Consider the following 144,179-nt stretch of genomic DNA (forward strand, 5'->3'; position numbering starts at 1 on the left):
GTAAGGTAGCAAGGAAAAAAGGTGAAAGCATAATTAATAGAAACAGTGTTCCCACGTGGAGATTACAAAAAATTAAAAATCCAAGCAGCAACAAAAAAATAATTTAAATGGAAAAAGGCAAGTAATAAGAACATGCTACCTAGAATTTCTTCAGAACTTATACCTGTATGTATAATTACAACCTCCCTGTAAAGAGTTCTTTATAACATAGCGGTAGTTGAAACTTATAGGCTAGAAATCAACCTCCTCCCTAGTTCTATTTTACTATACATATAAAAAAAATTCTTTTTCTCCATCCCATCTCCATTTATAGAGTGAAAAAGTCAGAGCAAGTCCTGCACATGACACACAGCACCAGCCAGCAAAACAAGCTAAAACCAATCAAGTACCTATCCTGACAACAAATTTGCCAATGTCAATTCAGTCATAGCTAATCTAGTAAATTCACATCTATATTTCACTGACTACTCTACAGGAATCCTCTATGCACACTTAATCATTATACCACAGAAATTACCTCATTATCTGAACCTCCTGAATACACCAACAGTAATTAGCAACTAGGAGAAGAGAGACCTGTAAAGAGAAAAAGTCAAATGACCTCTAGCCTTTGTGGTCTGCTTCAGGGCAAAGTGAGAAAAAAAAAGAAACAACACTTAGTACAAACAACACCCAGCTGAGGTTGAACCTGAGTAACGTGATTGGTTCTGTAATGACGAAGCATGCCGTGCAATCTGGGGCCCCTAAACCACATTTGGAAAACTGGAGCCTCACAGCTGACATCAATCCACTTTGGAGCAATTTTACACAGGTGGGTTCCTAAAGAGGACTAGAAGCCACACATCAGAGGCAGTTAAAGAAAATGGGTCTGAGTGTTTTGTGGCTTCTAGGCAAGACTTGTGTTTCTACTCTAAGCAGTACATTTGTGCTCCATTACAGAATTCTTTCTTAGTTCAGTTCCTTCTGCTGATTTTGGGAGGAGAAGATAATCTAGCGCAGTAATTCATCACTTTATTTTGTGTGGAGAGCTTTCCAGGCATAACAGAAATTGATAGCTCAAGAGAAAGTGAGACTTGCCAATATTCTACATGTATTTACTGCAGTTGAACATTTAGCTTACTTTGTCAGTCACCAATAATAGTGAAATAATGCTTAACTTTCGTGCCTTTTGGAAATATGGTAAGTGAAAGTTAACGTCTCCATAAAAAGCACAGTAAACTCTTCAAAAGTCACTAAAAGGAAATAGAAAGTTTTAGCCCAGCTTTAAACCTTTTCTATGTTAGAAAAAAAAAAAAAAAAAAAAAAAAAAAAACACTTCTAATCTCTGCAGAATGTCATTCTACTAAATGCAATTCTGTCCTAAGCATGAGGGGAACTTTCATAAGCTTGCATTTTACATCTCCTGGTTCACAATTTAATTTTCATAAGGAAAATCTCTATGTGCAGCACGGAATCAAACTAATAGCTTCATTCTGACGTGTAATGAGTAAGCAGTGTGGAAAAGAACATACAAAGGGTTGTATGGGCTTTGGACAAGAATGGAAACTGTGACCATCTGCAATGACCTCTCAAAAACTGGAATCTCTCAAAGCAAGAGAAAGACCTGGAAAAAAGATGTGAAAACTTGTGCCCACGTGTAAAATGTCTTATGCTGGTGTTTTTTTGCTGTTTATTTCTTTTTTGTTTGTTTGTTTTTCAATATTATGTTTATAAAGTATATTTTGTGTTGCTTGAAAACGTTTGTAGAGGTGAAACTGTATCCATTTCAGTGCACCTGCAGAAAACTTGAGCAATCTAGGGGCTATATAAAGGCCATCTGGAGAACCTGTGGGCTAAAGCCGGTGTAGGAGATGAAGTGGGTGAGAACTGGGCTCCTGCTGATGGGGTTCCTCTGAGAGTGGGAAACCTGCTGGGTAAGTGAGTGGTGTTGGGGTGGTGTTCTGTGTAACCTATTGTAGGGATCCAATTCTAGATCCGTTACAAATATGTCATCTGCAAATGAAAAGAAGGGGATTTCTGAGGGGCGGGACGTAGATCTCTGACCTGAGGAACGTTTCAGATCCCCCAAGACCGAGCGTTTCAGGCGAGTGTCACAGCAAGGCCAGGGCTGGACGACAGTCTCCCTGCTGCACCTGAGGCTCAGAGCAAGCTCGAGCTTGAAGAGGCTGGGGGCGGGCATCGCTGCTCCCAGGAACAACCTACCTCCCTCCGACCACTCCGCTTCGTGCAAGAACCTCTCTCCCTCTCGGTTTCTCCTCCTGTTCCCCGCTCCGGACCCGTTCCCGTCGCCACTGCGGACCCGCCGCCGCCGCGCCCTCCCCCACGCTCTCAGCGGCGCCCGGCGCTAGGGCCCAGCAGCCGCCGCCCCACAGCTCGCTCCTCCCGCCGCCGCCGCCGCTTGTTGTCTCTCCGAGGCGCGAGCCGGCGGCGCCCTTGCTCGCCCGCAGAGAAGCCGGGAGGCTGCGCCGCTTCTCGCGCCGCCTGTCTGCCGTAGGGGCCGCGGTGCCCTCGCAGCCGCTCGGTGCCCACCCCGTTCTCCTCGGCCGGGAGAGGCCGGGCAGGGAGCAGCGCGCGGCATCCTCCGCACTGTGCGAGCCGCGCGGGCGCGGCGCCGCCGGGAGCAGCTGAAGAGCGAGGGATGCTTTTGTGTGCGGCAGCGGGCAGCGGCGGGGCGAGCGGGCGCAACCCTCCCGGCCGCTCGCGATGCTGAATTAGGCGCGTGCGGCCCGAGGGCGGGCGGCGGTCCCCATGGCGAGCAATCGGAGCATCGAGCTGGAGCACTTCGAGGAGCGGGACAAGAGGCAGCAGCGCGCCGGGCCGCGGCGCGGCGGATCGGGCTCGGGAGGCGGCGCGGGGCCGCGGGGCAACGGGCTGATCCCCAGCCCCGCGCACAGCGCCCATTGCAGCCTCTACCGCACGCGGACGCTGCAGGCGCTCAGCTCGGAGAAGAAAGCGCGCAAAGCTCGCTTCTACCGCAACGGGGACAAGTATTTCAAGGGCTTGGTGTATGCCATCTCCAGCGACCGTTTCCGTTCCTTCGACGCTCTCCTCGCCGAGCTCACCCGCTCCCTGTCGGACAACGTGAACCTGCCCCAGGGTGTCCGCACCATCTACACGATCGACGGCAGCAAAAAGCTGTCCAGCCTGGACGAGCTGCTGGAAGGTGAGGGGCTGTGGGTGGGCTGCGAGCTCTCTGAGAAACAGAGACCATGGAGGGACCACGAGAGCAGGTGGGCTGCAGCTGCCTGCTGCTGAGGCCTTGCTTTGGTGGAAGGGTTTGTCCACTTCTCCCATCACAGGTGGGCTGGCAGCAATGGTGGGGAAGCAGAAGGTGCTTCTCATCTCTGAGAATTGTGGGGAAGTTCCTGGCTGCCCTACAGTCAACACCATTTGTAGGAGAGAAATGTTTTAATTTAGTTCCCCAACTGTTACTACGCTGTCACTGGTGCCTCACAGCGGCTTAAGCTTTCCCCCATGCTGTGAAAAAGGACGTTTATAGCTTCCCACTTACTAAGAAAACTGCTGTAAAGTCCCATTTTCAAATATGGCTGGTGTCCCTAATCTTAAAGGCAGATAACCACGTGATTCCCAAAGCATTTAAAGAATCAAATGCTTTCTGAATTGTCTCTTAGTAGGTTTTGATAATGGGAGTTGCTGCAGAGGTGGTGTAGACCTTGAGAAACTTGAGTAGTGCAGTCCTTAACTATTTCTCACAATCACAGAATATCCTAAATTGGAAGGGGCCAGAAGTACTTCTTAGTACTGTTTCTAAATGTAACACACACCTTTTAATAATTACCTGGAGAAACAACAGATAAGCTGAGTGCTTTCTACAGCTTAACTTACTGTTGTATAAGCTTGTTCTATGTTTTCAATTTTAGCTTGCAGCATCTTGTTAAGTAATAAAGTGTAAAATATTGTCAGGCATATTAAGCTATGAACCCAAGTCTGGGTATGGGACAGGACACCTCAAATTAGGCTTACAGATATACTTCCACAGAATTATTACAGAGTTCAGACTCCCCTGTCTAACTTTGCTCCAAAGCAGATTGGTATCAGCTGTGAGGCTCTAGCTTTCCAAATGTGATTTCAGGGCACCTGACTGCATGGGCATGCTTCATCACTGCAGAACCAATCACAATATCCAGCTTCAACCTCAGCTGGGTGTTATTTGTACCAATTTTTTTTTTCTAGATTGACCTGAAGCAGACCACAAAGGCACAGGGTCTTGACTTTTTCCCCTTGCAGGCCTCTCTTCTCCTAGTTGCTAATTATTGTTGGTGTGTTCAGGAGGCTCAGGTGCTGAGGTAATTTCTGTGGTGCAATGCTCAGGTGTGCATAGAAGATTACTGTGGAACAGTCAGTAAAATATAGATGTGAATTTACTAGATTAGCTATGACTGAATTGACATTGGCAAATTTGTTGTCAGGATAGGTACTTGATTGGTTTTAGCTTGTTTTGGTGGCTGGTGCTGTGTCTCATGTGCAGGACTTGCTCTGACTTGTTCACTCTATAGATGAAGTAAAATATTTTTATGGTATACTGAAAGGGAATTCTCACACATTTGAGTAGGCAACTCTCCTCAAAGGGAATCCCCCACACTTACCAAGAGCTTCATGCTATCACGCATGTTTTTAAGAGACCTCTAAAGTCATCTAGCCCACTCATAAATCCATCACCACTATGTCCAACAAAACTATGTCCTTAAGTACCATATATGCATATTTCTTGAGCACTTCTAGAGAGAGTAACTCCACCTCTTATGTGGATAACCTGTTCCAACGCCTCACCACTCTTAAGTTTTTCCTAATTTTCTACATTAACCTGCAATTCAAGGCCATTATCTCTTGTCTTGTGCTTTGCTTGCTGAGTATACTTACCTGCAGAAGCTGTTTTTTCACTAGATGCATCTACTTTCCAGTTAAGACAACTTCGCTCATGCTCTGTTATAAGAGTAAATTTACATTTAGTTTATTTTACATAACACAATGGGAAACACAATAATGATAGTGGGGTAGCAAAGTTCTAGGCTATAGCAAGTAAAGACACAGAAACAAAGGGAAAAAAAAATTGCTTACCCTTGGAAGGCCTCAGACACACAGGAATCTCCAGCAAGAGACCTTGGCCTCCGCTGCCAACCCTTAAATGAGGTCTGGGAAGGAGTGGATCCTAGCTCCACCCCTTCCAGCAACTCAGGTGCATTGTATTCACCTGAGCTCCCCTGCATTGGTCCTTCCTTCCCACCAGATGCTCAGTCACTGCTTCAAGCTGTGACTTCTTATTTCTTCTACTGTGTCATACAAAGCAGGTTTCAAATGTGTTGTTCACACTGCAGTCCATAATGAATTTGAATTGAATGCTACTGTTCAGTTATCTGCCAATGTAGTCTTCCAGGCAGTGATTCTGTATGCCAGGTGTAGCTGATTGGCCTAATCTTTACTGTCAATCAGCTGTGCCAAATCATGGAAGAGAAGTTAGGAGGCTGTGGCATTTGCTGCATCTAGGGGGTTCAATTCTAAAAAGACATGAGAAAGTGTGTGCCACAACAGCAACGTAGTGCCTGAGAACTTTCCATATCATGTCATCTAACAGAAGGCAGTTTCACAGTCAAAACAGTAAATGCAAAATGTCCGCAGAATGAAATGCCAAGTCTGTGGTGGCAAACTAAATGTGGAATTGACCATTGTTTAGTGGTTAATTTAGAAATAGATTAAAAAAAAAAAAAAAGAAGCTGGAGTGTGAATGGTGGGGAAAGCAGATAAATGGAAACTTGGATTAAGAAATAACAAGTTGGAGTGACTTTGGAAATGTTGGAGAAAGAATGAGTCTTAAGCTTCTGTGCATAAAAAAAAAAAAAAACAGATAAAAGGACTTGCTGTACAACCACGTAAATGCAGCTTATAGTCTCATAACTCCATTTAAGTTAATAACTGAAAGCAAATACTGACTTCCTGTCTCTTCAAATACTCATTGAAAGAGTGACCTTTGTCATTTGGAAGAATAAAGCAAAGCAAATGTCACAATGAAAATGCCACTTCCTTGCTTTCTCAGTAAAAATGAAAGGAAAAAAAGATTCCCAATTACTTAGTCATCTATCCATGACCAATATAACTCTCAGGAATCTTAAGAAAATCCTGTAACATGGTAATTGGATTAGTAAGTGCTCCAATAAGCACGCCAAAAACTTTACCAGTGTAAGTCTAATCACCATACAGAAATAGGGAACCACATACAGTGATGGGAAGAAAGCAAAGAAGTAGTGAATCCATCATTCCTTGAAATTCTCTTAACTCTTTGCCAGCTGTTTTTGTTCTTGATAGACATGGGAGACAATTTTTTTTTTCTTGTAGTTTACTTTCTCCTGCAGAACAGCCTTGAATTTTTTGTATAAATGAAGTTTGGCAATATGCTGAATCATAAACTGCAGTAGCACCACAAATAGTTTTGTATGGTGTTTGTTAGTATTGCTTTTTTAGTCTTTGGAAAGATAAATGTCATTGGGCACCCCAGCTACAGGCTGAACATCAGACCAAGCATAGCTACTGGATGCAGTGCCTAATTATTTGACTAGCTTGTTTGCAAATTGTCAGCGTCACTGAAAGGGTGCATGGAATCACACCAGTTGAGGTTCAGTAGTGGCAGCTCTCTGAAAGAAGTGGAAGTTGAAACATTGGCCGACCTTATTGAGCTAGAAGAATTTGCATTAGCTTCCCTCAGCTCCAGCTTGTGCATGTACCTTTTTGATGTTGACAGATGCAAGCTCATAAAGGCCTATTTGCTGTTTTTCAAGTTAGTATCTGGTGTAGAAATGGCCTCTCCAGGGAGGTTGGTGGAGTCACCAACCCGGGAGGTATCCAAAAACATTTAGATGTTGTGGTGAGGAACATGGTTTAGTGAGAGCTGTTGATGATAGGTGGATGGTTGGACTGGGTGATCTTATAGGTCTTTTCCAACCTTGGTGATTCTAAGATTCTATGATCTATTTCAAGTAAAAACTGGCAGTGTCAAATTCTGTACTGCAATAGTCCAAACTGGCTGAATCGAGCTGCCACTGCACGCTTTTCAGGATTTGGGTGTATTTGTAGTCTGTTGACTGTTCAAAAGGGAAAAGAGCTAAGGCACAGGCATACTGTGAGCTTCTAATATTAACATCACAGGTTGAGTCACCTTAATAAATGTGATCTGGACACGACTTTATTGGAATCTGACAAGCTCTATTTTAAGCATATTGAATTGCTTAACTAGATCTGACAGACAAAAAAAAAAGTATGCTTCACTGGACCAATCCTGGGCAAATTTCTTTTATATTTCCTGCCCCTGCAGATTTGGGAATATTACAGATAATGAGCTTGACAGCTTTCATTGCTTTCTTAGGCTGGGAGGAGTGAAAAACTTCAGTGTCTGCTTCTGATCTCATTTGAGCATAGAAATCCAGAGAAAGGATGGATTTCAGGAATGTTACGAATTTCTGATTTTGTTATGCACCCTTACTGATGTTACTCTGCTTTACTTCTGGGTAGTAGATTCCAAGGTGCAATTTTGAAAAATTTCATTAACAATAATGAAATAATAGTTTCATTTCTGTTCTCTACCAAAATTAGCTAATTAAGCATTCATCTAAATTCTTCGGTGGTCTTTAGAAATGTAACTTCTCTAAAACATAACACAACCGTAGTAGAAAGAACTGTGCAATCCTTTAGCATTGAAGCTTCTGTTTCACAATGCTGGTTATGAAGTCGTTCCTATTCTGTGCTTCGATGGTGAAAAATGTGGATCATCTTGGTTGTTAAGATCTTCTGTAAAGCTAAGAGAAGAAAGCAACAGATTGCATTCCTCACAAGTCATATTGATGTGTTACATGAAACAGACTCTTAGTTGTTCCTTAGGTAGGAACCATTGCTAAGAGTCCTTTTTTTTTCCCCAATCACAATGCTTATTTGATACGGTTCTTTTAAAATGTCAGTAGTTTTTTGTCTGTATGGTTGTATTCAGCAAACACCTGTAAGAAAAACTTTGGGAAGAGGAGGAAAAATCAGTGTTTCCAAACCAGGCATTGAACAAAGTACTTTTCTCTGCTAGAATATTATTGTTATTGCACATTAGAGAAAAAGTAACATGTAGTAACCTAAATTGTAAAAAGCTTTCAGCCTGGTTTCATGACTGCACCCACAGACCCACACCACAGGAGCAAGGGAATGCAGAAGAGGGGAAAGGGTCAGGACAAGGGCCTAAAAACCAAACCAAACCAAACCAAACCAAACAAGCAAACAAAAAAAAAAAAACCAGAGGCAATGATCTGAAGAAGAAAGCTGCCATACTAAATACAGTATTGGAATACAAGATAACAATATAATACAAAATAATTGGAATTGAGGCTAATAAATAAAAAGAGAGTGTGTCCAAAACCAAAGGCCTTACTCTGATGCTGAAGGTGAGACATCTAGGGAACAGAGGTGCAGAGATAAGCAGAAAGGGAAAAGGGAATGCCTTGTACTTGTGAGCAGTTTTATCTTTCCCTCTCCTAGAAAATGGAAATGCAAAGTCTTCTGGGATACGTAGTTATTCTCTTCTGAGAACCAGGTATCACAAACTGTCAGCAGTCCATGGAACTGGAGCATGAAGTTTCTAACTCCCAGTGCAATATATGATGTTATGATGTGGAATACCTATAACAAATAAATAAATAAATAAATAAAACCATGACATTATACCCCTTATTTCACATCACTGCATCATGCTTTATATGTATATATACAAGCAATAATTAACATGCATTAAACACGTATATATGCATAGAATTACTGACTGCACTCCCCCAACATCAAATTCCCTTGTTGTACACATTGGACATTCCCATTTTTCTGCATCACCCACCAAGTAGACCCTGAGCAATAACAGTTCCACAGAGATGTTTTCGCTTTCCAGAAGCTGAGAAGGCCAAAACTGCTTTTACCAACCTGCTCTGTACATATACTACAGGGACCATACCACCCTCAATAGTATGTAGGGAGCTGGATTAGGCAGGACCATCGCAATTGATAGGCCATCAAGCGTTGATCAGCTAGGTAGCTTTTGCCATATGCTTCTCCCAGTGCTTAAATGTTCTGCCACACATTGATTTTAATGATCCATTGTATCTTTCAATTTTACCAGCAGCTGTGACAGGGGATATGATAAATCCACTTGATGCCATGATCTTTGGCCCAAGTATCTACAAGAGAATTTTTGAAGTGAATCCCATTATCTGACTCAGTTCTTTCTGGAGTGTCATGTTGCCACAGGACTTGATTCTCAAGACCTAAGACGGTGTTTGGGCAGTAGCATGGGGTACTGCATATGTTTCAAAGCCACCCAGTGTTTGCCTCCACCATAGAAAGCACAGAACACTACAGATTCATGGCAAGGCGATATAACCAACCTGCCATGCCTCTCCATATTTGTACACTTGCAGTCACCCTTCCTCCCAGAGAGGTTTCATCCTCTTGGCTTGTTTAATTGTGGTGCATGTTTCACAGTCATGAGTAACCTATGCAAAGGGGCCTGCAGTTGTGTCCACTCCTGTCTGTAGCCCATTTGTACATTGTATCTCTTCCTCAATGGAGTGAGCTCTCTTGGGCCCACCAAATGAGAAATAATTCACCCTTGTTTTGCCAGTCCAAGTCTATTTGAGCCACTTCAACTTTGGCAGCTCTATCTACCTATTGGTTATTTTGTTCTTCAGTAGCCTGATTCTTGGTCACATCGACATGACACACCTTTACAAGCAGATTCTTTATCCGGGCAGTAATGTCTCTCCACAGTTCAGCAGCCCAAATCCTATTTAAGTTTCTGTGACTACTCAGTGCACTGCTGTTAGATTAGGTCAAGAAAGTATTTTCCTGCCAGGGCAAGTAGATGGTAAAAACAATTAGGCAATTCATTTGTAACTTGTTTCAAAAGGTATGAGTAGCTTTCTTTGCTAAAGTCAAAAACTCTTAACAAGCATAACAAAGAAGAATAAAATAGAAAAATGAAAAGATTTCAAAAATAAAAAGCACATATGCTTGAGTTTACATTCCAATTACTGTAGCTTCCTAATCCTGAAGCAGCGGGGTGTGGATGCAAAATACTGACACAGTTGTTATTACCAAGCAAAATAAGGTAGTCCCTCCACTGTAAATAAACTAGTTTCAGTGAGAGAAGTGTAATCTACTTGAGAAGATTTATTTACTTACTGCAGAGAGTGCAGGTGGTATTAGGTAGGATTTATACCAAGATCGCTCAACTGTTTTCTTAAAGGTCTTAACAAAGCTTTATCAAAGAGTTGGCACCAGAAGATATTCCAGAGGTCCCCTTCGAACTTGAGCAGCTCTGCGAGTCCAAGAAATCTTGTAGGAAGCTGTTACCTGCACCTTCTGGCTAAATGAAGTCAAAAGAGAGTTAGAAATGGTTAGCCATAAGCTAAAATTCTTGTACCACGTTTTAAACAGAGCAAGGGGAACATGCGTGCTTTAGACAAGGAACACTGGTAACATATACAGGGTTACTGGAGGTGACATGAAAGAACTGTAAAAAATTTATGAGGAAGGAAGTTCTGTGAAAGAAAGGAAGCAAAATCTTAAGTAGAATGTAATCCTTCATAAAAGGGTTGGTTTTATTTTTAGACGAGTCTTTTTATACATGCTGTAAACACACTCTTCTGGAAATCCACTCAACTTTATGTCACTGCATACAAAAGGAAGCTCTGTCATGGTCCTTAAGTCGGAAGGTTAGTTGTTTTAAAAACTGCCACACTACACTGGAAAAGCAACTTCTGACACTTGAAGTTAGAGCTCCGCAAAAAGAAGAGGGATATGAAAGGATGTACAAAGTATACCTAAAGTCCCGGTTGAACCTACGTGTTTCAAAGTGGAATGCGTTTGAAAAATACGGAGAACAATGTGCCAGTAGTACTTCTTTTCTTCCCCTCCTGTAGACATGCTTATGTCAGCTATATCATTTCTTGTTACGCAGTGTGTCATTTAAAACACGGTGCTCTACATGACTTTCAGAAGATAATAGTGCTTGTTAACGCTTTGCAAAACGTAACCAGAAAAGCTTGTTCAGGAACTATGGTTTCAAATGTCCTGACTCAGGATTTTTGAGCGTTATAGTATTTCATTTCTTCCTTAGGTTCTCCACTACACAATGTAGTCACCTTTTTTTTCTCTTTTTTTAATTTTATTTTTGTTTTTAGCCTAATACTAAAGGAAAGGAAACATCTGCATATCTTTCATTAGCAGACTCTGTTTCTAAGGACAACGTCTGCATGTTTCTCTGCTCTTTTTAAAAATGCCTTAAGTAGACTTCAGTTCATAATACTTGTACCGTGAAGAACTCTGACTTCTAAGGCAGCTGTATTACCCCAAAAACTCAAAAATTTTGGAAGCAATGAATCCTGGCATTTCATACCACAATCGTACATTTCTTTTTCCTATGCATGCCTGAAATAGTATGGCTAATTTTGGAGAATTCGTGTATACTCCAACTCTTCACGCACACAATTTTGTTTTGAGAAACAAGATACCTTCCTCGTGAATAAAAGTACTGAATAAACAGATGGCAAAAAGAGCTCTTTCCATAGATGAGTTTTTTAAGTAGACTAAACAGTATCTAGACAGCTAGAATAGAATAGGTCTATAGCTATTTATCAGACAGATTGATCAATATAATGTTGTTTTCTCTTCTGATCCATTCTCTTTACTGTGGTGGGAGAATGGTGAATATTTAGTTTAGTCTGTGCTCTCTTAAAGTGAAATCCTGCAGCGTGCTTGAACACGCTGCCAACATGTGAGCCTTCATGACTAGTGCACCTGATTACTAATGCAGAACAGGTAAACAATTAAGAAGCAGGTACCATTCCCATGCTTATAGGCAACATTCCATATCTATGTATTTTTTTCTTTCAGCGTTAATAAGACATAGAGAATCAGTAAACTTACTCCATTTGTTGATTATATTGTGACTCAAAATGTCAACAGATGTTATTCATTTTATGCTAGCATATGGCCCATTTGAGAAATTTTTGGTAGTAGCAGAATTTCTTCCTTGAAGAAGTGACACTTTTAGATTGTTCTGGATACCACTGTGAAGTGTTGGATGGATGGCACATATGTTTGGTTGAAATTATGATGCCAGCTTACAAGGAGGTTTCATACTTCTGCCAAAACTGCTCTGCAGGCTGGCTAAGCTTCCTGCTGAAGAATTTGGCTAGGAATAAGGCCCCAGCTGTAACCTGTGCCTGTGATTCTTGCTTTTCTTTTTCACACATACATACATATTGCTTAATAGTGCTTTTACTTCATTAGTTTCTACTTCACATCTTTAACTGCAAATTCTTGTGTAGTACTGGTGAAGAACTTCATGATCTGGCCAAAAAAATAGGGAGCTGTCTGACTCTTGTTAATGTTCTAAGTCAAAGACACACTGTTTATTAAGATTAGTGTATTACCTTCAAAATGTTTCAAGATGGCTTTGAGTGGAAACTGAGCCTTCAAACCATAAAAGTAACTGTATCTAAGTCAGTAGCATAAATACATGAAGTATTGCTTATGCGTGTATTTGGAGTTATGTCACCTTTCTGTCTGGTAGATTTACGAATTACTTAAAGAGTTACAGCACGATGAAAACACCAAAGTCTCAGAAAAGGCTTTCCTAGTGAGCGTAACACTACTGTGATGGAAAGCACAACCACAGTACCAGAGTAACAAAAACCTAGACTGTATCAAGTAAGGATAAGCCCAAACACAGCAGCCATGGAACAAACAAAACAAACAACAGCAAAAAAGAAAAAAAATCTGCTTACCATTGGAAGGCCTCAGTTACAAAGGAATCCCCAGCAAAATATCCTTGCTTCCACTGCCTAGCCTTATATGCCTGGGAAGGGATGGATCCTGGCTCCATCCCCTCTGGTCACTCAGGTACACTGCATGCACCTGAGCTCCCCTGGGGTAGCCCTGCCTTCCCACCAGGTGTTCGATCACTGGTCCAGGCCATGACTCAGCATTTCTGCTATAGAAAGGTTCTGTATTTTGGTTAGACACATAAAAATCTCATACAAGCCACTTAGAAAAACAGCCAAACTTATTGATATTTGATCTTTAAAGTTACCAGTTACATTGTAAACAATGTTGGACTCAGTTTGGTTCAAACAACAACGGAACACATTAAAAACAGCCACAAAGAAAGAAGAGAAGGAAGGGAGAGCAGCATTTTGTATTCTACAAATGTAGGCTTTCTGGATGTATGTGAAGATCATCTGAAGTATTTAAATCGTGTCACATGTTAAAGCTGTGAACAAATGCAATGTTACACTTTTACCTTTACCTACAAAATAAAATGAGATTGTATATTTACAAATGGCTTCTTGCAAATAGAAGTATGCTATAATGCATTCTCTATCTAGAAGGATGGCTAAAACTACATTTATATGATATCAGTGTTCTAAAACTAATGGTTATTTTCTTAGGCTTACTTGCAAATATACCATTCTCTAGAAAAGCTGCCTGTGATGAACTTTATAGCTGTGATTTAACTTAACTCTGCAGGCCTTTTTTTTTTTTTTTTTTCTTAAACATTTTATACATGTGAATAATCAATTGGATACCCCATTATGCCAACTAATAACTAGAATGGTTAATACCTAGAAAAGCAGTCTTTATGAAGAATGTAACAAGCAGTTTATTTTCAAAAGTCTCAGCAGAACGTAGGAACTATGGGTGATATCCTGGCTATAGTAAAATGTTAGAAATACTAGAAGCTTAAGAACTAACTTTAGTAAAATAAAAACATTCTTCATCTTTTAAATTAGGAGCAAAGGAAGTCAATGCATGTATTTTTCTCTCGTGTTTACATGCCATATGTGCCTGCCTTGCAGGCGTGGTAAAGCTTGTTTCTCATGTAAAAACCTCTATTTCCAATTTTAGTTTGTAAAAACAAGAAAACAGGCATGTAATGAACACTTAATGAACAATCTGTTATATGCTACAGTTCTCAAGTAATTAGTCTATTTCTCTATCTGCCAGTTAGGAAATTTTGCAATTAGCTTTGCCAGATACGCTTTTTGGAAAGTTGGAGCACTTTGTGCTTCACATTAAGGCTTGGTTAAATGCAGCTGAAACAAGTTATTAGAAATTCATTCTTATAAGAGATTAATATTGTTTTTTTATTATTATTAAAAACACTATTTTTCTTTTCATCTAAAGAGGAGAATTAGCATGTAAGAACCAATAACTAGAAATATCTAATAAATGAGTATTGGATCCAGTTCTTATCATTAGGGAGCAAACTGGTTGAACCAGCAGGTTTTACACTGCTGTAATAAGTGGCTAAAGATCCTTTCTGGTCTATCTCGAGTGGAAGGTCTTGTAACAGGACAAATTCCCCTCTTCTAAGGGTGTTGCAATATGACTTCATGTAGATCATGTTCTATGGTAGCATAAGGAAGACAATCTGTCAAGGCATCTGAAAGTTAGAATATATTATTGACACTGCTGTAAGGTAAATCTAGCAAAGGGACCTGTTGTTCTCTACTTCTTTGTGTGTAATACACGTTTCATGTTCAGATCCTGCTTCTGAGTAGTCAGCTTTGTTAATTTAAATCTGATTAATTTATAAGCAGTTCTTCTAGATGTGTTTCAATTCTTCAGTACTTAGTAACTGCAGAGATGAAAATGTGGTGCTATTTTGAGTCAGGGTGTTTCAGGAAAAGGCTTTTCTGCTTTTCCATTGTAATGACAACTGCTTATTTGTTGAGTGTTAAGGATTTTTGTTGTTGTTGTTGTGATTGTAGGTTTTTCTGTTTGTTTTCCAAAGGGGAGGGAAGAGCAGTTTTTTGTTTTAATGTGAATGGTCTAGGATGTGCATCCTTTTCTAAATTGAAAGGATAATTGTTAACGTGGTCAGTGATTTTGAGTTTTGAGGTATCTTGTAGTAATTATTGCTAGAATTTATTTAACTTCTACATAGGCAACACAGGCTGTGCTTCAGAGGTTACTCTGAGGTAGCAGGTGTCTTTGTGTACTGAAACTTATTTAAAAACTTTGAGATGCTAGGGGCACTTACTGTGCTTAGAAAATTGTCCTATGCACAGGGTGTTGTCAGGTTGATTTATACATAAAGATTGTTACCAGAAGTTGATTAAAGTTTACTGAAGTCTTATACAAACCAGCTTGAAATCAAGATGTCGGGCACTGTCCAAAGTTGAATGCCTGGTATTAAGGACCCAGAATAATGACTAAGTTCTGTTTGTTTGTTGTTTTTAGAAGAAACAGTAGCATTCTTAAATGTATTAAAAGCTTGTGAGTAATGCACACACCCAGCTGAAAAACAAACAAAGAAATAACCCACCAACCCCCAGCGCAAAGCTACTTCCCAGGTGCACTGACAGAAAGTTTAGTATGTAATAGTGGAAAAACATATCCCAAGCGTTCCATATCACACAATAAGCTAGCTGCAGAGAGGAGAATAACAAAATGATTTGAAGTTTTCTCTCGCAATACATAGTGTCAGTCAGAATCTAATATCCTATTCTTATCTCGCATCTAGATTCTGTGTCAGCAATATGAAGAGGTTTGTTCCTGTTAACTCCCTTTTTTAAAGTAAAAAATAGATGTCTGTAAAATTTTAAAGTTGTACCTTAAAGGAAAACAAAAGCATGCTGCTGCTGTCTGTACAACACCTGAGCAGTTACGATGTTAATAGATGACAGCATTTGCATGAATGAGAACTACCAACTACGTTGAGATAGTTTGTATGTGGCGGCTCTGTGTTTAGAGCTAGAGAGCTCATTAGAAAATTGTTTAGAAAATAACTGTAGTCTTTCTGAATCTAGTATTAAAGGATTTAGAGCTATTTCAAGCTAACAGGACAGACTAGTGAGATATCTCTGCAGGCTCAAGCTGCTGAAATAAGCTGTTCACCTGCACAGAACTGTAAGGTAATTCAGATTGGAAGGGACCTCTTGGAGGTCATCAAATCCAGTGTCTGGCTCAAAACCAGTCTGATTAAACTGGGTTACTTAAGCCTTGTCTCAACTTAGCTCATGGTTCCGTGGCAATGCACAGCCACCATAGTTCTTCCTAAGCTGTACATTTGTAGATTGGTTTCGTTTGTTTTTCTCTGTGTTTATCCACCACCAGCAGTGTGCACGCACCTGCATGGATATTCCATTCTAGAAGTCTGTGCATTGAAAACAGCTCATTTTACTTTGTTTATTTTTTGGAAGAAGAGATCTTCCTATCTATATCAGTTCCTGTTTTGTGCACCTTTTGATCTACTAATATTAAGAGAAATGGTGGGAATGAATGGCAAGATAGTGGCATCCATGAAAACTTGTACCTATTTGTTTCTTTGTTCCTCATTGGAGTGCTGTATGTGTGACGTTTCTGGATGCAGAACTGGCTACAAAACTTGCCTGAACAAAATAGTTTATTAACTTAATTTCATCCTATTTTCTTACAAATACAGGAAGCAATCTTTCAGAAAGGGCTAAAGGCATGGTCAATTAGAAAGCAGTAATTAGTATGGGGAGAAAAGAAGCACAGAAACATCCCTCAGGCCATAGTAATTCTTAAGAGGTCCAAAGGGAGTTTTTCTGTTGTACTCATAGAATAAACTTTGCAATTTTCTAAGGAATATCAGCTCCCCACATCTGGAGAACTGTGTCTAGTTCTGGGCTCCTCAGTTCAAGAAAGAAAGGAAACTTAAAGAGAGTTGCACAGAATCACAGAGGTGATTTGGGGTATGGAGCATTCCCTTATGAGGACAAACTAAGAGACCTGGGTTCAGCCTGTAGAAGAATGAGGGGGAATCTTACTTATGCCTCACAGGCGGGAGCCAAGTGGATAGGGCCCAGCTCTTGGTGCCCAGCAACAGAACAAGGACCAGTGGGCACAAACTGGAACACTGGAATTTCATTATAAACAGGAGAAAAAAATCACTTCTTCACCTTGAGTGTGACAGAGCATTGAAACAGGCTGTCCAGAAAGGCTGTGGAGTCTCCTTCTCTGGAGATATTCAAAACCCAGCTGGATGCTTTCCTGTGTAACCTACTGTAGGGAACCTGCTTAAGCAGAGAGGTTGGACTAGATGTTCTCCAGACTTTTCTTCTAACCCATACAGTTCTGTGATTCTTCAAGTTCATGTTGCTGTTTACTGAAACATCCAACATACAAGAGAAAATTAAGATCTGCATCATGTCTTGTTTGATGTACTTTGATGTAAGGGTATGAATTACTAGCTGGGAATTAAGTGTTTTACGGTTTGTTGGTTTGTCTTCTTCCTTTCTTCTTTAGAGGAGATATCAGGAAAGCATGCTTTTAACTAGGAAAGAGAATTAAATGTAGTTTTCCTTTTTTCATTCCTGTAATCTCAATCTCCCTGTGGCCTCAGCAGAAACTGTTGGTCTAGTAAGCATTGACTATATTTCAACTGTGTATCCCTTGGTACAAAATCACTGATGTGTGCTCCAGGTCAGGGATTTTGAGCTGCTTACATTCTGCTCTTGCAAAAGAAATGGAAAATACTTTCAACCTCCTACTTTCAACCTCCTTGTTACCCTTTCTTGTGTTTCACTACTTAACCAGAAGTCTTTTGAAACCTACTGAAACTACTCTGAGAGTACTATTTGGATAGAGTTTAGCTCATTTACCACCTTTGTTTAAAATGATCTGCAGTTGGAATACAGGAAAAATCACTGCTTCTGACAAATCTGTTATGTTTTAAATTGACAAAAATAGCTGCAAGACCTTCTAAATTAAGAAAATGTCATCTCCTTTTCAGGTGAAAGCTATGTATGTGCATCCAATGAACCATACCGGAAAGTTGATTATACCAAGAATGTCAATCCAAACTGGTGCGTGAACATAAGGACCGGGTCCACGCGATCCCTGACATCTCTGACGTCCACAAAAAGTGAAGTGAAGGAGAGTAAAGATTTCATTAAACCCAAATTGGTGACTGTTATTAGGAGTGGAGTAAAACCACGAAAAGCTGTGAGAATTCTCCTGAACAAGAAGACTGCTCACTCCTTTGAACAGGTCTTGACTGACATCACAGAAGCCATTAAATTAGATTCGGGTGTAGTCAAGAGGCTCTGTACGCTGGATGGAAAGCAGGTAAGAGAAGAAATTGCTGTGAAAAATCTAATAATCATCATTTACTCTAATTAAGTTTGTTTTTATTACGAAGTTCTTGCTATTTGCTCTAACTTTTGCATATACTGTGTTGTACTTATTATTTTCAGTAATACAGTTGTATTGGAAATTTTTGAAAGGAAGCTTATTTAAAATACACCTTTTCAGAAGCATAGTCATAATGTCAGGTGCCATACAGTATATGAGAAATATTGCTGTCCTCTTCCATTTCACTTCTACGGTTTGCTGTTTAATAAACAAAAATAATGGAATGTCATCCTGGATATAGTAATTGAGATTGCTAAGGTCAAGTATTTAATCTGAAATAGTATTTCACAGGTGATGTTTCTAACTGCTTTACTTTTAGTTTTAAAATGGCAAAAACATGCTGTGAACATTAATTATACGGTAGGTCTTTTATTCTAACCCAGAAATACAAAGGAGCGACCCAAAGAATGTTGTGCTGCTCCAAGTTAAAGTGTCAGTAATACTTTAGCTGTTGATCAATCTAGTTAAGGAGTCAGCCTTTTGCATAGCAGGGCTGCGACATCTGATGCCTTCCTTCGACACTGATATGGAACATCAACAGCTTTGTGAGCCTACTAATGCAGTGCAACATAGGCTGCAAAGCAGATCATGTTTTATACCTGACACTTAGACTATGATATTGTTGACTAAATATTAGGATCCTTACACATCCAGAAGGTATTTTTGCATAATTACATACCTGTATGTTAGCACGTGCTACTGTTAAAGGCATAGATTTTGTTTAAGGAGAGCAGGGAACTTGTTTTCCTCAACCTTTTTATAATACTAGAAGTCCTACTGACCACTGAAGAAGTACCCTTCTCGTGTTGATGGTTGCTAGATAATCTATTGCAGAAAAAGTGCACTGCTCATAATAATCTGGATGTGAGGTCTGTCTCTCTGATTATGTTCTGTGTGCTACAGATACACTTTCTATACTGCTTGGAAAATACTTCTGTTCTTTATTATTAAATAGTGAGCCAAATATATAACTGAGAATCCAGATTCACAATATTCTAGGGCACTATAACATGCTCTTTAGTTCTTCTAATAGTTTTCTGTTGTGGGTTTGTTTGTTTTTTAATGAGATTTGTTATAGGAAAACCCTTTCTCAGAATGTGCTTGTTTTTTAGAAGTCCTGAAACATAATTTAATCATGTTTAGTTTAATTCACTGTAAAACAGCTTTGAGGGTATTTATTCTGCAATAATTATTTTCTTCTGCCCGTGAAGTCTTCTGTTAATGTCCCATGTAAGAGTCATTTTACTTTCTCAGGCAAATAGTTTAATGTAAGAGTCAAAAGATAAGAATCAGAAAGGCAACTGCTACAATTTGAATTCACACGTTCTATGAATTACTGACACAGTAGAAATTCACTAATCTGCATTTATGTGATAGTTGCAGTGGTGCATCAGGGTGCAATAAAACAAACGAACTTGCAGCCATACATTAAATTACACATACATTGCTTGCATATTAATGTTATGCATGGTGGACAATTAGCATCTTCAGTCTGCAGTCAGAACAAATGATCATAGGTAATGCTTCAAAACTTATTTTTGAAAGCAGGAATTCTCATGGCTATGGAATCTCTCCTCTCACCCTTCCCTGGTAAGCAGACTTGTATTGTGGAGGTACGTAAAAACTACTAGCAGATAGCAACCTGCACATAACCTTACTGCATGCTCCTTTCTACATCTCCAAATGCGCACAGTTTATGTGGAAGAAAGTATTTCTGCTCTTCCAATTGGGCTTTAAGAAGGAGCTTTTCTTTAGACAGCCACAGCACAATTGTGATTTAAAGGATCATGCAGTATACTGCCCCAGGTGGAAGACCTATGACTTCAGAGCCAGCATAATAAAAACTGCCTTCTGCTTCTCTAGGAGGATAGAGACATCTGGGAGCAGTTTTGGGGAGAACAGCAATGACAAAGCAAAGGGCTGACCCCAGCCTGAGGAAAAGAGAATTTCTTTCTTACTTTGTTTATTGCTGGTATATGTAGAGGTTGGTACCCAAGGACTTTGTGGGATTTGGCAGATAAAGAGTTGCTTTGCTGCCAATTACCAATTGGTGGAAATTTCTGAGCCTATTTTCTCTAATGTGGTAATTGCTTATTCTTCTAAATCTGCAAGAGAAGCAGATCTTTTATGTCTGTCCTATTGTTGGCACAGCTTGAAAGGCAACCATTAAAAAGAAAAACCACTCTGTAGATGGCTGTGTTCTTACAAATGTAGCTCTTGCAATTCTCAGAGATCCTTCCCCATCCCCATCTTACTTCAACTCCGAGGAAATACCAAGTTTTTTTCTTGCCTTTTTTGAGAGGCAGTAGGATTAGGACTTATGTGAAATATGGAAGCAATGCTGAAACTCAGGAGTTTAAACATGTGTTAAATTCACATCCTTTGATTACAGAACTTATGGTTCGTATTAACTATGGGATAATTTTGTTCTCTATTGATGTATATAGCATGGCTAGTGACAAACGATCATGTAAACCAGTCACCTACCAAGTAATCTCATTTTTAATATTGAACAGTACAAAGGAAATGCTGTTTGCAAGTTTTGAGTACTCATCTGACTTCATTAATCTTTTGCTACAGGAAGGCCTGATAACCATAACAGAAATACATTTGTGGTAGTTTTTTTTCTTGATTACTTTGTATGAAATAGACAATTATCTAGCTTTAAACCATAAGATTTGACAATATTTGGGAGGATTTTTTTACTATCAGATGTGTAATAAAAGGGTGGGGTAATTTGGAGCATTAATACTGTGTAATCTCAAGTACAGAATTTCCTCAGTCTGCATTTATACAAAACCATCATTTCACTTTCATTAAGCAACAAAAAAAATCTTCAAGACTTTTGTGATTGGTTCTGAGGAAAAATAATCCCATGAAAATAACTAGGCTTCTACTTGGCCATGCAAGCTTCTGCCATACCAGTTTTTGTCCTCCTGACTTTGAGGTTTTGCTAATAGATTTGTCAGAGCAGAGTGTTTTCCTTACTTGGCTGTGTTTTCCCTTCTCTGTTCTTTGCTGGAATATGTCACTTTCCTACCGTGAAGCAAGGACAGCCACACTGAAGCTTCTGCAGTCGAGAAGTTAACCCTTCGGTATCTCCACTGACAGTGGAGCATTTATATCTTGCTTACAAAGCTTTAGGTAGCAACTCTTGAAAAAATATAACATGCAACATAATAACGTGCAGGACTCAGAAGCATATATTACTTGTCACCTAAAAGAAAAAGGAATATTCACTCCCAAGAAGTAAATAGTTTCATGGATGAAAGTTTAAAACAGGACTGGAAAAGTAGATGTGCCATCTATGCTATACCCCATTTCCAAAATACTGAGAACATAACACAGATAAACACAGCTTATTTCAAAAGCTTTTTTTCAATGGACCACAAAAATATTGACAGATCTCTTCAACCCAAAAGCTCCATAATTTTCTGATAGTATTTCGTGTAAGGGACACCTTAAAAGTAAATGAGTAATTATAGATAGTATATTATATCTGTAAGTATACAGACTCATCACGCTCTTCTCTCACTGTTTTTTTCTGTATTGTCCAATGACTGATTTGACAGTGCTTAGTAGGGTGATGCTAGCATAAGTAAAGTTAATTTTGTATTTGTTTTGTAGAGGTAATTCTAATAACAGCTGCAGCAGTTAAGGTACCCGTCAGAGATGGTAGGTCTTAATGGAAACTGAAAGAAGTGTTCAGTCGAAGAGACATTAAAGGCTGACAGCTTATCAAATCTAGAGGGTAAATATTGGCTCTAAAAATCAGATGAATGAAGAGGTTATTTTCGCTTTCAGTAACTAAAGGCTGTCTACATCTTTGTAAGAACTGTTGAGCTAGAGGCAAAAGAACCAAAATCTAAATGCCAGTAAACATTGAAATATTTAAGTATATTCATCCGCATCCCAGAATAAAATCAATAGCACAAGGTTAACTGGTTAGAGTAAACCCAGTGCTAACAAACCTCATCTAACATTTGAAATAAAACATGACACAGGGTAAGATAGTCTTATACTAGAGTCTAGAATTGCTTTCAGAGAATAACTGAGGCGAGATGACTGTCCATTGGGTATAAGATATAAGTCGTGTAAGAATAAAATTAAAGTGGCCCAGTTATTGAGGAAGTCATATGACAGGAGAAGAGTCCATCCACAGATAAAATGATGAAGTTTGTCGTTTGTTGTTTTTTGCTGTTGTTTTTTTCTTCAGACTTTCAGATGGTAGGCTCAGAAGTGGAATCAGTGGTTATTTACTGCTAGAAGGAAGGAGGAAATTGTGTACTCAAACAGAGGAGATAATTTTGGCCTTCATCCATGGACATAGAAGTTTTCCCATCTGTGGTTATTTAGGGAAGGCCATGTTATCTGAAACTATCCTGAAATGAACTGAGCTCTGACATAGATGCTGAGGTCTGAAAAATACACTAAGTTTGAAAATGTACCTGCACCATTTTCCCACCTCTAAATCTTGTCAGGGAACTCATTCCAAAGCAATTTTCTTTAATGTAGTCATACAAAGGCCACAGGTAGGTAGTGTGTCATTCAGGACTTACCTCAAATAAGTATTCACAGCTTCTGCCACAGAGTGCATAAGATCATTATCATTCTGAAGAGCAAAGAAAATGAAACAAATTGAAAAAACAAATTTCATACTATTTCACATTAAAGTAACAAAATCAGGATGCTGAAAGTATTGAAAGAAAAAAAATGACCGTCTAATGAGTCATCTAAGATGAGCATCTTAAGCTGGCAGTAAACAATCACACTGAGAAAGCTCATTAACTCTGTTGCATCTGCAGAAAATAAAGGTCACGCCATGTGAAACAGCCACAGTCAAATAATGGAAAACAACGAAGCTTTCTGAAACAAAGATATTTTGGAACTTATTTGGAGGAAGGAGAGTATGGAAAGGAACCCGTGCATCCTTACTTACTTGAAATAAAAACCTAAAATAGAGAGCAGATAAATGGATAACATCTCCTTCCTTTCCTCCCTCGGGAAAGCATAATTCCAACTTCAGGGGGGATGTGGTGTAGCACTACTCAGAATGTAATGGCTGGGGTCCGCTGAGCGCAGATTTAATCTTCTCGTGCAAGGTACGGCTTAGATAAATAATCAGTAGTACACACTGCCAACAAGCCATCAGGTTATTTAAGAGGGATGTTAAAATAACAGAGTATTTGTTAAAAAGAAAACAATCAGACCCTGATAGGAAGTCAGCACTTCTAAATTAAAGAATGGGGAAAAAAAAAGCTGTTATTTTAACTAAAAACAAGCATATGTGTACTGCTAAAACTGGCATCCAACTTGCCAGAGTCTTTCTGAATCCACAGAGAGGATAAATCTTTATAGTTTTTCAGTTTTTGTCTGTGCACTCCAAGAGCTGACAGCACTTAATACAAATGGCAGGCTGCACCGCCTGGGAAACAATCACTAGGAAAACAGTGGTGTCACCAACAGAAACACTGTATCTTTGCTGATGTATGATTACAGTAATTTCAATACTGGTTTACAGTGTGTAGATGTTAGAATAAATGAAGGGTATGCAGTCATTGTCTGCCATCTGCCACAGTAAGATGAAATCACATGACTTGGAAACTAAACCTTGGGAATTTGTTGTGTCCTGCTGAGCCTGGCCATTAACAGATAATTAGTCTGGTTTAAAAAAAAACCTTCTGAATTCATTCTGCAGCTGTCATATGCTAGATTAGAATTTGTGTCACAGGTCCATTGTCACTTGGAGATGTTGAATTCTTTTCCCATAGCTAAATTATCCTTTTTCTAATTCAGGATTATCAAGTCTAAAGACACAAACTTTAGGAGCCTGCAACACCTTACATTACAACCATATCTGAATGAGATTCAAGATTGTATTTTCCCTTCTTCTTCGCAGTAGCCTGTGAACAGACTTCCTAGTTCTGAGATGCGTCTTTCAGGTTGTCATGTTGATGAATCTGTTACACTAGCTGCAGCTTGGTTGGCTATAATCAGATTGTTAGTCTCTTAAGTCAACTGAAGCAATAACACTAAAAACATTAAAATAAGCTAATTATAAATTAAGCTTCTAACAAACTACTATAACTTTAAGTATCCTGAATGTGTTGGTACTAGAGTTCCCCAGGATCTGGGGCAGTTGTCATGTTACATGCAGCCGTGTTACACCTGGGAATAACAGTCCAGTCTAAGTACGTTTAAAGGAAGCTCTTAACAACAATCCTCCATGTAATCACTTCAGAAATAAGAGAAGTATACAACCTGTTCAGGTCTAGAACCAGAAGGAACATCCTGACTGAGAACGTTCAGGTGCTATATTGGAGTTGGCAATCTCATATGCTTTATGTCCAGAATGTTTCCCAAGAACACCTGCTACATCTTTATCCTTTATACTGCTTGCCACAAATCCACTCTCAAATCCACCCTCAGCATCTGTAACAGACTGAAGACCACTTGGAATCACTAGAACTTTGTAACTTTACGGATTATAGAAAAGAGATCAAGAGTATTCATGGAGTTCTTGCCCCCTACATTGCCACATAACTTTATATGGTGTAACACTATAGCCTAATGGAAAGCACAGCAGTGATAGCAGGGTAGCAAGGGCCTAGTGAGGTTAAGCCCAAATGCAGCAGCTGTGGACACAGAAATAAAGGAAATAAGTCTGCTTATCCTTGGAAGGCCATAGGTACACAGTGATCTCCAGCAAGATACCCTTGCCTCCACTGCCATCCCTTAAATGAGATCTGGAAAGGGGTGAATCCTAGCTCCTGCCCTCCCAGTCACTCAGGTACACTGTACACCCCTGTGCTCCCCTGGGTTGGCCCTGCCTTCCCACCAGGTGCTCAATCACTGCCTCAAGCTGTGACTCTGCATTCCCACTATGGACAGACTTCTAGGCAGCTCTAGAAACCAGGTAACACTCTTGCTTTGTGAACAAAGAACACTGGTGTACCTGACTCATGACTCAGAAGAAACTAGATAATACCCACATACCACGTCTGATTTGATACGGGTATATGAAGAAGCATAGTGCTAACAAGTTCCCTGCTACAATTAACTGTCCCCAAAGCAATAGGGCTCACTCAGGCAAGTTTATCTATCTCTTGCTGATACCCATGAAAGCTCTGATACAATAGACTGTGTAAACCCATTAGAGTATTTGTAACATTTGTGTTATTGGATACTTGCAAACTTAAAATAACTCCACGTTGCATTTCTTAAAGCATAAATACAGTAAAGCCAGTACTGCAAGCACAGGAATAAGAGTAAGATGAACAACTGATGGAACCTGATTCATGAAGTACCATAGCAGCTGTGTTTACTTCTTTCTTTCTTTTCACTTGGAAACAGTAAAATCCCATGCAGTTCAAACATCAGAGGCCATTCATGTAAACAGAGAACTTACTTCCTTCAGTCCCAGGAAACTTTGCTAAAAGGAATTTATTCTTACTTCATTTCAGGACTGAGAAGCTCATCGTAGTCTCCTAATGTGAACTACTAAGAAAACCATAGTAGGAAATGGTCAAAGGTGGTGTTAAGAAACCTTTTGAATCTGAGAGGCCTTCATTCACTACTCTAAATAGAAACCTTCATCTAGATTTGTGTAGGGTTTAAGGAAAAAAAGTCAATACTTTCATTTATTTCAGAATATTTCTCTCAGACATTTTTTCCTACATTCATCTTCTGAAATATTCGACTAAAAATATTTCACATTTATAATAGTAACGCTATAATACGATGGAAAGTGCACTGATAAAAGCAGGGTGACAAAGTCTTTGGGTGTAGCAAACAACGACAAACCCAAATGTTTTGTTTGCTGAGCCATGCATAAAGAAACAAAGCAAGAAAAACTACTTACCTTTACAAGGGCCACAGGTAGGCAGAAATCTCCAACTAAACACCTTTGCTTGCACTGCCAACCCTTAAATAAGGTCTGGGAAGGGGTGGAGCTAGGATCCACTGCATGCACCTGAGCTCCTCTTGGTTGGCCGTGCCTTCTCACCTGGTGCTTAATCACTGGTTCAAGCCATGACTTAGCATTTCCACTACAATATCCAAACAAACTCTTTATTTGCTAACATACAAAATTTAGAAAGCTATTGTAGTAAATGAATGAATAAGGGTGTTTAATGCTGCTTCTTGTGAATTACAGGTTCTTAGCTGCAATTTCCAAAATAAATCTGATGACTTGTTTGCACATTTTGTGAATTGAAAATTTTATTCCAGGAACATCTGGTTTAGAACTTGACTTGCCATCACAGTAGATTAGCCTATTTTAACTTTATTATTGGAATATGTATATTTTAATAACTAGGAGATATAGAATAAATGCTAATAGTACGAGTGTGCCATAGTCACAATATTGTGGGAAAAATTTCATGATAAATGCTGCAAGAAGAAATGTGCAGATGTTATGTAGACAAGGTAGATGAACAATTAAGTCTTTTTTTGTTGTGGTGTTTTTTGTTTTTTTTTTTAGGAAGTTTTTCAGTCTCACTGAATACCTATGTAACACAGGATGAGTGTGATTGATATTACATATCTACTAATGCAAGTTAAAAGGTGTATCTAAGTTCAATTCTGTTCCAATACAAATCAAAAACCACAAAAAAAAAATTATCAGAAGCACTGATGCATTCTGTACCTCTAAAAATGATTAATTTAGCTCCTTTCTTAATCTCACCTGAAACTTTCAAGAAGACATTTTCCAAGACCTTAGAAAAAGAAGAAAAAAATATAAAACAAAATAAAACACCTCTTGTTGTAGAGCTATAAAAATATGATTAGCCAAACAGAATCAATAAGGCCAGATCACAGACGCTTAAACCCTTCAATCTTTGATGACCTAATTTAATGAACGTAGTTTTCTAATGAGAACAAGTAGAACAGTGATCCACTTTATAAATTTGACTTTCAGTCTTATCCATGTGTCTTTTAAAATAGAATTGAACATCTGAAATATTAGGATGAGGATTTTTTCATTATTCACTCCTGTAGTCGTTACTGAAATAAAGAATGGACTCACAGCTTTCAGGAATTTTATAGAGCTACTTCTGATTGCTGAGAGAGCAGCCAGAGTACAGTGTTGCACAACCATACTTCACTCATTCTAGTTCTCCTTAGTCCACGTTATTATAATACATTCCTTACATTAAGAACTATGAGCTATGGAAAACTACACTGCTCAGGTATTAGTGGCAAAAAAAAAAAAAAAAAAAAGAGACCACTGCTTCAAATAAGGATTCTTGACTAATAATAATAAAATGATAAATACTACCAGTAATACCAACGCTAAAACCTCCTTTCATGAAGATAGTCCTGTCACCAGGGACTTCTCTGGATGTTTGCATAGCATTTTGTTTTTCAGAATCATCTCTTTTAAGAGAAGGGAAAAGATGTCCATATGGCAGAGTTTATTAGTGAGACCCTCTTGAAATTGCATCTGCATTAAAAGAAAAATATGCCTTGGACTTGATTACACAATAGAGTGCAAAAGTGAATCTACCTCTCAACTGGAATCTTTTTCCCAAAATTTTTCCAAAGTAGTAGTCTCTGTGTTTCCATCTTGTCCCAAAACCCAGTGACTGTTTTGTTTCCTGGTAAAAACAAATACTGCTGCACATTGCTCTGAGCTTACCGTCTTCGTTACTGTAAAGATCAGGAAACCAGGGAAGGAAAGCTGGAGTTCAATGTTTTCACATTCAGACTCTACCATGAATCGTTGTTAGGACATTGGTACATGGGATAAGAATTGGAACATTTCCTTGTTTGCTTTAAGACAAAAAGTGCTCTGTGGAGTTCAAAGTGACTTGGAGTTGAACTAAAAAAGCCTTAGCAGGTGTGCAATGAGATATTGGTTTGTCCTGTGTAAACTACTTTGCTAGGGGTGAATCTGAAGTCATATGCTCTTCGTGACTTTTTTTTCCTTAGCTTTTTATATATCTATATATAATTAATCTCAAAATGTTTTAAATGATTCATCCACTCTCATACTCTTGAATCATTTTTAGCCTAACTAGCCTACTTTAAAATATTTTTAGCTACAAGCTAGATAATGAGTGGACGATTCCTAGATGTTTGTAAGAGGTCCTCATCTGTAAACTGTCCTCAGCTGTCAGGAAACAAGTTAAAATTTCGTCTTACTCTATAAAAGCTCACTTTTAACCATCATTTACTATAATAGAAAGTGTAGGTTTTCTGTGAAATGGAAAATTTAGGATTCAGTGAGAAAGAGACCTTTATCAATTATGTTATTATATACATATACTTGAGTTTGTCTGTGTATTTTGTAAAATACATGTAAAAATGTTTTATGAATCTGTACCCTCAAAACAACAAAACATGTAATATACATATCTTAATAGGAAGTATAATTTAAGCAGTTTATTCACCTCTAATATCCAAGTGAAGTAGATTATTTGATGGTTAAATCTGGCTGTTAGTTCTTATATATTAAGCTGTACATATAATCTCAACATTCACGAACATACGTATATCCAGCTATTTTAAAGACTGAATTCTCACATTAAAATCTCAACTCTGAGAAATTCATTTCCAAGAATACCAGCACTTATGCCTCGATAAGCTCAAAGGTCTCGGTGGCTATATCTACAGCTGCATTGTTACAGGGAATAAGCACAAGGTTAGGCAGTGCTTGACAAATTAATCATTTTTGAAACTGATTATAAAAGCTCTGGTTGTAAATTGCTACTGTTGCCTCACTTCTGTAGCATAAATGGAATGTCCACCTTCCTCTAATACACTGTGATACTCCTCCATTGCTTTACACTTGGGATTTGGTTCTGATTTATGTTTCTTTTCATTTTTTCTCCTACTATTGTGGTGTATTTGAACTACCTCAAGTGATTTTGGCCTAAAGGTGTATTTTTCCCCCCATTTTTCAAGCAACTGTAGTGTCTATGTGTGAAGCTATAGAAGTAAAGTACCTCATCTCTTTATAAAGATGTTTTAAACTTTCACTTCCATCTCTAACACAAACTTGGAGGCAGTTGAAACATGTATGTATTTTAAGCAGTGTGATTTTCCTTATGTTATTCTTAAATATTGCTTCCGTTCTATTCTTGCCGAGTTACTTCCCTCTGTGTTACTTCTTGTGATGCACAGGGCAATACTCAAACTTTTCTGGAGTACTTATTTAAATTTAAACTGGAGGCGATGCTACTGAACAAGTAAAGCATGGTATGTGAAACTAGGGAGAGACTGCATTTGTGCTGTGACTTGACTTCTATGGTGTTTTATTTTTTTTTTATTTTTTATTTTCTTTAGCCTACTATTTTTAGTGAACTTCAAAGTATTACAAATAATTGATCCAAAGTCTTTCCAAGAGACTGAGAAATTTTCCTGAACTCAGTGTTTGTACTGCAGGCACTTTGTCTTTTAGACTATTCTCCAGCTAGACCTTCAGGAATATCCACACTGATAGATACTGAATTGAGAAAATTCAGCATAAGTCCAGTAAGCCTGACCATTGCTCACTTGCAGGCTTTGAGTTGTCATATTTTGTTTAATCTGCATCTTAAATAGGAAAAAAAAAGAAAATCATAAAAATTAGTTAGAGGGTTCAGTACAGGTTTTTGGAAGAAAGCTCCTTTCACTCTGAGCGTGTAACCAGATTTCAGGATGACTGAGTTATTGTGGCTTTATTAATAGTTCTCACTCCTTTAAAGGCACTATTATGTAACTGCCTTGCACGGAATGTAAACGTTTGTATAATAACTATACAAAAAATGGTTTCAAATCGATCCTTTGAAATTCAAACAATTTCAAAGAATTGTTTAGACTAGTAAGTAGAGAGTTATAGAGCTAAAAAACACTGCTATATTACTCTCAACAAAAGGAAAACCTGTCAGGAAAACATGCATGGAATACTTAGCAGATGCAGTATGAACCATGGATTTCTGAAGAGCAGCAGTTGGCTTTTCTGTACAGTACTTGAATCAGCACTTTCAACATGGTGTTCATGGAAAGCAGATGGTTTTTACAAATCTAACTAGAAATAGTAAAGTAATATGTGATCATTTTAAATTCCCTTATCAGGTGTCTGCATCTCCACCAGAAATATTTCTGGAGTCTCAAGAAAAGAAAAGAAAAGAAACACTCCACTGATCCACATGTGCTTTCTAGAAAACTTTTAGGATTGTGCTTTTATTTTGGGAATAAAAGAGCCATCTTGCCTCTTCTTGAGAGCTTCCACTTGCAATTAATTTAAAAAGGACTGGTTAATGGCAAATAAGAGTGCTTGTATCAATACAAACCATGTTGCTAGAAATCTTTGTTAAGGCAGCTTCTATGAGACTTGCTTCTTTGGGATGGCTTTTCAAGTCAGACGGTTAACTGCCAGCCCATTTTAATGTGCTAGTACAGAAAATGTCAGGGTAAGTAAAAACAATTAACTGTGATCAGATATGCTCATGTAGATAAGAATTAGGACTCCTGCAGTGAATTCGCCAAAAGTAGCTGGGCTTGCGTTCTAATTTTTGAATACTAAATCAGTCAATCATTGGCATGGCCCCACAGAGACCTGATTGGCACACACAGTGAAACTCTACCCAGAGCTACTAAAAACAACATATGTTCCCAGAAGCTGCTTAGGAAGCTCTTTAAGCACTGGCTAGCATCTACTAAAGCTTTATACCTTGAGAGTAGAAATATGGACAGCAGCAACCTCCAAACAATGGAGTAGTGGCAGAACTATACTCCTGCTTTAGTAATAGCAATTAAATGGATTAAGGCTAATACTTCTGTAAACAAGTGTAGGAGTGGTTGAAATTCAAACCAGAAATCCAGTGTGTACAGAAATTCTCTCAGTGGGAGGAATTGCAAGAGGGTAAAGAGTGTAAAGTGAATCTGTAGTAATGAATATGTATCACATATAACTAATACATGAGATTCAGGGATAGTGTCTTGACATGTCTTTGTGTAAGTCCCTGCTTTCCCTTTTTATGGTCTGTATTATTTCAGGACTGTGGTACTATTTCAGCAGTTGAAGAGAATGTCAGAAATCATCACTGAAGAAGCGTATCTGTTTTTTGCCCAGATGCAAGCTTGTGCATTGGTCCGGTGCTACACACCTCCCTTCTGCATGAGCATGAACTTAAAATACATTTCAGTTCCAGAAGGATCACTTTATAGAGAAGAGGTGCAATTGCAGCATGACTTCAAGCTGGCTGTGATACAAACAGCAGTGAACTGGCAGCAGCCCAGTCTCAGCTGCTGCTGGTGGGACACAGGATGCTGATATTTTGCCTCATGCAAAGCTAGAGCTCAGCTACCTTGGATTTTGAGCAGTATCCCGTTTAGAAATTGCATGTAGATTTATATTTCTGGAAAGCATATTGGTATATTTGTATATATCAGTATACCTTTTGAAATCGTTGCATTTCTTTCCCTTGCACTGATAACTACTCACACTACAGATTTCCATTACCACTGCTGGTAATTGAATTGGAAGATGTTCAAGCAGGGGAAAAGAGGGAAGGGAAAGCTGTGAGTGATGCTTTCTTCTGAGTCATCACTGGAATTCAGTGTTTATCAACGTTATGTACACCTCTGTCCATATGGATAAATTAGTGTACCTGTATCTTAGTATTTGTTAACTCATTTATGTATTATTTAAGTGTGTATGGGGGTACCATGGTTATGCTGTATAGAATCCTGTTTATTCTTTCTCTAAGGAGAAATCTGAGAGGGAGAAAAAACGACTGATTTTCAATCCTATTTATGAAACAAGTTTGAGTCTTTTGTTTTGCAAACTTACTTCTATTTTAGATTATTTAAAGACATTATTTTTTCAGAAATGTAAGGTATGCCTATACAGATATTAATTATGTCCTTGAATTCCTTTTCAAACACTGAGCATGCTGCAGGCTGATATTTTAGATCTGTAAAATTCCCCAGAAATACAACAATGTACCACCATCTCCAAACTCAGATTTTTATCTAGTTATAGAACAATCTGAAAAGCACTTGCAAATACACTTTTCAGCTCTTTATGAGATCGTCTTATGACTGCTTAGTCTTGGTTAGGAGGTTGTTTTGGGGTTTTTTTTTAGGGAAAGGAAAAGGAAGGAAGTTAAAGTTTTTTGTTTTGTTTTGTTTTGTTTTGTTTTCCTTCTCTGTTTTGCAAAATAATCCTTGTAAAAGTAATGAAAAAACTATAATCTGAGGACTCCCAAATCTTAGGTGTAATGCTTAGGTGTTTCCATCAGCAGCAGCAACAGGTGTTTTTTGAGCCACGCTGAGCAGCTTGATGCCAGCCTCTTTAAACCAGAGCAGAGCAAAGAGCAAAGTCATGTAGTGCTGTAGCTCAGATTCAGGTGGACTGAGCTGAACCTTGATTAGTTCCACATGTTGGCAGCTGTGATAGGAACACCATGAGACATGCCAGAGAGGTGCTGCAGCCAGAGCAGCTCTCACTCAGTTCTGTGCGAAATAAAATGGTTGAGTTTCACTGTGGTTGATTGTAGGACCTGAAGACAGTGTCTGCTCACAAACATTGGAAGCCTGGGATTGCAGCGGATTATAGCTGCGTGCCCCAGCAGCTCTTCTCATCTGAAAAATCAAAGAAATGAGAGTGAATTTCATTTTTCTAAATCCTTTGAAATGCACAGTACATGATTTCCACGTTTGTCAAGTAAGGTGATTCTAGCTAAAGGCATTTATTTCTTCAGTAGTGCAGAGGAGCTAGTACTATGAAAAAAACCAATACAGTTTATATTTTAACTGCATTTGTGTCATTGAATCCATAATATTTTACCGAACTAAGCCAGCTGTCTGTTCTTAGGTCTGCTTTTTTCTTTTAAAATTCTTTTTTAATACAAGTAGCTTTTATTTTTAGACTATCTACTCAGGACTAAGATGGAAGGTTAGCTGTATGAAGTCAGGTGCTATTTTTGGTTCCACATTAGTCTTCCCAGTTGTGCCACTAAAGGAAAGAATCCGTTATGCTGACTTATTTGAGCTGCTGTGATTAATGCCTCCGTGGGCAAAGATATAATTCTGGTAACAAAATGCTGTGTTTTCCTCTTCAGACAGACTAGACTACGGTCATGAGTTTAACATCAATTAATTCTGCTTCCATTTTCCAATTATTTCCAAGTTTAGTAAAGGTGTTGTTTGTGTAACTCTCTGAATTGAGAAGTGCGATTCTGAACTTCACTGCCATATATCACATTGAAATAAACAAAACCTTTTTAAAGTCGTGTATAACAGTAGGGAAAAGGTTGTTCCAGGGTATTTTTTGTTACAGAGAATAATGACATGTTTTGTATGGTATGAGTGAAAATTATTCAGAATTTATAGAATTTTAGTCCCTTTCAACTGTAATTGTTCCTATACCTAAAAAGCTGCACGTAATTAGTGCAGTATTTGAAATACTATTTTGCAGAAAGAGGTCAGGTCTTCCCTTTGGACGACAAGCGAGCAGGCCTTGCCAAAAAGTCCCACAGTACTGGAAGATACATGATAGGAACACATTTTGTGCATATTTCTAGAGCTTATTTTTCTGGCAGTCATTTCCGTTGCAGTGAAGCTGATCTGTCTGTTTGAAATGCACCCAACTGCAGTCTCCCATTTCCACATGTATTCATTTTCTGAATTAAACTCTAGAGATACTGAAAAATAGATGCAAAAACCTGTTTGGATTTAAAATTAAACTAAAATGTGGTATGTGCTGTATTCTGTCATCTGTTCCACATAGCTGCATGAGCTCTGGTGCCCTGACCAGTCTGTTCATGCAGTCTTTCTGCAATGTCATACTGTATTAGGCGTTGCCTGGGCTTACTGCCAAACTTTTTCCATTTACAAGGCAGCAGGCGAATACTTAACATTTGTTTTCTTTCTTACTCTTCAGATTCCCTGTAGGACAGAAGGATTTTGTCTCCTTCGTTTTCACTGCTGTAACTCATCACAGGGTATCTGTGAAAGAAGGTTCATTTTCTGATTATGACTCTAAGAATGTGTCACAGTCCATGATTAAATAGTCACTTAGGAAGCTGGCCTAGGAGCATTATTCTTCTTTCTTGCAGTCTGTGTTGTAATTTTCCTTTTTTTTTCCCCCCACTTTTCCTGAGCATGGGTACAAGCTGTCTTTACCCAACAAAAATTGAATATATACAGATTTTTTTAATATACATGCATTCAAGAAACAGAATTCTTTTCTTGCTGTTTATTGAACTTAATGAAAGAAAAGACAATTAGACAATGCCTTGTGGATGTTCTACCCCAGAAATCAGATTATAACATACAGCTTTACAGCACTGTTCAGCAGCTTAGTGGCTTACTTGATCCATTCATAGAGAAAAAGGAGACATTTTCACAAATGGGTTAATTGAGATTGTGATAGTGTTAGAGCATATAGGTAATTGCTAAAAGTAATTTCTTTAAAAATATTTTTTATTTTGTATGGAAATATAGAGGACTATAAAGGAAAATGAGTTGCAAACTAAATTTGCTGGTCTCAAAGTCACTAAAATGCGCAGGCATCTGACAAATCAGGTAATGACCTTTTTCATTTTGTAGCGGTTGATAAGTTTTGCTTTCTTTCTGCGTGACCTGACCTAGTTAAGCCTCAAAGATGGCAAGTGCTTCTTCTCTACCCCAGTAAGAATGTTATTATTCTACCTTAGATTTCAGATCAGTCTAGGAGTGTTATTGTTGCTGTTCTTGTGTACTCTAATGTGGGCTTCCATGCTTGCCTGGCTCTTGCAGTTTATTTTTCACCTGTTTCTAATTCCCTTAGCATGGTTGCCCTTAGCACTGTAATTTCTGCCAAGTGAACATGTTGTTAATTAAAAAGAATACTGGCAATTACAGCACTTTATTTATTTATTTTTTTAAGAAGGGTATATCAAGGATTCACTAATTTATGACTTTTCTTTGTACGTGTCTTCTTCCAGGATGTATCCTGGCTACTGATTTGGCTGTTCTCTCACAGTTTAGTGGAGACGTGTCAGGAAATGTGTTTCAGTATAAACAGGCAAATAACTGCCTTAAGCTAGAGCTGAACCTCTTTTGTTCTGGTCTTGGTTTCAGTAGTGAAGGACACATGGTTTAATAAGTAGGTAAGAATAATGGTTAAACACATCCATCCCTTTTGGTTTGGTCAAGTTGGTCTGTGGCAGTGCAGAGACACAGGGGAAGTTACAAGGTAAGAATGTGTTAAAATCACAGCGCTCAGTCTGAAGGGGTGGGATTGCCCTTTTCACCTTCCTTTTTGAGTTCCTGAGGATGCTCAGAGGAAGTTCTTCCTTTTGAAAGTTCAGTCTGCCCTTGCTGGTGAAGGAACTGAAATAGAAAATGGACAACTGTCCTGTTTCAGCAGGACTGCTTTACTTGTACTTTGCTCTTTAGGACATACACAACCCCTTGAACTGCAGCGATGCTAACTGTTTGAAAAAGGGAAACAAAAATGATGATTACAGAGCTAGCTTGTGTGGCAAAATATACACATATTTTACTTCTGCTTACTCAGAAAGAAGAGTTGATGCAAAGGGCAAAACTGTAAGGACAGTATAGCTGTGATCTGGCCCAGTCAAAAGGAGTGGCATTTCTCAGCAGAGAAGTGAAGACCTGTCAGATTGAAGGTAGCAGCCTGGAGGCTATATCAAGTTTTGTCACACTGACATTTAGTATGTTGTTATGTTTTTTGGTAGCAACTCCTGGGAAAAAAACAAAAACAAAAAACAACAAAAAACAACACGTATTTGTTCAAGAGCTTCAGCATTTAATGCCTGTCAATGCTGTTGAGCTGAAAATACATCCATAAATCCAGCTTTTACTAGGCATGCTGCTTCTCTTAGTTTTTCCTTTGCCTCGTATGTTATGCACTTCCTTTTTTAAATATTTACACCATATCCTGTTTTCCTGAAGTCAGTATGTACAATTCTTTTCCTTTATTGTTTAAAAACACTTAAAATAATCTTGTCTATCATTTCCAGTTTGGATATTGTAGTTCAATTTCCATCCGATGTGGGGATTTTGTCATCCAGAGCAGATTTCCCCAGATGCAGGGTGTGGCTCTACAGGCACTGAACAGTCCTGTTGCTGTTACTTAAATTGAGTCAGCCATGCTAAATTGAACCAAACCATTTGCCTTTAGAGCTCATCATTCTACGTTTAGAATGAAACATAGCTGTGAAGCTGGAATAAACATCAATTTATTCAGTGAACTCTTGGCTGGAGGGTATTGATACTGATCTGCTCTGTGGTTGGTTTTTTGGTTTGTTTGTTTGTTCTAATTTGTCACCAAATCATACTGTCTGCGTTTCAAAGATACATCACAAGTGCATTTGTTAAAAGCTGGACTTCTTTGTTGTTTTTTTTTGTTTTTTTTTACTAAAACTTGATCTTGAAACTAGTTAAAGGTAATAAATAGTTAAACACAGTGCTATTTACTTCAGTGTGTGAATTTCTTTTTATTCCACATAGCTGTGTTGGAGATAATTGAATATTTTAAGAGTATCTATTCTTTGTGAGCTGTTGCACTGTTAGTTGGCACGAATAAAGTAAAAACAGCATTGTCATAGGCTGTGGATGAAGAGGTCAAATATTGTTGTGCACTATGTCCGGTTTTGCTACATCAACAGCAGCAGTGTTGGCTGGGTCTTGCACTCTGGTTGCCAGTCATTGCTTCCTGGCCATTACTTGTCCTTCTTCTGGCTCAGTGTGCGATCACAAAGCTACACTGGATGATCTGTCATGGCTTGAATCTTACCGGTATAACATTATTTCTCCCATGGAAATATATGCCATTTCTTTATGAATATCCAGGAATAAAAAAAAAAGACAGACGGTACTTATGTTGGCAATTTCTACTCTGTGTTCTTGACTGGGTATATATATATGTCTATGGAAAAAATCTGTGGAAATAAAAACCTTCTTTAAAAAAAAAATCCTTTATTCCTCACCACATTTACAAAAGGTTTTAAGGTGCACTTCCAAGGTTATTCCTGTCATCTTTTGTGCACAGATCTTTGTAATTCATTGGTATATAGAAGTGCTCTATAAACAGCGAAAGGATAATACCACACATGGTATCATGCACCTCCATGTATTTCCCACTGACATAAGACCCATCATTCTGTCCTCTCCAAGTTACAGCTTGGATATTACTCTGGATGTGCTAAGGAGAGAAGGAGAAGCTTTCAATCAGAACAGGATTCATTTCAGCTCAGCATTTAAGTGTAACCTGCTCTAAACAGCACTGTGAGGGCACTGGAAGCATTAGAAAACAAGTGTTGGTTGTGCAAAGCCTGTGGGAATAGCCCATACTTTGGAACTTTGGATGTGAGCTTGTGCTTCACGGAGTGCTGTTCTCTGCTTCCGGTGGTGCACCCAGGATGATCATTCTGAACGCTTTCTCAAAGCTTTTCTTATAGTGGTGGGTTTGGATTGGCTGTTGAGTTCTCTGCCATCCCACTCCTTGCAGATGGGAAGGATGTTTGGTCTTTTTTTTTTTTTCTAATGCTCTGTTTTGCTTCAGTGGCGATGCTCCTGTCAAAAGGAAGAAAAAATTCTGAAATCTCTGGAAATAGCAAAGTCCAGATATTAGCAGAGAGTACAGGGAAACACGTCCCATGTAAGCAAAACCCTTAAATTTGTACAGCCTTTTGAATCAAGTTGTTACTGCCTCTTTGGTAGCAATTTCAAGTGCAGCTTAAAATGTCCCTAGGCAACGTGACTAGATTGGTGTCGAGACGATAAGATAAAAATAAAAGGATTTTGTTAGTGGCTGGAATCCTTTGTCTCCCTAATGCAGAGAAAGAAATACTCGATACTGCAAATGACACAGCGTGTAGACAGAGCTGGAGGGGCACCTGCTGCTCTTCTGGGTGAGCTACCATGACAACTGTGCTGCTTCTGGCCGCCCAGTCCCTTCTTGCAGAGCTCACAGGGTCATTGGTATTCTGAGCGCTGCCTGCTGCAGGCAGCAGCAAGCCCTCCCTCCAGATTTGCCAGCATTTGCCATTATCACCCTGGGTAAAATATGCAAATGGTTCTGACAGGTAGCTGGAAAGGAGAGAAACTCCCATTTCCCTACAGGCAGTTATTTGTTTTACCTGGTTAATTAAATGGTTTTACCAAATAGTTCTACCTTTCCTAGCTTCTGCCTATCTTTTATTCCCAATTCTCATTCAGAGTATGCAATGTTGAAAAAGAATGTTAAAAATAAGAGAAAGGGCGGAGGAGGTTGGGAGGAGGAGAGGATGTAAAGCAGTTATCCTGGAAAATGTTGATCAGATTAGTTTTAGGAATTATCTTGCTACCTGTAATCTCTTCTTTCTTTTTTTTCTTTTCTTTTCTTTTTTTTTTTTTAGAGAGAGTTAAAAAGAGTTCAGTGGGATTTATTTTGTGGCATTATTGGTTTTAATTTCTTCTACAGTGGATATTTACTCCTACACAAACAGACTTCTAGAAGGGTTGGTTGTTTTTTATTTTCATTTTTTCTGTGATCTTTGGTTTTGTTCCCTTAAAAGAAGATTTAAACCATTCATCCTTTTGAAAGCCTCATCCTTCTTGAATTAGATTGTAACATTATTACTGTGACAATTAAAAACAGAATGAGCTGTAAAGGGCATGGAAGGAACCCTGTATTATTATTTTTCTTCTTGTTCAATGCCTTGTAATAAAAGAGACAATTAGTGGTTTGGTTTGGTCTGACATGACATTTAAAGATGAAAATAAAATGCCTTAGAGCATTAAACAAAATATTGCAAAGCATAAGTTTTAAAAGGGTTTGCCCACAAGCCATCAGAATACCAGAAGCTTTAGTGCCACCAGTAGGGTTTCTAGCTGTTTTGGTCAAAGCCATCACCATGCACATGCACACATAGGCAAAATTACAGGTATACATGTAAGATAAGGTTGCCTTGGAGGTAAGGGGCAGTAGTATTTACATTCTTGACTGTGAGTTATCGTGCACATGAGGAATAGCTCAAGTATTTAAGAACTACAAAGACTGTTATTGTAAAAGAATATTACAGTACAAAGGAGTGCACAAACTTATGAAGCGTTGCTGACTAACTGAACATTTTGCATTCAAAAATGCTACACTTGTTTATTTTTACTCTATGTTTTGCCCTGAAGGTGACGTGCTTGCAGGACTTCTTTGGAGATGATGATGTCTTCATTGCATGTGGACCTGAAAAATATCGGTATGCTCAGGATGACTTCGTTCTGGATCACAGTGGTAAGACCTCCTAGAAACAGTCAAATTCATTGAGATCTCCTTCCCTAACCTCTGCTCAATCGTCAAGAGCTGTGTGATGTAGGAAAATGTGTGTTGGGATATATTTTCCTGTTGATTAAACCATTTTCCCAACTCATTATCTGTATTCTGTATATCTGTCAAAATGCACCAACAAACATGATCTGTTTTCTTGGGAAACAAACCCTTTCCCTAAAGCGATCTGGAAAACAGCATTGCATTTTAAAAAGTTCACTTACATTTCTGATGTTTCTAAAACCAGTTATAAACATTTTCCTTTGACAAGTGTAAACTATAAGATGGCTTCCACGTGAGTTTTGAAAAATCGTATGTGCAACTGCTAATTTCATGTCTCAGATTGTCCTGCTAAATAATTCGTACTTCATTCTTGAATGCTGTAGACCAAATGTTCAGCATGTTTATACTGTGAGAGTTTTGTGGGGAACAGTAATTGCCCTGGCAAGAATAATCAGTTTATTTGAGGACAGCTTTGGGTTGTGTATTTATGCTGGTTTTTCTGATTGTTATAAACATTCTAATTTCATTACAAAATCTTCTATTACATTAAGTAGTATAGTTATATTTTTAACCACAGTGTTTTGTACACTTGAATGCATTGGAGAATTCAGCTCTCTCCCATTCTACTGTTATTGCCAACGTGCTGCTTTCCAGAACTACCTGAGTATTTTGATTCAAATAAATGGTATTTTTACATACAATTTGAAACTAGCTGAGATCCAGCTGTATTCTTGTACAGGCATAGGAGAACCCGACTGGATCACCTCACATTACAAATTCTGGTCTGGACAAAAAATATAAATTCCTTCGTAGATCTCACGTTTAAAAGTTTGCTTTTCCCATTCTAACACGCACAGACCAACTAAGCTTATTTCCTTACTGAGAAACTAGCAACTGAGGGTTGATTTTTTTTTGTTCGCCCGGTCTCTTCACCATCAATAATCCTTGCTTTCTATAATACTTTTGGAGTTCTTAATAGATAAAAGCAGTTTCAGTACAGAGTGGAACATGGCTTGGGCATACAGCTGTGCATTTCATTTTTGATGATGACATGATACCACAGTCATGGCATTGCCATCACAGTGATTAATAACTGGGACAAAAATAAAGGGGAAAATATGATTTTAGATCGGGGGAGATCTGCAATAGATGCTAACTGTAGGAATTAAATTATTTCACAAATGTCAATACATGTATGATTATTTATTCCTTTCTTATTTGGCTTGTCCTTTATTTCATGATATACAGTTGATGGTAAATTACAGTAATCTGTTGTCTCAGCATTTTGGAAGCAATAGGCATTTTTCACCTATTCAGAAATTGTTTGCAACATCAGCTTCTTGCAAAAGAAGCTAAAATAAGCTTGCTGTGCTGTTGCCCCGTGTGAAGCTGCCATTGCAGCACACAGGATTCACTGAACCATCAGAGAAACATCGTCACTGACTGACTTCATTCAGCTGTGCCTAGGTACAAACTTGAATGATGGTCACAAGCCAAATTCAAGACTTTAAGTATGACACGTGGAATGTTACATAAAGCATTTGGCTCAAAAATATTTATATGATGTGTGGGTTAAATTCTGAGATTGACTGTCTCATTTGGTTTGGCAAGCGTATTTGGAAAATACTGATGTTCTTTTTCTGGATAATAAACAGCAACTGTAGGCTCTGGGGGAAGCTGTTTCACTGAATTGTTTTTCAAATTCCATCTGCTTGGTTTGCAGAATGCCGTGTTATGAAGTCATCTTACTCCCGATCATCTGGCATGAGGTATTCTGGGTCCAAAAGTCCAGGACCTTCTCGTCGAAGCAAATCGCCTGCCTCAGGTACAACTTTTAGGAAAGAGATAAAATACAGTAAATAAACAAATACATAAAACAATCTAAGCAGTTGTTTAATGGGATGAAAAAGCTATTGGCTTTTCTGTGAAATAGGAGTGCTGTGCTTAGTTTTCTGATGAAAATGCTTTGTCGGTTTATCTCACAGATTTAATACTGGTTTATAATAAAATGCACATTTATTTTTGAATCCTGGGAAAGAATATTGTTTCTATTTAATAATTGAACATCCCTAAGAAGTTTCATTTTAAGAAAATCCGAGTAATTTGCACTAATGTATACTTAGGATACAGTTTCAGCATAGCACTTGATTTACTTAAAAACTTAACTATAAGATGTCTAGGTGGTTGAATCGATGGTTATAGAGTACAGTGTTAAATGTCTTGAATTTGAAAGCTTTCTCCTATATAAACCACATAATATAAAAATACAGCATTTTGTTATTTGAAGCAAGTTTAGGAGCTATTCTGGAATATAATTACACATTAACAGTTTTTTTTTTCTTCTTCTGCTTGTACTCTGTGTAATTTCAAAGTAAGGTTCACATTGTGTATTTGACAGAAGTTTGAATCCCATCTGCTCCAAACAGAGTCTTTTATACAAATAACAGAAGGGAGAACCCTGTCTTTCCTACTTTAGTTCTGCATTTATTTTCTAAATAGAATAAAACTTAATCGATTTATTTCCCTTACACCTGGAGATGTAGCCCTGAAATCAAATGATTGAATACATAAATATATGATGCTCTGTTTCGGTTGTAATTATATGCATGTAAGCTCCTGTGACCGTATTCAAAAATGCAACACATTCTATATTTCATATCCACATCAATATATATTTTGCTTAACTGATGCTGGTTAAAGCCATTATATGTCTGAGAGTTCTTTAAAAGTGGAATATTTTTCTTCTGTTTGAAAAGTTTGTATATTTAACCGAAAAGCTTCAAACAGTGAGTTTCTCAAATGATCTATATTTCATGCAGTCCAAACTGCAGTGAGATTGCATGGGATACATATAGAATATAATCATTATCAGTAGTGAATGCAAAGTATTAAGAAATCGGCACTGTCACTTCCTTACTAATGTCTTCTTGGGCACCTCCATGGCTTAGGTTAATTTGAAAATTTATCAGAAGTGTCTGGTATTTATCCTTCTGTTTACTTGCCTTTTTTTTTTTCTCATGTAGTGTGTAGTTATCTTTATTTTCCCTTCTTTCTTTCATGCATGTTCAGAGCTGTTTAATAACTTTTCTCCTTAATGTCTTTTTCCTTTGTGTCAAATATATGAGCACAGTTAAGAGGGGTGGCCACTACTCCAGTGCTTATTCTTCAGCAAAATCCCCAGGTGAGCCATTACTGTTATGGCTGTATATCACTAGTTTGTCTCCTTCCTCTCCACTTCCCCTTTCCTCTGCATCTGTGAGTTTTTTTTAAGTTCGAAATGCACATCTTGCATTTACTGAGCCAGAGCCATAACACATGCAGTGTTTTTGTGTAAACGGATCTTTGAAATAATATAAATGATGCTTTACATTTGTTTGTTGGACATCTGCTAATGATGTCAGTGTTAAATTTATAAAGATATAATCTTACTACGAGCAGAGGAGCATTCCGGGAAGCAGAATGTACGTGTGTATGATAATAGCAACTTTCAGCTAGTGCAAAAATACAGGGGTTAAGATCTTGTGACAAGACAGGTGCAGAAACATGTGCCACACCTTTTTATTTGCAGCCTCTTGCCCTGTTTCATTTCTTTTGGTATTTTTGAACTTAGGCTGGAGCAAGAAGAAACCTCTTTCAACCTTCAGTTCCAAGTCAAAGTTTCACTAGTATCGCTCTAAAACGCTAAATCTCTTACAAGCAATACATGCTTTCATTAGCAAACAAGTTGTGACTTTGGACCATATTAAAAGTTAACAATTGGAAAGTTATTCGTAGGTTTTTCAGTTTTCAGCATCTCAGTACGGTAAATGGTCACCTAACATGTACTTTATCTAAGGAAAAGCAGAGATTTTTTTTCTGTATATTCAGGCTGCTGGAGGAAGAAAACTCAAAAAGTACTTATACTTAGAAAATAGTTAAGAAAGGTAAGATTTGCATATACATGAAATAATCAACCATCAGTTCAGCAAACGGGCTAAGTGCTAAAAATAAATACAGGCTGCTTGTGTTTTCTGTGTTAAAAAAATAAAGTACCGCTGTCTGCAGGGAGGTTAAATTCAATTGGTTCCTTCCAACCCCTACAATTCTGTGATGTCTACAGACATCCCTTTCAAATAGGATTCTCGTCAGACTGTGCTATGTGTTGAATAATCTCAGAAGGAAAATAGTTGGAAGGAACCTCAGGAGGTTGTCTAATCACACCCCTGGCTCAGAGTGCCACCACACTCGGCCCGCAATCACAGCTAAGATACTAACAAAGAATTGGAATACTCTGAGTGTATGACGGGATATTCTTTCTTGGAAGAGGGAAGATGGTTAATCAGCCAAACTCACAGGTACAGTTTAGTGGTTCTGCTAGTGCTTAAAGGGATGATAGCGACCTAGAGACAGTTAGAGATGACTTAGGGTGTAGGCCTCAATTGTTATTTTCAGGAAAGAGTGACTTATCTGTGAGTTTCATAAAGAAGAATTTGTGAAGAAATAAAAAATGTTTTGCTTCTATAGTAATAGTTGGTCATTTGAAAGCAGATTCTTCTAATGAAGTATCTCATATTTTGTTCATGTACTTTACAGCTTGGAATTATTTCTAACAGCATTTACTAGCCCTTTTCACTTTAATCTGTGCAAATTTGTTACAAAACAAGGAGGTGCTGACATACCCAGTTTAAAGAAGTTCATGTAAAACAAAGTGATGAAGGGTAGCATATTCAGAGAGATGCAGGAAGGACATATGCTTCGAAATTCCTTTTACTTCTTTAAAAATGCACTTAAGCTGAAATTATCCATTGCTCTTGTATGCAACCCTTGTTAAAGTCAAACTCAAAGATATGCTGAAATACTAAATATATCTTGCAAAAAAACCTAAACTCTTAGTTCTGCAACAGGTTTTGGAATGAAAATCAAGTTAAAAGATTTCAAGATGGACTTATTCTATAGCTAAATAGCTGTACCTTACCATCACACATGAGAGAAAGATGTGGTTATGAACAACAGGAACTTCTGGAAGTTGCAGTGCAGTCAGCCTGGCCTACTGACAGGTAGACAGCTTAAGTTGAAAAAATCGTATTTAGATGTGCTCAAAACACACACACGCACACACAAACAAACCAGCAAAAACTGTGTTCTGTGAAATATTCCACCTGAAAAGTGATGTAATACAAAAGGGAGAAACAGACAGCCATGTGTTTCTATTTATAAACACTTCCTCTCACCACATTTTGTTGTGCTATATCACAGTAAATTATGAAATTTAAAGAGATTATGTCAATTATAGAAGCTCTTGCACTTGCAAACCACAGAGGTGACTTATTAAAATTCTGGAAGAGCAATGTGATATTTGCATATTTTCTTAATCCCATATCTATCCATATGAGTTTTTGGGGAATAACTGTGTGGCACGTGATCACATGATTTAATCCTAAATGCTGTTGAGTCTTTTTTGATCCGTTTGTACAGATTTGAATGACACCTAGTTAGAAAGATATATTATGTTTTAAAGCAAGTTAGGTGGGTTTGTTTTTTTTTTAATCATCTTCCATTTGTTTGCTTTTATTACTTTTGGCAGTTAATGGAACCCCAAGCAGTCAATTATCCACTCCAAAATCTACAAAGTCCTCCAGTTCTTCACCAACAAGCCCAGGCAGCTTTCGTGGACTCAAGGTAAGTAGTAGATCCATAAAAATGCTCTATTCTCTTTGTAATTGAATGATGTATTACAATAACACTGAATAATAATAAAAGAAGTTATAATTCTATACAGCAGCCTTGCTAGTATGAGGTTAGAGTTAAGGTTAAAGTGTAAAAGAGAGTTGAAGTAAGATTTTTGTACTTTGTCTTTGGCTTGCAGGATGGAGCCCTTAGCTTAAGGAAGACTGAGGGTGCTGACAGTGATTTGAATATGCCAATTTATCCTTCAGTTTTTGCAACTGTTTTGTAGATGGCAGAAATTCCCTGTGTAATTTATATCCCCTTAGCATACATTCGTGTAGTATTCTCTTCTGGATACATTCACATCCTGCAGCATCGCTCACAATTTCATCTGAAGCACCCTTCCTTCACCTGTGGCACACAATTTCACTACTTAATGCAGACTCCTAGCAGAAAGGATGAGAGGAATTCCTTTGAGAGCTGCCTGATGTCTGGCAGATTTTTAATGTGTTGCACCAAGAGAATTCTCTGCCTCTCCTACTTAAAAACAGCAACATTTACAGGTCTTAGAGGCTGCTCTGAGCCTTTTGCTTGGTAAAAGGAAAGGAATGGTCTGGAGCAGACAGCAGAGAATCATACTGCAGGATTTGTGCAGCTGTCCTTTCAAGGAGAAATTTCTTAGGGAATTGTGAATTGCAGCTTTTGTGTAAGCACACTTTCTCTTTGATTATTCTAATCAAGTAATAGCTCCCTTTGGTGAACACAACAATTGTGAAGAAGATGCATAATTCTGCGGAGAACTGGTGCCTGAATTAAGGGTCTGGCAAAAAAATAAAAAGTGATTTGAATAGTATTTAGATCTGTTTTTTGACATGCTAATTGTTCCCATGTCTTTGTTCTGCAAGGATACTTGCAAAGATACTTGAGAGAAGACTTTGATTTACATGTTAAATTTCAATATATATTTTAGCTGTTTGGTTCATTGAGACAGTTCATGTTGATGAGCTGTACCATTCCATAGCTGCTTTTCGTCCAAAGCAACATAGATTTATCTTCCTTTATAAAGTGCTTTTTAAAGAGCCACAATAGTTCAGATATTGTAAATTGTAACTGCAGTCTTAAATTTGTCTTGACAGCTCTTGTATAAATTTATGGTAAAGGATGCCAAAATTAGTGGACATGAAGCCTCAGCTGGTCAGTGCGATATTTAACAAATGCTTGTGACTGAAATTACAAGTTTAGAAACTGGAAAATTAGGCTTCCCCCTCCCCCCCACTTCCATATGGTGTTCAGTAGATTCAAGCTCCATTAAGAAAGAGAGAATTATGTTAGTGGCAAGCCATTTTCTACTAACTGGACACGTCCTGTTTTCCCTTCACTGTCTATTTTAATGAAGTAGGCTGTAGCACCTTTTCATCTTGGAATTTAATTGATGCTAGATATTAATTAGTCCTCCTTCTAGTTGTTTTTATGTGACCAAAGAAAACAGCAACTATAAATGAATCATCTCAGACCTAATGTGATACTGAAGTAGTGGGTAGCCCTTGTTTTATCCCATTGAGATGCATCTGTTCAGGAAGATTCCAGCTGTGTTCCTAAGACTAAAGATAGGAAAAATTAGCAGGTGAATCTCCAGCTAATTTCCAAAAGGATCAAGAACACCCTGCAGTTTCCTGGTTATGCTCTAGTGTTAATGACAGTTTCAGTGGAAAGTATCAACCTAAAACCAGTAATAGGGAAGTAATTTTTAATGCAAAACAAGATTCTTTTAAGAAACCCATTGTTATTATTCTAAGATTGATCTTGGCCAATCCAATGATGAAAACAGTGGGAAAGCACAGACCCATTTTATTATTTTGAGATTACTGGTGCTCCCTATTATTGAAGAATTCCTTATTGCTACGACTGCATCACAGCACAGACAAGTAATCTGGTTTCCTGCACCTATTTAAAGGTACTGGGACTGCAGCTGAATGAAAATGTGGATATTAAGTACTGTGCCAGAGAGTGAAGGTATAAAGAATATTTCTGAGGATTTTTTGGCTTTGGAAATGTAATCCTACAGCTGCTTTGTTGTTTTGAAGGCATTTCTGTTTATTTGTGAAGAGCATGAAACCAGAAAACTGTTATGTTAAAATAAAAGTAATTGTGAGCTTTAGGAAACGTGAGAAGGGAAGAAATCAAGGTTGATTTTTCTATTTCCTGTGAAGAACAGGCCATCAGAGCAGCTGCAAACAAAGTGCCCTTTGTAAACAAGGTTGTTTAGAAAGCCAGAGCAAGATAAAATATTTGTCTATAGATTAGAAGCTGGCTAAATTGTTGGAAGATCTCTATACAGTTTAAATGATAATGCTAGTTATCAAGGCAGTAAACATGCAAAAGATGCTGATCGTAACAGCTATTTTTTCTCAGTCTCAGACATTGAGTCTTATATTCTCTGAATGCTTCTTTTCCTTTAAAGTGAGGAAGGAATCCTTCTCAGTCCACACAGATACCATCTGCTTTGCAGCCCTTTTTAAGTAGAAGTACAGAATCTCCTTACAAGAAACGCTTCTGATGAATAGCTCATCTTTTAAGAGAAATTTTTACTTCTGTTCCTTTCTGACTCTCCAAATAGAACACTCTTATGCTATTAATTGTTCAGTACATGTGTTAAGTCAACGTGTTCTTCGACATCTCAATTCTGCAGAAGTGTTGAAAAAAGTTTTACTGGACTTTGAAATGACATTAAAGTCATAGGAATTTATGCTATGGCTGCAGAATAATAAACATGATTCAGTTTGACCACATCCTTAACAAATTCTTTTAGTCTAGTTAGTGAAAACTAAAGATAACCATAATGTTGCCTTTTCACTATAGCTGCATGAATAAATAAAGAAGCACACAAAGTTGTGTACTACCATCTTTTTGTTATTATTTTTAACCTCACAATTTCAGCCCATTACTAAGCATTTTAGTTTATATAGAGGGTTTGTTTCAAGGTAAGGATTCAGGTATAGCAGATAACAGATTGGGGCATGAAGTAGATGTTCACGCTTAGGATATTCTTTTTTAAGCAGATGTGCCAAGTTGTTTTTGTTGTTGTAGTAGGTTATTTTTGTTTGTTTGCTTGTTCTTTTAAATCACTCCACTAATCTTTCCATGGAGATAAAAATTTGTCCATGGATTAAGAAATAATGGTAATACTACATTTGGTGATACATGTCATATGACTGAGGTGAGTCCTGTTCTGTAGACATGTCACAGTTTAACACTTGTCTTTGGTTCTCAGTGTGTGTTTATAGACCCAGATATGTAATACCATAAAGGGTACTTTGACTCCTAGCTCATGGTACATGTGTTAATGAGCATGACATGTAACATCAAAATTAGCGGAGACTAGAGTAAGTATGAGATTTTGAAAAGTACTGTTGTAACAGCCTTGGGTGTATTTTATTGTTCCCCACTGGAACTAAGTACCATGAAGTCTTATCATCCATCCACCCACCCATCCATCCACCCATCCATCCATCCTTCCTCCCTCCCTCTTTCTCTCTCACTTTCTCTTTTTTTCCCTCTTTCCCTCTCTTCTTTCTCCCTTCCTCCCTCCCTTTTTTTCTTTTTCTTCCTTCCTTCCTTTCTCTCTCTTTCCTTCTCTCTTTTCTCTCTCTTTCTCCTTTCCTTTCCTTCATTTTCTTTCTTTCTTTCTCTTTCTCTCCCTCCCTCCCTTTCTTCCTTTCTTTCTTCCTTCCTTTCCTTTTCTTCCCTCCTCCCTCCCTCCTTCCCGTTCTCTCTTTCTTTCTCTCTTTCTTTCTTTCTTTTTTAATAAATAAAAAAGTATACTTTGCAGATGAGGTATTTCTTAGAAATACAAATACGCTAAGTAGTAGTGTTTGAATTTGTCTTGTATTACTTTTATGACTTACTGAGCAAATGATCAGAGAGAAAAGGGCATTAAAACCCAATCCAACAAATAAGTTAAGCACTTGCTTAACTTTAAGCTATTGGCCAGTCCCTTTTATTTCAGCGGGACAGTTAATTTACTTAAAGTTAAACATGTGCTTAAGTGATTTGAGAGATTAGTACCTATCTTTATCAAGGCAGTAATCTTCAGTATTGTACACATGTATATTTGCATGTTAAGGATATATGCATGAAATTATCCAGCCTACGCAACAGCAGTTCTGAGAGGAGTTCTTTAACTGTTGCTTTTGGTAAATCTACAGTTAAGCATCTTTCTTGTTTATAGAGTGGATAACAAGACTTGGCTATTCTCTGCTCGGAGGAAAACTGATGTATTCAACTCCATGCTAAGTCCTCTCATCTCTGTCTTAGGCTCTCTAAAAGCTTTACATAATGTGGTGAAACTCAGAATCTCTTTAGGAGAAACAGTGAATCTTCGCATGGTTCTTCAGTGTTTCTAGAGCAGTGCAACAAAACGTGTGACGAAATAGATATACAAGTCATTTACACTCAAAGTACTGCTAAGAAAATCACTATGTTTTTCTCAGCTATTTCACTGTTACAGGGAGCTCCTTGGTATGGGAGGGTTACTAGCAACGTTGAGTATCACTTAACAACTATAACTTGCTATACATTGTTTTAATCTTAGAGATTTTGTTAGTATTGAGCATTGTAATAAACATCAACAAAATGAATGTGCTACAGGACAAGGACAGCAAGTTTAGTGTATTGCAGTACACAGTGTCAAACAACCATAGGAGGTGTGATTCGGTCAAGGAAACGCTAGCACATACGTGTACAGCCATGTATACCAGACCACGCAATTCTGTGACAGAAGTCCTCCTTTCCTATCCAGACAAGTAAAACAGACAGACACAAAGAAACGTTTAGGTTGGAAGCAGTCACACTGCAGAAAAACATGCTCTAGAAAGCGCTATCCCATATGGCTACCTAGAAGTTATTACTGAATGTGGAAAAAAAAAGCCCGAAATGTTTCCCAAAACATTTGCCTTACGGATAATTTATGTAACCTGAATGCAAAGGTTAGTCAACTAAAGTACCATTCTACCAAGATAGAATGTGAAATTCAATCTGTGGATCCTTTCTCAGACTCTTGTGAGATGAAAAATAAAATCCCACCAGATGTATAGTTATCTCGGGTTACTTTCCTACTCCTTCCACCTTCCTATTTTAAATACAAAGTTTACATCCTTCTCCGAGGTACGTTAGCATTTTGACTCAAAAGACATATTAAACATTTTCTGTACTGGGTGAGGAGCATTAAATAAAATGAAGACTGACAAGCTGCTGTTTTTTTCTCTCCCAAATCACAGCCCCAGGCTCTGAAACAGATCTTAAGGGACCTTGGCCAGTCCCTCCCTACTTATCCATCATCCTATATTTGCATACTCATTTTAGTTCATCTCCTGAACTCTAGCGATTTAAAGGCTTTTGTGATTTTTATTTGATCTTGTTTTTGTTCTGGATTCTTCAGGTTTTTATTTTTGCTTTGTTTTTAAATCCTACACCACTGTATTATTTGTTAATGTTGGAAACAGGTGTTTCACTATCAGTGAAGAAATAATACTGCCTCGGGTCTGAGTTTTCAAGGACTTGCATATGAGTGAGAAGGTAGATTTAAGTCCTGTGCACTCTGAATTTATCAAGTGTAAGGAGAGCAGTATTGAAAGAGATCAGTAGTGATCTGTGGACTAGAATAAAGGAGGAGGAGTTGTGGCTAAGTCTAATCTGCAGTGTGATCATAGATTCCATCTGTATTCACTAGTTTACCAGTGTACATCCTTTTCTTTTCTCCCTGCTAATCCAGTCATGACCAGTGAACCAGTCAAGTGGGATATCAACGGTACAAGATACATAAAATACCACATAACTCGATAGCTAAATGGTTAGAAATTATCTCATTAATAATTGTTACTTAGTCATGAGTCAGTTGTTAATTTCCAGCTCCTTCCCACCTCTTCTGGCTAATTGAGCACATAATAGCTGGAGAGTTTACTTCTACCGTGCTCTGGCACAACAGGGAGAGACTAGACTGGTTTCGCTGCTGAAGAATTGAGACTCATTGACCCAGCTCCCAAAATAATAAGTAGAGTGGGTTTGACCTCATCTCTAAGGTAAATTATAATTGGCAGATCTTAGGTTAACTTGCTGTTTTACATTCTGATCAGTCATCTCAGGCACAACAGCAGCATTAGAATTTTTCCTTTTCCTATTCTCTTACTTTCTTTCATGCTCCTACCTGTTTCCTTCTTATAAGTACAAGGTAAGAAAGTATGTGCCTAGTCATGCTCTGACCTGATTATAAGGGTGAAGGAAGGTGGAAATGTGAGCTAGGTATTCGGTTTTATTTCCACTCATTCAAGAGCTGAAATGTATTACTATTTTTGATTGATGTCTACGATTTTGCAGGGGTGTCTTCTGTTATTCCTGTTTCACACTCAAAGATGTGACTGATGGGATAAAAGACTGACTCGTGATTTTTCATCACTGTCATTTAACCCAAGTGTCCTTGTTCCCAACCCTTGTTAAAAAAGTAGCTCAGAAAGATGGCAACGTTAACATAGCCTCATTTTAGGCTCTTAGCAATGAGTAGTAGTAGTAGTAGTTACCTGGTTGTCGTTCGATGCTACTGCTATGCCAAATGCTGGTAAACAGCATTGTTTTAGAGGCTCTGCAAAATTAACTTGTATAGCTGTACAGTTGTACAGCTACTGTACCTTTAGCTGATCTGGCAGCTTAGCTGCCACTAGAAACTTAAGCATTCATTAGCATTTCATGAGCCTTTAGACAATATCCCTATCTGTCAGTTCAGTTTTTTTTCGTTGACAATAGTGTTAATGATTTAAAATATTCTGCAGTGTAACCAGACAATGTCAGCTAAATGGAAAATGCTGCATTTGGATTCCTGGTGTCATGCAAAGCCATGTCCACAGACACTGAGCTTAAGGCAGGGAAGCATTTTAATCCTTGATGTGGTGAGCAGTGAGAACTATTGAAATAAACCACGAAGAAAACAAGGTATTGGAAACTCACAGAACAGCAAGAAATACTGCACAGAGAGGAGTGGGATAATGTAATCATTTTAAATTTGTACTTATTTTATTTTAATAGTATTTACTGAATTATTAAACTACATTTACCTGTAATGTAATGTACACTGCCCCATTTTACAATAAAAGTTGACTACTCATTAAACAGGATAACCCCAAGTAGAACTGTGAGGGTTCAGATCAAGCACCAGTTAAGCGGTTAGTGCAGCAAAAGCTGTTTTCACCAGACATCATCTTTCAAAACCACTTAGATAATTGTTTCTACAAAGACACGTAACTCATACTGTTTGTACAGATCCTCAATCTTCACATCTATAATAACATAAAGTACGAACTTTTAAACTGCCAAGCAAATCTGACTACCGTAGAGTTTCTAGGCACCCCATGCCAAAATTATGTTCTTTAAATGTAAATGAGTAAAGTCATGCAAGCATTTCCGCATTAGCACTGAAGCGTGCTAGGAAAGTAATCTGAAGAAGGCATAGACTGACAAGAGTTCAGCTGGGGAAACCTCCAGCAGCACCAGCTGTGAAGTAGATGCTTTAGAATACACTGGGCACTGGATAGTTGTCTGGAGATGGCTGTGTCTGGCTTTGAATCTCTAGCTGATGTGAAAATACATGTTGCCCAGCGTGCAGAGTGCACTGCCGTTATCTTAGAGAGAGAATGCTTGTGCAGAGGGAGAGAATTTTCTTTGCTGTTAGCAGGCTTACTAAAACGTGTTTAATTATTTCTATAAAGAGGAGCATCAAGCTGACATCTCAAGTATGGTGAAAGACAGTGTTTTATGTTAAGGAACTGTGAGAAAGCAAGAGTAAAAATAAAATGAGAGTGGGAAAATAAACTGACTCTGTACAGGTGTTTTTAGAGGGTTTTTTTTTTAATTTTCAGTTGTTTTCCCTATGTTGCTTCCTGACTCTTCTTGCTATTCATAATGATAAAGTAATTGCAAGGATCTTATATGCTTTCATAGATCCCTCCGCATGGTGGATCATCATCCAATGTGAATGGTGTACCTGAATCACTCCATTGCCAGAGTCCTGAAGGTAGGCTGCTAACTATTACTAAATGCCCTTGTGAAAATTTTGCTGTAAATAAAAATTGGTTTAGCAACATTAGATGTTGGCCTGCTGGTTTGTCAGCTGCTCCTCCCAACTTTGCATCATCAGCAAACTTGCTGAGGGCGAATTCTATCCCTTCATCCAGGTAACTGATGTTGAACAAGGCCAGATATGACAATGGCATAGCCTGGTTTAGGCTAAACCAAAAATGACAACTTGAAGCAATTGGACTGGATGCTGCTTTTTATCATATAAAGAAAATAGGCATTTTTACTTGCCGTTCTGGTTTTTACACGCACTGTAGATGAATCTTTCTTTCATATGTGCAAAAAATGTAAAGATACTTTAGAAAAAGTATTTTGAGTTCAGAAAGCATTCCAGCTGCATTCCTCACTTTTACAATATACCCATGCTAAAGGTAATATTTGACTTAAATGTAAAAAGGTCAAACAATTCTGTCTTACACTGTTCGTTCTTGTGTTCGAGATAAAAAATAAGGGAATAAGCAGAGAGGAAAATAGCTTACACTTCTGTATTTGTGACTGTTTTAATTCTGTATCTACCTATGGGGGATATATTACACCCTGCTGACACCTCTCCTCATTTTGTGCTACTGACCTTGCTTTTCTGCAGGTGTGAATGGAAACAAGTACACAGGGACATCCACCATTCTTGAGAAGTATAAAGTTGGAAAGGTGATTGGTGATGGCAATTTTGCTGTTGTGAAGGAGTGCATAGAACGGTGAGCAAGGAAAACATTTAGTAGTGGTGTTTATTTCATTGGATAGAACTCTGTGCATTAGCACAATTGAATAAAAAATGTGATGAGATGAGAACAAAGGGCAGTTACAAAGATATGCCAAGCTTAGGGAGAACCAGACAAAGCAAAACATCCAGAGCTTCCTATGTGTTATTCCAGCAAAGGCACACGCAAAGCAGTGGAGGAACACGGCTTTTTAATCCTCAAAGCTAAAAGAAATCACCTTTTAATGGAGGCTCTTAAGGAAACTCTACAGATCTACAAGAAACCCCTTCACGCCGCACATGAGACTGTGCAGGCTGACATGAGATTTTATATGGCATCGAAGCAGACTTTCAGGAAGCCTCAGCCACTTTTCTGCTGTGGGATCCTACTGCCTGCTGCTGAAGTCATTTTATCACAGCTTTTGGTATACTGTGAACAAAGTATGCTTTAAGGCATAGAGTTAGAGGCAGACAGCCTGCGTAACTGACTCCTTTCTGCTTGCTTGTTCAGTGAGGTAGCACAGTGTGAAGCCAGAGGCCATAAGTCAGCCTTTTGGTATTTCAGACTCTGAAATACCCTTGTGCCCAACTTCCCTGAAGGTAAACAGGATACCTTTACAGACCCGTGCTGTATTACTGCTCATTCTCGGCAAGCTTGGTGTCATGCTTTGTTGCTTTTGTAAACAGAACAGATGATTTGACTGTCACTTTTGCAGTTTATGTTTTAGAACCACCTTCTTCATCAGTCTGAGAATTTAGTCAGCTTCTTAAATATTACGAGGAATCGCCAGACTGAGCAAATTCAGCAATCAGTAAAATACGTAGCATTTACCAGTGTTTGATCTTCATCTGCTGGTTTACTTTAAATAAACATTTTGAATAGGAACATCTCATTCCACTCTTAGCAGATCATATATTCACACACAGGCATTCTTGCTAAGTCATACAAAAGAGCCAAAAGGGTTGTATAGTGAGGCTGAACGTATATGCACAGGTTACAATCCCTCCCTTTCTGCAGCCATAGCTGTTTTTCCTCAAGAGAAAGGTTCCCTGATATTGTATCAGTGTTATTTCTCTCCTTTGCTGAAAATAATATTGGTGGGTAATATACAATGCAACATCTAATGCTCTTTCTGGTTTATAGCAGAAAACAACCAAGTATTTGTACTTGGTGACGTACTAACATTGAAGGTTTATATACAAAGGAATAGACTTAGCTGACAGCTTCTAGAGATGCTAGCTGATTACAGTACTGATAAAGGAAAAAAAATGGCTGAGTGATCTGAGTACACTCCAAATAACTTCCTGTTGCATATGCAGTGATTAGGTAACGATTCTATCAGTGTTAATGTCTACTCTATGGGCTTTATGTTTCCACCAAGAAACTGTGTTCCTGACACTCAGTTACACATAAGAGTGGAATCATTTCCCTAGAGCTTTAAACACTGCAGGTTTGTTACAAAAAATTATGAGAAGGCAATATAGGCAGCTGTGCTGAAGAAAGAATTCTAAGTCCATTTCACTCTGCAAGAAGCTACACATGAGAGGCTTGAGAGAAACTGAATGAATGTTGCTTCAGTGTCCTCCCACATGCTCTAAACCTGGCCACAAACCCTTTGTCAGTTGCACAGCAAATGAAGTTCATGAAAGATAGAAGGCAAAAATGAGATTGCATAATTTAGTATTTTCAGTAGTAACTATCGTGCATTCTGGAAACTGCATGTTTTCCACTGAAAATGGAAAAAGGGCTGCTAAGTCATTTCAGTTTCCAAACGTCATCTGTGCTTTCTGGAATGAGGGGACTGGGCTCAAAAAACAACCTTCACATTATTTAAATAAATACAGAAATAAAAAGTCAAAGTTAAACTCAAAGACCTAAATTTGTATATGGTTCCATCTTTACTGAAGTGCCATTAAATGAATTTTACATAAAAATAAATATAATGCAGTTGTTGCTAAGAATAGGGAGAGAGGAAATACCAACTATAAAAGCTTTTTCTTCAATTTCTATTAATTATTTTACTTAGTTTCTCACAGCGTTGTGTTTGAAAGTGTCAGTTGTGGAGCTAGGAAGCCATGATATCAGCCTTTCTACAAAATAAAATGGTCTCTTTCTCAAAGGACGCCTGTATGTCTGTATATATGAAGACATGCATCAACAGATGGATACTGACAGCTAGACAGAAGAATGCCAGCAACCTGTCAGACAATACTGGTCAATATGATAGGCAGTGATATCAACACACAAACTGTGTGTCTGCTACCCCTTGCGTTTTCTTAGGTACTACAGTATAGCATTTGCAGGAGGGATATGAAGTTGGTTAATGAACTGGCTTTGTCAATGTTAGCTTCTCTTTCGACACAGCACAAATGCTGAAGGTTTCCTAAGCAGGTTTTCCTCATCAGCTATTTGCAGAGTTTAAGATAATGCACTTAATTTAGTATAACGTAAATGGTGATTCTGAATTACACTTTGTGTTCGTAGTAGATTTTACATCTGCACTATAAGAGGATAGCATTTCCCAGGTGCCATTTAGATAACACTTCTATCTGAAGAGTGGATCACGTTGTAACTATGACAACCTAGCAGATACAGCTGCACTCTGAGAGCAGAAATTCTCTGCTGCATTTTTTCAATCATGGATCATTTGAATGTGAAATGTTAACTCAATTCCTTTTCAGCAACATAGCATTTTTGATTCGCTGAACCTAATGCAAAAAGTATTGTGAGAATTAACCTGTTAACTTAATATTGTAACTTATTTATTTTTTGTAATTGCCTGCAGTGTTTTTACTACATACGCTAGTGTTGTTCTGAGGCATGCTAGGTACTAACACAAAACCAGGATAGTAGCAATAGGGGTTTATGACACTTTGTTTTGATTTTTAACCCTAATTCTCCTTACTATAATTAGTAACATTACTTGTGATTAAAGAAAAAAAAAAGGTAATTTATTTGGATTGCTTTTTTCTCTCATTTTTTCCCCTTCTGAATAAATATAGAAGATTTATATTATTGCTTAGAGAGATAAAAAACAAAATGGAACTCTTCCTTTTGAAGAGAGTATTTACCAAAAAATAGTCATCCTTTTTACTCTGGATATAACCACCTTAACTGTCCTGGCACTACAGACAACAGCTATGAAGTTCCATAGACTCAGGGGGAGAAAAAAAAAGAGAGAATGAATGAAATACAAAATCATCCCCTAATAAATTCAGCAGGGTTTTGGATTAGTATATGATGAAATAGAGGGTCATAGCTCTACTGAATCCTATCATCTTTTTCCCTCTTCTTACTACACATAAATGTCAATGATTTTATCTTGAAAGCCTACCAGTTGAACAAAGCGAAGTGGAGGGCCCAAGACAAATTCTGTACGTTGCAATGAAGAGGTGAGAGGGAGTTGTGTTAGGTCAGAGAAAAATGAATTGCAGCTGGAGCCTAGGAATAATACACTAAGTGAGCAGGGCTGCGGTAGTCAGGGAAACAGCAGGCACAAATGCTGCTGAGAGAATGAAAAACAAAATGAAGCCTGTTCTGAGCTTTTTTTCTCAGCAGTCTCCACGGGTCAAGGCATTCCGCTATGTATATGCTTCCAGATAATGCCACATAACATTGCCCGGTTTCTGATTAACATTTTCATGTGTTTCTCACTAGATCCACAGGAAAGGAGTTTGCGCTGAAGATTATAGACAAGGCTAAATGCTGTGGAAAGGTAGAGTGCCACAATTTACATGTTTAAGAAAATCAGCAGCAGCAGCACAAGCAGCTGCTCATTAGTCATAAATGCTGGGTGTCTTTGGGTTTTCTGACTGCTGTCAGAATATCTGTTTAACAGGCTTATATTCCATCCAAGAAGCAGATAATAAAAGTTATGAGTGTTAGTCTGCTAGGTTGTAGAGTGAAAAAACAGTCATCCTCTTTATGGAACTAAGAAATACCAGTACTTATCCAAAACGGAATCAGACAAAAGATAGCCTAATTATTCTGATTTGTAAAATATGAGAGAGAGGAAATTTCCTGTTTTCCCTTCCCTGTTGAACCTCTATAGCTGTACATACTCCTTTTATAAACAGAACGTGGATTTGGGAAGAAATTTTATCAACTATTTCTTTCTGTTTATGTATTTAAATGTCCTGTAGAACAATTATCTCTTATCCAGAGAGTTCTGTGTTATTTGTAATACATTATGTATATTTTAAAAAATAATAACACCTGCAACAGAAGAGCATATTACATAAGAGAAGCAGGTATCCTAGGGTGTCACAGACTTCATCTAAGTACAGAATTTAAAAATGAGGGGAAAAATGTAACAAAACAGGTAAATGTTGGAACAAATTACCAAAAAAAAAAAAAAAATCTATTCTCACTGCTTCTCAAGACCTTAAAAACAGACGGCTGTTGATGAACTTATGACTCAAACGGATCGTAGTTTCTTGTCAGCAAGAGCAAGACTGAAGGCACAGTTTTAAACAGCTGTCAAATTTTGGCTTAAAGAGTCTGAGATATGAAATAAATGCCAGTCTTTCAAGTATGACTAAAAGGATAGTCTTTTTTTGATGCAAATATCCGATTTCGTACGTAAGTGACCACAGTGAAATGAGTTCTCTCTCTAGAGTTCTCTCTGCAATCAAGTTAGGGTTTTAATTGCTTTTTATCAATTGCATAGAGTAACTGCTCTGTAGAGTAATATTCAGAGCCGTAAATGATCGAAAATATCAAGAGGCAGATACTCAAAGTTTGTGTGATGTTCTTTATATAGTAAAGGAGCTGTATTACTGCTCTATACTGACATCCTACCTGCTGCGATGACTTGCTCTGGAGTAGAGATCCTCTGGTAGAAATGGTCTATCTGTACAGATTTTAAATTAAGCTGCTGTTCCTTCCCCCTACTACTTGATCTCATACCTCTACATTTATTTAATTGAGAATTTAGAAAGGAATCTTAAAAATGTATGACCACAAGAAAAAAAACAGTGCTAGAATTGCCTTTCTGAGAGTAAAATGTAGGAATTTCTTTTTGGCTGTAGGGAAGGTTGAACCAGTGTGTTCAAAAAGAGATCTTTATTATATTTAATGCTTTCAACTTCAGGTATTACTTGCCTGAGTCAGCCTCTAACAGTCTAGAGACCATTCTATACAGTTAAGTTCAGACATATTTTCTACTTATCATTCTTGCTGCTTTAACACAAACGAACAAAACAGAAAAAAATATATATACCAATGTTTGCATACTTGTCTGTTTTGACGGGTCCTATGTCTATACCACTGCATAAGGATGTATGTGTATGTGCAAGCAAAGAACATACTTAAAGTAAATAAGTTTTGCTACCAGTTAGTTGTCCTCTCCCTCTCCTTGCCAAGATAAGTCCTCTGTTAAAAACAATCATCTGGACCAAAAATATTATTTGAATTTTGCTCACCGGTCTCTACCAATTTATTTTGGACTGACTGATGCATTTTCTACAAGCAACCTAAATGCTAGTTATAAAGCAATTTCTCTTTAAATAATTCATATGAACGTAGACTGAAACCTATATTGAGCTATAAAGGAAAATGTTTAAAAAACAAGAGTTGGAAAACTTTTCTTTTTTTTTAAACAACAAAACAGAGAAAAAACAGTGGCATGGTTGAAAGCAACTGACTACCACCCTAGCTGGTGCTTTGAGACAGGCATCAAAACAATAGCTTGACAATCGTTTGGAACCTTTTTAAAATGAGAATTATTATAACTGGTTTTAAATAAAAATTATTTCTACCTGGCTTTTTTTAAAGCAATTAATAATTTAGTAAAATTAAATACACACAACATCAGTAAAACCATTGTGTCTAGGTAAAAATTAATTGATATAATAAATACAATATGTTATTTGCTCTCTGGGTAGAAAGGTATATTAAATACGATTCTAGTTTTTCTTTGGATTCTTAACACTAGTTTTGAATTTACAGGCTTCCATCCATAAGGCTTAGTATGCTGTGGCTGTTCACTTGTGTCTGTTGATGAGATTGAGCATTGTGTTTAACAAAATTGCTTCATGTTTGTTTTCTTCCTCCAGAGCACCTTTGCTTGGAGCAGACATATGTTTGTTCAGAATGACAATTGATGCTCTTTCAAATTGAATTCCAAAGGTGTGACTGTTGAACCCATATACACCACACCACACTCACAAAATGAGATGCACACATGGCATGTGGTTTCTGAGCGACACAGCCACACAAAGCTTTGCAAAAACACAATGCATCCATAAGTAAACCTGAAGATAGAAGCCAAAGTAGCGTAAGATCTTTAATCACTGCTTATGCACAGTGGATCACATCTACTTCTCGTGCTCTAATTCACAAATGCATGAACTGCATGCTGCTGATCAGTGCATTAAACATGAATAAGTTCAGACTCCGGTGAGATGAGGTCTTACCTGCCAATGGAAAGGAAACTTATGTTTTAGGCAGGCAGTGTTACTTATTTTGCAGGGAACTGAAATGCAGTGACTGTATTCTGATATTATAAAGAAAAATGTCAGTCATCGTTCCAGTGGAAAAGGCATGTAATTTTCTTCACTCAACAGTTTTAACCAAATGCAAAGATATTCTGGAAAGCCAAGCATCCTGAAACTAATTGTTCTGTAAACCCATTACTTTCTCAGAGGTATACAGAAAAATACATTAAATGCAATCTGTGCACTGTTAAGCTGCTTGGAGCCACAGTGAGTTGACTGAGCTGGTACATATTTTGCAGATCGTAAATGTGAAGATATGTATAAAAAGAACTGAAATCCATAACCAAAGCAGTTATCGTATTTTTCCTGTATGTAATTCATGTCCTTTTTTAAAGTGCAAGTCCTTGAAAAATAAATCCTAGGTAGTCTACCCTTGAATACTGTAAGCTAAATGAGAAGCAAAGGCTGGAGAGGATCAAGAACAAGTTAGCTGTTGCTGGGAGGTGGCAGCTTATAGTGATCCAAGTCCAGAGAGGTTCTGAACCTGTTAATATCCATGTAAGAAATACAACCTGCACTTCCTGAATTGCTTTCTTGTTCTGGGGTCTTTTTTAGAGATAACCCATGGGTTACATGTTTGAAATGTGTTAAATTTCTGGTCACTGATGAAGTACAATCAGGCTAAAGTACAAGTTAAAATCCAGTATCTGACGGTAGCCTTTATTAAGTGAATGGAATAAACAGAAAAATGAGTGTTCCCTGAAGGGCTGGTCAAAGGAAATCTGAATGGGCCATTTTATCTCTGTTCATATAAACCTCTGTACTCTTTATTGACAGGAACACCTGATAGAAAATGAAGTGTCTATTCTACGTCGAGTGAAGCATCCAAATATCATTATGCTGATAGAGGAAATGGACACTCCCACAGAACTCTATCTGGTGATGGAGCTGGTCAAGGTAAGACTAAGGAGATTTAAAAAGTAATAATAATAATAATTCTCTGTATTGCTCAAGAAAGTAATATCTAGGAGACGTAATCATATAAGATTTCAGTGGAAATCTTCATTATTAATCATCCAAATACTCTTAGCAATCAGTTACATCAGTGGCATTTACATCTCTTCTGTTGTAATTAGACACACAGATTTGAGGTAATCTTGCCAAGTGTGCGTGCAGCCTAGAGAAAAGCAAATGGTGTTTTTATACCACATTCACAACACACAGAAGCTAGCTGTGATATGCATATAGCAATCAAACACCTGCATTTATTTCATCAACATCTTAATTCAACTAGTTGCTTTAAAGGGCAAAACTCTCTTTTATGAATCTATCTTAGAAGACCATAGATAGAAGTAGTCTAGACTTAAACAATCGCGCTCCATCAAAATTAAAACTTAAAAACTTTCCTTTCCTTGTATGAAACATTCCTTCACCTTATTTCCAGTTGGCCAAAAACTTGATGGTGCTATTCTATGTGTATAAAGAAAAAATATTAAATTCCATTTTGTTGTCACCTGTTGAATCAAATGTACAAGCTACATCATTTTATTTCTGCGTTCTCTCTTATCTGTGTTCTGTACATTCACTACAACACTGCCCATTGCCTTGATCATGTCAGATGAGTGCAACTTATCACCTTTTCTTTCCTGTGTGAAACACTTTTTGATCCAGTAACCTCCCCTAGAGTTGTTGCCAGCTTGGGAAATTCTAAACAAAGTCTAGTTGTTGAAGTCAGAATTTTTGTAACCTACCCATTTATCTCCCATTCTATTTTTAAATAATAGAGGTTTTTCTGTTTTTAAGAAAGGGTTTTATTAATACTTTAATATTCCACTGCCTTGGTGTGCAATTCCTGAATTGCTGCTTCTTTTCCACGTGTATTGAAATGCTTGGAATGCCACCCACAGCTCAGATAAATCACTCCTACAGATGTAACTAGGGTAACCATCATAGAGACACCCACAAAAAATTCATAGCTATGATTGGAAATGCTGCATCACAAACTCATTTACATGTTGTTACGCATTCCAAGATAAACAGGGTATCCTAATCAGAGACTACACAATGGGCCTACTCTGAAATCACCCATAAGTTCTGCACTTCAAAATCATCCTGTTCAGCTGTAGTAACTTGACATTTTCACAATAGCCGTGGTATTTCCACTTTGCAGTTCGTTGCAATTGCAAAATGTGTCATGCTAGGCTTTTTACTGTTGGACATGTTTTCTTCAGGCTTTACTCAAAATCAGAGAAAGAATTAGGCTGATAAGATGAAGAAAATAGGAACTGCATCAAGGTATCTCTGTATATCATACAGATGAGCAATGAGAGGTAGGAATATCAATCAAATGAAATCAAGCCCTAAAAATGACTGATTTCTAAATGACCCAAGTTCCCATCTTAGAATCTAGGTGACAAGTTTTATGTTCGTGGTTTTTTTATTTTTATTTTTTTTAACGTGTTTTGTTGTTTATTTTTAACAGGCTTCTGAGCATGCCTTTCACGCAGGAAGACTTTATGCGGTGTGTTAAAAGTTACCTTTAGTATTTTTCCTGGACTGACCTATTATCCTTCCTTACTCTAGGGAGGAGATCTATTTGATGCTATCACTTCTTCTACAAAATATACAGAGCGAGATGGGAGTGCAATGGTCTACAACCTGGCCAGCGCGCTCAAGTACCTTCACGGTCTCAACATTGTGCACAGAGACATCAAGCCAGAAAATCTCCTGGTACATCCCATTTATTTTCTAATATTTTCCCTCTTACTTACTTCTCATTAATGCAAATGCTTGTACAATAAAAGTCAAAAAGCTGAGCAGGGAACAGAAGGAATGTTAATTTAGAATACGTATGTATAAAATAAATCTTCCGCCACGAGACAGCAATTGCCATAACCCAAATGAGCTGTGCTCAGACATGTCCTTAGACCTACCTTTATTTACATTTTGATTGGCTGCCATTTGGATAAGTAGGAATATTGTCTCACAAAACAATGAATTTTAAAGCTGTGTTGATGAATTATTTATTAAGTTTTGCAAGTAAGGGAGATGGTGGGCTGAGTGCCACTTCTTCTAGGGATCATATGGTTATCTAAAGCTTTTTTAATTTTACTCTCATAGCAGAAATTAACATCTTTCTGATGACTTACCAGTATTCTAGCTGTGAATGAACTCCATACATACATTTATTTTGTCGTAGGCGACTAATAACACTTTGTTCTCAACTGACACATAAAATAACTGAGTTTGTTGACAAGAATGTCCATGAAGTCTGCTCTGAGAACTGCCTCAAGTACAGCGCACAGAACGGCAGCAGAGTGCTGCCTAGCTTACATACAGAAGTGATACACAGGAATGACATATTGTGTGTTAAGATACTAGGTGTGATACAATGAACAAGCAGGACCATAACCTTCCCTACCTGAGTCACTGTCATCAGGAGTATCTGGAGCTTTTATTAACACTCGATGGGCATTTCTTAAAGCCTTCTGTGGTATTTGTCCATCCTGTTTAATAAAGGAATCCCAGCTTTTCCCAGAGTAGGAATTGAATTTTAACAAGGATGGGCTTATAAGCTGAAAGTATTTTATAATTAATAACCAAATCTTTCCCAACCTATTCCACTGGTAGTCTTAGCAATTGAAATAAACCCACAAATAAATTAGATTGTTTAACAAAAGGAAGAGGGGGGGGAAACTTCTCCTGGAAAACATAGTCATAGCAACCCAGCACTTAAAAGAGAAAAAATATCACTTAACTATCAGCACTTCAACTACAACCAATCTAAATTAATTTTAAGCTCTCACTGGTACTTGAATCTATTAAAAAAAAAGCACAAATGTCCTTTCTGCCCAGAAAGCCTGCAGAGATTACTCAACAGATGCAAGTCCTATTCACAGTGACTGGCAACAGCAGCATGCTAAGACAGCAGACTGGTACTGAATGCAAATGCAAATAATTCCCATCAATTCACAGAATCACAGAATCATAGGGGTTGGAAGGGACCTCCTGAGATCACTGAGTCCAACCCCCTGCCCAAGCAGCTCCCTAGCCCAGGTTGCACAGGTAGGCATCCAGACAGGTCTGGAATGTCTCCAGGGGAGACTCTGCAGCCTGTGCCAGTGCTCCATCACCCTCACTGTAAAGAAGTTCTTGTGCACATTTGTGTGGAACTTCCTATGCTATACTTAATTGCTACCTGCACTTGGAAGTAGTTGGTTCTTTCACACAGGTCCCTCTGAATTACATTCCCTTTATTAGTCATGCATTCAAAAATAAATGCTATTACTCTTATAATTCGTATGTGTTTATCGAGGAGAAAAACGTTTCCATTAATGATATGCATTACACAGAGAAAGGAAGTAAGGTCGAAAGCTCTTGCTACCTAAGTGCTACTCAATTATTTGAAAAAACTAAACTATTCAACCATTCTAGAGATGCTAGAGTCCTATGTTCCAGAACTTAAGATTCCACTGAAATTGTGATAACATAAATATTTCACTTTAAAAGAAAAGCAGTATTGATTTATATGGGATGTGTCCTCATAGTTTCCTTTGCTGTTGATCGGTATGTTGTTTTTTTCTTATCATTGTCATATAATGTTTATCTTTCTTTTAAAACCTCAGCACAATAACTCGGAACAAGATGCGCTACATCCTTATGGGGCTTTTGAGTCAGGTGAATTTGGGTCTGCACAGAAAACTAAATACTTCTCAGTCAGGTCTCTCATTACTGAACTTTCTCAGTTTCACTGCAAAGGTGAGACTGAGCTTAGGAAGATATTTCCTATGAAATAATTGGTTAGCGAGAGATGTTACAACAATCTGACAGTAGCTGCCCATCTCTAGGTCCCAATCAATTGCAAGCACGTTATTGCATTTTTTAATATATTTAAAACAGCATTCTAGCTTGGTTGTCTCCCTGCTTAATTGCTTAAGGCTATATCATGGGCTGACCTACATAGCTGGCAGACAGCTCTGTTGAACACTAGCTCCAGCTGCAACTGCCATACCATTCTTCTCTTCTTTTCCTAGAGCAAGCGACCAGAAACTTAACCCCAATTCATAATTTAACAGTCAGCATAGCCATGGTATAACAAAGGAACTAATCTGTTGCTGGGCGGTGGAACAAACTGAGCGTAGAAGCATCTCTGCCTCTGTGCTGATCTGACAGTATTGCACCTCACTCCAAGCAAGCTGTGTGGCCACATACGGTTACTTTAAGGTCCATTACAAGTGTCTTTTATCCTCAGGCTGTTGTTTTCATTTATTTCAGGGCATTTTTTGGGAAGGTATTTATTGGCAGTTGGTGGGCTTGACTACCGCTATAGAAATGTCACGTTTAACTTTCAGGTCTGCTACCTTTTTAAATCTTTTCCGGTTTTGGTGAGCAAGCATTCACTCATTCACACTCATTTGGTGCACTGCGTGGTGGAATTAACCACAGAATCATAGGTCTTGGAAGGTACCTCTAGAGCTCAGCAAGTCCAACCCCCTGCCCAAGCAGCTCCCTAGCTCAGGTTGCACAGGTAGGTGTCCAGGTGGGTCTGGAACATCTCCAGAGAAGGAGACTCCACCACCTCTGTGTGCAGCTGTGCCAGTGCTTTGTCACCTGCACCATGCACATCTGTGCATAACTTCCTATGCTTCAGTTTGTGGCCATTTCCCCTCGTCCTATCACCACACACTGCAGAGAAGAGTCCAGCCTCGTCCCTTTGCCTCCCGCTCCTTAGATATTTATAGATGTGGATCAGATCCCCTCTGAGTCTTCCTTTCTCAAGGCTGAACAGCCCCAGGTCTCTCAGCCTCTCCTCATAAGGGAGATGTTCCACATCTTGTATCATCTTTTTAGCCCTATGCTGGACTCACCCAAGAGTCCCCTGTCTCTTTTGGAAAATAGCAGGCAGAGAGAGTAGCACCATCAGGTAACAAACCACGATGAACTAAGTTGTTGACAAAACAAGCTACTAAAGCAAGTATTTCACTGCAAGTTTGTTTTGCGTTCCTGAAGGCAGAGGAAAAAAATGCAACAACAGAGATCACAGGCTATAGTACAAATTAGGCAACTACGTGAACCATACACAGCTGAAAGTTTATATTATTGTTCAGATTTGTTATCTACAATTGTTCTTCTCCAGTTGTTATTTGGGGCAGAGCAGACAAGTGTCTATGGATAGGGTATGATTATTCATTATAGTGTTGGCACTCCACTTCTAAATCATTTCAAACTTCATCCAAATAGCCTGCTGCTCTCATTTGGGCATAGTTTGTCAACAAATGGGAGTAAAAACATACTGGGTTCAGGAAGCAATCAATTGATTCAACCATTGCCAGCTGTGAAATCTTAGGATCAGAAACTATCAGTCTGGTGACAGCCTGATTCCAAATATATCATTGTCTGTTTTCATTTTTCAAACTGCTACACTTGTAAAATGATACAAGTAAGGTTATCTGCACTCTTGCTTCCCTGGCAGAATCTGTTACCTGACATACATTTTTCTCAGATGCTTCACTGTACTTAAAAGTAGCAGAACAGATGTATTTTTCTCAGTTTGTGTGTGTGGTGATCATTTTTTCCAGGCATGCAAAAAAGCTGGAAAAAGCTACAGTAATTGTTGCTGTCCAAAACAAACGCTCCCAGCTGCAGCCTCTTACCAAGTGTTTTCCAATGGTAGCTCTGACCTTACAAATATTCTTACACTGAATTCCACAATGAAAAGCAAGTCAATGAGAACTAATTGGTGAAAGTGACATGGGAAAGGTGACATAACAGTATTCTACTGAGGTAGGTGTGGAGCTAGTAACAAGAAGTACTTAAACACCCGATCATAAGTTTGTCTGCCTCTCTGGAAGAATACACAGAATTGGAAGACACATTAGAAACAGCAGAAATCCCCATGCATAGGACTTATTAGAAAACAAAACTATCTCTGGATAACTTCAGCACTGGTATTTCAGCCAATGCTTTCTCTGATTTGTGAACACAGCGTGCCTATCTCTGTTCCACTCTAGGCACCCTTATAGAAATCTGGATTCCTTCCGTTCAAGACAAAGGAGATGCAGAGCCTTTACAGAAGTGCAAAGACGTGGCTTAACTGGAGCCTATTTTCATCCTGAAGAGTTAATACAACTTCCTTGTGCTCTTTTCTCTCTGATATTTTGTATCACTCACATTAAGAAGTTACTCTGAGAGAACGTCTAGACAGCAATCTGACAGTTCAGACTTAAAACTTACACAAATACGGTTATATAGGTAAACTACAAAATAACAGTGAGATAAACGCTAAGTTTTTTGACTTTTTAGGAACTTGTAAAGACAAGCATTCAGAAATGAGTCATTGCAACAACGTATCTTGGTGAATTTTCATTTGTAAATTAGGATCACTCATGCCCACACCTCAGAACACATTCAAGAATCATGGACCTAACCCAACTTTCCTACATGGCTGTGGAAGTTACCTCTTCTTTCCTACATCCTCCACGTTGTGCTGATTAATTTACAAATAATTATTTTTAAATTTCAAATCGCCTCCTCACCATTCTCTTCCTATTCTGCTAATTTTAGGTTTGCGAATACGCCGATGGAACCAAATCTTTGAAGCTAGGAGACTTTGGACTGGCAACTGTGGTTGAAGGACCTTTATATACTGTCTGTGGTACGCCCACATATGTGGCTCCAGAAATCATTGCAGAGACAGGGTGAGGATAAGTAACTAAGACACGGGTCTTGTAACCAGTTGTATCTGGCAGGTAACTCCTAAATTGTAAGAACTAGAATACTCTAGCATGATGATCTTCAATCTCTTTTAACCAAAATAATTATGAGTAAACAGGCATCATTCAGTTCCTCAGAGAGGCCAGTTTCCCCCACTTTAACTGGCTGTTGCCCAAAAACAAAATATTATTGTAAGTCTCATTATCTATTGTTGACAATAGATCTCCCTTCCATATTAGCTGCCTCTTGCCTTAACTGTAAATTTGGTCCTCCAAATGGAGGAAGGTTTGTTGAATTGATTCAAGCATCCCTCATTGCATTTGTGATATTGGGAAATATTTCAGAGCTGCAGTGAGCTCAAACATCAGAGGGCACTTGACCAGCACGCTTTAAATTTGGACAAACCGAAGGTACTGGATAAGAAAAGAAATTGGAAAAAAAGACCTCTTTCTGACCCCTAGACATTTTAATTTCTGTGCTTTAAAAAGCAAGGTGCAGTTCTTTATCTTTTTCTTCCTTATTCATTTAGGAGAGGGGAGAACTGTTATCTTGTTGCTTAGCAACACATGACAATGTTAGAGATAGTTACTGCAATACTATAAAAGCACATCCTTGTCTTCTATCATCAGGGATTCTGGATCGGGAAACTTTGATGCTGAAGTGAGTGTGAGTCTATTTGGAAAACCCTGGAGAGCCTTGAGGCTTATTCAAGTGGGAGGAGGTGGGAAGTTCTATGAAAGTGGTGATACTGGGGCTTCCAAGACTGTGAGAGACCCTAAATAAACTCCACATATCCAAATAACACACAGCTGATTCATGTATTTTCGCAAGTCACTCCAATAAGCAATTATTTTTCAATCCAGCACAAGTAATGCAATCTTTTTGCCTCAGGTACGGCTTGAAGGTGGATATTTGGGCTGCAGGTGTAATCACATACATACTGTTATGCGGATTTCCACCTTTTCGCAGGTAAGCATCTCTATATGTCAAGAAGAAAAACAGTAAAGAACCAAATAATTTCTCTACATAAGCACCATCTATCTCCCTTGGAAAAGACTTTGTGGAAAACATTACACATTAGACTGGGGCTTTTTAAAGTTGGTTTCAGTTGTCCATCTTGTCAGGCTTTGGGATCAACTTAACATGCTCAGTTTACTATGGGAGCAACTGGCTTGTACTGCTATGTCCAGGGACGGGGGACTGCGACAGCAGCTCATTTCCTTTTCCCTGCTACCTGGGACCCAATTCAACGACTGTGTATGCTTTGCCCTCTAGTGTTTCTGTTTGACACAGCAGCTTACTGGTTATTGTCAAGGAGAAAGTTTACGGCATACTGAAATGAGAAGAATTTGCTTACCATGAATTTTTAATCTTGTTAATCACTTTCAGTAAGTGTCACATGGTGGAAAGGGTTTGTGAATGCGATGTAAGACTACAAATGAAGCCTAAAAATAAGATGGATGTGTTTTGCTCATTATTTTGTTTAGGCAGAGAATGAGAAGGAATTAACTTATTTTAATAAGGAATTCTTCCATTAACATTAACTACAAAAAGAGTTTGCTTAAAAAGGAAAGCATGTTTTGAAAGCTATATACTAATAAATTTTAAACTGCTTGAATGGAGTTTGGGGCGAGGAGGCAAAGTTTTCACACTATGCTATCAGAATCAGGTCTTAACAAATCATTAGCAATGTTTTGTTAAAAAAAAAGTTCATTTTTCTTAACAGTGAGAGAGGCTGAGGAGGATGTTCACAGTGGGTAAGGCCAACAGAAGTCTTTGTTATAAATAAAAAGCACCACTGCCTGATTCCTGAATATTTATGATACCATTCTTGATAGAAACGTACTTATCCAGTCAGTAGCCTGCCTGTACACAGCCTATTGGGTGTTTTCCATATCCTCTCTGCAGAATATTTTCAAAATGCAGTGGCTGTAGCTTAGAAGAAGAGGCTCATTTCACTTCCATTCTTCCCCTATTACACATATTTTTTTGGGGCAGGCCTTCAGAGCTAGGCTGGACAAGTGACTTACTTTTGAATCCCTATTCCTGTCACTGTATTGAGTGCTAACTCTGTAGTCTCTGTGCAAGTGGAGAATTCATTTCACCTCAATATTATTTTTCAGTTCTCATCACTCCTGACAGCCTAACTATGGCAAAGAACACAGAGGTGCTGTCGCTATATAAGCCTGCAAATTAGGCACTTATAAATAACTGATATGTCATTTCTGCTCCATTACAAAAATCAAATTTAAAACTCGTGTGATGGGTTTCATTCCCCTGATCTATTTCATTATTGCTGTTCTACAGTGAAAACAACCTTCAGGAAGATCTTTTCGATCAGATACTTGTTGGGAAGCTGGAATTTCCTTCACCCTACTGGGATAACATCACTGATTCAGCAAAGGTACTGATACGTCTTCTATCTCTAAAGAGCGTTTCTGCCAAATTACTGAAGAGACTGTGCCCTGTTGGAAATGTAGAATAGAACATTTACAGCAGAACATGAACCTCTCTTCCAGCTGCTGTGCCTTTTTAGTTGGCTTAATAGTGCTTGATGAAAGCTCAGGTTTGCAGACCTACCATCATGGTACTGTCCAAGTGAATAAATACAGATAAAAATAAATACTCTTGACAACTTCCCAGGAGGTGCAGCCAGCTTGATTTGCCATTGCTAGTAGTTTTCGCTGCCACTGCCATTTGTGTTTAAGATGATTGAGTCTGTAGGATAAAAGTTCCAAATATTAAACCTCTCTTCCTAAATTAATTCAGTATTGTGTTCTGAATAGCAGAGGATTCTCATTAGCAAGTGGCAGTTACCTATTACCCAGCTAATGAAAAGTTGCATTTTTTTCCTGAGTTTCTCAATGGCTGTTACCTGAAAGCAATGTCTTTTTTTTTTTTCCATTTGCTGGTGTTTCCCAAGTTCCAGGGAACTCCCCATTCTTACAGACTTGCATTATGAAAAAACAGTCCCCTCAAGCTTAGCACTAGATGCAGCTTTTCACCTCAGACTTCCACTGGCAGTAGGTGGCTGAAAAACCTCTCCATTTAGTATGTTACCTTCTTGAAGAGGCTTTTTCTCAAAGTCTTGGAAAGAATATGAAGACTGACAACTTTTCAAGGCTGTAATTGGCTCTGCATGAGGTTGGTCATTAGGGAGAAGGAAACATTTGCCTTGATAAGAACCAGGAATCATACCTGCAAATTTAATGTTAGTTATATAATTTGTTGAGTGAATAAGAACTGAAAAATCATAGTTCTGCAATTTTGTTTTGTACTTCACTGCTTTATATCAGTGAACTCTTTAAGGTTTATCATATCTGTAAGCAGTGAAGTCATATCATTATCAAAAGGAAGCTATTTGATAAAGCTGAAGACATTTGTCCTAGTGCCTCCAAGCTGTGATGAGAGCCACAACTATAGACTGTCTGGGACAATACTGCAATTAGAATGAAGCAGCTTTCCCCTATCAATGTGCTTTTTCCTATACAAGGTGATTCTAAGCTGGTAAACTGATTTAAATGTCCTTGTATTCTGGAGGAATACATAAGAGAACGTGGTTTCCAAATAACTTCAGCAGTTTCATACTTCTGATTTGTGCTCGTTACATACCATAAATGTACACTGCCTGTAAAGGAGCATGTCTGTCCCAGGTTTTGTTTTGTTCTGATCACCTCGATAAGCACAGAGAACAAACGGAATCATTACAACTACTGTTTGGATGCAATAAGAATGTTGTACAAAAAAAATAACTCTGCAAAGATTTCCACTGTACTGTTCTTTCCCATTCTCATCGCTCTTTCTTCTTTGTAAAGGAGTTAATTAGTCTGATGTTACATGTGAATACTGAAGCCCGATATACAGCAGCCCAGATCTTAAGCCATCCCTGGGTGTCAGTGAGTAAATTACATTTTACTTGTCTCTAATTTGATATTACATCTATAAATCTATTACTGTGTAGTCCTCAGAAGCACCGAAACAATTCTGCTATACCCATCTCTGTTTATTCAGAAGCTTGAAGTAAGCCTCAGAACTAACAACTGTTAGCAACCATGCTCTAAAATAACTGAGTGGAAGGTATCACATGCTGATTGAGATTAGAAAGGGCTGGAGGTCTTTGTTCTGCTTCTTAAACATAACCTGACAAGCAGATGTGAGCTGGGCATCATCTAGGATGAATATGAAATAAATAAATTAAAAAAAATCATCTTTATAAAGTGTACTTGGAAGGAATGACTATTCTGCACACTGGCATCTCATCTGCTGCAACGCTACTTGAATTACAATTGTCTACTTTTTTCACAAGAGAATTAGCAAATAAGATACTTCAGCACTAAGCTGATGACAGAGCTGCTGGACAGCCACGTTGGGGAGCACCAAAGTATGCTGCTTACTGATTTCAAATCAGTTTTCTACTAATAAATGCTAAGCTTACATACATATAGCCAACACTGATTTCCACAGATGTTTTAAAACAGAAAATACAGGTTTCTCTCAAACAAAAGAAGACGACTGTAATGATTTTTACCTTTGAGAGGAGCTGTTATGCATAGACACCTATGGCACTATAGTTTGTTTCCTCAATTCTGGGGCTAACAGGCCATAGAAAACACTGATCAAATAAAGCCAAATGACAAATACACTTCTAACCAGCCGTAACTATTTTCTTAAATGGTAAAAGTTGTTGCTCACAGCAGTGGGATAAACTCACGGACTGCAGGTATACAGTGACACATGACATTTTAAGAAATTAGAAGGTCAGACACAAAAGAGCACTTGCTAGGTTCCTTTCCTACATAATTGGTCTCAGTTTGAACCCTCTCTTATGCAACAGAGGGCATTCATTTTTGGACTGCTTACCTGAATGACTATTGGCAGGTAGTACCCCTTGCTAATAGAACGTTTCTGTTTTGCTCAGCTACATTAACTGATTTTACTTTTTTCCTTACCTTCAGTGTTGTGTTTATTCTAATACAGGATGACACTTCCCAGGAGAACAATATGCAAGCTGAAGTAACAGGTAAACTGAAGCAGCACTTTAACAACACCCTACCCACGCAAAACAACACATCTGCTGGGGTTTCTGTCATCATGGTAAGAGAAATAAAATGTTCTTATATTGTACTGAGCATATTTTTCTAACAGTACTCTTATGAGCATGTGTGGTGTAAGAAGAGCAAAAGCAAAGCTAGAATAGTCCCTAATTCCAGTTGTGTATCGTACAGATTGTCCCACTGTCGCTTGAGAGCAACCAAGTCTATCACAGTGCACTAGCTAAGCTATAAAAGCAAGCTTTCATGTAAGCACTAAGCAGCAGTATGACAAAATTGAGTTTATTAATAACTTGAAATCCTTCATTAAAAAAGCTGTGACTTCAATCATACAGATCAGCTAGTTGCTGAAGTGGTCTCCTCTGATTTGCCTGAGCAATGCTCCATCTTGAGCATACTGTTATTCAATACTGTGTCAGTAGGGAAACCAGATTCCCATTCAGAAATTATTTTCATAGTATTGAATGTTTACCACATGAATTTTGTCCCACTGTAACTGTAGCTATGTATTTTACATATGTTCCTTATGGGGAACTTTAATCAAACCATACAAAGGTGACTGGATGATGTATAGCTTAACTATATGCAGTACATCTGCCTGCTACAGTACCAAGGAGAAATGCAGTTGAGTTCCCTGTTGTCAGTGCTCAGAACTGCATGTCTAATTGATGAGTCACTTTTTCAGAGAAAAATTCAACAGTTCAAGAGCTTGAGCTGCCATTCCCTTATTGAGGCCAATTGCTATTTGAAGTAAGGATGCACTCTGGATACAAATGGTATCTTTCATTACTGGAAGAAAAAGAAAACTATCAATTGATAGTAAAGCACCAGTGAGTTTTTGCCTTGATAGCATTCAGAGTAATTCAGTTAATAACCAGCCCACTTACATTACCAAATAGTTGTTCTTACCATCTGAAAGTAGGTAAACTTAAATAATGTGTGCATACGTATATGCTTTTGCAAATACATTTACATGAATTAAATAGGCCACAGGAAGAGTGGAAACATAAAAACAAGAGAAATCAGAAAATGGATTTCAGGTTCATGCTGTTGTCTGCATTTCATTTGACAGTTTGACTTGACAGTTTGAGAGGGACTTCAGAGCTTCATTCTTTATTCTGTTGAGACTATGGATAAGCCTGAAGCCGAAAACTGGTATAAAATGCAATATATGTAATAAGAGCAATTTTAATTCTAACTCTCAGCCCCTCTCCAACTTGCATGTGACTTAAGCCTATCTCAAATCTCTGACACAGCACAGCTTCTGGCTTCTTATTGGTGTGGTTCCCCCCACCCCCATCCCCAGTTCTGTTACTTCAGCCATCCATTCAACCAGGAAGTACGCATCATTAAATGTTTTTATTTTCCTTTTTTCCTGCCTTATTTCCTCCTAATAGTTGTGGAAGGATGGAAACAAATTATTCAGTTCTGAATACAGCTCCAAGTTGGCACTGAAGGGAAAATAAACTGTTCAAAACATTGTAATTTAACGAGAGTTAAGCCCCAAGTTTGTTTCTCTTGCTCTAGTTTATCTAGAGCACTGAAATGTAGTTATCTTTCTGGTAATAGGGTCTTCACTTACATCAAAGCTCAAAAACATTCCCACAAGCACAGTACTGTAATTGTTGCATATTGCAGTGCATTGCTATTGCTAGATCAGTCCACCTCCATATTTAATGAAATCCCTTGTAGCAACACTTCACTGAAATATTGTCAATCTGGACAATGCAGATGATACCATCATGTGGCATATAAGTAAAGCTGCACATATCTACTTGAGAGTTCTTGAACAGGAGACTTTTTCTACCCCTTAAAAGCATGTTGCTGATTACTCATTATTGATTCTTTTTGTCAGTTTAAAACTGTTCTGTTAATCTAAATTTGTTGCAATTGTGTTAGTTCTGCTTAAATAAGTCTAGTTTCTGTCCCTTGCTTCCTTCCTTTTTCCTCCTTTCCCAATGCCTGCATTGCTTTCCTCTGAATAGGTCCAAGGCAATGGTACGTACTAACTGCAGTGCTTTGTTCTGCTGCACAAAAAAATACATGTGCTCCGTCTGTCACAAGGAGAAAGGAGAAATAATTCAGGCAGTCTGAAGTGGAAAGAGCTTTAAAGACAAACAAACACACTGAAGTAAAAACCTTAAACACTTGCAAGGGAGTACTCTGTATTAAGGGATGCGTATTTGCCATTTTCTAAGCTAGCACTGATAACAACTAGTTATTCCACACTTCCTCAAACACATCACGGTCTATTCCCCTTAGAGCAATTTTGTGCATGCGTAAATCTTACACTATCTGAAAGCAATGAGAAAAAGTACACATTTGCTACTGTTCTCTCCACAAAGCTCTAAAACTGGATATACCCCTGTGTGCCCCCCGAGCAGACTGACAGCTGGCAAACTTTACTTGTGAACGTGACACACACAACAGTCAAGACTAACAAGATGTTCAACTGCATGATGAGTGAAAAGATGGGAATTCTATGAAGGAGGTACCAAAACCAACGAAAATAAGAACACAGCAAGGAAACAAACAAACAAACACACCAACCTAAAAAGCAACATATTGAAATCGCTCAAATAAAAACTGTTAAGACCAACTCCAGAACAACCTGCCTTCCACGTACCTGCAAACTAACGAAGAACAGTACTTGAAAAGCTAGAGTTGCCAGTCAATATTTAATTGCCGAAGTCAGATAATAAAGAAATCTGAATTTTGGTACCCCATAGTGAAGTGATGTAGCTATGTGAACAGTCAGCTTGGAGAACAGGATAACAACTTTGGTTCCGCACTGTCCCTGACAGCTCTGAGGCAATCAACTACAGTGAAAAATCACTTGCTAAATTCAACTCCCGTCAGAAAATCATTTCATTACCCAGAACTGTGAAACAAGACCCATTATGCTGTCCCTCCAAGCCTTGGAAAACAATCCTGAAATTTCTGATGCAGGAAATACCAGATTTCCTTCTTGCTCACTTCAGTCATTCTCTTACAAATGAAGCATTAATCCACAGTGTAATATAAACTTGCATCAGCTTTTAGAGGGAATGAAAGTTGCACGATTTTGCAGATGCACCCCATTTCCCAGAACAATCTACCTGATGCATTACAGAGTTCCCAGTTTCCAGACTACCCTGCTACTCTTTCTCCCACTTGCAATTTTAGTGACATTATCTAGTGATGATGTATTTTTGCCACCGCATTGTTAACTTCTTAAAACCAAACAGTAAAGGATTCTACTCTGAGATAGAAAAACTCCCTAGGCTTCCATCTGTCACCTTCACACACCAATAGTCCTGGTCTTCAAAGAAGTGCATATTATGTTCGAATTAAAAGGTATCCAGTTAACTCTCCACACCTGTACAAATGCGGGTACATAGATTTTGCCAAAGGAAAATGAGTTCAGGCAATATCAGAATCGCTTGTAGTCGTTTTTCCTCCACATCAGACTTGCAAAAAAGATTGTCAATTTGGACCACCACGGCAAACCTTTGAGGATAACCTTTTCCAAAGCCAGCACTATAAAAAACGACAACCGTTTTATAAGTTTTCTAACGTTATTTCTCCTTTTTTCTCACTCTAATGCATGCACTTAACGTCTTGTAGATCGTTTCAACCCTGAGTTTAACACAGGGCTTGGATTTAACTGCTATTTTTTATTTTTGCCTTGGGCTTTTTTTTTTCTTTCTGTTTTTAGAACACAGCTCTAGATAAAGAGAGTCAGATTTTCTGCAGCAAGCGCTGTCAGGACTCCAGTAAACTTGGAATGGAGAAAACTTCTGCAATTACTGCTGCAGCTGCTGACCCACGTGCAGCTGGGTCCGAGACCCTCCTCCCTGCTGCTTCTGAGCTGGTCAGATCCCTCACGCCCCGCGCCTCAGCATCTCCTGAGTTGGCTGGGGAGCAGCCTGGTGTGTAGGACTGACTAAACCAAATCCACCGGAGCATCCACGCGCTCTTGCCACGGTTTCTCTCCATTTCACACTACAGTTTCTTTTCAGTTTTCTTGCACCCTCCTGTGGCGAGCCCAGAGCAGGCTCTGCCACAAGGACTGAACTTATAAAGCGGGTGAGTCCATGTGGTTTTTGGAGTGCTCTTTGCCCTTGTCTGGAGAACAGCAGTATTGGGGAAGATTCTGGTAATCTTAGATGATTTTTAAATTATCTATGTTAGCTTACTTTCCTGCATTCACACGGTCTTGGGCTATAAGTAGACAAACTTAATGTGTAGCTAACCACAAAGGCACCTGAGATGATGGATTGCCTGGCCTCGCTTCTACAAGCGGGGCCCACTGTGTTCTGATGAGGGTACTCAGAAAAGCAGGAGAGGAAGACAAGGAAAGAAAAGTTATATTCACCTTCTATTCTGATGCCTCTATTTTTAGGCAAACATCTACCAATCGTGAAGAGGCATATTTTCACAAAAAAAATTAAAAAAATAAAAAAAGAAGTAGTGAACTAACTGTAATATATTGTGAGACAAAACACTGGAGATACAGGGAAGGATGGTCATTTTTTGCATAAAGTTTGTTATCAGACTAGCAAGCTGCAGGGTAGTGTTTAGCTAATTTGAGTTTAAGTCAAGTGATGGGATGTAAACACGAGCACTGGATGTTTATTTGCAATGAAGCCCAGAGTCAAGGAAGTCTTTTTGTTCTATCCTGTTCACAAATATTGCATTCACACCTTTCTCCAGAGTCAGCCTACCTGTTAGATAGAATAAAATGACTTTGGGCCTGCAAACAGAATGCCTGCTGCATGTTATCTCAGCTAGGATGGCCAATGCAGCTTTTAGTTCTAGTGAGGGCTGACAGGGGCTTCTCCAAGCAGCTGCCATCAGCAGCTAGCAGCAGTCTGTCAGCACTAGCCCCCACTCACCTGGTGCAGGCACTGGAGACATGGACTGGGGAGCAGTCATCCTTAATCTGCAATCACAGATAGGGGAGGTTTTATCTTTACCATACTGCTTAGTTCCATATTGTATGTATTCAGCTTACTCTTTTCCTTTGCTCGTTCTTACGAATTGGTCATAGATTGTTTTCTTTCTTAGCTATACTTTCTACTAGAATTGTAAAGACAGACCTGCAATAAACTTTCTTCATTAAAAAAAAAACTAAACTAAATAACACTCATTTATTTATTTGAGAATTCTGTTATCTTGTCACTGAAGACACAGAACATTCAGGTGCATAGCAAGATTTCATAAAATAAATCTGAGTATTACCCATCCATCATCTTTGAAATTCCCTCGCTTTCAATGGAGGACCAAGGTAATAGACAACTCAGCATAACTGAAAATGCTTTGCCTTTCAAAGAGGCAATTGAGTGCACAAAATGCCAACTGCTAACCTAAGCTCATGGAACAGCTGAGAGATTTACAGATAGAACAGCAATAACAACAACAGAAAGCAGTTGGGAAGGCTTTAAAAGGTATTACAGGTCTTAATAAACAAAAAAAGTTGGGCCTGATCAAGACCAAAAAACTGAATAGCAGCTATAGTTATAATAATTAACTCTATTTACAGGCTTACTGGAATGAGGTCAAAATTATTGGAAATACAGGAATGGGCATTGTATGAAATTATCTACATTTATATTTTCGTATAGAGTAAAAATATGAAGCTAGCTGTTTAGCCTTACACAGAAATTTGGTGAGACATAGATGCATACAGCTTGCAAGTTCTGTAGTAAGTCACAGGCTTAGCTAAAGGAAGAATGCAAAACTTTCAGATGGATTAGCTAACCCAGCCACCTGCAGCAAGGAGAGGGAGCCCTCAACAGAGATGACATTGATGAATTACTGAATTGAGTTAGGAGATAAGGAGGAAGTAGCAGCAAAACGATGAGCACTGACTTGCTTCAAATTTTTTCCCTAAGAGGATGAATGTTCAGCTATGCAAGACCTAGATACTTATTTTACAAAGGAAAAACTGACAAGGATTAATAAATAGCTAACGTTTTGTCTTCAACAAAGCCTCATGCGTTTATGAAGAAAAGGATGAAAATCTGACTGTTAACTGGCTGCAAGTTGAACTTGGTTTGTTTCACAGAAGAACATAAAGGCATAGATACGTAGAACTCACATCCCTAAGTTTATGACTGACCAACATGTGAACATTCATAGCCAATTACTTCAGTTTTATTTTATCTATCACTATCAACTCATCACTTGCATGAAGGTGGCAAAAATATCTAAAAAAATACATTTTGAAGGGAAAGAATCAGCACCCACCAAAACTTTAAACTCAAGCGATCCTTTCATCTGGAGGACTGACGTGTTTTTCATTTTATAAAAATGCCTGAAATTCATGTATTGTTTTGATAGATAATGATTAAATGCCAGTGTTTTCAAATACTCAGCATAACTACCACTACATCCACATTTGGAAAAACTGAATTATTAAAAAACAGTCCTCTTTAAAAGCCCCTATTTTTAGCTCCTTTGAGTGTGATTAACAGTACATACATATCCCAGTGGATCAAGTTTAAGTGCTACTCCCAAAATCTCTCGTTTACAGAACTGAGTCCTCCCCAGCCCTAAATCAACACGATACTAAGTTGACCGAGGCTGCTGCCTAAACTTACCCTTACTATTACCCCGTTCTTGAGCTTATAAAATTAACGACAATCCTGGTCATTATGTTAAGGCAGAAGAAATTTTGTGATATTACTATGACCTGGCATTGGCTCATGCTTACAGCTAAGTCATTAACAATATCTCCATAGGTCAGTAAATCCCACCTCGTACCGCATTAGCAAGCAGACATCTTATGCTTTTACATGCAGTCAGTTTCTTCTTTCTTTTTCACTGAACACTTAAGGATTAGAAGTTAGGAAGAAGCAATGACAGAAACTAACACATTTTAGGGCATCTTTTTCTCAACTTAAATATAGTTCAATAATAAATAATAGTAATTATAATAATTATATACATAAGATACCACTTAAGGCTTTTTTTCCTACATCTTATTCACATTCCTTTCTTTCCTGCTCATTAAAATTCCAACAGTATGAACAGTATAACTTTACAGCCTGACATCTGTATCATCTCTAATGACTGCACGTTCTCTGTAAGGATCCCAAGAATATTTCTATAATTGTTAAAGAAATATTTTGATTACTCTTATAATTAACAGTTGATCATACAGAAGTGTTTATTCTTGCACTAATACTATCAATAACGAGACGCTGCAGAATAAAGGAACTAAGTTCTAGCTTTCACGGGCGGATCTGAGCCACGTCTGTGAATATCTAAGGGACGGGACGAGGCTGGACTCTTCTCTGCAGTGTGGCAACAGGATGAGGGGAAATGGCCACAAACTGAAGCATAGGAAGTTCTGCACAAACGCGCATGGGAACTTCTTCCCAGTGCAGTGACGGAGCGCTGGCACAGCTGCACAGAGAGGTGGTGCAGTCTCCTTCTCTGCAGACGTTCCAGACCCACCTGGACGCCTACCTGTGCAACCTGGGCTAGGGAGCTGCTTGTGCAGGGGGGCTGGACTCAGCGAGCTCCAGAGGTCCCTTCCAACCCATACAGTTCTGTGACTCTGATTCATTCAGACACGCAGGATTAAATAAATAAATAAAAACAACAATAAGCCGCCATAACTCGGCAACGCCAGCTCTGCAGAGGACAATAAAACATAAGAAAAGGTACGCTGGCATTGTAACACCTGGAAAGAGCAGGAAAAAAAAGCAGCTCTAGAACAAAGAAGCTGAGTGAATATTGTTACAGATACTACCTACAGATGCTTAAGTTCTACAGTAAAATGAAATAATAATGATCAATTTCAAGCTAGGAAATAACCAAAAGTAAAACTCCTTCTTCCATTCAAATGACACAGAAGTGCACGTGGCTCTCCTGCACTGTAAGAACAGTACCTGCCTTCTCCACTAGGCCAGCCTTGTGACAGCACATTCTCCTTTCTCATATTCAAGTGGGATTATATAGAAATAAACTCACTATCCAATATTCTGAAGCGATACACCATCAAGCCACAGACGGAGAAGAAAAGCAAGGTCCTACGGGGAACAGAGGGGAAGGATTGTGAGAATGCAGAGTTATGCACTGTTTGCTATTAACTCAGCTGCACGGCTGTTGAGTTGCAAGCACATCAAGGTACTTGGGGTGCTGCTCCAGAGCAGAGCAAAGGAGACACTCCAGCACCCTGGAGATCAGAAGCAAGACACTGTCTACAATTTCAACAGGGATCACAGCTTTGGTCTCCACAGTAGATGTCATTTCCCTTATCTAATTGAAATAAATAAGAAAAAGAAGCACTAGCCAGGAGGCATTAACTTGATGTAACTGCTCACTGTACCCTCCTCAAAACAGGCTTCAAATTCCTGTTTACAAAAAAGCAGTTCTTATCATCTCAGGATAACCCACAATGTTTATGCAACGAGCATTTTAAAAACCAAGTATACATACTGAATAAATTACCCACTCTTAAGTATTATCTAAGTTTTTCAAATTATCAGGGGGAAGATTTAGGTTGGAAGTCTTTTACAGTGAGGGTGGTGACACACTGGAACAGGTTGCCCGGAGAGGCGGTGGATGTCCCATCTCTAGAGAAATTCAAGGCCATGCTGGATGTGGCTCTGAGCAACGGGACTGTGCTGTGGGTGTAGATGAGTGAAGATGCTCTTGAATAGAGCAAGGTAACCCAACACTCCTCCTGACATCAGCCACCACATCTAATGTAAGTATTAACCACAATTAAGGAAGTGACAATTACTTCTATTCACTGTAATATCTACCTGGCCTTTAAAAAAAACAGACCACATTCAGCTGTTGAAAGCACCTGTCAGTATTAAGTGTACAAATGAAGAGTAAAAACCAACACAGGCAGCCGAGAGGGTGCCAGTGCCCTTTGTGAACGCCTGAGGGCACTGCTGAGACCCAACAACTACACCCGTGCAACTGCTCTGGGGGTAGGGTGCCTTTTAGTACCCTTCGAGCATTTCCATCAGAAGGGAGGTGATCCTTTGTGAGGGAGACTTTCATTATTATTAATAGTTCACCTTAATTAGCATTGTAAATATTTACAGAGGCAGGATCTGAAGAAGAAAGGTGCCATGCAACCATCCACCAAGTTTTTCTTCAACTGTTCCTTCTGAGTTTTATTTTTTTCCAAATGACACTGGATTTTCATTCCTTTTTCATATTTGGAAATTGAAACCAGAGTGAGAATCATGCAAAATGCAGTTTGCAGAAAAGCAAAATCTTGCCAAAAAATACCTGCAACTACTCCCTTCTCCCCAGATTTATATTTGCCAGTTAAAATAAAATAGTGAGATTTAGAGTGTTTAAGTACTTCAAATGTTTAAACACAGATTAAATACTCTGCAAAAAAGAAACCAGCTCTGCTGTTCCACGTGCTGTTTAGAACAGTCACATTTTGGATTGCAGCTAGACAGGCTTGCTCCAATACAGATTGCTAGCACACAGGACAAACACAATAAAAAACAAATAAAACAAAGAAAATTCAGATCTTGCTGGGTACAGTATTTTCCAAACACACAAACAGACTCAGTTTTATTTCATGGTTTTGCAGCTCTGAACTCAGAACACATATTGAATAAGTAATAATCAAAGAAAAAATTCAAACTTGAAGAAAATAGAAACGATCATGTATCAAACTCTTCCCACTTAGTAAATAGCAGTGCCTTTTTTCCAATGCAGTTCATTCAGCACAATCTCCAAAGCACTTAGCTAAGTGCCTTCCCTAGCAGACTACATGATACAGCTCCAAGTATGAATTTATATCTGATTTCTGATTTTGCTAGATGTACATCATTCAGCATTGCAATAATATGCTTCTGATAGCATCACAATTCGTTCACAAGAGGGTAGTTGTATTTCTCATGACTTCTACAAAGCTGGGAAATCTTACATGACTTTACACCACTATCTCAACCCCATCCAGCAAAGTCACACACACAGAAGGGCTCATCCCTGCTTCTGTTTCAAAGGATGCAGCCAGCTTCTTAGAAACAAGACAGTAAATTTTTATTTCCTTTGAACTATTTTTAAACATAGGAGCAAAACAGACACGCCCTAGCAGCAGCATTTATCACTACACACGTCTGTGAACATGAAACGTGATGCGTAAAGCAGAAAAGCTATAATCCAGACAGACACTAGACCTAGCTATCCTTACTCAACATATCTAACAGCAATTATGCCCTCACTAAAGTTGCAATAAAACTCACTTCCCACACAAGTCCCAGTTCCGGCTCTCACGTTCCTAGTATAAGAAAAGCAATTATTGTTCCACAACACCAGCCCTCTATGAAGCACACTTCTATTGCTACTGTTCCCTGAGTAACAACTGAAGAGAGACTACTGTTGCTTAAAAATGCCCAGCCCGACCACAGATACTAAAAGCAGCACGGCAGGAAAGGATCTCCAAAACATTTCTAAACTGAAAATTAACTTGCACATTTTTAGAAATACAAAGAGGACTCCGAACTCATGCCAGTTTCTGACAGACATATAAAAAAATAGTTTCCGCTATGTTTAAACTCTCTTAGTAAACAACAACCTCCATTAACAGTTAACTGTGCCAGATGAGCTCTTCTGGACATTTCTCCTGCAGAGTGCTACTCAAACAGCACTGAAATTTTTCAGCAGAAGCAAAGCGTTCCAAATTGGTCGTAAGCAACAAGCACAACTGCTCTGTGCAGGACACACCTTCCACACGTAGCTTTTTGCTGTCATGCAAAACAAGAAAAGCAAGAACTCATAAAATATTCTCAAAGCATTGCTGCATTCACTTTTCTCTGCTTGCAGTAACTCACAACTCAAGTTCTCTTCAGAGAAAGCACCACGGTACACACCATCATCTCTCTTCAGATCCTGTACAACTCACATCAGCAATTTCCAGAAGCCTAGAACTGATTTCAAGCTATTTGAGCTACATATTTCCCCACAAAGCAAACTCTCCAAAACAGTAAGTACGTTTTTTCCAGAATACCAAGCATAAGCCCCAATTTAAAAAAAAACAAAACCATTTGAACTCACCAGAACAAAAGGAGGACCAGACTGCCAGATAAAAAATGCCGTTCATGAACATTCCCTCTACATTTTAACTTAACAAAGAACTGGAAGAAGAAAAACTGTTCTGCACTGCTCCCTCTTCCAGATCATTCTGCAAATAACAGCCAGCTCAGGTGCAGGTTGATGACTGGCACCTGCTGATGCCTCCCTGTGCTGGCAAGAACCTCACAGCTGCTCTGATAAGTCAACCTGATTAGCTGCCAAATTAACCCTTCTTTGTCACCCAAGAACTGCACAACGTGGACAAGCACGAGCAGAGCTGGCATCCCAGGTAAGAGTCCCATCACCAACACAGCGCTCGAGGTGTGCACTCACCATGGGATGAGATCCTTGTCCTGCTCACTGCTGCCTCCATCCAAGCAGCCCAGACATGGGAGGTCTTCTCAGCCTTGCTCTGGGAGCCAAAGGTGAAGATTTCCTTGTCCATAGGAGACCCGCAGCACTTGTGATGTGCAAAACCTCATGCTACAAAGGAGGAAAACGTTCTGCTTTCTGTAACAGAGTACTCTCTGCATAGAGGCAGTTTGGAAAGGCAGTTAATGATCAGCTGGGCCTTTACAACAAGCAAGCTCACCTGTGTGCTCACTGCCATACTTACCAAACCAGCTCCCTGTGAAACATTTTGGTTCTAAGATCACAGACTATCACTTCTGTCAATAACTAAATGTTTCCTGGGTCAGAAGAAGATTATAAAAAGAACATTTTCAGTATTTCCACTAGACAAAAAAATCTGACTAAATGAACTTTTTAACATTTTCTATTTTCTTCCTTCCACCTGGTATACCAAGCCCACTCCTGGCTTGAGAAAAATTCAAATTGCACTTCAATTTCCTCTCAAAGTCTACTCAAAGGTAACCAGGTAATTAAAGTTGCTGAACTTAAGGAATTTACAACAAATCTTTTTACAACAAATCTTACTGCTCAGTATACCAGGTACTTAGCATAGATGTTACTTATCACAGACATAACTACAGCCTTTGCTTAATTAGATCATCCTTCTGCTACGCAAAACCTACAAAAATAACTGTACTGACACCACTATAACCATGTCAGTTTAAAAAAGCAGAATGCAGAAAACTTAGTCACCAGTGCATAAACAGCAGGAGCACTTTGAAATGCATCAGCCACAGCACCTGTTTTCTCTCTTGTGCACACTGAGCCACAAGAACACAATACATTCCAGTGAAGCTCTCAATTACAAATGCAATTTTATTTGATTTCTTCACTCAAACTGAATTTTCTCATTCCAAATCTTTACTTAAAGAGATAGTAGCTAAATGCTTAGAAAAAGAGCAACTGCTCTAGTAGGCAGCTAGAGAAATGTATGTATCAATACAGAGAAGGAATGTAAATTTCAACTGATCGATCACAACATACAAAGAAGATACTTCTATGCAATACAGACTTACAAAACAATAACAGTTCTTTTCACAAATATTTTCACAGAGTTCTGCACAGCAATCTTGTAGAAAAGTAGATTTGTGCAACACCAAAATAACTTATTGTTCCTTAATATAAATTATTTTTCATTTCCTAAAAGAAAGAGAGAATTTCACAAGATTGGACAGGTCCTGACTAGTTTTGGTGATAGCAAAATATAAAAGATGTTCCTGCCATATACAGAAAAGGAACACGGCGTGTGCTACAGTATTGCAGGGGTCAGTTCTGGACAAACAAGAAGAGCAACCTGCAAGTCTAGTGCTTCTGCTGCTGTAGAGAGGCTGTGCACCAGCAAACATTTGCCTTTCTAGTGCTTTCACAGTTAGACAGCAGAAGTGTGCTTTGGTAAATGCACCTATTAAAAAACAAAACAACAAAAAAAAAACAAAGAAAACAGTAACACAAAAAACCCTGCATCTGTGGCTTTCTGATTTGAGCTTAAGGCCTTCAAACAGCCTTCCTGATTCTGAGGAACAATTTACATTTTGGTGTGCTTTGAAGGAGATGCCAGGTAAAAACTGGAAGGATTCACACTGGATGCAACACAAACTCTGTTGCTCTCTTAACTGCACGTAGCATACGACTGAAAAAGAACTAATTAACTAGGCCTAGGAACATGCCTGAATATTAACATTGATGGAAACGATTTGCAAAGTTTAAAATTACATTATCCATAATTTAAATATTACTATAGATTTTCAGAAATGTCAGTGCCGATGTAGTACAATCATTTGGAAAAGTACAAGACAAAGTATAGTATAGACAGTACAGATTAAAACTCCCGAAACATCGTAATCCATTTCCATTACGTTAAAATCACATATTCTTCAAGGTTATACGTAAAGCTTCAGGTGGAAAATCTGTTTCTTCATGACACAGCTAGAAGGTGAGTCTTAACTGACTTTATTTTAGGTTTCTTTAACATACAGGGATCAAAATAGACTTCTCATTATGACTAAAAATATAGATTTTTTTACTACAGAACCCAGCAGCCATTTTTCTGCTTCGCCGCCCTTCCCCCAAAAAAGTCAAGCAAGTTCTACAAAAATAGCAATTAACTTTAAAAAATAGGTTGCTTCTCCCAGCAAATTTAAGTTACATTCAGATAGGATTTAGCTATTTATAAGGAACTATGTTGTAGCAGGACACCAAGGGAGGCGTGCTATGGCCAGTCTCCTGACAACAGCTGCTCACATCAGTGCCAACTGTGGTCTCCACGCAGATCAGTATCTGGTTTGATATTCATGATGCCAACGATTGAAATCATTGTAGAAAACCACTATGCTCCCCGATGCCATGCCGGTCAGTATACACCTGAGGAAAGCACAATGTTAGTCAGCAACACACTGTGAGATCGGGTGCGAGTCAGCACACCAAAGGAGTACACCAAATAGGTACAAGAAGGCAGCTGGAGCTGGGAGGTCTTACCAGGCAGAAAAGTCAGGCTTTCCAAGGACTTCAGCAGGCTGAGTTTAGCTAACACTGACATCTGCACTGACACTGACAGAAAATTTATGGATCTCAAAGCAAACAAAACACCAAGCAACAGTATGTATGGCGTTTGTATGGGTGGCCTGAAGCCACAGTTCGCTCGGAAGTCAGACAACAGAATTGTTCAGCAGCACCACTGTCCTGCGAGGCCTCTTGAGATTTCTTGTGATTACTAGTTGGGCTTGCTTATTTGCTTTTTCTGGGTTATATGGGAGCATGATGAAGTAGTGGTGAAGGAGCGAAGCGCAGAAGGGCTGGGAGACGCATTCCATTCAGTCTAGCCTTCCCCATTTAATCCAGGAAGGAACTGGATGTGGGCACGGGACTTCAGCTGGATGTGTTAGCATTCAGGTTTGAAAGCAATTTGAAGGCTCTGGTAGTTCTGAACATTCCTGAAATCACTCCCCCACTGAGGTACACATACTTCCTAAATTCCAAACGTTATTCTACTACTAAAGATAATTTACACATATTTGAAAAGCCACAACCCTGACAGAGCACACAATAAAAAGAACTTCTGTATGATCATTTCTACTGCTTCTTATTTAAGTGTTACAAAAACCAAGGGTGTGATGACTTACACAGCTCTGGCATTTTGGAAAAATAATCTTCCGAATGAAATCTCAAAATGAAAAGCTGTAATTTTTCCTTCACAATAAAGATGAAATATGAGATGATTATCAGAACACTGCATTTTGATAGTGTCCCTACTTCATTTCATTAGAACCCTTTTGATTGTTTATTGTTTTTAGGTTACAACTTCTCTTACACGCAATCTATCAAACATTCTGTATTCACGCACACCAAAGAAATTAAAGCCTACTCTGCATTTCTGTGTCTTCAAACCCAATGTAAATGGGTTAGATTTACACATGTTCACATTAAATTTCAGTTTATCGATGTGCAAATATTATGACAGCATGCCATTTTAATTACAGCTTACAGATTCTCTAAATGCAAAACTATATACATTTTCAGGAGTCTAAAATTCAACAACTGTAACTCGAGCTCCGGATATACTTTCATGTTATGAGCAGTATGGTTTTTTTTTTAATGAACCAACTATAATTTCTAATTATGCTTTACAAGAAGTTGAATGTTTAAGTAAATCTCGCGGATTATGCTGGCTTGTTTTTTATTCAAAATTCATTTTATATTATGTGTTAGAAGTATAGTCCAGGAAAAAAATGTTCAATCTGCATTACGGAATATTTCATTCAGTATGGACTTCCATTTCAATGGAAGGTTAAGAGCCTTATCTATATGCTCTCCTGGACAATGTAGACAAGCAAACCACACAACAGAAATCTCACCCATGAGCTAGAAGTGTACAAATGAAATTATAAATGTACTATAAGCAAAGAGTACTTCTGTAATAAGAACAACAGCTTTTAAGTAAAGCAGCACTGACAAGTGCAATGTAAAAATACAGTAAAAATGTAATTGGACTGTCTTCAATAGAAGCACTCTTTGAGGAGGGTCATGATTAGTAGACATTAAATCATTCTTAGAAATGAAAATTAGTATTTACTTTACCAAACTATGGGCACGTAGTAGTAGGAATCTTATTGTGCAACTGTTTCATTTTTAACAAGATCTGGAATTAGGAATGTGGCCTGTGTCATAAGTGCAAGAAGAAACAAAAAAGCACATATGTAACCTTCCACCTCCAACTGACCCACCCCATGCCAGCACAAGCCAGTAATTCAACCTGTTTTGAATGTCTGCCAAATACTTCTTGAATGAAACCTTCTTCTTTCTCAGCAAGAGCTGAAATCCTCAAAAAGATTACCTGCCCTGCATGTGACATTCTAGAAAGAAACTGATGTAAGTACAGAATTTTCAGTATAATCATCAAGACCCATAAAACCAGAAGCAAAAAAATATATTCAGAGCAAACATGCAGTCTCTGGAATAGTTGCAAAGACCAGATTTAGTTCTAACCTTTGGTCATATGACAAGGCCATGGATCGGATTCCGGCATCACACCCCGGGTAAGCAAAAAGCTTCTTGAGGTCCCACATCTGCCACACCATGACAACTCCACTGTCTCCACCTGTAAGCAGATACTGTCCATCTCTACTCAGTTGGATTGCCTAAAGGAAAATCACATGGATGTTTGTCAGGTAAATATCTGTTTCTTTTCTTCCTCCTCTTACTTTTCAGAAAAGGTTTCATAGTGACAGCTGAAAGCCTAAGGAGATTTGATACCAAAATAAGCTTTTGGGAAACAAGATGTTGTTATTCTGGACAGCCCCAGTTACCTTTTACCTTACCTGTCATTTATTCCATATTCCAATAATTTAATATGACCTCAACTAAGGAAATTTACTTTCTTAATTAGCTAGATTTACAAGATTCAGCTGCAGTGGCATTAAAGGAATGTAGGGAACTGAAATGGTATAAAAATTACAAGAACTATTTTTGACTGGCACTGGTGGATTCCTGCTCTGGATTAGGAGGATAATGATTCACCCTTGATAACGCAGACTGTGTTTCTTTTAATCATCTATCCTGAAAGGGCGACAACCTCACTGGTTTATACCTTGATTTTGCTTGGGACATAAGAACTGATGGCAAAAATAGGTTTGAAAAATTTGTCTGGGATCCAGATCATACTGAAAGACAGGACTTCTTAAAACAAGTTTCCAACCTGCTTCAACGTTTCCTACACGCTACTTGAAAGATAAGGAGAAAGACTGAATACTTGGAGGAAAAACAACTTTACTCACTTCCGTGACAACTACTGTGACACTACCTGATATTAAGATGACTGCAAAGTATGGGAAATATTGCTTCAAAATGGATTTTGCCAGGTTAAAGAAGCAAAAAATACTAAGAGAATTATCTTGAACTTCTATTAAAATAAAACATGCTCTGTGGGGTCAGATCATGATCCATCTGGCTCGGTATTGTGGGCTAGACGCTGTAAAGCTAGCAACAATACATTCCCTTGCTCCCTGGCACCCACAGACACTGATCAGGAATTTCAAAAAATACATCTGTGCCCATTCCTCTTAATATATCTTTATGAACCATATTAATACGGACCGTGTCCATATTAAACTCAGTCTTATTACTGCTGACACTATCTATTTCTTGACTCCACTGCCCCTACTTCCAATTTATATTCTTCATCCACTACTTTGTGCCACTTCTTGCCTTCTGCCAGTCTCTGACAAGTTTCTACTTGCTCACCTCTTTTTATTTTGTTCCTGCAAACATCTTTTCATTCTGTCCCTGGTTCTATCCTTGATTCATTTCTTCCCTGCTTCCCCTCCCTTTTGTATCCTCATTCAGGTTCACTTCATCTCATTTTTTATTACGAAAATTTTGTGCTGCTTACTGTTGGGGCTTATCATTGCAGGAAAAAATTTGCATCTCCTGCATTGCTGGAACTGCACGTGTTCAGTACCAAATGTATAAGCTATAGATTACCTCTTGAGACTTTCCAAAGATCTGTGAGTTGCCTAAGATTTTTCAGCTGTTCAAAAAACCGTAAGTTCTTCACACCAGAACTAATTCTGGATACATTTCAACTTCCTTGACGCTAGGCAGAGAGACACAAAACTTCTCAAGAGAACAATGTAAGGTTTGAAATTCTAAACAAATATATATGTACAAAAACATTCTACAAATGGTCCAACTTTAACTGAATCGCTCTCAGTAGTATACAGTGACACTGCCTGAAGATGACAGCCCACGAGCAAAACTCCACCTCAAAAGTTCAAATGTAGGAAACAGAGAAAGAACCAAAGACAGCATCTTGAAAACATATCCCTCTGTGCTGAAATAAGTATTCTGGTATCTGCAACCTCTGCTTCAACTTTTTTTTCACTATTCAAAGTTTACACCATGATTTTTAATTCCTCAGGAAGAGGAAGCTGTTGGCTGTTTTAGTATACAGGATATATAACGCCAATACCACAAACATGGGAGAAATCAAATCACAAAGAAGTTACATTCATGCAACATTGAAGTGTTTATACAGACTGCTGTGACAAGCCTAGAAATCATAATAAACAACAAATGCTAGATACTGCTTGATGAATAACTGAAGTCAGACACTGCGTGTATCTGTATTTTTGGTACTGCTGTACTCTATTACTATGTTGCTAAATACATCCTTTAAGAATTACATGGTGTGCAACACTTAGACCAAGACAGAGCAACTTTTACATCATCAGTAGGGAACTTTCATATCATCAGTTTTGACTGTCCACTGCAACAGCTCCTAACTAATCAGAATGAATTGCACTGTGAAGACGTTATTCCACACCATAATGAAAGTAACAGCACCATATGTTGAAAACAAAACACTGGGATAACACTGAATTAAATAGATGATAAACCTATTCCATCTGTGTTTTGGATTGAAGTGACGACGTGTACACACACACTTAAAAACAGTAAAGCAGAGTAAGTTTTTTATTCAACCATATTTACCTATGAAAAACTGATTACTAAAGAAGAGCAGATGGAGCCTTTTCTAACAAAAACAAAAGTTCCTACCACAAATTACTTCTGTGATTATTTCTACCACAGTACCAAAGAACCTTCCAAAGTACAACCCCAAGAAGCCTAAAACGTCATTCAGAGACAATCTAACAATTAGAACCCAATGAGAAAGTGCAGAAAACAATCCTGGGGTAACACAATGAAAATGACCTAGAACTCATATGCACTGAGTAAATGATCGTGAGATCTAACATACCACAAGCAATTATTAAAAAGATTATTCATTAGAAGGAAAAATCAATATAGAGTGGGTTTTTCTTTATAGCAATGGCAATCTCCTAAGGGTATTTTCAAACTGAAATGAAGACCATGACAAATAATTATTTGCTACACTTATAAAATTCAGCTGATGAAAATCCATTAACCTTCTGGTCATGGTTCACTTGAATTTTATACTTGAAGCTTTTACTGAAGAAATGCTATATTAGAAGGCAAATTAAAGCCATTAATCTTTAACTCTTCCACTACCTGTATAATGCAGTGTTTTTTTGTGATCTTTTGATTAAATAAAGTATAAGCTTTGAACCTGTACTAATACCTATGCAATTTTACCAAGTCATTGGCTTGTCAGGAAGACAAGATGTTGAATTATTTATTTTTACTGTTTATTAATAAATATCTCAGCCACTTGCCAGCCTCAGCATATATATGAATGAAGGAATGAATGAAAGAAAAAGGTCACCCTGTCAACATTTCAGTTTCGTGGCATGCCCTTCAAAGATTTAACAAACGAAAGGATGCTTTTACTCCCAAGTACTCCAAGTGGTATAGAAGAAGGCATGAATCAATTTTACTGTTTTGCTTTTCCCTAGTGCTGTTGAACTGGAGTTCTGCTAGGTACAAAACTGAAACGCCTCTGCAACCAATCACTCTCACAACATGAGGTTCAGACTCTCAAATAATCCCCAAAGCGCACAATCTCAGCTATGTTCTAAAAGCAGCATTTCTCGCTTATATTTCCTTGGAAAGTCTCAAAACTTTGCACAAATCCTTTAACATCTCAGATTTTTTGAAAGGCAGTGCTTTGTGAAAAGGCAGAGCTGACACAGTGACAGCACTGCCTTACAGCAGCAGAAGTCTTGCGGACACTTCCACATTTCAAAACAGACTCAGGAAAAGAAAATAAATTGGTTCCTCTGGGTGAAACAGCACACAGCCTTTGTTTAAGGTAAAATAACTTTACCTCTCAGAACAAGCAGACTATTTAGAGTTAAGTTATTCATTAAGATATCTAAACATTACATGGTAGATGTACTGCGATATGCCTAAGCTCCACTGAGCAATACAGTATTTAAAACAAAAACAGGTGGAAGGCATTGATTAGACTGAATTTCCCCAGAGCGCCTGAAATTTTTCTAGCAGTTTCCTGGCACAGAAATATGAGAAAATTAGAATGTTGTTCCAACATCTTTATTGAAAACTGCTATTTTGTCAATAACATTCTGAAATGCAAGTCCGTAATGACACAGGCAGATATAAATAAGAATTTTACTTTACAGATTCAATGCTTAGGACCTTTTCTTTCCCCTTTCTATCCTTTTTGAGGAAGAAAAAAAAGAAAAAGAAGAAATGTGTTTCAATGCAGCACATGGTTAGGGACTATTCATTTTAAACGCCCCTGCTTTAATTATGCTGATGCCACTTGCCTTCTAACGTGAGACAGCGCAGAAAGGCATAGGGAAAAAAGGATTTAGATTGTTTAAGTATAAAGCCCAAGTGGGACCACTGGGAGAGAGAGAAAACAAAACAAAAACAACACACTGTACATATGTAACTCTGGCCAACAGAGAGCAGAACTTCCATTGCCTCCAGCGACATTCCCAAAGCTGTGGGTACTGACTGAAACACAACAGAAATTGTTTTAACCAGCAAGGGATTCTGAGACATTTTACAGATTTCCTTCCCTGACTGACAACATAATCACAACCGAAAGTGGCAGATCATCAACGTTACTATTGTAAAAAGAGAAAACATTATGATGTGTACTTGCTTTATGTAAAGAATGAAGGTGAAGAGTAGGCTTAAATTTTCCAAAGCATTTCTACAAGGACAGCCAAAGGCCCAATTTGCAGAGAAATGAACAAAGATTAAAAACTGAAGCAAGAATTGACGTTAATTTGGAGAAATGGCCTGGGGCAGAATATACACATTCCTGCTTCATTTCCCCAGCCTCACATCTGCACTTGTGGCTGCCATAGCATTTAAAAAGGCTGTACACCCCCTCACCCACTGCAGTCCTCTCACTATGAAAAAGAGACCTACACAGAGATTTATTTCTGCTTATATCAACATTACTGTACCTGACATTTTGAAAACACAGGGATGTTGGATTAACTGAATTCAGTATAGTTTTAGAAAGTTTTAAGTGGAATACAATACAAGAGGCATTTTCTTCCTGAAACCACTAATACAAATAAAGGAGAAGAAACCTTTGTGAGGGTAATGCTGGAAATACCAGTAGCTGAGTTGCTGGTCTGTTCCGCCAGATTTGGTAAACCAGCTTGGAGGCACAGTACTGGTACACGAACAGTAGTCTTCTTTGGCTGATGTTACATTGCTTTAAATACAAAACATTTATTCACTGTGCAGGTGATGGAGCACTGACACAGGCTGTACAGAGAAATTTTGAGAGTCTTCTCCCTGGAGATCTCCCAAAGCCACCTGGACATGGGCCTGGGCAGCTGCTCTGGGTGGCCCTGCTGGAGTTGGAGTGGGCCTGATGGACCCCGTGGGCCCGTTTTACCTCAACCATTCTGTGATTGATTCTGTGCTTCTCAGACCACAAATACTGGCATACTTCAGATAATTCAGGTAGCCTGAATGCTGACCCTGCAACGTGGTCTTGCTTCACGTCCTTGTCACACTTCTACTAGATTTGAAAATGTTTGTCCATTTTTTCTTCTTTCTCATTTCTTTCCCTTCTTTTCCATTTGCTTTTGTTCTCGTTCAAGGAAAAAAAGTGTGAATAAGTAAAATACTCTTTTGACACATCTGCTTCACTGCAGGACAGCTGCCAGGTTCTGCTCTGCTTCATAGGTACTATGTCACAGGAACTGTCAAAAGGCCTACATTTTGTATTAGCAAATCATGTCCATAAAACCATAAGCTTAAAATACCTCCTGCATAGTTTTGGACATGCTCCATGTCTTGAACTTAACTGCCTGGTCAGCAAATGTCAAAAACACTTCTAAGGGCTAAAAAGCTGAAATACAGACATAAGTCTATAAATTTCCTGCAGCTCAGCACAATACACTCTCTCAAACTAAGATGAAGGAATGTAGAACAAGATGTCAAAAAAGGAAAGCCAACTTTGAAAACTGCATGTCCAACAACCTCCTGCCTTTAAACTTCGAAGTAAAGAAATACTCTGACTTCAGCTGACCAGCAATTAGAAGTACTTGTATTGTTCTGCTCAAGGAAAGGCCTACTGGCTGTTCCTTGCTATTTGAACAGACATAATCTAAAACAAAATTAGTACATTAGGAGTGTTTTTCTCCTCTTAATGCTGTTATGAATGCTGCTAGTATGGTGTAATGCTATACACTTTAATGGCCTGGCTATAGAAAGAAGCTCCACACAACTCCAAAATAGATAGCTTTTTCTGATAATAGAACTGAGAGTTCTTTGAGTACACTTACCTTGATTTTGTCATCCGTTTTCATAGTAGCTTGAAGTCTCCCATTCACACTGAATACACAAAAAAGGCCATTTTCATAATATATGACACACTGGCCTTCCCTCGAAGCTTGAATAAGTTTTGGTCTCAGGCAATTTTCAGGACCTTCTAATGTTTCAGGACCTTCTAATGTCCTCAGCAAATCTCCATTCATAGAATGTATGAGACATGGTCCTTCTGTGAGAAAGAATAAAAACTCCAGATATTGACACGCATGCTCAATGATTATATATGAAAAAATGAACAATGGCTTCCTATTCTGTGATGAGTTGTAGGATGTTTAAATGGAATACCTATAACTGTAAGGGTGCCAGAGAGTACAATGAGCAGTTTACACCTTGAAGAGCTTTGTAATAAAGTATTTTAGAACACCTAAAAGACTCTTTTTGTGGATTTCCTTTTAAATTTGGTAGTACTGAATCCTAATTCAATACTTCAGAACATGAAGCTGAATGTAATGAAATTTCATTGGCATCCACGCTAAGTGTATTTTCTTGTATTGAGACTTTAACCCATGCACATTTCACTAAACATATGCTTGTTAATACATTCAGACAAAATAAATGATTTGTGTTTAAACCACAAATGTTCACATGCATAAAACAGCAGCTTATACAGACGCATACAGTTAAGTACGCCCAACTTACTTTGAAAAGGTGTCTCGAAGCAAGAACTTTACTAAGTACTAAAACAGACAGATCCTACTTCTAAGGAATTTCAAGTTTAAAAATAAGAGCTTGATAAGAATTAGCACAAATTTTGCTTGGTATTTTATACAGATGCTTCATCTAACTGAGTTTCAGTGAAAGAGAATGCACAGTCTTCTAACTTGTGATTTTCTTTATCCAGAACAAAAGGAAAGCCAACTACAAAAATGCATTTTTCACTATCTTGACAGTCAAGAGCTGGATCCAACTGTATGCTATAGGCAATTACACTGAATAAGCAAACAAAAATAAACGTAATCAGTACGCTAGAACAGAAAATCTGATGTGATTGACTCTTGTAGATGTCTGAATAACTGATGTTCTAATATGTTTACAAAAGAGGTTTTAAATTCACTTAAACTCTGCAGCAACTAAAACAAGTTTAAAGACAAAATCACCATGAAGTTAATCAAATCCTTTTTGCATGAGGACTCCAGCTTTATGAAGAGAAAGAAGTGGACAACAGCTTTCTTACCTTTTGAACCACTTATTACTAAGCCAAGTTCAGCACAAATGGTAGCACAGGTGATCTCATAGTCATGTCCTGTCAAAATGGCTCGAGGAGTTGCAAAATCACCTTCAATGGAAAAACGATAAAAGGGAGCTGTGGTTACAATCTTTTTCCAAAATCACCACTTGCAATCACTGAAGCGTCTTCAGTTTTCTTGCTCTTAGAATTCATTTTTTCCTGCAAATCACCGCTACTGCACTGTGCTTGCATTTGCTTGTTTTGTACTCATATCTATGTGGTACAGCAGAAGTAAACTATAGAAATTCAGCATTATTTAGCACATTCATGTTTTTAGTTAAAAACTGGTACAAGTAGGAGCACACAGACTTGTGTTTTCCCCTGCATCTCTCCTTCTCCTCTGCCTTCACTGTGGAGAAAGAGACCTAACTCAGTTACTACCTCTTACAATAGCAGACTTAAGTAAACTCAAGTCATCACTATGGCTAGTACTGAGAGGATACCAACAATGCCCCATGATGGAGAAAAACATCCACAGGTTTTACTTTAAGCTAGGAGCAGTGGTGAAACCTCAGCCTGATGTTTGAGTTCCATGTAAGATGTAGATTAAGGAATACAATCAAGTTTGAATTTCAGACAAACTTGCAAAATCAAAACCATCAGGTCCAATATTTATTACCTATGTTCCTATTAGAGATTTCCCTGCAACAAGAACAAGCAAACAAAACTTTCTTCCGTTTTCTAAGATCAAGTATATACACATATTTTTTTTTAATTTCAAAAACAGGTGGTAGATCTGCAAAGGTTGAGAGTAGTAACTGGGCCAAATCATTTCACTTGGCCACCACTCAAATTGTATTTGAGGTTGTAGCTTTTTAAAAGATAAAAACATCACAGTATCATTACTTTGTCCAGTTTGTTAAGAGCCTTAACACTACCAGTCGTAGTTGTCTTATCAGAAATTATGTAAAATATTTAAACAAGTAGCTATCAAGACCCCGATTGTGTACAGAGAGAAGCAGTGTCAATCTGTGGGCACATACACAGAGGCTAGAGCTTATTCTCAGCAGTTTGCGTCGTTAGTCAGACCATTTGCAACAATCCCCAGTGCATCCAAACATCTGCTGCAGTCAAATTGCTTTTTAGAAAAGGTCATAATCCACAGCCAAGCACCAATTCAAAGATCTTAACATTTCAAAATCCTATTTATTCTCCAGGTGCTTTTAAAATTCCTATCTACAACGCAAACATTGGAAAAGTAAGTAAACCTTGTTTTGCTTAGATTTATTCATACTATATGTATACACACACATACACATTCAAATATGTGTTATCAGAATTTAAAATCTGTAAATGCTTCGGAGGAGCAACTCACTGAATTGTCCCTAACCTCTTAATAAATAATTACGAAACGTTATTGATACTGCTTCATATGATGTTTTGCAAAACACACTCAAACCCAATAACTATGGCAGAATTCAGAAGCAAAGGAAAAACTCCCAACCCATTAGAAGTGTAAGGGTAGAATATGACCTTTACGTATTTCTCATGTGATGGACTACAAAAACTCATACACATTTTAAAGAAAGTTTGCTCTATTGAACTTCTCCCACCTAGACCATGTGACAGGCACCTCAGAAGCTTCTTAAAAGAACGTTGTGTAGGCAATCCACAAATTCTCACCAGTTTAGGGGAAAATTTAACAGTTACCATTACAGTAACAATTCGACTTCTTTGATCCAATTATTTCTCCCCGTTGACCCCAAGCTATAGGGAGCTTTATGCACTTAAAGCTTTCATTAGTTTTGTTTCTTCGAAGTGAACTACCTGCACTAGGAAAACTTCAGAGTTCAGGGTATCTTACTTAACTTTATAGAGAGAAATCACATTTAACAAATATGTGCATATATCAGCAGGGAATTGATCTAATGATATATGACATAGGTTAATTTAAAACTCTAATTTTAAAACTGAAATCAGAGAATGTGCAACACTGTAATGCAGATAATGAAAATAAAATCGGAATTTGAAGGACTTATTAGAAGCAACGTCTGAATGAAGTGTTAGGAGTTGCAGATAAAATCCTTGCAGTACAATTTTTGCTTCCAACACCTACATTACTATGTTACTATGTGAATAATATGAGCAAAAACCATTATATGTATATACACACACATATATATACACACACATAGGAGATACATTTTTAAAAAAGTAGAAATTGGGCATATATATTTATCACAATCCACAGAAAAGGACAATTACATAATGCTGTCTGTCAGTCCTTTAGAATTTGGACTTGGCTTCAAACATAAAAGTGTACAAATCCATAGGTGGCATTTCACAAATGACATAAGCAGTTTACTAAGTTACATTGAAGAAATAATTTAATGCAAAGAAAAAAAAAGAAGAAATACAAGAAATTGTAACAGTATCTTCAAATAAATTAGAACTTGAATAAATACTGTAAACCAGGAGTCCTGTGAAAAGTCAGGCTAACTCCTTTGATAAGAATGTCAAGCATTCAGGGGTTTCCAAGCCTCTGATTTTCCAAATAATGGGGTCAACTTAAAAGCTGGTCATAGAGCAGAACAGATTTCTTTAAAAGCTTTTAAACTGTTACTGCTTCAGAAGATTGTCATGGTTTTCAATAATGCAAAGAGAAAATTTTATTTTGTTGCTGGTTTAAGGGGCACCACTTCAAACTTTTCCAAATTGTTTTAGGGGAACAGGCTTGCAGACCTTTTGAAAAGCTGGGGAAGTGACTTCAAAGGGAAAAGAGTCTTTGTCCGTTAAGCAGGTTTACGACCACTGATGCAAACCCTAACTAAGGACTGAAAAGAATACTCAGTGCATCTTTATGGAGATCCTTAAGGAAGATGAACAAGTCAAATGAGATTAAAGATAGCTCAAATTCTCGCACTAATAACCAAGACACAACAGTCGTACAGATGTGCTTTTCTCAGCATAGTATATAACAATATCCCTAATCTGTACCATTGCTGGCTTGCTTCTTGCAGCTATCTTAATGCCACATTCACACTGCAACAAACGTCATTGATGATTTATGTCAAGCCACAGGAAGAATACACGGAGTTATTTCCCAGTAATGGGTAGAATATAGTAACCATTCAAATTATTTCAAAAGGGTTCTCATACATTTCAATAAATAATTTCTGCAGTTGCTTTGCCATAGAAAATAACATGATATACCACTCCTTCCTTGGGGGATTCAAGTATGCTTTAAATCATAAAAGGCAACCATCAGAAATAACAGAATAGCACGTGATATCATGTCAGCTAATGGTGACATTTAATTGAAAAAAAACTGTTAGGTGCTTGCAACCTATGTTTACAAAGGAACAGTGGGATTATGGCCAAGTCAAAACTTTCTGTTGTTTAACAACATCCAGAAACACTTTACTGAGAAACAAGAAATTGGTTTGTGCTGCTAAGTCTCTCTCCACTATTTTTTCAGCTTCACTGATGTTACACAGGAAAATAAAATCACGGCATTTTAAACGTACCAGCAGAATCCTACAAAGACCACTTTCTTTGTTTTCAGTACTAAGTCATAAAAGCTGAGCCAAACACGGAAAAGCATCCAAAGAGAAATTTCTCCATTAAAAAAAGCAAAAAAATAATATTTAACTGAAAAAAATGTAATTAAATAGAAAATAGCCTTCCTACTCAGTTTCTGAGTGAGATATGAGATATTATATGAGATATTATCCTTTAGAATAAAATAAAATATAAAATATTTTACAAGATTCCTTTCTTATGCTTAATGCTGAGAAGACGGTTAATGAGAAGTCACCGACAGCGAGAGTAATTTTCAATTATTCCATGATTCTAGTGGTCGTAGGGTACTTCTAAATGGCAAATTAATTAAGTGACTTTATGTCAATATAAAATCCTAATTATATGAAATATCAGTTAAACAAACTACATTTTTACCCACTTCTTGCCAAAGTAAGTTATCGAATACTTTCTCAGAAGGATAAATCACCCAAACTCAATTACCTATGCAAGAAAAGTATTAAAGTATTCAAAAAGCATTTTATAAAGGCTGTGTTTTTTGAATAAAGGAACTAAATGGTTTGAAATACAATTCAAAGTACAAATGTTCTTGCAGAACAGACGACATTGGGACACAAGTGCTTTCAAGCAAAATGTAAGGAAAGGAAGGAAACTAATTTGCGCTGATTGTATAGCAAGCTTCAGAGTTAAACTGCATCAGTAATGACTGTCAATTATTAAAGAAACTCTCTACATCAGCATTATTTATAGATTCCACACAGTAAACATTTACATAACAGATAACTGGTTAAAAATCATTTCACTGCCACTAAAAGGATAACTCTCTGATGGATGTGAGATCCTACTGTGTTATCACACAATATTATTGAAATATTCCTAAAACTTCACTTTCAGTAATCTATCCTGTTAAATTTAGCTTTTTATGTAGCAACGTATTTTTTTCATATTATGCAAGAGCTTTGTTGTTGTTCTTCACATGTCATTCATCAGCATTTCCTCTCATCCCTTCAACGCTCTTCTCAAACTATTTCCCATCTGTTCAAACTTTTTAAAACTAAAAGTAAAATTTAAATTTAAAACCTCATGCCTGGACCTTCAACTGTATGTTACCTGAGAAAAAGATCAGTGCCTTTCAGCAACGTATTGCTCGATCCTGAAACTGAGTCTTAAGAAACCCTACGTTATGATGTAGCTTAGCAAAGTGAGAACTACAAAATTTATCCTGTAGAATTAATTTAATCGAATAAAACACAAAGAGAGCTTATTGCACAATTTGTCACACTGTACAACTAGTGACTAACACTTATACAGTACTAATACGAGGATCTTTCATACCCACTGTCAAAAGTACAGGTTCAAAATAAACACAGCAAAGAAGCAGATTTAACAGGTCTTCATGAGTTGAGTATTCCAATCCAGATTTCAGAAAGTCAATAATCCCCAGCCTCTCAATTCCTATCGTGTGTGCAAAGCAAAGCTTTCTGGAACCAGTTCACTCTTCCTAAGGATTCATCTGCTGGAAGAGCTGGAAGTCATTCAAGCAGCACCCCTCCCACCACATACAGACCTTTTTGAAGCCCTGTGAAAATATCTGCAGGTGAATATTCAGGGTCAGTCTACAGTAATATTTTAATATTTGCACCATCCCAACTTCATAAACTGCTACTTAAATATCAGCTTTGAAGTTTTAAAGCACTGTCATTTTTGTTTGAATATGCTCTAAAACAGCTTTATGAAGGAGCTTTTTGTGCTTATCCTTAAAAATATATATTTTTCTTCATATTTCTCTCCCGTGGTTTACATTTATAACTATCCCCATTATTAAGTACAACTAATATCAATAATCATAAATAAAGAAGATCTCAAAAGATAAGGTAAAACCTATTAGCAAGTATTTCACACAAAAATACTGCCTCCTGCAGAGCAGATCTAGGACAAAAGATATTTTATAATATGTTGAAATCGATCGATAGTTTGAAACTTACGTGGTACTGCATGGTTTGATAAGAAAATAATCTGAGATGTGAGGTTTCATATGAGAATTCAGCTCAATTAATTTATGCCACCCAAAGACATTAAAATAATTTATTTGGGTTTGAAAGAAGAAAAACGTACTGCTTCATTGCTTTTGTAAGGTTTATTACAAAGCAATGCATCATTTGTGTATTGTACCACATGAATGCTTACTACCTTTTTATATGGGTGTACCAAGGAATACTTAGTGCATGCCATCAGTTCAGAGCACACATAAATTAGCTGTCTTTTGAAAGTAAATATTTCAAAACAGATACTTCTACAAAGAAGCAGGCCATCATTCTAATTACGTACAGCATTCCTGTGCTCAGTGGAGTAATCCTTACCTGCGTGGTGCTACTATTATCAGACATTCGTTCCAGAAACACTTAAAGATTAATTTCCTACCCAAGTCGGAATTACTGTACAGACCAAACAATATTTTAAAACATTTAAGCTGATCATAAAAATTCTAAAATAATTTATAGTCTGGGCTACCATATTATTTCTTCTGCATTACTCTGCTTTGTCTTATTTGGTGCAGACTGAGAATTGAGTAGCCATTTTTCCCGGCAACCAAACAAGGTAAATAAATGTGATATATTAGTACATCACTCCACCACCATGCATATGGTGCACATTAAGGTTGTATTCATTTACCATATGAATATAATTCCTTTTACCACATCAACTATTAGTTACAAGTTGTAAATATAGCATTGTTTTTCCTGGAACGTGAAGGTCTGCATTACATCATGAAGCACTAAATATCCATATCCTTCTGGAGAATTTCATGTATATAGTTTTAGTGACACCTGAAGCTGGATACTGCCAAAAAAGCAACATCAGAACTCCCTCTGTTTTGAGTCGCACAGTACACACTGTCTTCACATATGCTTGAATTGTGCCTCAGAACTTGCTCTATAATACCATGTGCAATTACCTTGAAATGCATTGCCCCTTAGTTAGTTGAAAACAAAGATAATACAGATGCTGTGCATGCTGTAGGAAATGCTTTTAGCCAATACAAATATTTACAGCACACAAACTCACACGCTCCTAAGTGCCAAATCCACACAACTGTTAAAATGCCTTCTGAATCATCACCGAGTGCAACTGCAAGTCACTTTCAGTGATGACCTTGCTCTCATACCTATCTGAAAAATGACTTTCTTGGCATTATATAAATACACAATTACATTGCTTATACAGCATTATTACAGATTCACAGATATATTCATCCACCTGTTTTAACTCATCTTCTTTCAGTAAAGATTTGGAGGTTTGAACCATCGATTATATATGATTTACAGAGCACGTGAAGGACTGAGGCCTCAATCTCTTTGAGATCAATGTGTTACAGTTTAAAGAAGGAAATGACAGCGACCTCTTGTAGCTGTATAATTTAAGGTTCTTTTCTAGGTTCATGCAGATAGTCCCAGGGCTTCCTGCACTGGCTACAATAGTACCCTGTGAAGACAGACGGAAGAGTAGGTCCAACTGGAGCATCAGGGCCTCTGGCCACTATACTTTCATGGGACTTTCATAAATAACATCAGAAAACGCATTAAATATTAGGTAGAAGAATATTTAGAAGTTGTTACCCTTTTAAAAACATGGTCTGTGTAATCTTCTATGCTTTGTGAGTCTTCCCTATGAAATAAATTATACTAAATTTGACTTAGAAGAATAGAAAAATTTAACACTGCACTTGCTGAAGTTCAGATAAAGAAATCGAACGTATTCCCTTTCGTTTTACAGCCACACTTAACAAAACACTCTTGGCATGTTTCTACTTCACTTAATAAATTAACCACAATTAATGTATTTTCTTATTTTGATGTTAATAAAAAGGAGAAAAATATACTAAATATACTAAAAAATAAATTACACGCATCAAATATGTCAAAATACATGTAGTGCAAATATTTTACTAAGCAGTGCTTTGGAGAGTCTCAAGTGCACCTTTCAACTCAAGGCCAGCAGATGGTGCTACAGGATTCTTGCTTTACACACAACGTTGCGCTACTCTGTCCACCCGTTTTTGAGAAACAAAGAATATATGTTATGCCTGCAGTTAAACAGTGTTAAAATATTACTGAATTATTTACTGGCTTTTTAAGAAGGAAGACACGTGCAATAATGCAATGTATTCAAGTCAAAACATAAATGTACTGCTGAACACTGAATGAGCACACAGGCTGTCTTCAAATGCTCAGCGCTATGTTATAGAGCAGCTCTTTCTTAACAGACTGACCACAGTGAATGGCACTGACAGAATTATTAGCCATAGAAATTTCAAGAATATTTTAATGTTTGGAGGCTCTGCAGATTTTTAGCTATTATGGTAGGATGTCTGACAGAAATGAACAATATCAGTAGCAGAATCTGTAACTAATGCAATTACATATTTAAGATTTATTTACAAATAGGAATACTGCCATGTATAGGCTTCTTAGCTACTAATGTTTTTAATAACATACACTCTTATGTAAACAACTTCAAAAAATGGTTTTGTTTGGGAAATAATCATATTCTAAGCTACTCTTTGTACTATAAACACTGAAATGTTGTTTCCTCTATTCATATTTTGAAAGAGAAAACAAAGGGCCAAACCATGGAGAAACTTGGGAACAAAGATGGAGGTAAATTCAAGATGATGATAAAGATGAGGAAAGAGCTACCTGGTTAACATCAGACATGTGTTCTACTTGAAATGAGTGTGACTATTAACTGTGTATAAAGGCAAGCATGTATGTGTAAACCTTCATAGATTCAGGTTTACATAATTACTGTATCTGCATACACATTAAGTATTACCTATGATGCTACTTTTGTATCAAACAGTGCAGAAATAACCATCAGGACATATTTTTGAAGTCTAAATCACTGGCATTATTGACATAAATAATTAATTATCAAGACTTCGTCGATGAAAAGCTTGCAATTTCCAACTGAAAAGTGTGTATGAGTTCATGAGAACAGATTTTTTTGAATTTGCTACATCTAATACAATTTCAACTGACGAATTCTTTAATCTGCAGATCATAGCTCTCAGTTAATAATCATGCTAACTGAAAAACAGTCTTTCAGAAATTCAAATGCAGATTTCAGAATAGTAGCCATATACAGCTTCTATCAGAAGTAGATTAGAGAGCACCTAGACTGCTATCTGGCAAGACAGGAAACTAGTGATTGAACGTTGAGTCCTTTGGGAGATTTCACATTTTATAAATTGAAAAGATCATTTATTTTAAATATTTTAAGAATGTATACATGTTAAATAGGTGTTCAATTAATCTTCTCAATTGAATCTCAGTTAAATCCTGTAATTCTCTATGAAAACACATGCTTACATTTCCACATGTGCTCTGCTACACAGCTCCACTATTAAAATGGTTTCATTTCTCTCAATTCAGAAAACCTCAACAGAATATCCTCTAAGAAGTATAAAACTACGAAATGAAAGCTCTACCGCCACTCTCACAATGCAAATGTGATACACAGAGAGAGTAACATTTTCCAACTTTATGGGCTGACATAAAAGAAGTAATATAATTTGTTTTATTCACATATGTGTGGAAGATCAATGCAATAACTCAGAAGTGATTGCGTTAGTATTAGTGCTAGTAATACAGTTATACACTGACTCTATATATCACTAGTATTCTTATTGGTTAAGTATTAATTTCATCAAGCAAAATAAATTTCAAAATTAAATCTTTCTTCAAAAAACTAAAAATAATTATCATCAAATCTGTATAAGTTTTCTAAGCAACAGAACAGTCTCATCAGTCTATGAATATAGTGCCATGACTATAGAAAAGCACTTTAGCTTTGCCTCAACTATGGAAATGCCTACTTTTTCATAGGCATAGACAAAATGAAAGGAATGAATGAAATATGAAAGGAATGAATGAATAAATGAAAAAACAAAATTAATTAACCACTGTATAGCTCCCCTTCAAGAAAGTACAGCTAAATAAGAGAACAAAAATGAAACAAATTAAACTAAAAAACTTGAAAGACAGACTGAAATTCACTATTCTGACTGGCTTCTCCCTATCAGGAAGAGGTGAGGAATCATTAAGAAAGAATGAAGGAAGTGGGATATAAGAAACTACTTTAAATGACTTACTAGATACAATTGTAATCAACATAGAATAACAGATGAAAAAAACTCAACGATGAAAAGAACTTATGAGAGTGCTCAAGATGCTTTATGAGAAGGGAAAAAAAAAAACAACCATGGACAATAAGATAATTTCTTTAAGTACTTGTGGAAGAAAGGTTTCAACATACTTGGAGCACTATTCTGTAGGATCTCACAGGACGTAAGCCCCCAGGAAAAAAAAAAAAAAGCTAAAACGAATAAATACCAACAAATATTGTTGTAATGAAAAAGAGAGACAAGATAGACACGAAGACATCAACACCAGCTGGCACAACTGGAAGTTCTTCAGTGACTGCGAATTCAGAAAAAAGTCAGGCAGAAAGATTGTAACAGGTGAGATAATTTATTTTATCATTACAGGCAATAACGTATGAGCAAGGAAAAAAACAGGGCAGCAAAGGATAGGAGAGATGCAACTAGCAAAGAAATCAGGAGCAACAATCATTCTGTAAACACAAGAATACATTTGCAGGTTCACATGAAGCTGATCTGCTACTCAGTGAACAGCAAGGAATATCAATAGATGACGTCAGGCATTTCCAACTATTTCAAGAAAAGTCTTTAATAAGAAGACCATTTGCAGTCAGGCAAAAAGCGTAAGTAAAAGCAGCTGTTGTCTCAAATAGAGAATACATAAACAAGGTAAATGTTTGGAACTCAGTCGGCCACAATAGTGTAATGAAGACACTTTGAAAATGAAACTAAATAATTCCAGTCATAACTGGTGTATTATGGAGACTAGGTAAGGCGCTGCAAGGCTAGGAATAAAAATCTTTAAGAATTAAGAAAAAAAAGATCTGAGAAATTAGAAAGTTTTCCACTTAACTCCAACGAATAGAAAAATGTTAGAAGAGTATGTGTATATATAAGCACACAGAGTTTCTGCAAAGAAAAAAAAAACAGTGCAATAGCTGATCTGGATTTGTCATGAACAAATCATGTCAAACCAACTTTTCCTCCTGCAATGGCAGAGTAATAGGACTTTTGCTCAGAGAGATACCACATAACTTGATTTTAGTATTGGCACCTTAAATTTCACACTGCTAATTTCATATAGAAACCAGGTAATCAGAATAGGCTAGAAGATGCTAATGTATCCAGATGAATATTGTATTCCAAAATTGTTGAATGCTGTATTCCAAAAGTTAATCACAGTCAAAATAGAAAATGTATCAATGGACATTCCTGGGCTGCATAATGTCTAACGTTTTCTTTAATTACTGATTTGATAGAATAAGACTGCAAATTACACGTGCAGACGTGAATTGCTGCAAATCTGTTTGGGGGACAGGATGAGCGTTCAAAATGAGTATAACAAACTGGAGAAACCTAAAAAAGGATATCATTCAGGAAGTTTCAAGAAAAGGCAGAGGAGGTGAAAACTGACTAATCAGGGATTCTTCAGAAAAAAATGAGATTTGTATTGGCTTAAACATTGAAAGAATATGTGTACAACTGGCTAGTTTTATTTTTACTTGCCATCTTTCTTATTATACCTTAATAAAAATGTAAAAAAAAAAGCAAAAACACCTTTTAATATTTATACATGACAGCTATATTATATACTTTATACATGGTCTGAGACAATTCCTCATCATTCAGTGCAGCCCAGGCAAGACAAAAGGCTAGACAGCCATGACTTAAAGTATTAACACTGTTGTGCTATTTTGAAACAAGAAGATATTCCTTGAGAATGTGAAAAGAAGTGCTCTGTAAAACTAGCTTTTTTCTACTTATTACTAGAAAAGCTTCAACTGCAATACTGAGTCTGCTTCAAGGAAGACCAATAACTGAAGAGGAGAGAAACAAAGAAAAAGTCAGAGGTGCAGAGAAACGTGGCTTATGTTAAAAGACAGAAAGAATTACATTATTAACACTGGAAGAGGGTCATAGAAATCCAAATAAGTGAAAGTTCTTGCACAGGAAAAAAGAATCTGTTTTCTACACATAACAAAGAATAGAAACATAAGAAGTAACAGAATTAAAAAACGAAATAAAATAGACATTAGATTGCAAAGCCCCAAAATATTCGAGACAAAGTTTTTAATAGCAGGTTGGACAAACATCAGTCAAGAATGGTACTGGTGTAGCTAAGACTTCTTTGAGAAAAGAGAATATGTCAGGTGATCGAAGTTCCTGGCAGCCCTGTTTACTAAGTATCTGTCATTACAAGGTACACTGCAATCCCACAACCTAGGAAATACCCAAACACCAAGGGTTGCCACTTAAGCTTCAAAGCGAGGGTAGGATCTGAGAGTGATGCGGACCATTTGTATGCAAATTAACTTCTCTCATCTGATTCAGAAAGCTACCCGGTCTAGTTCCTCCCTCCCACTGCACTCAGCTGGCCAAGTTGCATGCTTTTGCAAGAACACTGCCCTCTCCTAGGAGCCTCTGCGCAAAGTACATACCCTATTCAGGAACTCTGAGTCCTAAAACAGTATGTCACATCTTCAAGTGGTACTTGCTATTAGATTAGAGTCTCTAAATATGCAAAAAAAAACCAGCCTTGTGATGGAGATAACACATGGGCTTCAAGGGGTACTAAGGGAAGAATTGCATCCTCTTGCTCCTTCCTCCCCTCACCTCCCAAAGCCAGCCACATGCCAAGCAAAGAAATATAAAAGCCCCTTATGCCATCTGAAGTGACTTTACATCTCCACAGTAAACTGTGCTAATTAATGTGAATTCAACACAGCTCTGGCTTTTTGAAAGGATACAACTATTTCAAATCCTTTGTTCTTAATTATTTCTAGGCTTGGTCAGAAATTGTGCACAGAAATGTTTCTGCATCACAAAAGGTCTATGCACCAAACTGAAGTACTGCCATGTTCCCGTATTTTCCAAAACAATTTATTTAGAAAGAATAAACCTCACATTTGATCAAAGAGCTTGGTGAAATATTTTTTGAATTTCAGGTTTTAATTTGAGAAGGAGGAAAAACTGACTTAACCTAATTGTAATCAAGTTTTTTGGTAAAGAATAAAAATGGTTTTCAGCAAATGTATCCCATGTAGGATTTTGTATCTTTGAGATTTAAATTCATCAAATTTGGTGTACACTGAGCAATGCATTTTATATAAAGTACGCAGACATCGTGACTGCACAGGTACAACTTCTATAAAAGGTTGATTTAAAAGTTGAAAGTTGAAGAATGTAAATAATTAATATTTTCCTAAAATATTTCTTTTGTTAAACCAAAAATGTAAAGAATTTTTCCATTCAGTCCCAGAAGTATTGTCCTTGATAAAGACTATAAAACAAAACACTTATTTATCATGTATGCCATAGCCCACCTGGCTTGTCAGCTTGAGTTAAGTACATGAATACATGCAGCTGGAGATCAAGAGCTCAATTCTTCCCAAAGTAATGAAACTAGATAAAGGAACTGAAATAAAATGTAACTGGTGAACTAGTAGGTGCCCAATAGGATACTATTTACTGTAACTTGGTCATACTTTTCTGCTGACTGACGCACATCAGAGACACAAGGAACTAGGAAAGAAGGAAAGAAATAGTCCTGGTTGAGATTATTTTTGCTGAAACTTCTCTAGCATCATGACTTGGCTACAATCACAGATACCTGGATGATAGCTGCTGTGAAGTCATTTTTAAGATGGAAATTGGAGATGGATAGAGAAAAAAATAAGAAAGAAGCTATCAACTCTGAAACTATTTAAAATGACAATGAATAAAATATACTTTGTGGTAAAAAAAAAAAATCATAAGCTTCAAATACAAAAGGCAACATTAGACAAGTTAAATATCTAGCTTCCCACAAACGGATCAAAGTTGCAGTTGCAGTAACAGGCTTCAAATCTAGTAAATCTGCTGGTGCATTCCGTTTCTGACAAAATCAGAACTAAGCAGAAACAGTTCTTTGTATTTCTCTCTCTCTAAAAATAAAAAATAATTAAAAAAAATGAACAGAGACCCCTATCTGGGAAAAATGAAACCCTTGAGATTATCATCTCTTTGAAGCAGGAACTGTCTTTCTCTATACACGTCTAGGCCAATGTATAGGGCAGTGAGATTCCTATTCAGCACAAAGGCTTCTAGGCACGCTACATCACAAAAAAATAAATAACAACAAATACTAATCACAGGAGTCACTGCATTTTGTATAAGCAGAATTAGAACCAAAGAGATTCAGTAGTTAAACTAGCATTAACACTGAAAATGGCACAATTTTAATATCTCAGAAATCCGTGTCAGAGAAGACAGTCAATGAATCATATAAAAAAATACAGAACTATTCTAGTCAGATACTACATACAAGATCTGAGAGTGGGATCTGTTAAGGTCATAAAGGAGTCCTCAAGGTCTTGTTCACAAAACAGGCAAGCACCCCAGAACTACAGCAAGTAATCAAAAAGAATAAAAACTCAGGGCCAGCCCAGAAATCTGCAAGGATGGGCTGTTCTTGCTAGCATTCAATACAGTGTGAGGAGACAACACCTGGAGATGTTGTCTGCTTCATATGAGTTAAGGGTCTTCTCCTCAAAAAGACAGCTGTTCCCTTTAGGTTAGTAAAGTAAGCTTGCAAATCCTATCGAGTTCTTAAATTCCTTTCACAGACTTCAGAGCTTCCAGGTTCACAAGCTCTGCAGAAATAATGTATTATAATGCACTTTTAAATGCAAGTTTGCATTTTCTTTAAACTGATAGACTGAAAAATACGTGTAAAATATTTTCAGGGAATTTGTTCCTCAACCAAAATCATGTCATAAAATAATGTCGGACCTCCTCTCCAAAAGGTCCCATGTGTTGAACCAGGCTGCTGGACGGATAATGCTGACAAAATGCTTACATTCTCTGCCTGAAAAACCTGTGATTTTTGAATAGCCTTCAAATGACCAACCAATATCAAGGAATTTGCAAATGAGATTCAGATACTGATTCTGATATTAAACAGTTGTGCTTACTAGTTTGTGTTATTTCAAAATGGTTCACAGGATGCAATTGCAGTGGAACCACATTTTTTTTTCTCTCTAACATCTTCATTCAAGTAATAGATAAGCACAAAATACGCTTTACCAAACTCGTTACCTTGAAAGCTGTTGAATATTCATACTTCATAGGAAATTGTAAGCCAGCAGTATATAATTGCAGTATATGCCAGATATAACAATCCATCTTGTTTTCCAGGTGTCCATTTTATTTTTTGTGGCGAGCAGGTAAGCACACGAGAGTAAAGATTAAGCACAAAGCACCCTACCAAAGTTTTAAATAAAAAATGTTTTTGCCTCCTTCTTCCAGATAAACATCCTACTCAGGCCACTTAACATCTCTTTCCTGTGCTCTGGTCTAAGGTGAAATGAAGTATCTGCATAACAATAATGATGGCTAATAGTGATAACAGCTGCATAGAATGCAGTTCGCATTACAGTGATGTGTGGCCTTTTTTGTTTTAAACAACTCAAATACGGGTCTTTCATGAAATCCTGAGTTTGAAAGGAAAAGATTTCAGATTGAACAACAAATATAAGAAAATAGTTCCCTCCTCTCACTCCTCGAGTCATTCCTCCCCAGTTTAATGAGTGACAAGTAACAGAATGTATTGGTAATGTTTCGAAGCACGTAATTTAAAAACAAGTTCTCCTTGTGCTGGAAAACAGACACAGTTTATGCTCAGTTATTTAAACTAGAATGGAGCACAGCTACAAACAGGAAATGCTATATTTTGACATTAGTGTTTCCTAAAATTTTGTCACATGTTCACCCAAGTCAATTTTAGACAACTTCCTTGTGAAATGGGTTTTTCTTACCTCTTGGATTATCACCAACAATATTGGTTTTGCCATTCCAGTACCAGAGCAGCAATGTTGCATCACGTGATCCTGACAGAATGTAACAGTTTCCTCCAATGTAGGATTCAGAACGAGCAAGGCAGGTGACAACATCCCAGTGTCCAAATACTACTTGCATCAGTTTACCTAAAACAAATAAAATGAGCTGTTTTAAAAGTACATTTTAACTCTTTGCCAAACACATCAGATACATTATAAAGTATTTTAGAAATACATTCTTAATAAAAATAGGTTAAAAGAAAAACTATAGTAGAGAATATTACTCTTTTTCATGACTTGAGGAAAATATTTAAGTGCAGTAGTCTGTAGGTTTGGGAAAAAAATGTTTACAATCTATAAATATTATTCTTAATTTAAAGGCCAACTGTGTCACAAGTTTTTGAAGTTTTTTTTAATTATTATTATTATTCAATATATTTTAAATCACCCTGCAGGATATAAACATGACAGTTTGCTTCTAAAGCAAGTTTAAGCTAAGTTTGCTGGGGAAAAAAATAAACAGAAAATAACATGGAAATCTGATGATGATGTGGCAAATACATTTCAAAGAAGATACAGAACATATAGAATCCAGAATAAATAGATAGTATGAGGGCTGCCTACAAAATATAACATATCTAGCTTTTAAGCGTCTTCTTCAAAGGAAAAATAAATGAAAGTCAGTTAAGAAAGTTACACTTTCATCAAAGTTTTTCCATAATCAAACACTTGTCAATTTCTCTGAATATAAACCTGGCAAAACCAAAACAAAAGAAAGCACAAAATACTTTCAACTGTCACACAGAACAAATTTTTGGAACCTTGACTGATACATAAGATTTATGATAAGCCTAGGCAGTTAAAATGTGTGATTCAGCAGTGTATATAACATTAACATTACTATTACCTTTAAAGTCAACTAATGCAAACAATATTTTCAGGGAAAAAAAAAAAGGAAATCTGGACACCTGCGTAGAGTGGACTTGTGAGTTGGAGAGTGAATATCTATCACAGGAGACCTCTGCCAGACTACTCTGACAGAGGGAAAATGAGCAAGGTGGGAAAGCTCCTCCTCCAGCAAAATGGCTGAGGGCAGTGGAAATCACTTGCTGGGGCTGGCTCCTCCAGAGCAAACACACGAGGGATCCTGCTGGTTTTGGGATCTTCCAGCACCATTTCTGATTCCGCAAAATGAGATTCTAAGTGCTAAAATCCCTCTCAATGGACTTGCTGAAGCGTGGCAATTGCAGATCTTGTAGAGAAAGTGCAAATGATACACACACACATGCTTCTTCTGAGCCTTCTTAGCTCACTGAAGTAACCTGGGATAGGCCAATTTCTGTGTCCAACGACATGAGGGAGTGAGACACCATTAATATGTAGCCTAGGATTCCTCAGTGCAAATGACCATGTACCCATTTGTACTTTGAACTTTAAAGAATTTGAAAGAACAGAAAGAGTAATAGTGGTGGTTTTGGCAAAAACACATGAAATTACATGATCTGTAAAGTGTTTTTTAAAAACAGAACCTAATAATATGACAAGTAGCAACACAAACTAGTGTTGAGACTCAAATTAGACACATGTTAATATTGCATTTTGGTGCACGAATTAGCAAGTTTGTCAGTCATACAGTGTGAGAAGTGGGAAGCACTCATAGGTCGTCTTACACACTGTAAAGTCACTATTCATAACTAATAACTACATGACACTAATTAACACAAATAACAAAAGACTTAAGCGAGTGGTTCTGAGAAAAGAACAATACACAAAAGCCCGATTATAACAGATCTAAACAGTAATTGCATTAAAGTGGAGAAAACCAGCAAAATTAAGAGAAAGCTACGAGTATCTTCAGAAATGGAGAATTACTTTGGGTACCTAGACAAAGTAAAAATAAGGTGATGTAGCTTGAATGAAACCTATTCATCAGATTTAAAATGAAACCCTGACAAAAAAAAAAAATACGAGTTAAGTAAAATTCTCCAAAAGAAACTGTGAAAAGAAGCACTATCACAGGATCATTTTCAGACTGGAAGGGACGAGACCCTCGAAGTTATACCCAATGTACAGATCTACCCTGTACCTCTGAATGATCAAGTATTTCACTAATCTCTGGGAATCTATTCTAGCACTCTATAGCAGTCACCTCTATATACCAAGGCTTTAATTTGGGCTTCAGTAACACAACTGTCTAAGATGCTGACCAGTCAACGAATTACTGAACTTCAGAGCAGTGAGACACTCAGAGGCATAACCTCTTGGCAACAGACAAGAAAATCTTATGAAGCGTACGGTTCTCCTTGAAAATTCAAGTCAGCAATTACCTGGTTTAGATTTGAAAGTAATTTTGCTAAATAACATATTTTTCAGTTAAATACATCCTCAGGTATTCAAATACTTGAGATTTATGCTTCTGGAACACAACTTCATGTTATAAACATCACTGAGTTACAGAATTCTCTTCCAATTATATTCTGTAAGTTCAATTCTAGAAAACATTTTTTAAATCTATTTGTTTGACAGTTCTAAGGTAGTTAAGTTTACTTTGTTATCAGGGAGCTAAGGCTCAGTCAATTCCTTCAAAATCATTGAAGTAAGAAATATGCTTACGTTTATGTTTTTTAAAATTACTAAAAATAAAAAAAATAAAAATCCATCTCATACAAGTTCCTCAACTGTCTTGTTTCTCTCCTTTAAAATGAGTTATCCTCTCTATACAGTAATATCAGGCATAACCATATGAACTCCGATACCACTTTTAGAGAAAACAAAAATTTCTAGTTAATGTTTTATTTGACAGCTGTGCTACAAATAATTAAAAGAAAAATGAGACTCAAGTCTCCGCACTACTGAATCTCAAAATCTGTCAAGAAATCGTTCCCACTGCTGAAGGAAGATTTCATTGTGCTTCTGCAGTGCTGAGAACCCATGATTTACACTAAAGGTATTTCCTGTTAAAAGCCCCAAAATCTAATGAGAAAGAGGTCCTCTTTTTGTTCAAGAGCTAAAACACAATTGAATTCAACACTTGTGATAACTGGCTATTATGCCTTATTGACTGTATCACCTTTTTCCCTTGCTGTTCTGCTGGTAAGCATTTTACCACTACATTCTCATTTTAATTCCAAGCAAAATAAACAACAGCTGAGTTTATGAAATTTAAACTACAGACAGAGTTGCTATACAGACAAACAGGAGGCACAAAGAACACAAATTTACTGATACTTTTTTTGATAATTTTATTTTGCTTGTAATCATAATTAGTTACACTAATATAAATATAAATACCCAGTGTATCTGTCTTATTCAGAAAAGTCGGCACTTAATAAAATAAGTCAGAATCATGGAATATCCTGAGTTGGAAGGAACCCCCAAGGATCACAGAGTCCAAGACCAGGATCCACATAGGACCATCCAAAATTCATACCCTGAGTTTGAGAGTGTTGTCAGAAGCTACTGAACTCTCGGCAGGTTGGAGCGGGGAGCCACTTCGCTGGCAAGCCTGTTACAGTGCCTAAATTTCAGTCTCTATTTACAGTTAATATTGATATAGGCAAAAACTAACAAAATAACACAGGTTTCTTCCATAGATATAAAATAAAACATATTCTCCAGCAATATAAGAAAACAGCTACTTATTCGTGTAAATCAAAGAATATACACACTGACTGTTCATTATGGCTAGCTAAATTCTCTGAAGATCTTTAAATTCAGAGGTTTTATGTAAATTTATTTTCATCAATGAGAAAATTAAACTAAGGTGAGTCTAACAAGACGCCTGTATAATGAATTATAGTCAGTCAGCATAAAAGAAATGGAACTTCTCACTTAAGTTTAAGGATTTAAATCTACAAAAATGACAAATGCGTTGTCCTGCTAAAATACGCAATGAGAACTTCATTAAAGGCCACCCCGTTTTGCAAAATATTTGGTTTGCTGAGTGTGAAAAACACTGTTAATGAACGTATTTAAGGAATTATGACAAACACGTATGATATTCCCTAAGGATTAATAACCTACTGGAAAGCTTGATGGTGCACACATACATTAACCACATCGGGTCGTTAATCCCAAAGAAATACCTTGCAGTGAGGTCACTATATCTATTATAAGATAATGAAAGTGAGAAAATCTTAAATGTTTTTTTCTGGGAGCTCCATGGCATTTAAATTCCTTTGGCTTACACAAGGAAATATTCTTTTCTATTTAGCATGACACATGCATGAATTCAACTGTTTGGATACATGCCAGCTGACAGACTAATTTAACTGCTGCCATTATTTTGATCAGTTTATGTTATACAAAAGAATTCAGTGGCTCCGAATCCATTTTTCTAGGATACCATAGCTTTCAAAGGCTTTCAGAAGTATTTCAATACTAGATTTCAAAACTCAATTTCCAATCTTGAGGTAGAGGGACTTGTACTTACTCTACAATGCTTGCTTCTATATTCTTTAAAAAGTTCTCTGGTGCTCAAAGCCAAACAGGTTTAAATTCAAGGAAGTGCTTTAAGAAATCAATTGTTCTCATACGTCAAGCTTCTGAAAAACTCATTAGACCATTTTACTTATCGAACTAGTGTAAGAGCAGGTATGATTTTCATATAATCTTACGGTATTTCAAGTGTAATGCTACAGCTACACAAGAGCTCCTTGTCATATTTGCCATCAATCCAAGAAAATGATGGTATACAATACACGGTAGAGGTAGGTAAGAAAAGATCTGAGAAATATTTATGAAGAGGGGAATAAATACATACTCTACTCTCCCTTCCCAGCCCCCTCACGCTCTTTTCATCCCTTCTTATTTGCACAAGTAGCATGATGATGAACAGAAAATCTCTTATGCCATTCTCATATTTTAAAAATCCATTACCTGAATCAGTAGAATAAACGCGGAAACTCTTGTCCCAGAAGCCACAAACCAGGATGTAACGATTGTCAGAGGTGATGACAAAACACTGGGAATGTACCTGAATGCTTTGGTCTAAAAGGTCAGTGATTTGCCTTCTGTGCATACCTGTATTGCTGGCTGAACAATGGAAAGAAACAAAAACAAGAAATTTCAGCATCTGCATACAGAGAACAAAGGCACATTTTAGAACATTTATGATCACACCAGAACTATTTCTTACTGCTGTTACTTGTTTTTGTGGTAGGGATATTTTCTTTCTATTTTTGCCGTAAAATACTCATTACACTTCTGGGAACAATGACAAATCCATGTAGTATATATTCCAAAATACAAAAAATCCTTTCTTTAAATAAAATGCACCTGACAAATACAAATGAAAGACTGAAAAAATGAATGATACCTAAAAATGCCGTAAGGTTCCCTTCCTAAAACTTCTCCAAGTAAAGGAATTTAAAAATGAAGAAAAAAATGGAAACTCATGATAAAACAGTACAGATAGATATATAGGTAGATGTATACATCACAAAGTGTAGAAAATCAGCAGACAGGCCCAATGTGATTTTTTATTTTTCTTATACTGGGATGTTCATTTATTTTAAGATCTATTTGACAGCAGGTTTTAAATAAACATTTCCTGTTCTGAACATATTTTTTAAATGAAATTTGTTTCAGGAAAGAAAGAAGAGCTACAGCACATTTTACACATTATAAATGACAATTTGCATGGTTTATCTTTTTCAGAGGGAACTGATTACAAAATTTGGAGAAAATAGTTTTATCTTTATAAAATACTTTAATTATATTATTCTGGACTTAATGATTTTAGAATTTATCTAGCAAAATGGCTGTACAGCATCAGTCTGTATCTACAAACTGATTCCATGCAGTTCCTCTTGATGTGCACGCAGTTTTAAAAAATTAATTCTCACAGGTTGACAGAGCTGTCATTCTACTCCTATCTAGAGAAGTTCATTTTTGCTGTTTGTTCAGTGCTTTTATAATTCCTTGCATCACTTCTTCTTTTCTTTAACTTCCATCTTGAAATTGCCAGTTAAAGAACAGTGCTAAGTTTGCTCTCTAACAGAATTAAAGGAAATAGAAAAAAACATTTATTTTCACTCCCATGAACTGTCAGACAACTTGTTTTTATTCTGATGCTACGCTGCTTGGGCTTTTCCTTTTCTGATCACATTTAAGGTTCAATTACCCATGCTACAAGGCTCCAAAGTTATATTCCAAGTACACGCTCCTCGAAGTCTTTATGAAAGAACTGACCAAACCCTAACGAGGTTAATAGAAAAATCAGTCCTATTTAAACCAATAAAACTCTATAAATAAAAAATCATGAATTGAATTGTTACACTGAATGATTAAATAAATGTTAGATGTTGTTAGGTTAATATTCATCTACCCCTTTTTTAATAAAAACATATGCAAATTTAACTAGTGATGGTGATCAAAAGATGCAATATCCTTGCAGAATGAATACCAGTATCTCAATGCTAAAACTGAGAGGGCAGGATATTTCAACTTTAAAACTGCTCTGCAATTACACATTAATACCCTCAGCCTGAACAGCAGGTCTATGAAGAAAGGATTGATCTCTTTTAATGATAAAGCCCTGGCACCATGGTTTTATTTTTCACAACACGGTGCAGTTAAGAACCCCACTGTTATTATGAAAATTTCCTCGGTAAAGGAGCTCCATCACATTACCAGTGCACCAATTCATCATAACGTGCCTCGCTCCTGCTCATCAACAAGTCTGAGTGATGAAAAGATCCAATATTATCCTGACAGTACTTCATGCACATTCTCAATCACACATTATTACAGCATCCATATTAATTTTCACTGACACGCGTCCTAGGCCTGTTCAAATTAGGCAAACCAACGAGGGGGAGTTGATGAAATACCAGCATAGCCACAGCTCATTGCATTCCAATTTGCATGCAAATGGTTTATCAGGAAAATTCCATTCCCAGCAACCAGCAAGTGAAAAACAACCGTAATCTACACTTCAGGGCCACCATACAGAGCTTAATGAATCGCAAAGAGAGAAGGAAGTGACAGACCTATGAGAGGATCGATTTCCACTGGCAGCTGGTAAGGCTGGTCTTGTACAGCACCTTGATGAGCTGCAATTCAGGAAAGAAGATTTTAAAATTCAGCATTTTTTCTTTAAACGGGATGCCACAAACATATTTTAAATCAAAGCTATGTCCACTTTTTTTTTTTTATTTACCCATCCAAGATTTTTCTGCAGCAATCAAATAAATAAATAAATAAATAAATAATCCAGGTGCTTTCACAGGCTGCTTATTAAGCATTTATTTTAGATTAGTGCTATTCTGAATGTATGCCATCAGCAGCAGCTCCAGTCCTGAGCCATAAGCTCTAGCAGATGCTTTACTGGCAACCTCTCCTGTCGCAACAAAACAAAATTAAGTGGTAAAGAGCACTGAAAACAAAATGTGACAACCATCTGCTGACTGTAGCAGATACTATTTTCCCCCTTACTTTTTAAAGCACTGCTTTGAACAAGTGAAGCACAAAGGACATTTTTTTTAAAGTCAGTTTATGATGCAGTCAGGGAAATCTCATTGTCATGCAGTATTTAAAGAACCATTTATCATCAAAAACTATTTATTTGCAGGGTTGCATAGAAGTTAATATATAATTCTGCAGACCTACATTTCATGTGAGCACCTGGCGTACTGCTGAGATGTTTACCTCCTAAATTTTCCTTCAGTTTTTTTTTTTCTTTCCACAGCTTCACTAAAATCAAACAAGCAACCCCCATCAAAAATGTTCCAAGACATTCTTGGAAATGGAGCAAAACCTAATGGCTGAATACTTAAATCTGAGTTTCCTAATTAGCCCTACATAGCTTAATGTAAAAATCAGTGTTGATAAAATGGCTCCATAAGTAACTGGGAAGTCAAAGCACTATTGTAATGAAACACTAATGCAGAACTAGATAGGAAATGCACATGACAAAACAGAGATGATCTGTTAGGTACCAGTGTCATTCAGTATCAGCAAAGCCACTAAACTCATATGAAAGCAGGAATGAGATTTTTAATTACCTATCAGTGACAACTGGTCACTTGGCAACTTACTTATCGTGATGCCTCTCATTAGTGAAGACAATACTAAGCTCACAGTAGGAGATAAGGAATAGTAATATCAGTCCTCTAAACCTAGCAAATCCCATTTTGGTATAAAATATGAAGGCGGCAGTAGTAAAGGCTTATTTCAGATGTCCATATCTAGATCTATAGATTTAATGGTGTACCATTAAAAGCTTGTAGGCTTGATCAGTGTGGTGGTGAAGCTGGGTGGGGTGCAGCATTTTTTGGTTGGATTTGGGGTTTTTGCTTGGTAGGATTCTGAGTTTTTCTCTTGAACTGTCAGTATTCTTGAGCACTTGGTAAAGGCAAGACAGTTGAAAAACGCTTCTAGACTACATAAATAGTGAAGTTAAAGACTACTGCTCTCCTTTTCAGAGGAAAAAAACAAAATCCCAAGGTTCTGTTCAACTCACAGCAGTTGACTACTACAACGAACAAGCAGCTGCTACTCTCAGCAATTGCTTGCTTGTCCACAGATCACCAGCCAACAGGCTTATGAGGAAATCAGCATCAACTCCTACCAGTTCAGAACCTCTTCTCTTCACGTGACTGTTGAAGATCCTCAGAGACTACTTTTTAAAAGCCTGAGTGTTATATGTCCAAGGTCACACATTCAAGGCATGAGAAGATACAGTCAACCTCCTTTCATACAAATGTAAACACCCTTGTAAATAGTTTTTGCTCGTAAGCTGTTATCTAGACAAGTCTCCCTTCCTTCCTACCTTTATTTTTAAGCATTTTTGGTTGAAAGAAATAAGTCACCAATGTTTCTATTTGAAAAAAGTTGAGAGGCCATTTGCAAGAATTAGAAAAAGTAAGTCATCTGTCCGTTTTCAAAATGCAACCAAGGACAGTGAGTACAAATCTCTTGGCAGGAACTTCAGTGATCTGAGCATTAATTTGGTGCATATATCTTCTATTTAAGTTAATTGAGTAGATGGTCTTTTTTTTCTTTTTCTGAAAAGCACCAAAAGAAGACCACATTTTAGGGTTTGGGCCTGAGAATGACATAGTAGGGAAAGGTGGATGAGTCCTTCTGGGCTCAGCTATTGTTCGAACTGAAAACAGAATGGTTCAACGTATTTTTTAAAGGATGACTGATTAGACTAGTTGCTATGCAAATGAATATAACATTTTCTTCTCATACCGATAAACAGATAAGTACCTAATAACTTTGGGATGTCTGGAGTTACAGAAGATACTGACTTTCCATATATATTTTTATCTTTTAATTGTCATTGAGGGTCTTTAACATTAGGCTGTTATGCTTATAACAAAGAATAAAAAGGTAGCAAAAAACACTTCAGCCAACTTCTGTGTGCTTTAAATTTCAATTTGACACAATATTGTGCAGAAAAAGAAATTGAAGAAGAAGACAGTGACTGGTTATTATAATCAAGTAAGCATATAGTTTTTGCCTTCTAGCTTGGAAAGAGGCATTTTTTCAAAACAGTTTGTTGTTCCATACTTTTTATGTAATACACATCTCACTACACAAGAGTTCAGATGACTTCTTCAGGAGAAACTAACTCCACATGTGGAGAGCACTTTAAACAAACGAATTAAACTTTGAATTTTCACACTTTGAATTTCAAACAGCTCTGCAGATAATAAATGTACAGCTTGAAAGCAGTGATTTCTTATGCTACTTAGTTTACTTACCGGGAAGATTATGCCACTTATTTACAGCAAACAGCCTATTAGCAGTAACAGTGATCACGGCAGGATTGGTCAGGCCAGGCTGGGTGTTGGCTGCTACATGAGTGACAGGGGAGTTGGATGGGAACTTTAGAACCATGATAACATCCTGTTGAGCTTGGTCTGTGAACATCAGCGGGCTCTGCAGGAGGAGATACTGTTGAGTGCACACAACAAGAACCCAAATACACGGGAAAACACGGAGAGGAGAAGACAGGACAAGAAAAGGAAGATTGCATTAAAACTCATACAATCTGATAGCAGTTGCAACGAATAGCAAATGCAGTAATAGCAGAGAGGTTTTTGGACACAACCACTTTACATGGAAATCCTTTATGTACACAATTATGCCAAGCTTTGCTGAACAAGTGTGTCTATATATAGAATTTGCTGCAGGTCCCTGAAGATTAAACTGAAAGTTTCTAATCACCTAACTCTGCCGAAGAAATTCTCCTTCATATCTACAAAGACATCAGGTCAAGGAAAGCAGGAGGGGCCAAAAATAAATAAATAAATACTTAAAATAAAAGAAGTTAGCAAAGAAATTCCTGCTTCCAGAGATAGTCTCAAGTTGCATTACATTGGCAGACTACAATTCTCTACAAGCCAGATGAGAACAGAAAAGTACATTAAAATAAACAGATACACACATAGCCTAGAAATATGTTCTGTATATATTTCTGTTGCACAATCATAAGATTTATGAATGCAAAGCAGAAGACTTCAGTGCAAATGTGTTTCAAAGGACAAGCATAATTAAATGCAGTTGTAAAGAATATAAAGTGGACATGATTACAGACACCACCTCGCACTGTTTCTAGAAATACTAATAGGGAGAAAATAAATACATTTTCATTTTCAAATTCAGATTCATTTTCACAGTATTTTTAAGTTTCTTTTTTTTAATGTAGTAAGTTGAAAAAATGAAGAAATTTTTAACTAAGATCTTTAACAACAGTGAAAATGTCAAAACAACTATCAAGGACCTGAGATCTAGATGTCACCCATCTAGAAGGAAAAGCAAATGCAATAATAGTGCATTTGGGATTGTGTGGTGTACCTAGAAAAGAAAACTCCACTGAGATACAGAAATATGACCTTCCTAGTCACTAGTAGCCATATTGCTTCAGTACTTGTATTTTTCTAGTAACTGCATTAGAACATTAATGAAGTGTTCTTGGCTATTTTCCACCTGCAACATTTCATTACATATATGTATATATGACTATATACATCTAATGTATATTTATACAGAACTAATAAAAAAATTAAATACATTTGCATTTTTATTATCACTCCTTTTTAAAAAGTTATTAAGAGTACTTAGAAAAACATATTGCTCTCTGAATTCCTATTTACAGTCTTTGCATAAAGGTGTAAATAAAAGCAACTAATAAGCTACCCAGACACCCTTCTGAGCAAGTGGCTAAAAGCCAATCAATATTATGAGTTAATCCTCCCTGGATGCTCATTCAATTAAAGGTGTCAGTAATGCCTCATCTGATGTGGCCTCAATTAAATCCAGCTATCTGATGGTTGAAAACACAAGGGGATACAGCAACAGCAGCAAACCCAGACAAATAGGCAGCCTTCGTGTGACTGCTAATTACTACACCTGGTGTATATTATGGCTTGTGCACTTAACACAGCACGTGGTAGCTTTCGATTCAGTTGCATTCATGCATACATGCACACACACACAAAACAGAAAACTCAGGAAACAGTACAGCCAGAAATAATTTAGAACTGTGACCGGGAAAATATCCCTACTGTATTTCAGCTCCAAGGATACTACTTTTTAAATGCTTAATACAGTACTTCTAAAAAAATCATGTATTATTAACCATGAAACTGGTCAAAACAAGTGGAGAACTGAGGCACTGTTTGTGTGTGCACCTCAGCCTGAAAAACCCACAGGAGATAGAAGCAGTTTATTTCACACAATTTAATTTTTCGATAACATCTGTATTAATTCAGCAGAATGATTATTATGATATTATGATAAAACAATACAAACTGCTTCGTGGCATCAGATTTATTTGTATAACGATGAGTCGGACAAAAACCTCAACAACCAACTTTTCACGTTCCTCTTTTACACGAAATGAGTTTCCACAAATAAGGGCAAGTGCCTAATGCATAGCATCATGACAGAGGGACGCGAGTAGGGTGTGAAGCACTTGGACTCCCCACCATCCCTTTTATCAGGGCTTTTCTGAAGGACAGCCCATTGGCTGCAAACACTGCAAGTCACTGCAGTGGCCTGCTGGCTCTCTCCTGCCCTGGGACACCATGTGGGAGGTGCAACAGGCCAGCACATTTCAGACCCGTGCCTTTGTAGATTCACATGCTACAGAAAGAGTGCTAGGGACAACAAGCTAAGCATGCCTATCTACATCACATCACATCTGTATCTGAGAAAGACCAGTAGCTGAACTGGATAAGAAAGCTTACACCTCTTAGACTCTACTGTAAGGTTTGTAAGCTACTTTGGACAGATTTCCAGCTTTTTGTGTGATTTTTCCAAAACCATTTGCACTTCAGATATGTTTTTAATCTAATAACCTTAGTCTACCAGTTTAGGACTTACAGATCGTATTTTACAGAATGTACATTAAAAAAATCCTTCATAAAAAATGTTTCAGGATAATATGTCCATCTTAACAATAAACGTTTGAAAAACTTGTTAATTAGCAGACTGATTGCTCCACTTGTCACTGTATCACTTAACATACTTAGTTCTGGATCTGTGACAACATAAATGCTATTTTAGTCCGAAGGACTGCACACAACATGGTATGGAAAGTAATCAGTAATAAAATAATAGTTTGTATAATAAAATTATATTAAACACAAGTAGAGGTAAAAGGGAAAGCATGTTAATGCTCACTGCCTGGATTTTATCACCCTAGCTTTACTGCAAAACACATTTAGTCACATTCTTTGCTATGTAAGTTTCAGCTCATGAATTCCTAGTAATCTTGGTTTTAGGGGAAAACCTATGCCTGGGGGAAAAGACAAGGAAGTTCCACCTCCTAAATCCATGCTTCTCAGGGAATCTGCCAAAGATTAACTAAATTGTCTCCATGATAACTGGCTCTCACCTGTACAGGTATGGTATTAACAAAACAAACTGATGAAGTGTTCCTAGATTACACTGACAAAAAAGGTCTATACTAGAAATCAATACAATCCTTCCAGCAATAAATAATAGTTAGACACTGCATACACTCACGGTCTTACAATCTCATAACTCATCTGCTCTTTTTAATAACACAGTCCCAAGATCACATAAAAGAAAAGCTAGGTAGCAGGTACTGTAACTTGAAAATAGCACAGGAAGTGAACAAAAGGGCAGGTCACAAAGAGTTAACATGGCACTTACCACCTGCATGGCAGAACTTCTTGGAGGATGTGGTTCTATGAGCAGTTGGGAAGGGGTCTGTCCAAAACTTCGTATTTGAGCTTCGACAGCCTGGAAAAGGCACAGGCAGGTTTGCATGTTAAGAGGTGCTAATTACAGGCAATAGAACCATAACTGTCACCTGAAAATGTCATTCCACACTTCTGGCTTGTTTCATGTTGAAAATCAACCCCGTGTGTTCACTGTGGGGCTAAGTGCTTGGCACTGGTACTAAGAATGAGGTAATCATTTTAGTACTGTGGATGCTATTTCCATGAGAAACTCTGCAAAACCTCATCCTGCTCAATGATATTAAACAGAAACCAGCTATTATAATCAGAAACCCTCTTTATTGGCTTCATTTTTCCTTTCTAACACTGGCTTATCCTGTTTGTATCGTAACTCAGACACAAATGTTCATTTTTTTTCAAGTTCCTCTACTTATGTGTTCTACTTTTTACTTAAGCTCTCTAGTGTAGTTTCACAGCACAAACCACAATGAAAATCACACCAAGCTTTTTGCTAATTTTAATTTTTATTCAAATAGAGCAAAAAAAAAAATAGGGCACATAAAACCAATGGCAAGTCTGTTAAATGCAACTAAATGAAAATGTGAAAATATAATGTGGCATTCATAAACAAAAAGGATCTATCTTCCGCATCTTGCTTTATCACTTTCTTCACTGGGTACAAATGTAAGTACCATCTCATACTTCCCCATTTCTTAAAGAATTAGTTCAAAATGTGTGAATTTATACCTCTTTCATATATATGTCCAACTACTTTTCCATGTTTCCACACACTGGCCCACTGGTTCAATCACAGAATCAAGCAGTCAAAACTCGGCACGTTATTTCTTGTCAACCATGCCCTACACTGTCCACAGGACCATGCTAATCCTACAGAAAATCTTAAGTAATTCATCTCAGATTAAATCTTTATTATTGTGAGATAAACAAAGTAAAATTGTCTTGGATTTGCTGTGGGCTAACAGCTCGATTTCAGACTGACAGTTTGATTTTTCTCTTGCATGGAGCTTCAAGCCCTACATTCTCAAAAGTGTCTAGTGGTGCTGAGTACCTAAGGTGAGGCATTAGCAAGAACTATTCTTCAAAGTTCTGAAGTTCTGATAATCAAGACCTTCAGCGAACCGTTTAAAATGGCACACTTTAAACACCAAAAAACCAAACAACACAGTTCTTTAACATTTATAGCACTGTGCCTGCTCTTTCCTTCCGCAATTCTTCATTTTCATGGTTCAACACTTGTGCTCATCTTAGTTTTACAAACAACCGTTTTACATAATAATGACTACTACTAGGACACATAGCAGTCTCCCTTCAAAGAAATAATGACATCAGAAGTACAATGCACCTGAGGCCTTTGGATCATCAAAATAATCATATCCTGAGATAGGATATTTGCCATCCAAAACAGCTGACTTCGCTGTATTTGGCAGGGCTTCTGAAATAACTGAGTTCACCAGAAGAGGCCTTGGAATTTCTCAATGGACATGTCTGTCAGACCTGGGAAATGCCTTAATCTTCAAAGAAATTGTGAACAAGTAAGTTTATAAAAAACTGGACGTGTAATCTGACATACAAATTGCTGAGATTTGATGAGTACTTATTGAAGAACAACAAAATCAGATCTGTTTTACTCTAAAGCTCAGTAGGCTCAGAGTTCTTTTCCCAGTAACAAAAAATGCCACGTTAAAATTAAAAATATGGGGTTTTGTGACTCGAGATATCAAGGGAATCTTAAGAGCATAGTGTTTGAGGTCCCTTAAGACATGAGCTATTAACAAGGCTATACCTTATTGGTCAGCAGCTCTGCCCTCTCAATAAAAAGCTGTTAGTATTAAAACATTCAGATTAAAAAGATTTGCCTACATTTACTTGCAGATCGAATGGATATTTTTTACTAGGAAATGTGAACTCTGTTGCAATGAGGGTAGCACTAGAAGAACACAGGAGATGCAACATGCTGCCAGTCCTGGATATAATTTATTAATTGCACAACAAAATAGGGCAAACTTACAGAGCCTACAGAATCTACTACTTATTACCAAGATATTACCCAAATTAAATAAAATACTTCTGAAAGCATTATGCGCATGCATTTATTTTAGATAAAGCAAAAAATAGAATGGATAAGATGATGAAAGCTTCTGATTTGTTAAATTTTTTTTACATGGACATACTATCAGTTTAGAAACCTCCATTCCCAAATAGGCATTTAGAGGGAGTCAGGATTTTGAGCTACCCTTGAAATTTGCTGTGCCCTTTAATACCCACTGATCTCTCTACCAACTACACTCTCTTATTCAGTGCCAGCACTAAAAAATTTAAAAAAAATTAAACACTGAAATCTATCAAAGAAGACCAACACAAACACATGCACCATAATATGAGCACTTACTGATTTAAAACAAAAATCATATGTTAAAGAATACTATTTTCCACAGTCCAAATCTCAAGGAGGATCATCCAGCAAAATAAAAGCTGTTGGAGACCAAGTTATGATACTACTGCTTATTTGCATATATGATGCTCATCATTATCATACTCCCAGACCACACAATAGCAGCAACAGCACAGCTAGTCATCTCCCATCCAGCCTCAGTGCTGAGGAGAACTGCACTGGGATCTTAAGAACTATAAAATGTGCTACTCAACCTACAAATAAACAGCTATTGCCTATTTTCACACAACTCGTGTTCTGTCAACAGAACTGCTAAACAATGGGACAATGGTTTTGTCAAAACCTCCCTTAGAGGGCCAAAACTTCTCATTTTTAAGTCTGTAATGGTCTGTTTTTATAGCTGTTTTATCACCAAATTTGAGTTTGGGATTTACAGTTCAGACACAAACAAGTGTTCTAGACTCAATTAGGTTCCATACGGTGCTCCCAAAAAAATAAGAGAGCCTACATTTCTAGGAATACAATAACCCACCCATATAATCTTACCAATCCAATCCTTCAATCAGCCAACTGAAATAGGGAAATCTATGCACAGATCACATCTTACCACAGGTAACGACGTTTGATAAAACATCAAAACTGTACACAGAGTACAGATACAAATATTGGTATCTGTATGCTATCTTTACTGTACATCTTCAGAGAGTGAAATTTCAGAAACTTCAGTAAACATCATGGCAACAACACTTGGGATATTAAGTCTAGACATAGCAGCTAGACTTCAGACAAAAAACCCTCCTGCATTCCTTTTCATTCCTAGTAAAAACAATTTAGCTTCAAAGGTTCATTTTGACTTGCTTATTATGACCAAGACAATGTACCAGCACCTTCAAATGATGTTCCTTGTCCCAGATGATATTTAAAATCTATCCAGATGTCTGACGACATCCCAGTCAGAAGGTTCACATACAGAAGACTGCAAGACGATATCTTTTCATCATCAAAAACATCCTAGAATCACTCTCCATTTTCTCAGTTTACTTAAGAAAAATATGGGACTTTTTAGCCACCAGATGTCACTCAGACTTTTGTTCGACCTGTCAAAGGAAATCAGCTACTAGCAGAGAATTCTTTCCTCAGAGAGATAATTAATATCTCCTTTGAGATAGGTAAAAAAACTACTACATACCTAAGAATATACAGTAAAATGACAATTGGTCAAGAGGCCATCAACTCATTTTCTAACAAATTACTGCCCAGATTCTGATTTCATTTCCTTGACAGATGTATTAACAGCGTTAGTGAGACAGCCAGACACTTCTAGAGGCAGAGGAAGAATGACTGAATGTTGAATCATACAAATATTTAGATCATTGTAGGTAAAAATATTTTGGAAATTTTCAAAACTATTAAAGGCACTGTATCACTAGAAAGTAATAACTATTGTCTGAAAGCTATCTTTACTTCTATAATCCATTATCCCTGAAACCGTGCTACATATCACAAAGTAAAAGATAATATCATTCAACATTTTGTTTCACTGCTTCTCAAATATCTCAGTAAAAAAGTTTTCTTCCTGTTAATCCTCTACAAAAACAAAGCTTTGGTAAGGTCCTAATTGTTCCAGATGCTAGAACAAGAAGTAATTAAAAAAGAAACAGGCTAAGTTACTCTTTACTCTTCATAGTCCACACAGTATGCATTACTGACTGCATATTAATATGATAAACGTGGTATTTCAAATATTAACGAATTTCTAAGTAAAAAGCAAACTTTTCAAATGTCTGATTACTGCAATAACGTTCTCTTAAAAAAATCTTTTCTCGGGGAATGAAAAGGAAGCAAATTAACAGAGGAGTGAAAACAGGCAAACTTGTCTTAGGTATAACACAGTTTTTGGTCACTGCTTAACAGAGATTGTTTCAGTCTCCAAACATAGCCTCTAATCTAACTGTGAAGCAAGTTAATTCAACAGTATGCAGGACCCACCAAATACGGCTGTAAATTTTTGGGGAAGCAGGGTGATGGGGAGGTTGAACATATGGATGCAGTTAAGGTAAAAACAGATGTTTGTTACTTTTCTTTGCAGCAACACTCAGAAACTAAGTCAAAATTGCTTTTTTTTCATGTTTATGTCTGAAAGAACTATAAAATTAAATATGAAGGAGGGTGGGTGGAGGGGGAACTGCACTAAGTGTCACAGAGAAAGAATGAAATGGTCCCTAGTTTTAAACTCAAATCCTGAAATGAAGGCCTGTATAGTTAAAAGGCAAGACATACACCATTTAACTCTAGATTTAAAGACCCTAAAAAAAGAGAACTAGTTCAAAGTAGCTTTCATCATGCATACTCAGACAAAAAATACCAAACAGTCTGAAGAGAATTACAGCGCAATGTACCCATATTACACTGCAACCCACAGCTTGAACAGCCAATTACAAGTTACACTCTAATCATTACAACGAGACTACTTCTGTCCCTGTGTCTACATATCTGAACACGATCGTTTCCAGTTACTCCTCGAATCGGTAGGTTTTAAATGCCAAACATTTGAAAGCTCAGATGAAAAAAATTCAAGCACAGCAAGAAATATTCTTTCAGCATGTGCGTAAAGGACACAAAAGGTTTTGGGTTTGCCTTCCTTCTTTTCTACCCATTATTTACGTCCAGAAAATAACAGCCCTCACAAAAATGATTACTTTGGCTCTCTGCCGCTCCTACCTCACTTTGCAATATTCAAAAAGGTTTACACACATGTTCCTCAGTGATTTCTATTGGCTCAAGCAATGCGCAATTATGATTGCTTGCCCTGCCTTTCCCTCCACCCAGATGTTGCTTTTGCAGCACCAGAGAACACAGACTGTTTGACAGGTTTTCCCTCAGACGGTGAAGCAGAATGGCTTAGCGGCTAACTGACCTGCTCCCTCCCCTGGGATGACGATTAAAATCAAGCCCTGATAATAAGTGATCAGGAAACCTCATCTGACCAGACAGTTGCTTATGCTTCTGCACTATGGTTCTTAGTTCAATTACTCACGGAGTGCAGGACAGATAACGCTAGGCAGACAACAAGCATGATTCATACCAATTAGATAAAATTCCTGAAAATAGGCTGAGGATTACAGGAGAAGCTCACTGTAGTATCCTCTCCCCTCGGTTCATTACAATCCCCATTAGATCAAGATTCTGAAAAATGGACAAAATGCTTTTCTGAAGCAGGCAATGTACACGCTTAATGACTGCACACCTGCCCTGGGGATACTGCACTACACTTGACCCAGGGAAAAAATACAGCACTCAAATGTTCACAAATTCATCATGAATTCACACATTTGCATCTACTTTTCAAAATACTAGAGACTTGGTCTCTTCATGCAAAAAAAAAAAAAAAAAGAAAAAAAGAAAAACTTTCTTTTATTCTGAGATCTTCACAAATCAGGTCCTTTTTATTGCATCCTTTCAGTTGTTTATTTTATCAATCGTGCCAGTCACTTAATGCACTGTTAAGCACGGACAGAAATACTACCAGCTGGCAGCACAGGGGGATGTTACCACAGCACACCAGCACGTTGTTGCATAGAAAAAAGCACATAGCCCTTGTACTGCAGCAGACATTGGCGATATGAGTAACAAAACAGAACAGGCCGCATCACACACACACAAAGAAAAGATGTAAAATGAAGACAGGAAAACCATCAAGTATAAACGGAGCTTAGATTTTTTTGTTCTTCTCTGTAGCCTCTTTGTGAGAAACACATCTTTTCTACTTCTTATTTTTTATTTTTTAATTAAGTTTCTTCCGTATGTTCATTCACAATACTGTAGTTGCCTGGAAGCTTGGTTACTAGTCCAACCATTCATCAGTTTTTAAATCCAAGCTACCAGTATTCTATTTGTGAATATTTTCTACTGTTAAAAACACAGAGACGTGTGAAAGGGAGCACAGAGAAGGACACTTTTACCTTGGCTTTAAGAACAAAAACACTAACACAGCTCTTAAATGACATAAGGAAATTTTTTGTGAAAATTGAGAAAATTGAGTCTTTCTGTCCTGACAGAGCAGCACGAAAATTACATGGCAGTGGTTAAAACAGATCAGGAAGTAATCACGGTTTGTGAAAATACAAACATATTCCCTCTCAGGGCCACATGAGTTGCTCCAATCTGAATATATACATTCCAAGCATATTAAGGTCTAGCATGGCCTCGCTGCAATCTCCAGTTCATGCAGCTGTCCGTCTACTACAGCGTAATCCCAGCTGCCAATCTGAAAGAAACCAGTTAGTCAGAGCAGACACAACCAACAGAAACAAATGTCACTCAATAATGTTCAGAGGCACTGGGTTCATGGATAATTTCAAACAGTATCTCTGTCTGGAACACTGATGTGCTCATTCAAAACACCTAAATCTTTGGCTACTGGAAAGAGGCAGATAAAAAACAAAGAACTAGAAAAACAGGCCTGGAAGTACTTCAAAGAGACTGACAAAGTAAAAAGGGAAAAGATTCCAAAAAGAAAGCTAGGAAAAATTTAAAGTCCTGCAAATAAAGTTGGATACAGTACAAGCAATATCCTAAGCAGCTCTGGAGATAGTTTTTAAAAATATAGCTCTTCATTCTACTTGAGCAACACAACAAAAAATTGCTGAATTTCCCCATTTGCTACAGTTGATGAGGATTTCAAACTCCCTGGCATGTAAAAACAGTAATTATCACACAGCATTGGTACTGACGTATGCATTACTTGGAAATGTCACTGTTTTCTGGCATTATTCATTCATCCCTTGAAAAAGCAAAGAATAATCTTTCAGGCTCGCTTCCTACACACAGGCTAGTTGCTACTCAGCTGACTCCAAACTTTCTGATATTTTCCTCTAGAAAAAAAAAGCAAACTGTCCCAGTCTTTTAGCATTCCATGGAAATTCTCCAGATTTGATACCATCTCTACAAATAAAAGAAAACATTTCAGTCTGGGGGAGGTTGATACTTTGGTGTGTACATCCAGCATCTAGCGGTCTTAAAACTATACTGCATGATCACCTGTCAGAACTTGAAACAAAGTACCTCATTTGCTTAGCTAAACTAATATATTTATTTAAACTAAAGCATAATATAACATATTTGTTTTCAAAGTATGGATACAGTGTTATCTCTGAGTTTTATACTGCAATGAATTTTGGTTTTTTTCCCCCGTCTCATAAAATGTAATGTTTAATTGAGCCTTGATTTTTGGACAATGATTGATAGAAAGCATCTTCAGTATGATCTCAAGCTTTCTCACTCACGAAACAGCTATTGTTCAAGTATAACTAATACAGTACGGTTTGGTAAAGAAATACGACATCTACAGAAAGAATGTGAACTCAGGAGTGGAACACACTAAACTACAGTGAGAAAATACAACAACAACACTCCAAACAGAAGCTGTTAGTTTCTCAACTGCAGAAGACACTGATCAGACTTCACAAAGAACTTGCAAATAATCAAAGCATGCTGGTGACAAAAATAATGTAATGCTTGTAGAATGTCTGCGTCCACGCTTGATTCAAGGCTAAATGAGAGAGCATGATAACTGAGGCTATTACACATTAGCATATTTAATTCTTTCCATGTACAGTAGGAAAAAAAAAAAGAGGAAAAAAAGAAGCATTCTATTCAAAATTTAATTTTGAAATACAAACAACACTTTTTTCCATCCCTTGTTTACATTTTGGATTAGTTGTTGTTCTTTGTTGGCCAACAAAACATCAACTATCTAAGACTGACCAGCCTGGCACAAATGAAAATGTAAAGAGCCCTTGGAGACTCAAGGCCTTTCTGGCCTTGATAGATCCACAAGACAGGTCAAGCAAGACAAGGTGAGGGAACTGACTGCACTGAACATTTCTAAACACTGAATTTCAATCAGAGGTTGAGAAAAAAAAAAAGAAGCATTCTGAGCTGAAGAACTAATTTACATGAGTTTCCTCTTTCCATGAAGTTGAAAGTAAATTTCTAGTAAAACCAGTTGTGTAATTCTTATTTTCTTTAGTCCTTATACATCAGGTACCTCAGACCAACTTTAGTTAATATTACCCCTTTCCCTCTGATCATCAAATAAAATTGCAATCAATTGTGTAATGAAGAGAATGCTCAGGTCACAGATATTTTTCTGGACTGAAACAAAATGATATTTTTCTATTTTTTCCTAGGCACTGCAGCAAATCTGAAAGTTAAGACAAAGGCAATAAAACCCCATTTGTCATGTCAAACTCCGGGCTAAATGGAATCAAAGAAGTGCCACACCTCCCACACATCACAGCAAACTCTTGATTATATCCAGTTTGCCTGTTTACTCAAACACCACAGATAGGTAACAGTGTAAGCAGAGATGTGAGAATTCATAGGAAAATGACATGAACTGGTGGCAGGAACGATGCTCCCGGTATTTTCATATTCCTGTTTCGCTTACCAGAAGAGAACACTCATTTTTTCGTAGGAGAATCCCAATCAGTGCCCCAAAATCCTGCCAAGCTGATTTTGTGCAACAGGGGCACACACTCACAACAGCAACTCTGTCTTCACTACACATTTCTTCTCCACCATCAACCAGAGGAGATGAGGGCTTGCTCGCAGTTGACAAGTACGCCTCTTCGTAGCCATTAAGTCACTATGCTTACTTAAAATATATACTCTTTAACTCTGGTTGCATAAGATATTTTAATACTGTTTTTCAATTAGAATTAGACCACATCTTAACATTTATTTGGCTTTTCATGCTGTTCCTGTGTTGCACAACATCAAGCATACCATCTGTGCAACACACTTCAGGCCAGAGATGATTCAAAGATTGTTTCAACAACAGTCTGAGTTTTGCCTGCCTGAATTTGTAACTTACTGTATTAAACACATTTCAATTTACTGCTCAATGACAGTGTTTTCTAATCACTTTATCCTGCTTTTTAAAACTCATCACAGCCACAACAAAGACTGTTGCCCAACCTGCTAAAACCAGACTGATCATTTTCCCATTTACTGAATGTTAACTATGCTATAAATACAAATTGTGTTTATACTTTGTGAAAGATTCACTGCTGTCAGAGTTCTCCAGCTGAGTTAGAGCTGAAATATGCTATTAACTCCCACCACGAACACAGCTAAAAGAGAGGCCAAAAATGCTTTCTCTGGGATAAGATATCAGATCTGCTACTGCTGTCATGAAACTGGGGTCATGTAAACTAAACATCCTTGTAACTCCTTTTGGAAAGCACAGAAGTCTCTGAAATTGTAAATATTTAAAAATAAAATTAGACTCTTAAGAGATAGGTCTGAGATGCATAAAACTTACCCAAAGATATTAATCTAGGGCAACATTTAAAAGCTATTATCCATAAAATAATTTATGCCATATGCTTTAAAACAGAAAATAAAAGAATTATTTTCTCTCTTTACATAATCAGAAGTGGCACGTTCAAATAAAGTACCAAATGCTATGTCCAAGCTGATTCTTCACAGAAAGACATTTTTGAAACTCCTCAGTTCACATGGAAATAAAATATCAGTGGTACAAAGAAAGGTGCCGACAGAATGGAGAAAGCTGTGCTTCCTAATGTTAAACAGACTACACAAATGCACTAAAATGGAATCTTCTCTGCAAGGGAGAGAAAGCTGAATCGTCTGTGGCTATATGCAAATTGCTTTTTAATGAAAGTACCTGAGATACTAATTGGATAAAATTTACCCTCATCTTTTTCATACTATTACTGCTAACTTAAAAATCATCAGTCGTCCTTAATTACCGCCTACAATTATAATGTCAAATGATATTTTCAAAATGGATTCACATAATACAGCTGGATGCTTTTTGGTAAGTACGGTACAAAATTTAGTATATCCCCCGAGGTTGAGGGCTTCCTGCAGTAAATGGACATATTCTCCAAGCAATATTTTGCATTCTGCCTACTGACTTTCTCCTTTTAAGCTCACGAGGTGTTTATGCTAGCCACACAGGGGTGTGAGTAGAGAAATGGACTTCCAAATTCATGATGATCCTCTCTTACTCTGTGTCAGAGATGTAAGAATTTCTATTCTTCTGACTGAGAAAGTAAGAGAATGCAAATCAGTCCAAGATACAAATTATTTTTTATGGATTGTGCTTCACCCTTTCATCAGTTACTCGTCTGGATGGCAAAGAACTAATTCCATTTTTTTAAAACACTCTTGGACAGCTGTTTCAAAAAGAGAACAGAATTTGTGATAAGAAGGTGCTGCAAATTCTCTCCAGAAACTGCTGGATTTATCTGTGGTGCTGTGATTACTTGCCTCTTCCATACAGGCAACAAAACATAAAACCTTCCACAGCAAATCTTATGACAGTGAGTTCCACAGACCAAAATAGGGTTTTCAAGGCACACTCAACAGAAGGTATACACAGCATACCTCTGCTGGCAAATACCCTATTTTCCACTGGAAGGAGATGTGATATTTACTGCTTGTCACCAAACTGCAAGTTTCTTCTGCACTTGAAACTTCTTTCAGCAGGGTGCACAAGTACAAGAATTGGAGTCAATGACAATGCTGCTAAAACGGCTAGAGAAAAAAATGGTGACGAAGAAGGAATGGTCTCAGCAGAGACAACGTGTGCACGGACATGCCAGCAGGCACACTGGATCTCTTGCCTTCCTTCTCCTGGCTGTAGTTCCCTTCCCCCACTTTCTTCGTCTCAAACCCTCCGCTCTTGATCTGCTCCCCTCCTCCTAAGATTTGCCTTTGAATTATGCAAGCTTTGCACTCCCCGGGGTTTATCTGCCAAAAGGTAGCATGTGGCCCATGGTTTGCATTTTAGTTTAAAATTTTCGATTATAGCAGTCAGATCCCTTCAAAATACTTTACATCTTTTATTCCCATAAGCAGAAAGAATTACAGGAAAAAATTGTTTGCAGCAGTATGAAGGGATGTAAAGTTCTACATTTCCAGTAAAAAAAAAAAGTAAGTTGGAATATGGTTTTAATCAAGCAGTTTTCCTTCCTAGACGAGTGCTTCCTTCTTGTAATATATATAACCTGACTGCCTATAAAAATAAAGGTGCCAGTTGGAGCCATTTAGGAGACCTAAGGAAATTCTGCATTAACCTGAACTCCTCCACTCCTCAGTTCCTTCCTCTATTATTGTGTGTGGCCTCTCCTGATGGGTTAGGTCACCAATATACATATATTTATCTGCAAAGATACTTCAGAAACACATGCATCATAGGCATCTCATTACTGATGTAGTCTAGGGGGGGTAGCGTATATTCTCAGAGATCACCTTAGCACAGAAACCGACATGGTTTAAACACATGCTACTATTTGCCACATAATATCTAAGACTTGGTAAGTTGTAACTCTCAGAATACAATGAAGATTATCCTTGGTTTAAATTTTCAAAGGAAAAAAATATATATTCCACTATAACTTTCAAAATATTAAGTCCAAAGCCTTGAACTTCATCACAAGAAGAAAGCTGAAAGCATCTTTTCCAAAGCCCAGAAATCTAGAAGAAAATTTCTGGTCTAATACCTCCTTAATAAACAGATAGTAAATCTGCGGTGTCATGCCTGCCTAAAAATACTATTAATTGTCCAGATCAGAAACTCATTTGGCTTCTAACCAGGAATTTGGTGGAAAAAAAGAAGAAATATTTTCTGGCTAGCTGACTGAAGGAGAAAAATAAATGCTGATTGAAACTGCTTGGCAGTACCGAATGTTAGCGTATGTCCTCAGGGAGATGGATTAGTAAGCAGGAAGAAGGTGAGGCTGTCAAAGGTGCATGATAAATTCATTTAGCACATATACAGAGAATGATTATGCACATAGATATATGCACAAGCAGATTTTTTATTACTTTCATCTTTACTCACAAGTAAAAACAGAATAACTCACCACTGGTGATGACACTCATTAAATCTCTTTGGAGGGTTATCAATATCATCCCAGAACTGATCATATGTACCAGTTCAAATTGCACATACACGTGTATATAATACAAAAATATGCTGTCACAGAACACATGCAAGTAAGAAGCGAAGCTTTACTGAATAGGAATCTTTATACTCTTGCAATAGTCTCAAACCTGCTATAAAAATAAGGCTGAAATTACTAAATAAAAAGACTCTATTGGATCAATCTTCAAGTAATTCAGAATGAAAATATTACATTTAATAGTGGTTCTACTGTCTGCATTTAGCAGTGCGTATTTTTTGCACAACTGGTATTGCTTCATAATTCTCCTGCTGTAAACTAGCATTATTAAAAACTCAACATCCCTGCTTTCCTCTCTCTCCTTTTCATTTTTATACACCACTCAGTTCAGGATGTACAGAACAAATCAAAAATAAGAAATGTCATAGTGATGTACAATTAAGAAGATTACTTGAAAACCCAAAAGACTTGTTTACAAAATATAGTAATGTATTTACAGAAGTACAGAACGCAACTCTAACAGAGATTACCCACACTTCCAGACACATTTGTGACTTTCTTGGTCTCGAATCACATTTTTCTGCTGAAAATTACATGAAATACATGTCTGGAAACCTGTTCTTTTGATTAGTAGTATCCTGATTTTTAGCTTCACTGTTTCATAATCTTATGAAGAGAAACTATTTTTATGTTTTTGCGAACCATATGCATTGACTACTTGGGAAGTCAGTTATTTTGAGAGATAATCTAACACAATACGCAGTCTATTTCTGAACTCACATAAACTTAGCACTCTGAGAGTCTAATAGATGGCAATATGCAATAAGAGTGTTTCTTTGACAGTGTAAAAAGAAATAGTGATAAACATTATCAATTAAACAAAAAAGTGACAGGGTGAACAGTATCATGTAATACCCACGGGTCAACAACTGTTTCCAATCTGGCTAATACAATTTTTCCTTAAAAGCCAGGAATTCCAGTAGGTTTTTCTTAGTGCAAGTGAATGAAGTGATATGCAAAGTCTGATAAGTAATAGCTCAAAAATGGACCAAGATCACGACTGCAGACTGACTGTATTCCAAATAACACCAACATCCAGCCCCGACTTTTGCTACTTAAGCCAACCCTTGTGTACCTCTAAATCCCTTGTGTGCCCCCAGACCACTGCACCCACCTGCGAGCTACAACCCATGCTGAGGCTAGGACATGACTTTCTCTACAGAGGCTGGTAAGGTGCCCCAGCAGCCAGAGAGCTGATAGGTACAGAAAAAAAGTACTACTGAAAATAATAAATACTTACTTCTCAGATCTTTCAGCAATCACAAAATGATGAAAAATTAGCTTTAGCCTAGAATTCTGCAGCAAACTTTAAGCATAATATCTGAAAACACAAATATCTTTTTTTCTTTTAAATGTGTTTTCAAATGTGCTTATGCCAGTATACATCTAGCCACACTTTCAAAGAGATTTGTTAATAGCATTCATATCACTATGTTCTCAGTGACTCAGAATATTTTACTGCCAAGTACTAATTAAATTTATAATTATATAATTAATATAATTAATATATACTTAATATAATTACAGTTGTCCACTGCCTGAATACTTATGAGTAAAATGGCTTTTAATCACCTTCCTCAGCTCTCTTTTTCTTCTTTTAGAAGGCAGCTGCTTAGGTGGAGGAAGAAGGGTTTCTAAACACCACAATGATGTTTTATTAAATAAGATGTTTTATCAAATAGATTTTCCTAAATAGTGCTGAGCCTGAGTAGAAGACTCAATTTTTCCAATGTTAAAATATTTAGTTTTTCTTATGAAAAATAAATGAAAAGTTAGTAATAATTCAATAGCAAGACAAATAAAAATTATGGAAGCTACAAAACTACAGAGTGCTTGATTTGTACACCGTATGCAAGATTGCATTAGAAGACAATTATTAAAACTGTGAAAGTTAATTCAAAAGTGCAAACCAAATCAGGATTGCTCACAGTCTACTCCCATTAAGAGCACATAATTAGTGAACAAAATGACTGCGCTCATACCAAGTGAAGCAGCCTCTGAACGCTTATTTTTATGCTGGTGTGCTGAATCTAGGTGCACAAAATTTTGCATGCTGCGATGACTGTTTGAGGCACCTTACATTTGACTGACTGTAATCAAGTCATTAAAGAAAGCAAAGATTTTGAACATTCAGTGGCAGACCTAAAACATAGTCTTTACACTTTCAGCAGTGTAGTGTTTAACTAATAATTTTGATTTCTGTATTAGAAGAAAAACAACTTACCTCTCTCAATACAGGATCTGTTATTGAATTTAAATTAACAGCTCCTTCATATGTCAAATAGTAGAATACATTCAGGGATCTGGCAGCCTCTGGCCCTTGCTGTTTGTAGCCAAAAATCAGATCAATCCACTGGTGAAGCTGGCAGGAAACAAACTCACTTTCTAATGCCTGTAATAAAAACACATGCAAAATATATAAACATGACCTTGACATACAGTCAGCATTTCTCAGTATTAGAAGTGTATTTCAAACACTACACAAAGTTATTTTAACAAATCTTGTTACAAAATTCACAACATTTCACAGCATTTCAGAAATTCTACCAGAACCCATATAAATATATACGGGCCCTGTGACAGATAGGTCTGCCAACTAACTCTTCTCCCCTTCTCCCCGCTGACTCTAAGAGCTTGCTGTTTACACAGGCAGCCAGAGTGTTTTTATAAACTCTCAAGACGAAACAACATTTTTCTGTGTGTTCCCTGCACAAGGAATAACAGCATGGTAATCTGACTGTGACAGATAAACAGCAGACTGATAGATTAGAGAAAAGTGAACTAACTAGGCAAGTTACGATACAAAGGATTTACATGATGGAATAGCAGCTTCATATTACTTTTATGTATTTCTCGTATGTTTCCTTAATACGAGTCTACACAGAAGCAAGTATGCTGAATGATCTAGTCACTTTGCTGAACATTTTATTTGATCACAGTCCAATCCTCAAGACAAAAACACCCAACAGTACTAAATCTCTCCTTAATGCTATTAGACATAGCACAAATATATTAAAATACAATATTGCAATCTAAAGAGTTGATACATCTAGGTTAAATCACTAGCAGGACTCGTTTTCTCTGTTTTACACAGAGGATTCAATATTTTTCTTATTTTAACGAGTAGATGAACAACCTAACTAAATCTGATATTCACTTTATCTGAAGAAACTAATAGCATTTTTCTTGTAAAGGAAACTCCTAATTTTGAGCAGAGGATGTTAAAATTAATCTGGAAATCACTCTGCAAGTTGCACAGAGAAATGATGGGTTGGTTTCATTAACCGATGCATGAAAACAACATTTAAATTGACACATAAAAACAGCAATTGTCTTAATTTGTGTGGTGCACACCACACAAAAGCCCTAAATATGTTCAAATTAGAGCAAGCTGCTTGATTGTCACTGCAGTCTTGTGTCATATTAATGCATGACAAACATTAAACCATACACTTAAATGGCAATTTATATCATTTAAATGTTTACTGCCACGTCAGATCATCACTCATTTAAATGTGACTTTCTGACAGCTAATTTCAGTTAATTTTCCTCGATTCACTTAATTAGAACTTTCAATCAAGAAAAGACCTGTACCTATCTCCTACTTCATATCATTCTTTTTTTATTATTATTTTTATTAGGATTCCCAGCAACAGAATTGCTGAAAGCATTCTTCAGAATGAATTACTACAAAGTGTAGTATCTCTTCAAAAAAAATCCTATATCACAGGATTGCTTAGACAGGATGTTTTTCATCTTTACTTTTTTTTTTTTTAATTAAAAAAAAAATTAGAGAGACACAATTAAAACTATAAAAAACCACAAGCAGGCCAATTAAAAATTAATGATTTCAAAATTGTTTAATAAGATAAAACCAGTCAGGAGTCTCATGAGTGTCCGTAATACTACAATGTGCAGCCATAAAATTCTATGGCGCTCAGCAAATGACAATGATAGAAATTAATTTTCTTGCTATCTTGATAAAAAAATAAAATTAACCCTAAAACATACTTACTGTTATTTTATGTCAGGAAAAAAAGGCTTTAAGGGTTTGTGACTTTTCATAATATATGCGGTTAATATGTACAGAAGTTGTTCCTTTTTTCCTTTTCTTCAACAGCTAACTTGCAAAGGGTCATATTATACTCACGAAGCACTCAAATAACTGAAGGAATATCACTCTGTAGTCTCCTCAGATTAGCAGACATCTAAATCTGACTTTAAAAAAAGCAAAACTGAAATACACTTGGCCTATTCATGGCGTGCATGGCAGTCATCCTGAATGTACTCCTTTTCAAGATTAAAATTAATTTACAGTTGTAACTTATGGGCATTTAAAACTAGGTAATTCTCATTTATTTCTCTTTTCCATATTAGGCCACAGTAGACCATTTTCCTCATTTGCCAAATCACAGACTCAAAGACTCAACAAAAAATGACTACAGTCAACAACAATACCCAGGACCCTGAACGACTGACCAAATATAGCACAAATTCAGATGATAAATAAGCCTGGCTGTCAATCCAGGTTCACAGTTAAGCTCTTGGTTGCAGGGAGGTGCTTATGCTGTGATACCATACTTGCAGGAACAATAGTTAACAGGCTGCACACCAATTATAAAATACAGCAGATTTTCAAGGAAAACAACTCAATGGACCCATGTGTGACACACTTCACAGTCAGGATTGTACTCTTTAAAAGTGGGTGCCACTTTAAAACCATCCAAAACGTGCATAAGTTCCAATGTGCATGAATATCAAGCGCTAAAAAGCGCTAAAAAACTTATTACTGTTAATTCTTGGCTCTTGTGAAACTAAATCAAGGGTACAGAATGCTAGGCATTTAGGATTACTTAAGCACCTAGGACAGACAGTGCTCTTTAAGGTTCAAGTTAAATATGGCATGCCGCTAAGGGATAGGAGCATCCCTCCCATGCTGCTCCTAATACTCCTCGATCAATTGCTATAGCACTCTCAGCACAGGCTGAGTGCATCACTTATACCCACTGAGTGCTTGCAGCAAAATGCATAAAACTAGAAAACTCTCCAAGAACTCCAGCCTCACACAGTACTGTTCAGCCCAATTGAGTTATTGTAAAATAAATCAGTGACTAATCCCCAATTGTTAAGGAGCAAATAAGACCATGAAAAGACTGTCATGTGAAGCCCCACACAAATTGTCAGTGTGGCCCACAGGGACTCGTATTAACTTTGACAAACTGTCCTGGGGCTGATATCTGTTCCTTTAATGAGATGTATTAGGCAGAGACTAAAACATTTCAGATATGCTAAAATGTACAGTACACAGATGTCAAACACAAACACCTATTAGTAACTTCCATTTCAAGAAACACTTGAGAAATAACAAATTGAAGCTTGGATTTTATCAGGAAATTTTTGTTTATTCTCAAATATTTTTTACTGATATAATCTGATACCACAAAGTGTAATTTAAATAGTTTCTTCAAGAATTACTCTGATACGCAGTAATTTGTGCGCATTCTTTTATGCCTGAAAGGAATGAACAGAGAATAGCCTGCTGAAGACAGGAGATAATCAATGCAACACTCATACAAAGGATTCAGCAAAACAGTCAAGCAGCAGAAATAAACAAACAAACAAAAAAACCTAGCACATTAGAAAATATGATCCTTTTTTGTTTGTTTTTGTTTTTAATAAATATAAATATTACCGTGGTATAACTCCTCAACCTTATACCTCTGGATTTGGATCATGACTTGTATTTGTTAAGAAATTACCGTGGGCTTTTAGCCCTCTACTTTTCTTTGTCCTTTATTTCAGTATGCCTCTAAGGACACACAGTACATGAAATTATGTCTACTGAAAATTAACATACACTTGAGAATGAGATGCTCACATGCTGAAATAAGATGAAAGTATTAGAGAGTATTTCTTTTCACGAGCACAGGAATTTATCCATAATCAAGCTAGTCAGAAATGTAAGACTACAAGCTTGCTCCCTTTATTCCTGCACTGATTAAAGCACACATGCAACCCTTATTTCAAGAGATTGAAGTCCTGCCTATACAAAATGAAGTTCATGTAGTTAAAATCGAAGTAGAAACTTTTGAAAAGACAGCAAAACTGTTTCTCCAGGGATAATTTTTTCTATTCAATTTTAAAAATAAACGTCCAGGAATGTACTACATTGGCAGGCAAGAAATGACAAATCTCAAGTACAAATAATTGCCTATTATCTCAAGGAGGCTATATATTCTAATTCCTCTCTGAAGCACACAATTTCCTTTGGAACACTTGTTATAACAGAGGATTAAAAAAAAAAAAACACCAACATTACATTTTAAAATCATTAACGTACAAACAGAAAAGTATGAACTAAGATTTCAATCGTTTTTAGCACAAACACAACTTCAATATGAAAAATACTCTTCTCGAGAGCAACGTAGTACACACGTAAGTCAAGTACCAAGCAATTATTTTAGGCTCATTAAGTCTGTATTCTAGCTTGCTCTGTGCACATACATTTGAAAAAAAAAAATAATAAAAAAAAATAAACCAAACAACTGAATTACGTTTGCATGTGCAGGCTTTCAGACACTAGCTGGTAATGCTGCCTTAACATTGATATATG

The 144,179-nt window shown here is 37.4% G+C and overlaps 2 protein-coding genes across 8 annotated transcripts in view; one reads left to right on the forward strand and one right to left on the reverse strand.

Moving 5' to 3' along the window:
* Nucleotides 1-2,555: 2,555 nt before the first annotated feature.
* DCLK2 (doublecortin like kinase 2) lies at nt 2,556-78,510 on the forward strand. 4 transcript variants are annotated; one of them, XR_010622200.1, is made up of 18 exons: nt 2,557-3,163; nt 17,801-18,135; nt 39,310-39,412; nt 41,172-41,273; nt 42,579-42,629; nt 45,012-45,106; nt 53,081-53,153; nt 53,802-53,910; nt 57,571-57,628; nt 61,188-61,307; nt 62,934-63,080; nt 67,914-68,047; nt 68,955-69,032; nt 70,371-70,467; nt 71,879-71,959; nt 73,041-73,157; nt 74,187-74,269; nt 76,812-76,901. XR_010622200.1 is itself a non-coding variant. In XM_065736360.1 (17 exons), exons 1-17 carry the CDS (start codon nt 2,749-2,751, stop codon nt 77,031-77,033), a joined length of 2,337 nt encoding a protein of 778 aa, XP_065592432.1. In that variant the 5' UTR covers nt 2,560-2,748; the 3' UTR covers nt 77,034-78,510. The 4 variants fall into 4 exon arrangements, 2 of the variants coding, with proteins under 2 accessions (XP_065592432.1, XP_065592433.1); XR_010622201.1 differs by lacking the exon at nt 42,579-42,629 and having other exon boundaries at nt 2,556-3,163; XM_065736360.1 differs by lacking the exon at nt 74,187-74,269 and having other exon boundaries at nt 2,560-3,163; nt 76,812-78,510.
* A 6,856-nt stretch (nt 78,511-85,366) lies between these two features.
* LRBA (LPS responsive beige-like anchor protein) overlaps nt 85,367-144,179 on the reverse strand; it is a 363,630-nt gene continuing 304,817 nt past the window's right edge. For 3 of the 4 annotated variants that reach the window (XM_065736365.1, XM_065736363.1, XM_065736366.1), the window contains 10 exons: nt 139,791-139,958; nt 125,127-125,216; nt 121,706-121,898; nt 118,985-119,047; nt 116,871-117,026; nt 111,972-112,139; nt 96,483-96,584; nt 95,263-95,477; nt 89,051-89,202; nt 85,367-86,929 (listed from right to left, as the gene is read on the reverse strand). In XM_065736365.1, coding sequence (XP_065592437.1) covers nt 86,839-86,929; nt 89,051-89,202; nt 95,263-95,477; nt 96,483-96,584; nt 111,972-112,139; nt 116,871-117,026; nt 118,985-119,047; nt 121,706-121,898; nt 125,127-125,216; nt 139,791-139,958 — 1,398 coding nt within the window. In that variant the 3' untranslated portion in view covers nt 85,367-86,838. The remainder of the gene's footprint in view (nt 86,930-89,050; nt 89,203-95,262; nt 95,478-96,482; nt 96,585-111,971; nt 112,140-116,870; nt 117,027-118,984; nt 119,048-121,705; nt 121,899-125,126; nt 125,217-139,790; nt 139,959-144,179) is intronic. The other variant, XM_065736364.1, reaches the window with a different exon arrangement.

This window comes from Cyrtonyx montezumae, unplaced genomic scaffold (genome assembly GCF_038088225.1).
Source record: "Cyrtonyx montezumae isolate F1298 unplaced genomic scaffold, pur_monq_1.0 scaffold_2, whole genome shotgun sequence".
NCBI classification, from domain to species: domain Eukaryota; kingdom Metazoa; phylum Chordata; class Aves; order Galliformes; family Odontophoridae; genus Cyrtonyx; species Cyrtonyx montezumae.

Excerpts from the sequence above, each read along its gene's own strand:
- DCLK2 (XM_065736360.1), top strand. The coding sequence starts at position 2,749 with ATGGCGAGCAATCGGAGCATCGAGCTGGAGCACTTCGAGGAGCGGGAC. Across the intron at positions 41,274-42,578 it reads AAGCAAATCGCCTGCCTCAG|TTAAGAGGGGTGGCCACTAC; the intron begins GTACAACTTTTA and ends ATATGAGCACAG. Across the intron at positions 71,960-73,040 it reads TAAGCCATCCCTGGGTGTCA|GATGACACTTCCCAGGAGAA; the intron begins GTGAGTAAATTA and ends ATTCTAATACAG.